General features: G+C 36.2%; 2 protein-coding genes across 3 annotated transcripts; one reads left to right on the top strand and one right to left on the bottom strand.

The window, feature by feature from the left end:
- Nucleotides 1-18,469: 18,469 nt before the first annotated feature.
- VAPA (VAMP associated protein A) lies at nt 18,470-55,761 on the top strand. 2 transcript variants are annotated; one of them, XM_070940634.1, is made up of 7 exons: nt 18,470-18,830; nt 42,898-43,050; nt 46,489-46,592; nt 47,315-47,395; nt 51,385-51,513; nt 54,389-54,565; nt 55,318-55,761. In XM_070940634.1, the coding sequence occupies exons 1-7, from the start codon at nt 18,755-18,757 to the stop codon at nt 55,471-55,473; spliced, it is 876 nt and encodes a 291-aa protein (XP_070796735.1). In that variant the 5' UTR covers nt 18,470-18,754; the 3' UTR covers nt 55,474-55,761. The 2 variants fall into 2 exon arrangements, with proteins under 2 accessions (XP_070796735.1, XP_070796736.1); XM_070940635.1 differs by lacking the exon at nt 51,385-51,513 and having other exon boundaries at nt 18,476-18,830.
- Nucleotides 55,762-64,065: 8,304 nt separating this feature from the next.
- Nucleotides 64,066-89,320, bottom strand: APCDD1 (APC down-regulated 1). Its single transcript, XM_070942377.1, has 5 exons — nt 89,040-89,320; nt 79,343-79,520; nt 77,523-78,054; nt 69,275-69,596; nt 64,066-64,895 (listed from the first exon to the last, which is right to left on the bottom strand). The coding sequence occupies exons 1-5, from the start codon at nt 89,095-89,097 to the stop codon at nt 64,444-64,446; spliced, it is 1,542 nt and encodes a 513-aa protein (XP_070798478.1). The 5' UTR covers nt 89,098-89,320; the 3' UTR covers nt 64,066-64,443.
- Nucleotides 89,321-144,179: the final 54,859 nt, after the last annotated feature.

Below are 144,179 nucleotides of genomic sequence, written 5' to 3' on the forward strand. Positions count from 1 at the left end.
TCATTGAAAGACCTCAGTACTGTCAGCCCTCCCAGATACACCAGATAAGAAACACTAGATGCCATGACTCAGTTTCCAGACTGAGAAACTTCATCAACATATCACCACACAATTTGGGGAGGACACCCTGAGGTTGGTGTGAGAGGAATCAGTACATTCCAGTGACTTGTTCAGACTGAGAAAGCTGCTTGGATGAGCAGCAAAACATCTCAAGCCAACAAGGAAATAAATCCAGTTGCCATGACTCAATTTCCAGATGACAAGATGAACTAATTCTACTTTATTGTAAGACTACAATAAGAAAATCTTGTAAGTCTAAAAGTACAGTAGTATATTGGTACTCATTATTAAATGGTTTGGAGAGGCATGACAAGTACTAAAAATGACGAGTGCCAAACAAACCACATGACTTACCATGCAACCATGTTTTGGCCAGGAAGGACTTCCTGTTTGTCCCTTTTCCTATGTCAGTGACCTTCCCAGTTTGGCTGACTTCCTGTCCGCTCTCCACAGCTACCCCCCCCCCTTTCACAATCGCAGTTCATCAAGTACCAGACAAAGAATGAATACTGGGACAACATTTTTTTGTCAGAATGTGTTGCATAGCAAATTTAATGAGTTTTGAAGCTGTTGAGCACCGAGGTATCATTGTACAAACTTCTCGCTACCATTGTTTATTCCTTGAGCCTTTAAAGCTGGGTTTTCCTAAGTTTCTTTGACTGTTAAGCACTGGGGGCTCCTGACTTTCTTGTTGGATTGTTTCCTAAATAGCATATCTTCCCCAAGATTATTACACATTCCATTACAGTACTGATATATTTTATTTCATGCTTCCTTTATTGTAAATTGCATATATGTTGAAGTTGCTACATGTGCAGTAAACTAATAAAGATTCCATCATAAAATTTATAATAGTAAAAAGTGACAAATATAGAATTTGGAAATTCTATAGGTGCATTTTTTCATGTTCTTAAACTTATGCAATGAAACACAATCTTGTCTATCTGTATGGTCTTTTAAGAGTCAATCCTGACTTGATAGTACATAATTAGTTCTGCATATGATACTGATCTACAGGGTAGAATCATAGAAGGAATATCAACTACTATTTAGTCTGACTACCTGCTTGAAGTAGCATATTTATATTTCTTGTTATTACAGAATTGCATGTTTAGATGTTATTTTGTAGAAGTTGTGAAGCCACAAAATATTTCTATGTAGAAATGAAAGGCGACACTAATTTTTTTACCATCTGCAGGATGCTCATGTTGAATCATAATTTTCAACATAAATGTTTCAGGGCGGCTACAGAAAAAAAGTCCTTGAAAACTCTTTTTGAACGAATAGAATAGATTTTCTGTGAAGAAGTTTAGATGCTCATTCTTCTATTATACAATACAGACCTTTAGCTAAACCTCTGTTCTTTTGACAGTGAAAACAGTCAAATTAGAATAACTGCGTAATATAGCTTAAAAGAAAGTTGTGATTATCTTTTTTTGACAATAAAATTTTCTGCCAAATTTTCTGCCAAAATTCATATCCAATTTTGCTAAGAAGATTGACATAAGAATAAATAGTATAATTTTTAGTGGAAGAGAATTAGAAAAAATAGTATATTAAATCATTTAGGGCTCATTCTTTGCAAAGTTTCAGCCAAATATTTACTTCTATACACAGTGCGGTGGCATATAAGAAAAGAAAATAAATATTTAAGAATCAAGTTCATACATAAAAGTTAAAATGGAAAGAAAACAAAGCTTAGTATCGATATTTTACAGTGACAACTTCAGAAGCAGTGCAATTCAATGAATAGATAAAAAAAATAAGGCAATATTACATCTATTTATGTAGTAGTATGCCCAATCAATGCCATGTGATATTTTCCGGAGTATATATTCATTCAATTGCAGAGCTTCTGAAATTGCCATTGTAAAATATTGATAGGAAGTTTTGTTTTCTTTCCATTTTAAATTTTATGTATGAAGTTGGCAGGTTATATTAATTTGATTTCTAGTTTCGTATTTAGTATTGTAGTTAAGGTGAAGCAAAACAAATCCTGCTATAAAAATAAATCCAAATCTTCTTAGTTGAGTGGGAAATGAACATTTTTCATATCCCTCTTAACTGGGAGAAAAATTCTCATCACAAAACAATCCTTACCTTCAGATTACACCTGGTTTTGCATAACATGGTAGGCCAAAATATGTTGTGGGAATGTGGTTTATTTATAATTGAAAATATGAACTAAGAAAATGGGTTAATTTAGCAAATTATGTTTCAGTGATCACGAGTGTTGTGTGAGCAAAGCACAATGCTATTGCTTAATGCATTGTAAACCGCCCTGAGTCTCCGGAGAAGGGCGGCATATAAATTAAATTTAAAAAAATAAAAAAATAAAGAGACATGGGGCCACAAACAAACATTTTTCTATCTACAATTTCTGAGGGCCACCCATTAGATTCAGAAGAAAATTCTTGAAAATGAACCCACTACACATACCAGAATTGGAATAATGTGTGTAGGGTAAATCCCTACTATTAGGGTCAATGCTTGGGATTGGCTTTATGGTGTTCCACTGAAACGTTTTCTGTAAAAGAATTCTCTAGAATCAATTCTTGCCTCCAAAACAATAATGAAGATAGAGAAAATAAGATCCTTATGTGTGTATCCTGTAACCTACCTCTTCAGATTCCAAAAGGGCTCATAAACGGTCTTTTTGGAGTGAGAAGAATTGGTAAAATGAAATAAAGTTGCACTTCCAGTAGGTTTGATTCCTACTTTTCCCATAAATAAAGTAGCATACCTGTGTGCTAGATGGTATAAAATGGTATGAAAATTTATCTTTCTAGAAATGGCAGAATTATGTTACTCAAGAAAGACAATTCAGTTATTTTTTCTGTTAAGTATTCAGAGATTATTTTTATTCATATTCAGGTCAACACTATTTAATTATAGTCTTTCATTATATAGTATAGCCAATTGTGGTAATGTTTCAGTGCACGGGGCACTTTGCTTCTTATGTAGCTATATACTCTATCCAGTACATATTTTTCTTTTAAAAAATCAGATTTGTTTAAACCTAAACAAATATAATGCATTGTACTCTTTGAATTGTTTATATCAAATGTTGAATGGGCTGGACCCATTAATGTATGGAATGTTATAATCTATTAATATTGTTTGCTCTATTAATATTGTTTGCTCCATATAATAATTGTACAATTGCCAACAAGATTTGAGCCTATAACAATGTTTTAATTTAACCTCTAGTAAACAATACTAATAAATGTTTGTAATTTCTGTGACATGGTCTTTCATAGATAACAAAAATTAAGTGTTAACTGAAGAACAGTTCTTGCAAGATTCTTCATGGATAACATAACCTATTCATTATAATATGTTAGACATCACTTGGATAATCTTAAAATAATTGAGATAACCGACTGTGAAGTCATTTTAGATGATCTCAAAAAAATCTGAAAATGTAGATAGGGTTCTAGGTGATATGGGCTCTGCTACCTATGGCTCAACTCATTCCTGCCTGGCTACTTAAAACATCTACAGAGGCAGGCATATATGGAAATGGAAAGTAATTAATATTCTTTATGAGAGAGGATTGTGCTGTCAGCTTTGAAATAATTTACCCCCTCCCCTAAGAGATCATCTCTAAATATGGCTGCATTAGACAACATTTTTTCAACTTTCCTTATTTTGGTGAAGATTCTGGAGAAGATAGTGAGATTTCAATTAGGAAGTCATAATGAAACAGATAACCTGGATCTCTTTCAATCAAACCCAAGCTTGGTTGTTTTGTTGAGACACAGTGATTTATTAAAAGAGGGTTCAGAACAAATAGAAACAAAAAGTTACAAATAAAGAGAAAGGGAAAACATAGATGCATGCATAGACTAAACAGATACCAGCAGGCTGAATGGCAATGCTATCACACAGTTTTTGCTCAAAACTTTGCAATGTTTCTAGAGGTATCAAATTGAGGTAATTGAAGCAAACTCATTTTCTGTCCTCAAATTCCTTGATAATTATCAACTTAGATACTGACTGTTAGCCTAACATTAATTCTCATTTCCATTACTTTTATTGGGTTTCTCCCCTACATTTATGGTGGATTATTATTGTTTTTTTTTTATTGAAAAAGTTTTAAAACAAACAAATTTTCCCCACAACCCCCCCAACCCCCCCTCCCCCTCCCCGACTTCCCAGAGCAGAACACAAGGTATTTCTATTAATCTTAACAATAATCTAAATTGCATAACCAATCATTAAACTAACACCCCTATAAGAAAATTTCTTAACCCCCCATATGTAAAATCCTATTTCTTAAACATAATACTTCTAATATCACTTATATAACGCTTATACAAATAAAAGAGATCATTCATAAGCTATTTGGTATTTTTTGGTCTGATACTTATTTTGTATATAATCAATCCATCTTCTCCAGTCCTGTATGTACCTTTCTTGTGTGTGATCCTTCAGATATGCTGAAATTTTAGCCATTTCAGCTAAATTAGTTACTTTCAATATCCAATCATCAATAGTAGGCAAAAAGTCCTTCTTCCAGTATTGTGCTACCAACAATCTTGCTGCTGTTATCAAGTTCAAAATCAATTTAGTCTCTGTAACTGTACAGTCCGTAGTTATACCCAGTAAAAACAACTGTGGAGTAAATTTCAGTCTCTTTTTAAGAATATTCTGCATCACCCACCAAATCTTTATCCAAAATGCTTTGATTTTTCTACAAGTCCACCATATATGATAATAAGTTGCATCATCACAGTCACATCTCCAACATTTAGCTTGCACATTAGGATACATACATGATAGTTTTTTAGGATCTAAATGCCATCTGTAAAACATTTTATAAAAGTTTTCTCTTAAATTCTGTGCCTGTGTAAATTTCACATTTCTAATCCAAATCTTTTCCCAAGTTTCCATCATTACTGGCTCTTGAAAATTTTGTGCCCATTTAATCATACAGTCTTTAACCAATTCCGTCTCAGAATCTATTTCCAATAAAGCATTATACAACCTTTTAATATGCATTTGTTTTTGATCTCTAATTTGTTTTACCAAGTTCTCCTCATTTTGCACAAAGCCAGTTTTTTTATCTTCCTTCCATCTAGCTTGAAGTTGACCATACTGAAACCATGTATAAATTATACCGTCTTCTCTCAGTGTATCTAAAGATTTCAAATACATTACCCCCCTTTCCATAATAAGAAGCTCTTTATAGGTAATCACCTCCTGTTTTTGTTCTATACTTATATTTTCTATTGCATGTCTAGGATTTGCCCATAAAGGTATCTTATAATTTAACTTATATTGATATTTTTTCCAACCCTTAACAAAGCATTTCTTAATATATGAACCTTGAATACTTTATCCACTTTTTTATCATATAACAAATAGGCATGCCATCCATATAACAAATCATAACCTTCTAAATTCAAAATTCTCCCCTCAGTTAAATTAAACCAATCACTGATTTGTGATAAAACCGCTGCTTCATAATATAATCTTAAATTAGGCATTTTAAGACCCCCTCTTTCACGTGTATCTTGTATAATTTTCATTTTTATTCTGGGTTTTTTCCCAGCCCAAATAAAAGTATTAACACCTTTCTGCCATTCTCTCAAATTTTCATCTTTCTTAAGCACAGGTATCATTTGGAACAGAAATAAAAATCTAGGTAAAACATTCATTTTAATTGCTGCAATTCTTCCCAATAAAGACAACTGTAATTTTTTCCAATTTTCCATATCCTTCTGTACCTTCTGCCAAAGTACCTCATAATTGTTTTTGTATAACTTTGTATTTGAAGCTGCTATGTATACCCCTAGATATTTAACCTTTTTAACTATTTCAAAATCTGTTAATCTTGCTAGTTTGTCTCTTTCAAGTATAGTCATATTTTTAACTATCATCTTTGTCTTATGTGAATTAACTTTAAATCCTGATACTTTCCCATATTGATCAATTATATCCAATATATATGGAGCCGACTCTATAGGTTGAGATAAAGTAATAACCAAGTCATCTGCAAAGGCTCTTAATCTATAATCTTGTTGTCTAATTACAATACCCTTCAATTTTTCTGAATCACGTATCTTATTCAATAATACCTCCAAAGTCAAAATAAATAATAGTGGGGACAGAGGACACCCCTGCCTTGTTCCTTTCTCAATTTTAAAAGCCTCTGTTAAACCTCCATTAACTATGATTTGTGCTGTTTGCTGCTGGTATATCGCTCTAATTGATTGTGTAAAATATTCCCCAAAGTGCATTTTCTCTATTATTTTGAACAAAAATTGCCAGTTCAGACGATCAAATGCCTTCTCTGCATCCAAAAATATAAACGCTGCAGGGACTTGATTATTTTTTTCCAGATATTCCAGTAAGTTTACAATTTGTCTAACATTATATCTCATTTGTCTCCCTTTTATAAACCCTGATTGATCATTGTGAATTATTTGTTGCATAACTGGCATTAATCTATTAGCTAATATTTTAGCAAAAATCTTATAATCAGTATTCAGCAGTGAAATTGGCCTGAAATTCTCCGGTTTAATGGAATTTTGGTCCTCCTTTGGAATTGATGAAACAAAGGCTGTTTTCCAGGAAGGTGGTACTCCTCCTCCTGCTTGTATTTTATTAAATAAAATTTTTAGTGGTTCTAACATTTCAGATTGTAAATGTTTATAGTAAACAGCTATTAGACCATCTGTTCCCGGAGCCTTACCTATTTTTAATTGATTAATTGCCCCAACAATTTCCTCAGAAGTTATTGGCTGATTCAATCTCTCTCTCTGTTCCAGCGTTAATTCAGGAATCTCCATCTTTAAATATCTATCAATATCAGCATCTTGAATTGCATCTTTAGCATATAATTTTGTATAAAACTCCAAAAAAGCCTTTTTTATTAAATTCTGTTGATAAATCTCTTTACCACTAAATTCTATCTTATCTATAAGATGTGATTTCTGTTTTTTCCTCAATGTGTAAGCCAACCATCTCCCAGGTTTATTAGCATTACAGAATGTATTATGTCTGGCATATTGTATGCTGGTTGCTACTTGCCCAGCCATTAACATATTAAATTGCTCTCTTAAAATGTTAATCATATCTTTTGCCTTTTTATCTCCCGGGTTAATTATAAGCAATTGTTCTTTCTTTTTAATTTCCTCCTCAATCTCTTTCCGTCTATTTTGTTGTTTTAATCTATATTTATTATTCAAAAAAATTAATGTTCCTCTCATATATGCCTTGCACGCGTCCCATACCATCTCCATCGAAGTTCCTTTATCCATATTATTAATAAAAAATTCTTTCATTTGTTTTTTAAGCTCACACAAATTCTCTTCATATCTAAATAAATTCTCATTTAACCTCCAAGACCTCCTTTCCCCTCTCTCCTGCTCTAGTTCCACCCAAACCGGGCTATGATCAGTTAAAGTTCTTGGACATATCTTCGTACTCTTCACCCTAGAAAAAAGATCATTTGTAGTTAATATAAAATCAATCCTAGAAAAAGATTGGTGCCTATCTGAAAAAAAAGTAAAATCACTCTCCAATACGTTCCTTTCTCTCCAAATATCTCTGAGCTCCATATCTTCCAAAATATCAAAAAAAGATTTAGGCAACTTGGCACGCATGGAGATCTTGGAAAGACTTTTTTTATCTTTCTGGGTATTTAATACCCCATTCCAATCACCCATTAAAAGTAAAGATCTATAGTCCCATTGTAATATTTTGGTATGTAAAAATTTGTAAAATTTATCTTGTTGTTGATTAGGTGCGTATACTCCAATTACAAGCAGCTTCCCACTCTGTGTTATTAATTCAATTGCAATATATCTGCCTTGAGTGTCAGCCTCAATTAAATTGGCCACTAAGCCTCTTTTAACATATATAACTAAGCCATTTTTCTTTTCTGGTGCCGATGCCACAAAATGTGTACCTAATTTCGAATTTATCAAATACTTTTGATCTGAAGATTTAATATGCGTTTCTTGCAAACAAATGACATCGTTCTGAAATTGCTTCAAGTAGTGAAATATTTTCTTTCTTTTTTGTGGAGAATTTAAACCGTTAACATTCCAGGATAAAAATTTATTTGCCATCTCTGGGCGTTCCAAGCTTTGAGAGCATCAGCTGAACCTCCTCCGCCATTTTGGACTTCGGCCTAGCTCCTCCCACTGCTTGTGTTTTTTGGGCTTGTTGAGTTGGATCTTGAGGCTGTTGTGCCAGATGTTGTTTGTAGGTAGCTCTTGTCAATCGTTGATCTTTTGGCAGCTGTATCATCGTTAATGACTCAAGGGTTGGTGGTGGACCCCCACTCAATAATGGATCTTCTTCCAGAATGGCTCCTCCAACTAGTGCTTGAGCATAAGTTTGTGGTTGCCCTCCATCTTTCTCTTGTTGAGTGATTTCCAATTGCTTTCTAGCACCCCCTGGTGAGGGTGGCCTTCCAGCCTTTAAAACATTGGCATAAAAATCTTTTGCCTTTCCAACTGTGTTTAAGCGATACCTTTGCCCAGCGCATGTCACTATTATCCCAAATGGGACATCCCATCTGTACTGGAGTTGTTGGTTTCTTAGTTCATTCACCAAAAAGCCAAACTGCTTTCTGTCTCTTAGCATTTTAGGAGGAAGCTCTTTCAGGACCACCAACTCTTGTCCCTCCACTTTAATCTTATTTCTGTAGGACGCTTGCAAAATGTCATTTCTAAGTCTCCTTGTTGTAAAATAAATCACCACATCTCTTGGTAGCTGCTTTTGTTTTGCCAGCCAGGAATTAACCCTGTAAATTTTGTCCATTTGAATTGCCACATCTTCTGGCTTCTGAGATCAGCTCTGCTAAAGCATTGGAGCAAACATCTTTTAAATTTTCACCACTCTTTTCTTTCAAACCTCTCAGCCTCAGGGCAAATTCCATTGATCTGTATTGTAACATGACCATCTCATCATCCACTTTCTCTGTCTGTATCATAACCTCTCCTAGTTTAGTTGCAATCTCCAAGTTGGCATCATCAATTTCCCGCACCCTCTCCTCAATCTTTAACATGTGAGTAGCCAATCCTGAAACTGCATAAACAATGTCATCCCTTATTTCATCATGTTTTTCCTCCACCACACTTGTAAGTTTCTTTAACTCCTCTGAAAATTCTTTCATCATTTCTGTCTGACTATTCAGGGCACCCATTATAAATTCTTTAAGGTCTTGTGACTGTGTATCAGCCGGAAGTTGTTGTTTTTGAGTCACTACAGGGGAACCTCCTCCCCCTTTAGAAGTTGGTGGCTTTAGTTGTTTAGCAGCCATTTTATTTTAAAAAAAGTTTTCCTTTCAAAGCCACAAAATCTTATAAACAGTCTCACAAAGTATATTGCAAAGTTTTTCCAAAATAAACAATCCTCTCTTCAAGCTATACTCAATCCCCAGCAGTTTTCTCTTCGGGCAGAGGGCTCTTAACAAGCAGTTTCCCTTTAACTTTCACTTTCCCTTCCGCCCATAACAAAGGCTTCCTCTCCAGCCTCCAGCTCAAGAGAGCTCCGTTTGCAACAATGTATTCACGGAGTTAAGTTCTGTTTCTCTTAAAAAGCTTGCATTCTTGCTTCCGCTCTGTCTGCCTTGTTAGAAATCATTAAAACTCACTGTTTGCCGGCAGAATTGGACGCAGACGTCTTGCTCTGAAAAACAGAGGCACCAGCGATCCGGAGCAATGGGAGGGGTGAACTGGGGAGCTCTCACCCTCCGAGTCCCTGGAATTAATCCAGTGACTTTCGGGGAGCTCTACCCACCCCCTCCGACTCTCCTCTCCTTCTTTGCCCGAAGGAGAGTTTTTTCAAACCGCCGGACAGCTGTTTAGCGCTGTCAGGGCGGTTTTTACAGATCGGGTGGCTGGCGGTCTATGGAGACCGTCCTCGTCGTCTGCGGAGCCACCGGAAGTGGGACTTTTCCCATAAATAAAGTAGCATACCTGTGTGCTAGATGGTATAAAATGGTATGAAAATTTATCTTTCTAGAAATGGCAGAATTATGTTACTCAAGCAAGACAATTCAGTTATTTTTTCTGTTAAGTATTCAGAGATTATTTTTATTCATATTCAGGTCAACACTATTTAATTATAGTCTTTCATTATATAGTATAGCCAATTGTGGTAATGTTTCAGTGCACGGGGCACTTTGCTTCTTATGTAGCTATATACTCTATCCAGTACATATTTTTCTTTTAAAAAATCAGATTTGTTTAAACCTAAACAAATATAATGCATTGTACTCTTTGAATTGTTTATATCAAATGTTGAATGGGCTGGACCCATTAATGTATGGAATGTTATAATCTATTAATATTGTTTGCTCTATTAATATTGTTTGCTCCATATAATAATTGTACAATTGCCAACAAGGTTTGAGCCTATAACAATGTTTTAATTTAACCTCTAGTAAACAATACTAATAAATGTTTGTAATTTCTGTGACATGGTCTTTCATAGATAACAAAAATTAAGTGTTAACTGAAGAACAGTTCTTGCAAGATTCTTCATGGATAACATAACCTATTCATTATAATATGTTAGACATCACTTGGATAATCTTAAAATAATTGAGATAACCGACTGTGAAGTCATTTTAGATGATCTCAAAAAAATCTGAAAATGTAGATAGGGTTCTAGGTGATATGGGCTCTGCTACCTATGGCTCAACTCATTCCTGCCTGGCTACTTAAAACATCTACAGAGGCAGGCATATATGGAAATGGAAAGTAATTAATATTCTTTATGAGAGAGGATTGTGCTGTCAGCTTTGAAATAATTTACCCCCTCCCCTAAGAGATCATCTCTAAATATGGCTGCATTAGACAACATTTTTTCAACTTTCCTTATTTTGGTGAAGATTCTGGAGAAGATAGTGAGATTTCAATTAGGAAGTCATAATGAAACAGATAACCTGGATCTCTTTCAATCAAACCCAAGCTTGGTTGTTATTATCAAATGTCATTGGTTACTCTCAGATTGATTATTTTTGTTAGGGTTGAATGATGCAGCCAGAGCAGGATATCCCTCTTAATCCTATTAGACATCTTTGATGCTATCAAGTGCAGAATCTTTGTAGACTGCCTGCAGAATTTGGGAGTGGGAGGCAGTGGGTTTTAGTAGTTCTCTCCTTACTCATACTCAGTCATGGAGAAGGAACAATTGAACCCATGATCGCACTAACGAGCATCACGGGACTTGGCCCTCTGCTCCATGGTATTTAATATCTGCATATTTCTATCCCAAACCAGGCCAGAGATGCCATGTAAATTTTGATCTGGAGTCTATTGGTCCTTGATAACACCAAAGAAGGTCAGATTGAATCCCAGCAAATTAAGCTGTTCTTTCTTTAAAAAGTAAGAAAGCTGTAATCTTGAACTAATCATTATTCTAGATAGGGGTAACACTTTCTCTGAAGGAGCTACTCCACAATTGGAGTACACCTTAACTGAGAGACTCTGACAATAGTGAGTCAAAACTTCAGAAAGATTATTATAATACACTCTTAAGTGGGATTTTCTTTGATGACAATACAGAAACAGCAGTTGGTACAAAATATGGTTGGACTGTTAGTGGGTAAGAGCCACTCCTGTAATTGTTTTGTAATGCCGCTATTGATTAACAATAAATTTTCAGCTGCAATCATTGGTGCTAGTTTTGCCCTATAAAATGATGGCTTGGTTCCAAGTATTTGAAGAACTATTTTCAAAATAATTCTGCTCTTTCCATGCACATTTCCAGAAGGGAATGCTTGGAATTCAGTTGAAGTAACATGGATAGTTGGGCCCAAACAGTCCTACCTTGTGATAGCATCAAAGTTGTGAAATACCTTGCCACTGAAAGTTTGCCTGATTTTCTATTGGTCTTTAATAGCACTGCCAAGACATTTCTACTCAAACAGGCATGGGGAAGTGATTTGGAATGATTGATCTGATTGGGGAATTCTTATTTCTTATAGTGTTAATTTTACAGTAAAATTGAGCCATATGTTTTTATTATTATACCCTTTGAAGGTTAATTTGGTTGTTTTACAATATTGATATTGTAATTTGCCAAGTTGTTGTATTAGCATAGTAGTGGTTTATTATGGGATTTCATAATTTTTAATTTAGTCAGAATCTAGGATCCTGGGCAGCATAGAACTGCATGTAATAATTTCCTGAAGACCATAAAAAGTGATCTCGAAGTTCATACTTCTACCATTTTGCCCAATACAGTAATAGATATGAAGTTGAATATAAAATCCTTATATGAGATTTGGAAGTGAGCTGGGTCAATGAAAGGCCTCATCCAGCATTCTTATTGCATTATTCCATACTGACCAGTTATGTCATGTGGCTACAGAAAGTCAATAAACAACATGTAATGGCACCTTCTGTCTGAAAGCTTCTATTTGGAGAAGAAAGTGGATGGAAGATGAGTCTTAAGGAGGTTCTCCACATCCTTCACACAAACAGCATCTAGCTGAAGAAATTGGCTCATGGATTTTATGGAGTTAACAGTATTTACCTCTGTAATAAAGGAAAAGGCTAATCTCATATAACCGATATAAATGACAATACTGTATAGACAAATTATATTTTTGTTTTGCTACAATATTGAAAAATGAAACAGCTAAAATGTCATACTAATGGTTAATGATAATATATTTTTCTTGAAAGGCCTGACTACTAAATGGAGCTGGAAGGGATCTTTGGGATCCCAACCTTCTGTTCACTGCAGAAATTGCAATGCATAATGCAGCTAAAGACTTTCTGCCAGATGATTACTCAATCTGCTGAAAGATCTCCAAGCAATTGAAGCCTTGATTTTACCTTATGTCAGTCAGCAGAATCATAGACCCAGGCATTGAAAGTCACTAAAGTAACAGGTGAATACCTCTCTTATGTTTGGGAACATATGAGTATTGCTTATTAAAAATTAGACAATTTAGTAACAGTGAAATAATTTATATTTGCCATATAAAATGGGGCAAAGAAATATCTTCAAAATAAATTGGAGCTTATTAGGACTTGTTAGGACTCGTGGCAACATATCTAGAAAAACCATTTTTGTGCTCATTCTATTCTGTAAAAGGCTTAAGAGGTTTCTGAAATAAATCCTCTTTTAAGTATTATACAGATCCACCAGTTCACTCAGACATTGTGTTTATGTAATTGTGGCAAAGCTTCAAGTATTGAGATAGATAGCTGTATTGGGGCCAAATAATCCTTGGCACAATGTTTCTTCTTATAATGCTTTGAACATACTGTACCACAGGGAGGACCTGGATGCTAAAAGCAGTGTTTCTGCCTTTCCAAATGCTGCTTATATTCTTAAAGGCTATTTAAGTAGGGTTAACAAGTAATAAAAAAAGAGTATAATTACTGAAAAAAGGAAGGACAGAAAAACACATGAACGTATGTAGAGTGTATCAGTTACAAGCTGCAATGTAGAAATTTCTCATTAGTATCACTGTTACAGTGGCCTATAAATAATTCAACAGAAGACTCAGCGATTCCAACTACAGCATAAAACTATACAAGCCAGATGAAAGGAAATAAATATTTCATAAATCGCTTCTGGTTTTTTTTTTTAATAACACTGGCAGGAAACTGAAAGGATTGTGTCAGAAAGACCAAAGTTTAAAATAAGGTAAATCTTGGGAGAAATACCTCAAACAGGAAAATATAATTTTGGAACAAAAATAAAAGAAAGGCAAAGAAGCTGTGAATCTGTTGCAAGAAGAAATGACCAGATTAATTACAGCCTGGGGTACTAAAAGAATAAGGATGATTATGAAACTGAAAGATTGTCAAGGTCTCAAAAAAATATATTGAAGGAATAGTGATTAACGCTATAGAAAAAAAGAAAGATTCAAAAGTTCTAGATAAATTTAAGGACTAGGCCAAAAATAACACAATGAGATTTAATAGGAAGAAATATGAAATCCGGCAAGCGGGGAGGGGAGAGGCAAATGTATAGAATAGAGGAAACCTGGCTTGGTAGTAATATGTGAAAAGATCTGATGGTTTCTGAATATTACAAGCTCAATGGGAGCCAAGTCTCATTCATCTGTTAAAAAAAGAAGTGTTATCACATATGCTCATAACTCCCATCTGCAGATAAACTGACCTTCAAACTTTTAACTAACATACCATTAAAAAATCACCACCCGTGAATAAGCTGACTCATACTTTTCATGATATTTTGGCTAAAGCCTCAAAGGTCCGTTTATGGATGATTTAAGTATATATGGGAAATACAATACTTTAAAAACATATTATTGTACAATATATGCTCGTGGATAAGCCTATCCACAGATAAGCCAAACCCAAGTTTCCATCCAAGTTTGGCTTATCTTGCCAAATTGAAGCTATATCCTTTTAACCTGCAGCTAGATATTTCCTGAAGGATTGGGGGGGGGGGGTAACCTGAACCTCTTACCTCTTCTCCCATCTAGTTCAGGATTACATAGACTCTTAACCAGGGCCAATTTTGAGAAAACACTGTATTTCCAAATCTTACGTCACTGCTGCTCCAGGTGCACAGTTCAGTTAGGTCCCACTTAGAATATTGTATCCAGTTCTGGCATTGCAGTCTGAAAAGGACAATAATAAAAAATGAGAGATACAAGAACAATGAAAATGGTGAGAGCACTGGAAATGAGTTTCTACTAGGCATGGTTAAAAGAATTTATATGCTTATCTGGCAAAGAGAGAAGTACAGGGGAAACATAATAGCATTCGTCAGGTATCTAAAGAATTGACATACAGAGGAAGGAATGGACAGATTTTTATTGCCTCAAAGATCAGAGCAGAACCAATGGGTTGAAATAACAAGGGAAGGAGATTCAGATTAGATATTAGCCAGAATTTCTAAAAGTTAAGACCTATAAAGCAATTGAATATATTGCCTCATGAATGGATGTTCCCCTTTACTGGAGGTCTTTGGAGGCTTGATAATCATCTGTGTAAAATGCTTTAGCAGTTCTTGCACTGAGCTGGAGCAGAGGACCTCTGAGGACACATCCAGCACTATGATTCTATGATATGTCACAGAGTTGCTTGCATGCAATTATACAATTTATTCATAGTAAGTTCAATATAGAATAAATAAAAGCTAATTAATTAAAAAAAAAGAATTGTATTTATTTGTTGGATTTTTCTATCCCAATTTTTTGGGATAGCATGTATAGTATTACTTCTTGAATGTAATCCTGAATAGATTTTTGAGTTCTTGGTTTTACGGAGAGAAAAATGAATTTAGATAATTGTCATTCACAACTCATCTTTCATACTGGATTTACTTAAATTATGATAAGAAATATGGTTATCGAACCTCCAAATATAAATTTTCCAAATAAAATAAATGATGCTAAAGCTCTTCTCTAAATCAAAATTCCTTATCTGTGCAAAAGTAGAGAGGAAATTATGTTTACATGCCACTCTGTGCTAAAATAATGTCTAGCTTACCCCAAATCATATTTCCTCCATGACTGAGGACTGTCCTTCCAAGAACTATAATTCAAAATGACAAGACTGTTTTTATGCTACATTCATTAATGCTTGATTACTCTGAGGGCAGAAGCAAATAAGGAACAGAGGAAGCATTTTCCACAATATATGTTGATTCATTCTGTATTATGTATTCACAAATAAATGTGTGAATAGTCTATGTGACTGCTTTCAGTGAAATCTAATTGAAGTTTTTTCTGAAGCCAAGATACCGTCAAATTTCTAACCAAGGAATACAAAAAACTTGGGATGTTCTTAGCTATATGTCTCAGGGGTGGGCTACTTACTTTTACTACCGGTTTGCAGCGGGGCTGTGTGTGCAGTTTGCTCACGCACTCTTCTGCGCAAGTGCAGAAGCGTTTGGATGACGTCAGGGTTGGTGGGCAGAGCCTCCCACCGGTTTTACTACCGGTTCTATAGAACCGGTGCGAACCAGGGGCAACCCACTACTGATATATCTATACATTCAGAAGAGAGTCCTCTACAAGATGACCTTATAGATGGGAAGCATTCATTTGACAGTACAGGTAGTCCTTGACTTACAAAGTTCAATTAGGAACCAAAGTTACAATGGCACTGAACACTGACTTATGACCATTTTTCATGTTTATGACTGTTGCAGCATCCCCACAATCATGTGATCAAAATTCAGATGCTTGGCAACTGATTCATATTTATGACTGTTGCTGTGACCCAAGGTCACATGATCACCTTTTGTGACCTCCTCACAAACAAGTCAATGGGGAAGTCAGATTCACTGACTTATCAACTGCCGTGATTCACTTAACAAATGTGGCAAGAAAGGTCGTAAAATGGGGCAAAACTCATTTAAATGTCTCACTTAATAATAGAAATTTGGGGCTCAGTTGTGGTCATAAGCTGAGAACTATATATTGCTTCTGAAATAAACATTGGATTAAACATGATTGAATGCAAGTCTAAAGACTACCTCAAACAATGCATGACTGTACATCTGGGATGACCCTTACGTTGAAAAGGATTCAAGAGACAGTTAGGTTAATAGATACTTGCAGCTTCATCAGTAACAAGATTTGTATCCTTGACAATTCACAGAAAATCCATTAGAAATTATGAAAGGCATTAATTTTCTTAGAGAAATCACTTTTAAATGAGACATAATTCCAGTGCTGAAAGCCTTTCTTTTCAGTAAATCTTGATAAGAAGATCCTGTGCAATTTGTGGCTGTGAAAAGGATTGCTTTTTGGTCTGAATCAATTGCCAAGAGCTGGACATTACTGTAAAGTACATTTATTAAAGAGTGTGCAATTCAGTTTGGTAATTTTGCAAACACTGGCTATTATTGGAATGAAAATGTCTGCTTGACATTAGACTGCACATGATTTGATAACATTTTGTAAAATATATTTGCCTTCCCAGGGGTCATTATTTTGGTTTGATGTTTAACTCATTTCCTATTCTTAATTCATACTTTGGAAAGAGTGATCTGCAGACAGTAAATTATTGGGTATCTTCAACTTCCTATCTGATCAATGTTAGGTCAGATCCTTTCGCAGCTTACATGTCAATTGTAAGCATCAATACACCTGTCCAGAGAAAAATGCCAGCACATGTCATGTTTTTTTTTAAATCGGCTGCTAAACTGAAAGGGTTCAATCTTTGGTGCTCAGTTATAGAGGCAGTACAGTATTTTACTATGCATTTCATTCTTCATTATAAACATTAGGCTCTTACTTTTGACAGTTGGAACCTTAATTTAACATTAAATTTCATTATCATCTCAGTGTGAACTACTTCCAAACAAATTTAAGCCATGATTGATCATAAGGTAAATATTACATGATATTCCTTTGGCCATTAAGCATCAATTTTGTTCAAAAATATGGCACAGCAGTAGTTTTAAAAAGCTGTCAGTCTAGGGAACACTGAAGTTAGAATATTGTTATGCTATAATTTAATTTGTTTACAATTGCCTTAATACCGCCTTGAGTCTTTGGAGAAAGGCAGCACACAAGTTGAACAAATAAATAAAATATGTAAAGCCAACCAATTCTGGTTTGTTTAATAAATTATAAGCAAACTGTGGCATAGCACACTTTGCACTTTGCAGATAAACGCACGTTGCACTGTATTCTGTTCTTTTAGCATGGGAAAATGCCTTTTTTAATTAAACTTAACAAAGTTTCCTCTGCATTATGTTAGTGTAGCATAAAGGGAGATTCGATGTTCGTTTCATTGAGAAGCTAATCACTAACGAGAGCCCTATCAGAAGTGCAAAATCTCAGGCTACCACTATTTCTGTGTGGTCGCTAGGAGTCGAAAACGACTCGATGGCACAATAAGCAGTACATATCTCTTTGGCGACACCTAAAGGTCATCTGGATTTGTGCAGCCCTAATTCAAGCCTTTCAGTCGTGACAAAGAACCGTCACTGAAGCAAACTAGCACTCCCTAAAGTCGAGAGGCAAGTTCTAAGGGCGCGCGACGTAACTCCTCTCTCCCATTTACTTCAAGACTACAATTCCCGGCATGCATCTGAACGAAATTCGGGTACGCGCTGTACGCGTGGAGTTTCAGCAATCAAGCCGCTTGCTTTCGGCGTCGTTGAAGCTAACGTCCTTGAGTCAGTTTTCTCCTTTCTGGTTAGCCGAGTCGTCAGGCGCTGCCCCCACTGCAGAGGAAACCCTCCCGACTGACTCTTTGCCTTTGGGCTTTACGTCCCCTCGCGCGTGACAATTCCCGGAGCGGCGGCGATCCCCGCCTAGCGAGCTGTCAACCAGCGAGAGCCGGGAGAGAGAGAGGAGAAGCGTGGGAAGGGGGAGCGCGCGGAGGCGGCGTTTGTCTTGGCTCGCGCCCGCGCGGTTCCCCGCACGGCTTGGCGCGCGGGTGCTCGAACTTCTCGGCCGCTGTCCTCGTGCCCGCGCCAGAGTTGGCGTTGATCGCAGTGCGCTCGGGGAGCCGGTGACTCAGTTGCTCCAGGGGCAGTGAAGGGAGGCGGGAGGACAGCATCGCAAAAGGCAGCGGCTGACCCCGCGCGCTTCTGCGTCCGCGTGCTTTGCGGGGCTACGAGGAGGGGGCGGCTGCGAGCCTTGCCGCCGCCGTCGCAAATCCTCCTCGGAAGGTTCCCCCTCCTCCTCCTCCTTCCCCAGCGGAACGTCCTCCCTCCCCCCCCTCGCCCGCCCGCCCTCTCCTTCCTCCTGGAGTCAGCGAACGTGTGAGCAGCGATGGCGGCCGCCGGAGTCCTGGCCAAGCACGAGCAGATCCTGGTGCTCGATCCTCCCACCGACCTAAAATTCAAAGGTACGGTAATAGAAAGGCCGGTGGACGAATGGAGAGCCGAGAACGAGAAGGCCGGGAAGGAAACCGTATGCCTTCTCTGCCGGTTCCTTCCCGCGCGCAAGAGCCTGAGGAAGGGGGAGAGATGAGTGGGGGTAGCCCGAAGAGGCCCGAGCTATTCCTTTGCCCACCGCCCCCCACCGCACACCCCCTTCTGAGGCCCGAGAAGGAGGTCGATTCGGGGGAATAGGACGAAGCGCCGCAGTCGCCATTTTGGTCTTCTCTTGTCTTTACGACACCCCCTCCCCGCCTCTCCCGCCCCAATTCCCGGTGGGTTTGCTGTAGTGAGCGGTAAAGGCGGCGGTTCGCTGGCTTTCCCTCCGAAGTCGCCTCTGGTTGCTGCTCCCCCCTCAGCGGCTGCTCGAGGTCCGCCAGTGGAAGGGGAGAGGCTCAAGAGCCCAACCGCTTTTGGCAGGAGCTGCCTTAAGATCTGGCAGGCGTCCCTTTCTTCTTTTTTCTTTTTTGCTGCACCGCAGCACCCTCCGTCCCTGAGCCCCGGGACGCTCGGCTGCCAGCGAACCACGGCGTCCCTCCTGCTATGAGGCGGGAATGGCCCCTGTCACAGGCATGACACCGAGTCTTCCCCGGTCGACTTTTCCCCGCCCTCCCCTGTTGCCTACGAGAGGCCCAAGTTGCAGAAAATGCCCTGCTTGTGGACTGTGGTGGTAGCTCTCCACGCGTCTTGTATTTTCAGAGCTTGTGGCAGCCGTCTGTTTTTTTGGTACCGGGGCTGGCCGAAGGGGGTTGCTGCCTTCCATTCAGTACACAGCATACAATATAGTACTGTATGTAGCGCATTACCGCGGCGGTTTGTCCGTGCGGGTATACGACCGTAAAAGAGTGGCGATACCTTGCACCAACACCCTTTGATGTGTCATGTATGTACTTAGTTCAGGGCGTTTTCCACTGCAACGCTTATGCTTTTTTGCATTTTGAACTTTATAAATTGCATTCGTGTTCTGATAGATGGCTCAATTAAAGGGAGTTCCAGCTGCAGTTCGATGAAACGGCGTGGAAGACTCCGGATAACTTTATAAGCCTTGGATGTCCCTTGTATGCTTAATACAGTAAATTCGGATGTGAAATCCTGTAGGACTGTTATATAATAGGTGATAAAAAATGTTACTTTCTGATTGGCTTCATTAGAAGAACAGTGATATTAAATTAAGAGCAAGGTAAAAGGTAACATAAACCAAGATTTATTTTTCTTCTGGTAGGATTGTATTTGTCATTACTTCCAGGTTTTATAGATCGTTTTAAAATTAGATAATTATGCTTTTTAACAGAATGAATTAGGTGTGGGAAATGGACTTGAATATATAATTCTTATAGCCCTTTTTGCATTAAATAATAATTCTATAAAAGCCTCCAGAGTAATTTAAAGAAAAAATTTAAATTCAAAAATTGAGTGGTTGGGGATCAGTCTTTTAAACTATGCAAACCCTGAACAGGAAAAGCATTCTGCTCAAAAGTGAATTGAATGTTGAGAAAGGATATGCAGGACAAGATAATAGTACATTAGTTTGCTGAATTATTACAGGATTTGCCTTTCAATTGTTTATAGTTTGGGGAAAATAATGTATTTTAAATGGATAGGACTTAAGAGAAAGTTCTGAAAGCTCTCATATGAAAATTTTACTCATGTGAAATTGGCATAGGATCAAATATATTTTTCCTATAAGGTTCATGGAGTTTATATTGTTATGAACATGAGCGAATATATTCATATTTTTGAACCATCATTTTATTAATATTTTTAGAGGAATCAGCATAATGCAAGATGGTCATTCTTGTTTCTGAATATAGCTCAAATGGTAGAACATACAAATGCTTTGAATATGTGTGGTTCATTCATTGACATTTTCAATGAAAGGAAATTGTAGTGGAATTGTTAAGAGGAATCTTTGTCTGTAGAAGTTTGGCAAGATAGATCATGAAGACATTTCAGTGTAGTGTCAAACATGCAATATCCTAGCTGGTTTTAGGCCAGCAAGATCTACCATAGATCAAGTGATAATCCTATAACACCTAATGGAGAAATGTAGCTTTGAATCTTTTGTTCAGCTTTTTTAGATGGAAGAAGAACCATCTAACAACATAGATAAATGACTGCTTCTCCTAATATATGAACTTTACAGCAATACCAACTCGAGGGTAAGATTTGGTTCCCAAGAGCAGCTAGCCAACTCAATTTCAACAGTACAAGGATGAAACTATATTGTTGTCCCATTATTTTGTAATTTACACAGCACCTCAATAATGGCAACTTTTACCCAGTAAAATTAGCGGATGGGCAGCCTTCATTTCTCCTGCATGATGACATGGTTATTCTGTCATTATCTGTGGTAGGGATGTAAAGAGTCCTTTGCTCAATGTTGTGAAAAAAGGAAAATTGATTTTTTAATAAAAGTCCTCAAAAGCATAGTTGGTATATCAATGACTAAACAAATCAAATGTTTTAACTACCGAGAAATTATCTTTCACTGGTTGGAATGCAAGGATTCACATTTGGCACACATATTGCAGGTTGTCTAGAGGAATATCACAGTGAATTGCCCTTTCATTTCTGCAAAGCTGGCCATTATATTCCAACTCCACTAAGACTTTTTGAGGCAAAAACAATGGTATAACTATTATTTGGGATTCCAGTGAGACCTTACACTAACTGCAGCCCAGAGGATACAGACCAAGTTCTTAAGATTAATCATGCAAGTCCCTAAATGTGTGTCCAACTCAGTTTTAAGACTAGAATGAAGAATAGGATAGAATTTGGATCATTATTTTTAAGTACAGACTAAAAGTACTCTTTAAGCCAATAGGCCTAACATCCCTCATTAACAAAGATCACTTCCAATCTATCTAAAAGCCTATGGCTTTTGTAATGAGCCAATACAAAAGATGGGCTATAACCAAGTAAAAAGATCACTGAAGGAGAGCTTTCTTGATGTAGGATAGTAATATGACATTAGTTTAGCACAAAGGGTACATAAGTTTTGGAAACACTTCTGCCACCAAACCAATTATTGTTAATCTCAATCAACAAACGTTGTAAAACATTTGCTCTGGCCAGATTCAATTACCTTCAGCAGTAATCGATGGTAAATATATTTCCACAAATATCTTTGCCCCGTAACTCCAATACCATAGATAATGTTTAGTATGATAGTAATACTTTCCCTTCTTTTCATCCTCCTTAATTCTTACAGTTTATTTTAACTGCCATGTTTAATGTATATTATATTTTTTATATTATATTTTTTATACATACCTACATACCTACATACATACATACATACATACATACATACATATGCATGCTTGTCAAAGACCTCAATAAAAGTTTTACCTATGTGTTATACACATATGTAGTAAGTTTCACTGAGCTCATGTTAAATACTTTGGAGAAAGCACATTGAATTCTGTGCCAAAGCAACATGTAAGCTTTGAGTGGCTCACAAAATATGTGAACATTAAAAAAATATAACTAAAAAACAGGTTAAAATTATAAAAAATTCAAGCAAACTATAATGATTTCTGACTTTCTTTGGTAGAGCTATGAATAAAAAAATAAACTTTTAGTATAAGTTTAGCATTTGTTTACATTATTTCTTTAATCCTGTGTAATTCTAATTGTCAAATTATTGAAATTCCCTTGTATATGTTTCACAATTTTTCCAGTGTTATATACCAGGAATACATCATTTTATAAAAATTCTCAAGATTATAATTTAATGTAAATTTAAACCCTTTCTTCCCCAATACTCTCCCATTGACCAACCTATATATTATATTTATTTTTGTCCATTTTATTATACAGTCTTTCACTTGTTTATCCTGTTTTAATTTTCAATAAAAGTGAATATATTTTATCAATAATACCATCATTTATATACAATTCAATATTAAAATCAGTCTTAGCATTTTCAAGTTCATTAGTCTTGTCAAGTTCCAATGGCATGTAAAGTCTTCCAACTCCAGGTTTTCATTTAAATACTCCTTGGGAAAAATGTAGCAGATCAGCGTTTAAGTGCAATTTCCCTTCTAATAAAAGCTTTTTAGGGTGACGGGAATTTTAGGAGACACTTATGATTTATGCCAATTCAAAATTTTCAGTAAAGTATGCCTAATAAAATGATTTAAAATTTTTACATTAACTTTAACTTTATCATATCCCAGTAGCTGTGCCAACAGGTCTTAAATCATGTTCTTCCAATTCCAATAGCTGCCTATTTTTTAAAGTCATCTACTCTTTTACCCATATTAAACACCAAGCTGCAAAATACAATTTCAAAATCTAGTCTTCTAACTCCTCTCTTTCTTTAGCATCCTCCAGCAGTTTGTATTTAATTCTCAGTTTCTTGCCTTGCCAAACAATTTTGGAAATATCTTTTTTCTGTTGTTTAAATGTTACATCAGTGGTACGTATAGGTATTGTCTGGAATAAAAATAACATTCTAGGTAAAACGTTCATCTTAATCACAGAAATTCTTCCCAACAATGACAGTTGCAATTTTTTCCATCTCAACTTATCTTTTTTAACTTCATTCCATATTTTAACATTATTTTGAAATAACATGCAATTCATATTTTTCTAGTCAAATATTTAACCTTGTTATAATTTTTAAAACCTGATTTTTTTCATCAGATTGTCTTGATCTTGTTTAGTCATATTTTTACCAATATCTTTTTTAAAAATTAATCTTAAAACCTGCTAGTGCACTAGAATCTTTCAATGTTTTAATCAAAAACTCAATCTCTTTCAGAGGGTTTTGTAAAATCAAAACCAAATTATCAGCAAAAGCTCTGAATTTAAACATCTTATTTTTAGGCCCATTATCTTCTCATGTTGTGTAATATTGCTGTTCAAAACTACAAGAACCAAAATAAACAACAAAGGGGATAGCAGACAACTTTATTTCATTCTGGATATCAAATGATTTAGTCAAATCACCATTAATTTAATTTAATCTATTTGTATCCTACCTTTATTATTTTTACAAATAACTCAAGATGGCAGACATATGCAACATACCTTCCTCCTCCTACTTTCCCTACAACAACCCTGTCAGGTGATTGTCTAAAACTTTCTCTGTTCTAAGAAAATTAATGCAGCTTGATTTCATTACATTGTTTGGCTATTCTTTCCAAGATTCTCCTTGTAGAATGGAAAATATTAAATAATACCAGTATTAAAAGTTTAAAAAACTTTTAAAAGTTTAAAGCGTTTAAAAAGATTTAATCCTGTTTTCATAATTTTGAAAACCAGTAGCAACACAATTATTAATGGGTTTGACATAATACAAGAATTTTAGATATTTCAAGTAAAGTTAATTACTAATTTTATGTTACATAAAGTAACTTTTTTTATTAAAGGGAATTGGTTGAAACACACATTCTGTATTACCTTTTTGTTTAATTAATCCATATAGGATATTCTTACAGATTATTAGTATATATGCTGGTTTATAACTACTAAATATTCATTGTTAGCTTGATGTTGAGATTTTCTGTGAACATTGAATACGTATTCAGGAGTATAGCTCACATTTGCTTGTCGTATTAATAATGAAATATATAACTGCAAATACAGTTGGTTACACAAGTGTAAAAAATATTTAACCACTAAAAATAGTGATATAAGAATAACTAGCATAGTTGGAGCCATGGGTAATGGAAAGATGTTGCTACCAATCCCCTTCTAGCACACCCAGGAACTGTCCATACCCTTATTAGATTTAGAGAGCTATGACTATGGTGTAGCTTTCACAGGAGCTACAAAAGTACCTCTCTTTTTCCATGGGGGTTTTCAGATTTATTTATTTTACAGCTCCCAGTATGCTTTTCCAAGAACGATATTATTGGTATACTTTCCTTTGCCAAAAAGTTAAGATTCGAGAGAACAAAAGTGAAATATTAAATTTAGTTGCTAAAATGCAAAAATTGCTTATTACATAGCAAATGTATGTCTATAAAATTTTAATTCGATTGGAAAATAGCTGTTAAGAATAAATAGACCCTAACCGCCCATTATAAATACTTGCTTCTGAATCTCTAATAATACAAAAGAAAATAGGTCTACATGTAATAGAAGAAGTAGGTTTAAAATATCAGTTATTAAAACATTTGGCAGTGCTGGTGGAGAAGTTAATTAAGTTATACCATACATAGCAGATTGATGTGTTGCGTCTTAAGGATTTCTGGTTATTCACAGTAACAAACTAGGAAAATATCCATAAAACAAAAACATAGAATCAGTAAAAATGTTTAGGACAATAACCTGCCCCAATGTTTTAACAGTTGTTATTAATCTGTGTTCTTCAAATTGCAAGCAATATACAATTCTACTCTTAAATGCCTTAGACTGAATGAATATAAGAATAGATCTAAGCAGTTACATAATAGTACAGTTACATTTGTGTGAGAGGTGGTTCTTATAGCCCAAGCAAATTAACTCAACTGCAAGACTGAGCACAATAATAATTATGATGCAACTTTTTATAGCATCACTTTCTAGTTCTAACAACTTTGAGGTTTGTGGCCAGATAACAGCAGCTTAATTGCCTTGTGAGGAGGTGAAAACATAATCAATCATTAGTCTTAGTATTTAAAAATATTAAAAATAAGGAAAACTAAAACATTTTTTAGCTTGGATACCTAAAATAAGGTGTTTAAAATGCTATGGGAAAGCAGACACAGATCCAAATATGAATCTGAGGCACAAAGAAGTTAAGATGGAGCAAATCATACTTTAGTTATAACAAATTTTCTCTAACCTGATTCTCCAGTTAGCTGGTCCTTACTCCCTCAGATTGCAACCTTCAACCAAAGTTTTAGAAGCACTTCTTTGTAGCTCCTGTTAACTCACCAGTTTTATGGGTCATGGTTCAACATTTTTTCTCTCTTCAATCCAGACACCCAACATTGCTGTTACCATGGTTTCCAAACAAATCATCCCTGGCTCCATAGAGTTTTTGCCTGTCCCTCCATAAGCAGGCCTTGTTCTCTTCTCCTTGAAGATATTCTTGATTCCAAGTCACACACTCATCTTTAATCACAGAGAAAGATTGTTAGCTCTCTCCTGGAAACTAGTCCAGGATGGTCATGTGACTATTTCCAATCTCATTGCTTAGGTTTCTATACACCCTTGCTTTTTTTCCTTCTTCTAGATTACTAGTGCAAGATTTTTATCCTGCATTATTAATATATAACTCAAAGCTGCAAACATACTTAATACTCATGCCTTCTATTTTCTCCACAACAACAACCCTGTGAGTTGGGTTGGAATGAGAGAACAAGACTGGCCCCAAGTCACCCAACTGACTTTCATGCCTGAAACAGGGCTAAAATTTATAGTCTTAACTACTACAGATAGTCTTCAATTTATTATCAGAATTGGGATTGGAATTTTGGTTGCTAAGCAATGCAATCATTAAGCGAATCATCACATGACCAGACATGATTTTATAACCATTTTTGCTGTGGTTAAGCAAATCTCTGTGATGCTTAAGCAAATCACATGGTTATTAAGCACATCTGGCTTTCCTTATTGACTTTACTTGTTGGAAGTTGGCTGGGAAGATTGCAAATTATGATTGTGTGACCACAAGACACTTCAACGATAATAAATGTTATCTGATTGCCAAATTGTGATCATGCCACCATGGAAGTGGTGCAACAGTCATAACAGAGAATGGATCGAGACACTTTTTTTCCAGCACCTTCGTAACTTCAAATCATCATTAAATAAGTGGTTCTAAATCAAAGACTACATACATACCAAATTGGCTCCATCAGATGTTCTCTTTCTGAAGATATAACGCTGATTGTTCTTTTCTCTACAGACAACAGTTTTTGTCGGCAATTTTGAAGAAAGGGGAACTTATTGAGCAAACCAGGGCAAGATTCTTCTTCTCTATCACCCTTGAGGTTTCAATTTTGTAGTCATTATGAGCTTTCCTGCCTCTCTGGGATTGAATATTGGTTATATAATTCAATGTACAGACTGAAGGAGTTTCCTATGGGGTTTGCCTGATCAACACAGTAGCATATATTTTAAATATTTTTAAATTTGGAAGCTAGAGCTGATGATCGTATTGATATAATGAGCACCTTTTATAATTTCCAGGTGGCAGTGCTTGAATGTGGAGTTGGCTGAAGCAAGCAATTTATGTTATGTATAACTTGGGAAGATGATATATTTTGAGATAATTTTATTTAATGTTTAAAAGCACATTAGAAATCTGAAAGCATAGTATGCTCTTAATTTGATGCATTTGATAGCATTAAAGATGGCTTTTGTGCTACTTACTAGTCCTGGTTAGCTCAGCGTAATATTTTCCACATTTTAATACTCACCACATTTTGTATAGCTTCTAACATAATAAATGCCCAAATAGTTGGTTGGATAGTGAACATGAATAAATGTTGTAGATTTTAAAACTAATCTAATTCATTCATTCATTAAATAACATTTTAAGTAGTTTTTAAAATCTTACAGGTAGTCCTCGATTTATGATTGCAATTGAGACAGGATTTCCCATTGTAAGTTGTTCTGGTTGTGTTGAGGCACCCACATGACTGGATCTGATTTTACAGTATTTTTTGTGGCAGTCATTAAGTGAATCACTATGGTCATTAAGTGAATGTCATGATCTTAAATTGGTACACTTATCATCTCATATCTCTGTAGTCTCCCCTTTCCTCATTATATTTGGTACTATGCACCCATTGAATATTGTTACCGTGTTTCCCCGAAAATAAGACCCTGTCTTACATTTTTTTGAACCCTGAAATAAGCACTTGGCCTTATTGCCATGCACTCAAAAGCCCAATTGGGCTTATTATCAGAGGATGTCTTATTTTGGGGAAAACAGAGTAGATTTATTATTTAAACAATGTGTATGGCCATCCAGTTCATAAAATGCAACTCTAGACAGCTAATTTACGATTAAAAACAAAACAAGGTATACCATAAATATAAAAGAACCACAGTAAAACAGTATAAAGCGCCAAACAAAAAAAATAAATCAAAATCTTGATTTAAGTTTCCTAATAGGCTTACCCTACATCCTAATCTAGTGCTTGGGAAAGCTTTGCTTTTAAAGTTTTATGGAAGACAGCAGAATCAAGGTTATCTGTATTGTGGCTGGTCTGCTATTCTAAAGGGCATGTGCCATGACAGAGAAGGCATGCTTATTGGGCTTTATTAGAAGTCATTGTTTCATGGAGGGGATCCAAAATTTGACTGTTCTATCTGACACTGTAGGAAAGCAGAAATATTTGAAGATAGATGGTTCTACAAATAAAGTAGTTCTGTGCTATGAAGGGCTTTATAGGTGATAACCAGTACCTTGAATTGCAGTAGAAATTACAACAAGCCAGTGCATCTCATGAAATAGTGATGTTAAATTGGCATAATGTGCTATACCCAGCCATGGTACATTCTGGACAACCGTAGTTTCCATATGATGTTCAAGGGATGTAGAGCATGTTGCAGTAGTCCGAGATATAATCAAGGCATAAATGTCTGTGAACTAGGCCTCCCAATCCAGGAATGGACACAATTGATATACAAGATGGAGTTAGGCAAAAGGATCTCTTGCTCCTGGCTGCTACCTGCTGCAAACAGGAATTGTGAGTCCAAGAGGAACCTGAAATTGTTATCAAGTTCTGTCTAGGGGAATGCTAGATCTAATGATGGAAAGTCTTCAAATTTGAGAGGGGTGGGGGGAAGGGATCATGTCACTAAAATCCACTGTCATTCCTTTTTTGTTGGGTTGAGCAGAACTTGTTCTTCCATATCCAGACACCGACAGCTTTCAGGCTCTGGAAAAGAACTTAATTTGATTGGGCAGGGATAAAGATATAACATTACATATTATTAGCATATTGATGATACTTAACCCTGCGCTAACAAATAGTCTTAGATGTTAAATAGGAGCAGAAAGAGAAAGTGGAACTCTGAGGAAATCTGTAAAGAAGGAATGCAGAGCTAAACTCCTGTTAACATCAATCTGAACCGCTCTGGAGGAGAAAGAACCATGTCATTGATGGTATCAAAAGTCACTGAGGGATGGATCAAGGTGGGCCAGATGAAAACTCCATTCCACTCCTACTATGGATCATCTATAGGTATGATCTGTGCTGTTTCAGTGCTACATCTGATCTGAAACTGAAAAGGATAAAATAATCCATAACCTGAAGGGTGGTCTGTAGCTACAAACTGATTACCTCCTCAACAGTCTTCCCTAAAAAGGAAGCCTAACCCTAATCCTAACCTTAAAAAGAGAATGTTGCAGGCAGGATGAAAATTGTCTAGGATTGTTGGATCCAAGGATGAAACTTGGAGAAGGGGGCAGACACCTGCCTCATTAAGAACTGGCAAGCTACTGCTTCCTTCAAGGATTAATTCACCACCACTGAATGCAAAAATATTTTGTCTCCCAGCAGACTTTTTAATCAGTAAGGAGGGACCTGGAACTGATTCATTAGCTGGCTGCACTTAGCAGCCCCAAGAATCGTGTCTTTCTCAGGGCTTATAGCCATGATGGTGAACACATGCCACAGATGGGACGCAGCGCCGTCTCTGTGGGCACATGAGCAATCGCCCCAGCTCAGCTCTGCCGCGCATGCATGCACACCTCCCATTGGCCAGCTGGTCTTTGGGTCTCTGGTGTGCATGCATGGGGCAGGGTGCACATGGGGGTCGCACATGCATGGTCATGTTGCATGTTGGCTGTCCGTGCATGCGTGGGGTGTATGCACATTGCATTTTGGGGGTTTGGGCGCATGCATACATGCGTGTGCTTTGGGCATGCGGTCTGGAAAAGGTTAGCCATCACTGGCTTATAGGCTCAAATTCTTTTCAAGTGTCTATATTTGACAAGGCTATGGTGAACTCCATGAGCTTGCACAGAATCCAACTCAGAGTAGATGGAAGCATATCCAATAATTACATGAAAACAGTCTTCACAGAGAGCCTGCAGCTCAGACCCATCCCAACCTAGGTGGGACTTGACCACTTTGAACAGTGTTGCCTCCCCCAGACATCCTGCCCTAGGGATACTTAGCTTGGATATATCCCATTGCTTGGACTCTCCAAGCAGTGCACAGAAGGTACATTGGACTTACCTGAACGTTCGTTCTATGTGTGCTGCAGGAGAGTCCAACCCCGCCCTGGTTCCATCAAGGTCCAGTGTCCAGGGGTGATTGTTTCTTCATACTGGCTACGTCATCTCTAGGTCCAAGTCTTCGTCGAAAAACTGAAGCTCAGCCAACAGGAAGAGGCATGGCCAAACAAATTCCAACTCAGTCTCTGGTCAATCAGACGAAGTTAACCCATTGCTTGGACTCTCCTGCAGCGCACATAGAACGAACATTCAGGTAAATCCCAATGTTCCACCTCAGATATGCAGATGATACCACTTTAATGGCAGAAAGCGAAGAAGAACTAAAGAGCCTCTTGGTGTGGATGAAAGAGGAGAGTGCGAAAGTTGGCTGGAAACTCAATATTAAGAAAACTAAGATCATGGCATCCGGCCCTCTAAATTCCTGACAAATAGATGGGGAAGAAATGGAGGTAGTGACAGATTTTATTTTCCTGGGCTCCAAGATCACTGCAGATGGAGACTGCAGCCAAGAAATTAAAAGACGCTTGCTCCTGGGGAGGAAACCTATGGCAAATCTAGACACCATACTAAAAAGCAGAGACATCACCCCAAAGTGTGTAGAGTCAAGGCTATAGTTTTCCCATTTGCAATGTATGGCTGTGAAAGTTGGACCATAAGGAAGGCTGAGTGCCAAAGAATTGAGGCTTTTGAACTATGGTGCTGGAGAAGACTCCTGAGAATCCCTTGGACACCAAGACGATCAAACCGGTCAGTCCTAGAGGAGATCAATCCTGACTGCTCTTTAAAAGGCTAGATCCTGAAGATGAAACTCAAATACTTTGGCCACCTAATGAGAAGGAAGGACTCATTGGAGAGGGCCTAATGCTGGGAAAGATTGAGGGCAAAGGAAGAAAGGGACGACAGAGAACGAGGTGGCTGGATGGAGTCACTGAAGCAGTAGACGTGAGTTTAAATGGACTCCAGAGATGGGAGAGGACAGGAAAGCCTGGAGGAACATTGTCCATGGGATCTCGATCAGTGGTGGGTTCCTCCCTGTTTGGCCCGGTTCTCCCGACCGGTAGCGGTGATGATATATCACTGAACCGGTTCTGCCCCCCCGCACCTCCTCCACCACTTCACATTATTCTTACCTTTTATTTGGCCCACCCCCAATCTATTGCTGCCTCCTGAGTCCTAGCTGATGGTTAGAGGGAAAAAAAACTGTTTAAACTCTTGCCACAGGGCTTCAAAGGCCGCCCTACAGCTGATAAGCGTTAAAAGAAAACAAATGAGTAGACCGGTGCCTGCAAAAAATAAATGGGTAGATTGGTACAGCTCTGCAAGCAGTTAAAAGCCTGGTAGACCAGTACCTCTGCTAAATCCTAAATAATTGTCACATGACCATCAAGCCACGCCCACAAAATAAGCCACGCCCACAGAACTGGTAGTAAAAAAATTTAGAACCCAACCCTGGTCTCGATGGGTCAGACACGACTTCGCAATTAACAACAACAACATCCTGTAGATTAAAAAATGAAAACACGGTGCATAAAGATCTATACTTTAAAAAGTTGGAGATAGAAATAAATGAAATTCTGAAATTACTAATACTGACCTTTTGTAGAAAGTAATTAATATTGTACACTTTCTTGCCTTGCTGAAGATAAGTAATAATTTACTGTCATAGTTGAGGCCACAGAAGATATTGTTGTATTTCTTAATGAATTTAGTTCTGAACTGAATTTGACTTTTAAATTGTTGTTCAATGCTTTATGTCTGCAGCAGAATAATCTGGAAAATTGAAACCTCTACAGTCATCCCCATAGGAATATATTTGCATCTCAAGATAACAGTTTATGTATCAGTCAAAAGGGGCAAAGGTATTCAGCCAGTATGCACCGGTTCCGATGAACCGGTAGGGGAAATTTGGCCTGGGTCGCCAAACCGTTAGCGACCTCTGGCTGGCCCCATTGCCCGCCCTGCCCAGTCACTCCTCACCTCTACTGTGTGGATCCTTGCTTGCGCACAGTCTCTGCTCTGCAGCTTGCTTGCCTGAAGTGCTGTGCCCCAACTGAGCAGCACTGATCTGCCTGCCAGGTAAGCTTGTGAGTCGCCGCCTAGCTAGCTGCTCCTGCCCACCGTCCCAGCCTGCCTCCCATACTCCCTTCCCCGTGGCCCGCGGCCCTGCCATGTTTCCCTGCCTCCCATGTGGCCTTCCCGGTGATCCCCGTGGCCAGGCTGCTTGCGAAAGCCTCCCCTACTCCCTACGAAGGCAGGCAAGCAGGCCTGGCCACGGAGACCGCCGGGAAGGCCTCATGGAAGGGAAGCAAGCATGTTGGGGCTGGGGGCCACAGGGAAGGGAGCTTGCAGCCTACTGCCTTCCCAGTGGCCCTGCCATGCTTTCCTGCCTTCCATGTGGCCTTCCCGGCAGTCCCCCATGCCTGCTTGCCTTCCGAGATGGGGCCACACATCCAGCCCATGATGGGAAGATGTGCCACTTCCGGTCCGGCCCACCAGTGGGTAGGTTGGCAGCCCTGGGGGAGAATCAGCAGCCGCTCGGGGGCTGAGAGGGGTGGCAGCGGCGCTGCTCCAGGAGGGCGGGTGGATGTCCAAGGGCTGCACATGTGGTGCACGTGTGCAACCCCGGGACATCCGCCTGCTTTCTTGGAGCGCCGCCGCCGCCCTGGAGCTCGCCTTTCTCCTGCCTGCTGCCGCCTTGGAGCTCACTTTTCCCCTTCCCACCGCCGCCGTGGAGCTCACCTTTCGCCCACTGCTGCCATGGCTGGAGCTCGCCATCAGTATCAGTAAGTTCTTGCTTTGCTCCCTGCCGGGGAAGGGCTCCGTCGGGGAGAGCTGTGTGTGTGCCCAGACCAGGCGCTTTCTTTCGGGCCGCCCGTCTCGCATGTCTCGGGTGGTTCTCACTGTCCTAGCTTGGGAAGGAGGAAGGGAAGGGAGAAAGAGGGAGAGAGAGAGACAAGGAAGGAAGGAAGGAAGGAAGGAAGGAAGGAAGGAAGGAAGGAAGGAAGGAAGGAAGGAAAGAAAGAAGGGGGGGAGAGAGAGAAAGAAGAGGAAGGAAGGACCATAAACCCTGGCACTAGACGTGGCATCAGAAGACACTTTGAAACAGCACAGCAATCTAGGCTGGAAGGGATCTTGGCGGCCATCTAGTCCAACCCCCTGCTCCAGCAGGAAACCTTTTTATTATTATTATTATTATTATTATTATTATTATTATTATTATTATTATTTATATATTTTTTATTACTTTAGCATTACAAACAACATATACAATATTTCACCCTGTGCTATACATAAGAAAGGAAGATTTGGTTCTTCGGATATATCCTCATGATCGCCAAAATCCACATTCTCGGGGTACAGGTACCGAAGCATTCAATTTTCCCAGCGCATAGTCCACAAATGGTTTCCAAATTTTCCAGAAAATATCTTCTTTATAGTCACCATTTCTAATTTTAATATCACATGTCATTTTATCATTTAAAGCTAATTTCCACATTTCACAATACCATTCTTCTATTCTAAAATTCACATCTAATTTCCAATATCTGGCTATTATAATTCTACCCATTATAATCATAATTCTAATCAATTCTCATATTTTGTTGGTTCTATTTCCTTAATTATCAACAGTAATATAGTTTCTGGTCTCAATATTATTGCTTTCCCCATCATTTCAAATATCATTTCCTCCAATTGTTGCCAAAAATTTTTAACTTTATCACATTTGTACCACATATGTTCATAAGTCCCTAATTCCATATCACATCTCCAACATTGTTTACTAATTTTATTATCCATTAATGACAATCTTAATGGAGTCAAATACCATTTCCAAACAACCTTATAATTATGCTCTTTAATCCTTACAGATAAAGTCTTCATAATTCTACTCTTCCAATTCACGTTCCAATCTAAATCTGATATTTTAATATTAAGTTCTTTTTCCCAATTCGTCTTCATCATCCTTTGTGGTTTTCCATCAAAATTTATAATCTTATATATCTTACTAACTAGTCCCTTTAGCCCAATTTCATCTTTCATAATTTGGAATACTAAATGTTCAAATTCAGTTTTACTTCTACTTATCGAACAATTGTCCCTTACCTTCTTAGTCCATTTTTCTATCTGTATTTTTTCAAACCAGCCTAAACCCAATTTTTCAATGATTTCTTTTTTCCTCCTTTCATTTTCTGAAGTTTTTAACCAATCTATTATAGTTTGTATATTTTCATCTTCCATTACCCTATCATGACTTATATTAGTTTTAATCGGCCAATTTTCAATTGTCTTCCCTAAGAAAATTATATCTGGAATTAAAATTTTAACAAATTTATTCCAAATTTTACTCAGTCCCTTTAACCAATAGCTATTAATTACACATTTTGATTTTGCTTTATCTAAAAACCATGTTGAGCCAAATCTCTTGATGTCTTTTAATTCTAAATCTCTCCAATGACTATCTTCACCTTTAAATATTTTTACCACAGTCCGAATAGCATAAGCCCAATAATAATTGAGTAGTTTGGGGATTCCTAATCCACCTTCCTTTTGATTTTGATACCACATTTTCTTCACTAATCTAGGTCTTTTCGCACCATTGCAAAATTTATCCAATTTCTTCTGATATCCTTCAATATCTTTCTCTGTCAAGTTTAACGGTAACATCTCAAATAAAAAATTGAACTTTGGCAACAACATCATCTTACACATTGCAATTCTACCAAACCAAGACAACTTTATCATTTTATATTTATCTATCTTTTTCAATTTCATTCATCACCACATCATAACCTTACATTGGATTATTTTGGTGCCTCTAACAGAGAGGAAAATTGCCAGAAAGGAGAAGGAGTTTAGTAGGACAAGGCTGCCATGCAGAGGAAGGCAGAGATAGTCCTTGACTTATGACCACAATTGAGCCCAAAATTTTGGTTGATAAGCAAGAGTGTTAAGTGTGTTTCACCACATTTTACTCAATCCATGACATCTCCTGGCTCTAACAGTCATGTGCAAGCTAGGGAACAACATCTGAAGGCGTGTGCAATATTCTAATGTACAGAAGTTATAGTTAAATGTGTGGCAGAAAGTGGACTCTGGGTGTTTTTCCAAATGCAGTAAGTGAGGTTGAATGTGTATAGTTTTAAAAGAGGTGTGTGTATGTGTGTGTATATATACACATACAGTATATATCAGTGATGGTTAACCTTTTTGCCGTCGTGTGCCAAAAGTGGGGGGAGTGCGGGTGGGTTGTGCATGTGTGTGCCCACACCCATAATTCAATGCCCTCCATGCCCCATCCCCCTGTGCATGTGGGGAGGGCAAAATGGCCTCCCCCACCCCTCCGGAAGCTGGAAATGGCCAGTTTCCCGACTTCAAGTGGGCCCGGAAGGCCCAAAAGTCATCTGGCATGCGTGCTGGAGCTGACCTAGGGCAATGCTCATGTGCCCACAGATATGGCTCTGCATGCCACAGGTTCGTCATCACAGGTACATATAGTAGATAATGTGTTGGCGAACCTTTTCGGCACCGAATGCCCAAACGGGAGAGCACATGTGCGTGTGCGGGAGTGCCAGAAACTGGAAGAGCAGCTCCCTGGCGTGCATGCATGCGCTGGGAAGCTTAAGCTTTCAGTTTCCAGCGTGCGCATGTGCGCCTGTCATCTGGTCTTCTGGTTTTTGGCATGCCTGCACACGTGAAAACCAGCTGGCCAGCGCACACATACCAGAAGCTCAGCATCCCAGGGTGCACATACATGCCTTGGAGCTGCTCTTCCGGTTTCCGGTGCTCCCGTGTGCGCAAAGACCTGCTGGCCAGAACCCGGAAGAACAATGGGCGACAGCTGGCATGCCTGGAGAGATGGGTCTGCGTGCCACTTTATTTTTATTTTATTTTTATTATTATTTTTTATATGCCGCCCTTCTCTGGAGACTCAGGGCGGCTTACAATGCGTTAAGCAATAGCCTTCATACTTTTGTATATTTTATACAAAGTCAGCTTATTGCCCCCACAAACCGGGTCCTCATTTTACCCACCTTAGAAAGGATGGAAGGCTGAGTCGACCTTGAGCCTGGTGAGAATTGAACTCGCAGTAATTGCAGGCAGCTGGATGTTAAATGCTGCCTTAGTAGGAGGCATTAGCCTCTTACGCCACTCAGGCTCCTAAGCACTTCTGGCACGCGTGCCATAGGTTTGCCATCATGGCTCTATACTATGTAATAAGTATGTATACATATGGCATATATACATAGGATTAAATAGTATATTTTAGCATTTCAGCCTCTTTCTTGTGCACCTGCAGTGAGTGTAAATAGGAGAAAAACAGTATATAAAGTATGAATAGCATGGTTTTTGGAGTTCTTTCTAGTCTTTTATTAGTAGCAGTGATAGGAGACATTTTACTTTTTGTGTGGAATGCATTGTGTGCGTTTATTTGCATGCATACACTTTCCTGGGATTAACAATGTGCATAAATTGTACTTGTGCACATTTCTATATATAATTGGAATGAGGACTGTCCTGTTGTTGGAATTTTTATGATGAATTCCTCTGCCTCATTTTCTCATTATTTATTCCTTCCTACTAGTCAGCATGCTAGCCATAAATCGTTCCCAACAAGAACCACTTATTTAGTGATTGTTAGGAGTTATGATAATGCTGAAAAAAGTGACTTATGACCAGTCCTCCCATTTACAACCATCACAGCCTCCCCATGGTTACATGATTGTGATTCAGGTGCTTGGCAACTGGTATGTATTTACGACAGTTGCAGCTTCTTCATGATTGCTATTTGTAATCTTCCCAGGGTGTTTCCAATAAGCAAAGTCAGTGGGGGAAGCGGGATTTGCTTAATAACCGTATCAAAAGAATGTTGTAAAGTCAGGCATGGTCATGTGGTGACTCACTTAATGATCTCATTGCTTAGTGACAGAAGTTCCAGTTCTAACTGGTCAGAACTTAAGGACTACCTGTATAGATGTTCTCTGTATACATGTGCACTAGAAAGCAGAAGGTGGACTATGAATGCTTCATTCAGTGTCAAGTGATCAGGAGGGAACAAGACTTAGAATGGGGCTGTCAGACACATTCCAAGTCACTATCTACCATAAGGATAAATTGGGAAATATATTTTCTGGATTTTCTTTGTAATTCTTACCTATTTGAAATCAAACTTTCATTTGTTGACTTCTGCCCTACCAAATGTGGTCCCATTGTGGTGGTTTTTTTTTTTTTTTTTTTTTTTTTTTTTTTTTTTTTGAGAATTATTCTGTTAAAGGACAGATGAACACAGTCTTGGGTTTTTATTCCTTTTCAACATTTTGCTGAGTTGTAAGAATAATACAAAAGAGAAATACTCAAAGATGTAAACTTTCATCTATGGGTATCAAACTCAATTACATCACGTGATGTATTGTGACATATCGCAGCGTTTTTTTGCCTTTGTGGAGCCGGAGTGGGTGTGGCCTGCATGTGACGAATCCGGCTCATGGGCCACCAGTTTGATAGGCCTGATCTAAGTGATCAGAAGAGAAGATTAATCCTGTCTTCTGGACATGTGTAACACGATTGAAAAAATCTGGAATTTTTGATTTAAATTCCTTCCTCAGTGTGTCTGAGTTGTGCATTTATATGACAAACTAATCACATTTATGAATATACTATATGATCCTTTTGGTAGGTCCTTTGGAAAAGTTTTGCTATCTTGAGGATATTTGTACTATGATAAGCATCGATATCTGTGAAATCTGTAAATTATACTGTGAAGTATTATTAACATTCAAAAATTCGATTATGTTTCATTCCCCTTAGGTCGTACCCAGTATTTGGAAACACTAGTATGCTCAGATTATTTTTGAATCTGAAATATATACATAGATATGGAAATCAAGATTTGAAGAAATTGAAAAGAAATTTGAATGTTTCATTTGAAAAAAACATTGAAAATATTTTAAAATTTATATAGAGGTATAATTTGAAGACAAATGTAATGTGTTTATTTATTTGTTAGATTTAGATCCTGTCTTTAAATTAGAAGTTCAAGGTGACATGAATAATGCTGCTTTCTCTCACTTTTTCTAATGTTAACAACCCTATAAGATAGTTTGAGTTGACAGTTATTTGAGGTCTCTGGTGTGACTCCTGATGTAAGTGAACATTCTTAAGCAATAAGTGTGTTGGGTGACTGCAGTCCAATCTTCTGTCCCTGGTGAAGTAAGTGATGCTGTGAATGTTCTTTTGTGGTGCTTGGAAGCAGTGAGGGCATGGATGGAGAACAGTAGACTTTAGCTGAATCCTTGTAAGACAGTGTGCTTTTGGTGGGCTGCTCTGGAACCAGGAGTTTATCATCTTTGGTCTTGAATGAAATTGTGCTACCCAGACAGAAAAGATGTGTAATCTAGGGGTCCTCCTGGACTCACTGCTCCTGCTCAAAGAGCAAGTGGCAACTATAGCTAAGAGGGCCTTTGCTCAATCATGCTGTGTGTCAGTTATGTCCTTTCAGATTGGTCAGTCATGCCCTGATCATCTCCCATTTGGACTATTGCAATGCATTCTACACAGGCTACCTTTGAAATATATCTGGAAGCTTCAGCACTAGCTGAATATGGCCATGTGAGCAATCTTGCATGCCCAAAGAAGGTGCATATAACACCTTTGCTGTGAAATCTGCTTTGGGAGTAAGTTAATTCAAGGTGTTGGTTATGACTATTAAAGCCCTACATGACATGGACCAGCTTACCTATAGAACCATCTTCATTACATTACATCAGCCGTTGCCCCAGCCCAGCTGCACCGTGCATGCATGTATGCCTCCCGCCGGCCAGCTGATCTTTGGGACTCTGCCGCGTGTGGGGTGGGGCACATGCGTGGGAGGGCAGGGCACACGTGCTGGGGTGCAGGAGACTTTCCAAGCCCAAAATGAGGCACGGGGGGGGGGGGGGGGGCTCATGCACGCTTTGGGTACTCAGCACCAAAAAGGTCACTGCCCTAGCCTGTTCTTTCAAGTCTCCCAATGGTGCACTTTTTGCCATCATAACTATCCACTTTGCTGCTGATTTTCCTTTTCCTTCCCCTCCCCTCCCTTCCCTCTTTCCTAGCATTAGAATCTTTTCAGACAGTTGGGTCTTTGCATAAGGTGTCAAAAGTGAGATATTCTCCATTGTGGGTGGAGACAGGAGACAGGAGACAGGCATGGGTTGTATTCGTCTGCATAGATTGAAGGACTGAGTCTGTCATAATTGTTAAATCCCGCTCTTATTGCTAGGAGCTTCCAGCTTTTGACTCAGTCCTTCAGACTGGACAGACGTGTGGGACTGTCTCTCTGGCTTCAATCACCTTTCTATTCGCCTTTCTTCTCACCTTTGGACTTTAGAAATTGGACTGTGTTTTGCCTCTTCAACTTGTGAGTGACAGGGTTGATTCCACCTTTTGTGGATTAAGTAAGATAATTTGAGTCTGTGCCTTGAGATGATTTGTGCCTTGAATAAGAACACTTGGTTAATTTGTTGATTGATCAATTAATATATTTTCTTGGCTATCCATTATATTCCCAGGAATTTTTGAAGTCTTTGTTAGTTCTTCTATCCTGATTCTTTAAAGTCCACCTTTTGCTTTCATTGTCACAGGGAATACCAGGGCTTCTATGATTCTGATTATTGTAGGTATAGACACATCACAGCATTTGAATATCTTTTCCAAGGCCTTGAGGGCTGTAATGTATTTCTTGACTGCTGTAGTCTAGTTCAGTGTTACGGTCCTGTGCATACAGTTTGGTTAGTGGTAAAAACAAAATTCAAGAGTTTGCATGCTGTGGTGTGTGTGTGTGTGTGTGTGTGTGTGTGTGTGTGTGTGTATGTATTGTCATTATTGTTATTGTTATTGTCATTGTCATGGTCCTTTAATCAATCTTGCCTCTTGGTGACTATATAGAAGTGGTTTTACCAGTACCGTCTCCCTAAGGCTGAGAGACCGTGATTGCTCTAATGTCCCCAAGCTGGCTTTCATGCCTAAAGGAGGACTAAAACTTGAGTTTCCCCAATTGCGATTATGTGATTGGGGGATGCTGTGATGGCTGTAACTATGAGGACCATAGGTTCCTCTCATTAGTTAGTTTAGTTAGTTAGTTTTAGTTTATGTGATTTGTATACCGCCCTACTCCCGAAGGACTCAGGGCAGTGAACAGCCAACAATAAAATACATAAATACACAAAATTTAAAAACCCGATAAAATCAAATTAAACTTTTTGGCCCAGACAAATTAAAATACCCCAATAATTTAAAAACAGATTAAAATTTACATATTTAAAAAGGGAAGAGATCAGGCCAAGCCCGCTTGATGGAATAAAAAGGTCTTCACAGCACGGCGGAAGGAGCGCAGATCCGGGATCCTCCGTATCTCCGGGGGGAGCTCATTCCAGATGGTAGGTGCCCCCACAGAGAAGGCTCTCCCCCTAGGGGCCGCCAGTCGACACTGTTTGGCTGACGGCACCCGGAGGAGTCCCTCTCTATGAGAGCGTACTGGCCGGTGGGAGGCTATTGGTGGTAGTAGGCGGTCCCGTAAATAACCAGGCCCTAAGCCATGGAGCGCTTTAAAGGTGGTAACCAAAACCTTGAAGCGCATCCGGAAGACCACCGGGAGCCAGTGCAGCTCGCGCAGGAGAGGTGTTACATGGGAGCGCCATGTCGCTCCCATTACCACCCGTGCGGCCGCACTCTGCGCCAGTTGGAGCCTCCGGGTGCTCCTCAAGGGGAGCCATAACTGCCATAATAGCATTTATTTATTTATTTATTTATTTATTGATTGATTGATTGATTGATTGATTGATTGATTGATTGATTGGTTCGATTTATATACCGCCCTTCTCCGGAGACTCAGGGTGGCTTACAATGCGTTAAGCAATAGCCTTCATACTTTTGTATATACCTGCTTAGTAGGGCTTTCGGGGCCCCCCCGCAGCGGTGTTCTTTTTTATACAAAGTCAGCTTATTGCCCCCACAATCTGGGTCCTCATTTTACCTATCTCAAAAGGATGGACGGCTGAGTCAACCTTGAGCCTGGTGAGATTTGAACTTGCAGTATGCAGGCAGCTGGTGCTACTTAACAGCACTTTAGTCTGCTGCGCCACCAAGGCTCGTTTTCCACCAAGGCTCGTTGATGACTTCCAAATGAGTGGACTTTAATCAAGGACTACCTATATTAAATATATTGATAGGTATTGTTGTCTAAGGAGATTCTTAGTCATTCAGGTCATGGTTTCCCAAAAGGTACTTTTTCAAGAAGGCAACTGACTTTCTTGTTTTTCTTTGACAATGTTTTGCTTCTTAGCCAACAAGCTTCTTCAACCCTAACTGGATGGGGAATGGAAGGATTTATAGTCCTTGCAGACAGGTGGGCATTTGCATTCTTTTAGAAAATCGTTGAGGCCACTTTGGAGGCTTATCTGTGTGTTCATGGTCAGCTGAGTAGTACAAATGGATGTGGAGCCTTCTTGGAACTGTTGACATTATTTTATTGTTGTTTTATTTTGGTTGTTTTCTAATCTGCTGGTCAGAGTTGCACTGTTTGACTTGGGTGGCCGTAATCACTCACAGAGGCAGTTCTTTTTCTAAAGAAAAATGTCTTAGCTCCTCTATGAGATCATTTGGAAAGATAACTTTCTAAAAGTTAAATTAGATGCCAAATTCTTTCCCCACTTTTGGATAATGATTCTTTTTCTATGAAAGATACATAGAAGATACATAGACTACAAGGGTTGAAAAACAGTGTAAAGTGTTTTGGGTGGCAGCGCCGGCAGGAACCGCTTGCGCCTGAAACGTGATGCTCTTTTTTTTTACCTCCGCACGCCCCGTTTTTGAAATTGGGGAGAAAAGTGTTTTCGGGTGACAGTGTAGGGTGTGTGTGGCAAGTGCTGTCACCCAAGAACACTTTCCTCCCCAATTTCAAAAATGGGGTGTGTGGAGGCAAAAAAATGAACATCACATTTTTGGGCAATTCCAGGTGGCGATCGCAGCAACAGTGTTTTCGGGTAGCAGCGCCTTGCCTTATGCCCCCTGTGCAGCGCCCTTTTCGCCAACCGAGTCCCGACCTCTGCGCTTCCCCAGGCCGCTTCCGGAATCAAACTCCAACCGAGGCACAAAAGTGCAGGGAAGCCCGGCACTGTGTTTAGAGATGTCAGTGTCCAGGAGGACTGAAGTGTTGCATCTCTATCAGGCCTTGCTGCGAGAAAGCCAGACTTTCAAGGCCTACGGCTATAGGTAGGTAGATGGAGGCGTCTCAAGAGTGGAGCCTTCGGTGCCAAGTCCCTCTTCTGCCCCCATGAAAATCATCCCCCACCCCACCCACTCCAGTTAAATGTGGGTAGAGTGATAGGATTTGTTTTAAACGGATAAAAAGATCTGTGCTACTCATTATCAAAATCCAAGTGGAAATGAGGATCCCTGCCACCTGGAACTGCGGGAAAATGCGAGGCGTGGAGGCCAACAACCTCCAAAGGGTGGGGACCAGTGGGTGGGCGGGGCTACATTCGGCGTATAAGATGCACCCAGATTTTCACCTTTTTTGGGGGGAAACGGTGTGTCTTATACTCCGAAAAATACGGTGCTAAAATTAGATGGTAAATGTAATAAGAAAATTTCTTCAAACATATAAAAAATTCTATTTGGGTGGGATTCTTGGTTCTTCAATAGAGTGATTGATACAATTTACATGAAACAACTGCTAAGAAAGAAGTTCTATTTTTGTGAACACAGAAGTGATAGCACAAGCACTGAAAAACGAATTGAAACACTTTTAAAAAGCATGCTAACTTGTCACATTCTACAGTCTTCTAAGAATAGTCTGTTGATTTTTTATTTTGTTAAATGTTTAAGAATTAATTCCCAAAAATAATCCTTGAAACTTTTTACAGGTCCTTTTACAGATGTAGTCACCACGAATCTTAAACTACGAAATCCATCAGAGAGAAAAATATGCTTTAAAGTAAAGACTACAGCACCTCGTCGATACTGTGTGCGGCCAAATAGTGGAATTATTGACCCAGGAACTTCAGTAACTGTATCTGGTAAAAATATTAAATACAATTTTATTCCTTTTGGGGGCTTTTTTTATTTATAGAAGGTATTGAATATTTAGGTAGTGCATAATAAAAAACTAATAAACAATATATTTATTATTTGAATCATTAAAAATATCAGATGAAACTAACCACATTATTATTTGTTGACATTTATACTACTTATACTCTGCCTAATAGTTTGATTAAGAAAATAATCTTGATTTTTTATTGGGAGGGATATTGGATATAGCGATCTTTTCTAGGTTTCTATGGACCAGTCGCACTAGCTTTTGCTCCAGAATAAATGTTAATTAGTAAGAGGGCACAAATACAAAAAAATTCAAGCCAGTTTATTTATTCACTTGTACCTTATCAAAGCTCTAAAAACACTAACTTAGTTTGATATAATGAATTCCAAATAGGAGCAGAGAAGGAAGTTTTAAAGAAAGATACAGATAACCACCTTATGCTTCCTCAATGAACCCATACACCCCCAGGCACCAATTAAGATTTTTTTGGGGGAAATAACATTTAATTCACCTTCAGGAAGAAGAAAACCTACTAGGATAATAATATCTATCTATCTCTATATATACATATTTACATGATATGAATTTCCCACCCCAAATAATCTATTGTGAATTGGAAGCACCATTTTAGATTCGCCAAGAAAAATAGAAGTCACTGGGTTGAGTGTTGAGAAGGACTGCTTGTCTGGCACATTTAACCTAAACAAATATCTCCATTTTCCTTCCCTTGATGCCTCTTTCCCCTTATCTATATCCAGTTTTTCTCCCACTTTTTGTTTCTCCTTTTTAGTGCAGTTGCCCCTTCCTCTCTTCTTCCTATCAGTTTTTTCCCTTTCCTCTGGAGAAAAAAACCAAATGAAAATCTGTACAGAGAAAACTTAGTTGTATGAGAGATAATAGTTGGTATAGGCAGATAGGGGTTAATTGATTTCATAAAAGAAGCATCTTACTTTACAGGCAATTATAGTTTTACAGGAATTAATAAATTTCTATAAAATAGTTATTAAATCAGTGTGTTTATGTGTGTGTATATGTGTGTGTGAGAGAAATTTGGAAGTCAATTTATCTACAGTGTTTGTGGCAAATATATATGCAGATGCACATATGCCTACTCATAAACAAGTTGTCATTTGCATACATTTATTTGGAATTAGAGTGTTCATGCTTTACTGTTGATGGTTGACCCTAAAAGGCGAAAGCTATCCACCAGTTTGAGCTGGAATTGGCAGCCTTTAGGATGACAAGAAGAAGAAGCTGTGCATTGCCAAAACCTGGGTCAGAATTTATAATTCCTTTATTTTATGTTCCTTTGGGGAGAGATCAGTTTAAATTAAGAATTGTCATCCTTTCAGGCAAATACATCATTATAACGTTGCTAGTGCTTTATCAACCTGTTCTCTACAGATCCACAAGGTGGTGCTACTAGCATTTTCTTAATCCTTGTTTTAGGAGAAAAATTATTCTGGATAGTGTACTGTGATTTCATGCTTTTCTACTATGGCTGCCTTAATATTTTAGTTGTTGTTAAAAATAGTTTTGCCTTTAGAGAATAATGAAGATATTTTATAATATAAACATTAGTTAATAAATATGTCACCTTTTGTTTTTGTAGTACATTACATGTTTCCTCCCATTGGCAATATTTTTTAGTTAAAAGATTTTTTTCAGTATTCTAATATAAATAATAAAAGAAAGCAAATATTAATTATATTTTGCTAAATTATGGCAGATGTCCTTGAACTCGTCATTGACATATCTTTGTCTATTCTTCTGAAATGTTTAAGGTAACTAGGTTAAAGTAAGCATGATAATTATGAGTAAATATACAAAGCAGTTTCCCCCTCTGCCCTATCTACCATTTTTGTAGCTACCAAAGACTTACAGGGAAAGTCTCTGTCAATCTGGTAAGGTCAGTTCTAGGTAGAGAAAATCTAACTCTATTAATCTCTACTTAGATAGGCAAAGTACATACAACTTAATCAAAATAAATATGTCATGTTCAATGTATTACAACTCTTCTATCAAAAGAGTAGTTGTAACAGGATAATGCTGTAGGTTCAAATGAATTTTGCTGACTGGTGCTGTCCCATATTTAACAGGAGGCTGGAGAGATGGAATTTTTTTTGTAGGTACATAAATGGCAAAATTGTATCTTCAGTATAGAGTGTCTGGGGAATGAATAAGGGAGTAATTGTCCTAGTGAAGGAACATACTGAGACTTATTCTTACAGTTTTGCATTTGTAGATTGTGGTGAGTGAGAAGGTATAAAATATTACCTGGATTGAGTTTTCAGTGATGTGGATGTGTTTGTTTTCTTGTTTTCTTGACTGTTCATGGTATTTCTCATGAGTAGACATTAAAACTTTAGCATTTAAACTAGTTTACTAGTCACTGGATTTTTTTTAGAAGAAAACACTAGCAATAGGTCATAAATGGCTAGTACCTTGGTAGGTGAATTCATCTAATAATTATATCATTATTATTATTATTATTTGCTTTGGAAGGCTCAATTGGTCCTTATTTAATTGTAAGATAAGAGTTGTAATGTGAATTGTTCAGATTTGGCTCAGTGTGATATATGAACTAATCTCAAGTAATAAACTTTGGTTTACAATATATACTTTCAGATAAGCCAAAATAAATACTTTGGATTGTTTTTTAATTGCTGTATGTGAATGTGTATGTGAACCAGGTGTAATACTTTCTGCAGGGCAAAATGTATCCTGTTTAGGCAAATGTTTATATGAGCTCTGTTTTTATCTGTTGAAGCTATCCAGCCTTTTGGGAGGAAGAGTATTTTGTTTTATCTTTACTTTGCTTTCCAATGGTTACTGAGAACAACAAGTGCACATTGTTGTATAAAGTAAATAAATTGGCTGAAAAGTAGTCTTCTCAGATTCTTCATAAAATGTGTACTAAAAAGCTCTATTCAGTGCAATATGTGTTGAGTTCTATTTATGTAATAAGATTCATTTCTCCATCATCTGTACTTACAAAATGACTAGTTCATTCTATCCTCAACAGAAATCCCCCACCAGCATTTTTGGACTCTTAATTTGAGAGCTACTGATCATCTTTAATGTACTTCAGAACATTGAATACAATGTATAACAAAAATTTCCTTATTTCTTAATGGAACTACAGTTTATTTGTCTTCTCTGAATTTATATTCATTTGAGACTAGAAATTATTAAATTAAAGATGACAAATATTTGAAATAATACTTTATTTTTCAAACTATAAAGTCTAGCTAATTACAAGAAAATAAGGATCAGCTGATACGTAATAAAAGAATTTGGTTATTGAAAAAACTTCAAAGTATACACTGTATTTTCTGAATTTAAAATAAAATTAAAAGTTCACAAGAAAAAGTTTGCAAACTTTTATATAATACAAACTTTGTCTATTATGCAGTTATGTTACAGCCTTTTGATTATGATCCAAATGAGAAGAGTAAACATAAGTTTATGGTACAGACGATCTTTGCCCCTACAAATATTACAGATATGGAAGCAGTGGTACGTAAATATCTACAATTTCAGTTTTTAAATAAAAGGACAGATATGAATTCCTTTTCAGGTTTTTTGAAATCAGCCCCCTTGGACTTCCTTTTGTTTCATATATCTCAAAGCTTTTCCAACTTCTCTGAATCTGTGTTGTAATCTACAATATTACAACTTTGCAGTCTTCCTCCTGCTGGGAATGTGCCTGTCAAATTTCTTTCCTAATAAAAGAATTCATAAGTATATATTGTCCATCATCTTAGAAATAACCTTGTGTGGGCAGTTAAAATTAAAATTATGTGGTAGCACATATAATCAAATATGTATTTCTGCACATGACACTTTTCCTCTTCTCAGCATAGCATGAATATAGACATCTTTATTGATTTTATTCAGTGTAGGTTCATTTTACATCTGAATTAGGGGATTGTTACATCTCTGACTAGATTTCAAACCATGGCTTCAGCAATAAGCTTACCAGTATTCTGGTATTTGTAGCTTTTTGGTTCAAATGTAAAAGGAAACTGACTATTCAAAACTACAAAAAATATTGATGCTTGATGAGGAATGATTTATATATCACAAGGATTAAGGTCTAGATTTCCTACTTAAAGACCAATTGCCTGCTAAGCCATGCTAGTTCTTGAAAATCAGTATGCAAAGAAGAGTTTATACATTATAAAAAATTATTTGACAACATCTAGTAACATAATTAATGTTTTTCATTGTTGTCATAGTGGAAGGATGCAAAATCTGAGGAATTAATGGACTCCAAATTGAGATGTGTATTTGAAATGCCTAATGAAAATGATAAGCTGGTAAGTAAAAGATATATTGAAAAGTTCATGTTCTGCCTAGATCTTTTGCATATTGTTAAATATAGAGATTATAATTAGTGCTTTAATAAAATCTCTAAAGCTTTCCAGTCTTTTTTCTAATGTAAAAATACCGTGCTTTTGTAAACTTTTAATCACACTACTTTTATGTTAACATATGTTGTAAATTTAGTCAAAGTAAAAATTGGTTTGGAATCAATAAAGCCATTTAGCCTGTGTAATAAGCGCAAGTTTATAATTTGTAAAAATGGGTACATCTCAAAAGAAAACAAGATACATGGATATGCAGAAGAAGAAATAAGAAATAACTACTGGAAGTGATAAAAGAAATTTGATCCTATTCAGTCTTCTTGAAAGAATGAAGGTTCTTGAGATTTACACCCAGAGTGGTGAAAGTCAGTTTGTGAATTATCAGCAATTCTGAACCACCTTTATAACTATCTATAATTCTGAACTATTGTATAGTGTGATCAGAGCTTCATCTAAGTCCTGTAATAGATAAAAAAGATTCTGCTGAAACTAATAACATCCAATGTTATATCCTGCTTATTAGCACGTCGATCTGGCATTCGGTGTATTTGATGGGGAAAGTACATGATGTCCTATTTCAATTGAGTAAATTAGGTCCGGGAGATAACAGTGAGATGTGACCCTCCCCTGTTTAAAAAAAGTATACATTGTGTTATTTGCCATACTGGTTATCTTCATAGCACAGGTTTATGGAAGTGAACTATGTATCCATCAAAAGAAAACTTGATTTCAGAAAAAGGATTTGCTGATACTCATGAGGCTGGAAAGGGTACAGAATCATTGTCAAAACTCCCATCACGTCACAGGCAGATAATTACATTTTATTGATTTTACTTTGATTTCTTGTAAGCTGCCCAGAGTTGGGTGGCATACAAGTTTAAACATTATTATTAGTATCCATAGTAGTAAGTATTAATAAAAAGGGGAGGGAAACTGTGTGGATGCTCCATCACTGGAGGTTTTCAAGAAGAGTTTGGAATTTGTACCATTTGTTCAGAATGGTATAGGGTATCCTGCTTGAGCAGGAGATTGGGCTAGAAAATGTCCGAAGTCCCTTCCAACCCTATTATTCTATGTTATAGCATACTACTACTTTACTACTACTACTAATGCTTGTTATTGTTAACAATTTTTGGAGTAGTACGATTATACTCAAGGTACTTGGGAACTGCATGCCACAGCAGTGGTCTCAGACTGTATACTTCTGTTTTAAAATATCCAGGAAATATTAGGCCATTTGTTTACCCTAAATGGAAGTTTACATTTTAAATTATTTTAACATTGTTTTATTAGTTTGTTCTATTTATAAGCAGTTCCTTTATTATTAAGCTTTATTCTATAAGGAAAGCCACAAAATAGGCATGCTTCTTAATATGGCATACTTGCGAGGCAGCCATCAGATTTTTGTCAAAATATTGCTTTATAGAAAGTGGGTGAGAAGACATAGTTAAGGAGATTTAAACTTGAAAAAAGGAGGAATTTCCTTATCTTGAAAAATATTAAACAGTAGAAGAGCCAGTTTCTTGGAGTGCTCTATCACTAGAGGTCTTCAAGCAAAGATTGGATGGCCATTGGTCTGAGAAGGTCTAGGATGATATAGATGAGGGATGGATTAGAACCTTTAACTGTTGGTTTAGTCATTCCTTTAAGCCTTGCAGTGAGAGATCTGAGTGCTGAGGGTATGTCTTACCTGCCATCTCAGGTTTTATCTTCATCAAGCTCTGTATACATAACTCCAGCCAACAAAAACTTTCTTCAGGAACCTGCAAATAATAGGCAGAAGATTGACATGGAACCAGGCAGTGAGGTCAATCACAAGATGGATCAAGTTTGTTGAGGGAGTTGAAAGCTTCAAGATTTTTCTACTTCTAAAGTGGTTCATTGCAGCTAGCTAAGAAAAATATCAAAAGAGGCTCGAAATCAAGGATGTTCAGTTCAGTCAAAGTGAAAACCAAGCTACATTATTAAGTTTATTTTCTATTGCATATCTTTATGTTCAGAATTTTCATCATTTATATTCCTGTGAAATTTGGACTGCTTCAAATTTCTAGGATTGAGATGCATAGGAAGGAGACAAAATGAAATACATCGCTTAGAAGAGGCAAAATTGATAATTAGGAATTAAGGTAGAACCAGTGGGGATCTTTTCTACAAGCCGTGTTCAGCAACTGGAATCAGCCCAAATGGTGTTGGACTAGTTGGGATGATATTTATCTGTTAAATAAACAGTGATAAGAACAAGGTTTCTACAAGTTCATACAACCCTCTTGCTTTCTTGTTTTCTGGTGAAATTAAACCCAGGACTCTTCAGATAAGGAGGAATTTCCTTATCTTAAAAAATATTAAACAGTAGAAAAGCCAGTCTCCTTGAGTGTTCCATCACTGGAGGTTTTCAAACAAAGATTGGATGGTCATTGGTATGGGAAGGTTAGGGCTGTGATGGCTAACCTTTTTGCCGTCACGTGCCAAAAGCAGGGGGAATGTGGGGGGGTCACACACACACGTGCCCACACTCATAATTCAATTCCTCCCTGTGTCCCGCCCCCCCTGCACATGCACGTGTGACACCCCCCCCTGCGCTCCCCCCACTTTTGGCACACGACAGCAAAAAGGTTACCAGTGGGCCTCCCCAGGCTTCAGAGGCTTTCTTGGAGCATGGGGAGGGCGAAAATGGCCTTTCCCACCCCTCTGGAGGCCGGAAACAGTCCATTTCCTGACTTCTGGTGGGCCCAAAAGGCCCGAAAACCAGCTGGCTGGCACACGCATGCATGCTGGAACTGAGCTAGGGCAACTCTTGTGTGCCCACAGATATGGCTCCGCGTGCCACCTGTGGCACCCGTGCCATAGGTTCGCCATCAGGGGTTTAGCGTGATATAGATAGAGGATAGATTAGAAGATCTTCCTTTACATTTAATTTAAGTTAACGAGCTCAAGAATATGTCACTATTTACTCAATAGTAAATAGAATATTACTAGAATATTTACTCAATTTACAAGTACAGGTAATCCTGAATTTATGACTGGCCTCTTTGCAATGGGTTCACTTTTTTTGGAAAAAACGGGACGAAAAAAGCCTCTAAAACAGTCTGAAATAAGCCTTGAAAATGGACTGAAAAAAGCCTCTAAAACGGGCCAGAAAAAGCCTCAAAAACTGGTTGAAAAAAGCCTGAAAATGGGCCTGAAAAAGGCCAACAAAAGGCCCGAAAACGGGACGTGCTGAGGCCAAAAAATGGCCGGCGGGTGGGCAGGGCTTCAGCAATATTCAGTCTATAAGACACACAGACATTTTCACCCCCTTTTGGGAGACAAAACACTGTGTCTTATAGTCAAAAAAATACTGTATTTATGAGTGTGCTGAATGTTCATTCAGTCTGGTAAATAACACATCTGACTATGTGAGGAAAAGCAGTTCAAGCAAAAAAGTCTTTTTTAAAATAAAAATCAGCCCAAATTAGGGTGCTTATGTTTATAATATTATAAATTAATTTTTCTGCAAGATCATTAGAGCTGCAAACAGCCAGAATGGAGTTTGCTATTTAAGTTTGTGGCAGTTTACTTTAAGTTATTTGTACATTTGGAAACAACTTTTTTTTGCTCCAAAATTATTTTATAAAATGACCTGGATTTAATTTCTACGTAGTTCTGTCTATAGTATATATTATGACTAAATCATATTATTTTTAGGGCTTAATTCTGCAAAAATGCAATTAGAGTTTTAGTTTTAGTCTATAAAACTCAAGTGTCTAAATACAACTTTTATTTTGTTTGTTCAATGCTTTATAAGCTACTGCTTAACTGCTTGTACATAACATTCATGTTTTTCTAAGTAGCAGAATGGGGTTCCAGACCCTAATCCTTTAGCCATTGGTTTAGTCATTCCTTTAAGCCTTGCAGTGAGAGATCTCCTGAGTGCTGAGGGTATGTCTTACCTGCCATCTCAGGTTTTATCTTCATCAAGATCTGTATACATAACTCCAGCCAACAGAAACTTTCTTCAGGAGCCTGCAAATAATAGACAGAAGATTGACATGATGGAACCAGGCAGTGAGGTCAATCACAAGATGGATCAGGTTTGTTGAGGGAGCTGAAAGCTTCAAGATTTTTCTAGTTCTAAAGTGGTTCATTGCAGCTAGCTAAGAAAAATATCAAAGGAGGCTCAAAGTTAAGGATGTTCAGTTCAGTCAAAGTGAAAATCAAGCTACATTATTAGGTTTATTTTCTATTGCATATCTTTATGTTCAGAATTTTCATCATTTATATTCCTGTGAAATTTGGACTGCTTCAAATTTCTAGGATTGAGATGCATAGGAAGGAGACAAAATGAAATACATCGCTTAGAAGAGGGAAAATTGATAATTAAGAATTAAGGTAGAGCCAGTGGGGAACTTTTCTACAAGCCGTCTTCAGCAACTGGAATCAACCCAAATGGTGTTGGATTAGTTGGGATGATATTTATCTGGTAAATAAACAGTGATAGGAACAAGGTTTCTACAAGTTCATACAACCCTTTTGCTCTCTTGTTTTCTGATGAAATTAAATAAACCCAGGACTCTTCAGTTAACAGTTTACTCAAAGTAGGAAGTAGTTCACAGTTGCTTTGGAGATGGCAGGATTTAAATTATCATGGTTTATTCCAAATCCATTAAATCAGAGGTTCCCTCTTAGTTCATGGTGCCCTTTATGTCTTGGTAATTTTTTCACTGTGCTCCTAGGCTAGCAGTTCGTGCAATGTCTGACAGATGTCAAGTATCACAGGCTTTTCTTCGGAAATTTTAAATACTTTGGAGTGACCCTATGCGTTCAGTGTGGCTCCCCATTTGGGAATTATGACATTAAGCATTATTTCTTTCTTGCTGAAACAGGAAGTTGTAGAAGTTGTAGTTAATAGAAGATTTTTCTATTTGTTCTGTCATTTAGCATGAAGGGGCAGAATATAACAAAAGATTATTAAGTAAGGTATAATCTTTTGAATGTTGGCTTGATTCATGTGCAAAACCAAGCTATGGCATGGTGTTAATGAGAACAGATACTTTTATTCATTTCTAAACTATGTATTTTACTAAGAATAGTTTTTGTGGATTTGCTGTTGTTACTTAAAAAAACAGGCATGTCAAGAACATTGAGTAAAGTAAAGGAAATTGCATGATGTGTGTGTGTGAGAGAGAGAAGGAGGGAGGGAGGGAGGGAGAGATGACCCAGGGCACAGCACAGAAATAACACAAACAGCTGGCAGTTCAAACTGTCCCTTTATTGCTCCAAATTTCCCCAAATGCTCCCATATTTCTTACAAGTCCCAGAGCAAAGTGATAACAAACCCCCACACAAACCTCAAGCAGCCTCTGGCTTCAATTAGTCGAGCTCAGTGCTGTATACACTGGGGCTGCACAGCAATAAATCCAGCAGGACCAATCAAGGAGTTCAGGAAGCAAAAGATCCAGGTAATTAGTTCAGAACACCAGAAAGAATGCAAGGACTCTTGGAAAGTTCAAATGTTGGCACTCAACACTTCTGGAACTCAATGTTTGTTCCTGACAAATGCCCCTCCTCACAGCATCTTCTTAAGTTTCATTCCCCATGTGTACCTTGTGGAGATGGACAGGGCATTCTTCTCCTGACTAGTCTGCTCAGTCTGTGCTGTTCACGCCTTCTGTCCACTTTCCAAGCTCTTGGATCAGGAGGGGATGGTTCTTGCTCCTCGCCTGTGTTCTGTCTCTCATGTTCATCCTGTCCCTGTTCCTCCCTGTCTACAAGATGTCCTAATCCTGAAAGGCCCTGGCCTTTCCCATTTTTTTCCGAAGACAACAAAGCCCTCCCCCCAATCTCTGTCTGCTCAGGTTCCAGCTCGTCTTCCCCCACAGATTCAGGCTCCAACGGGGGCATGACATATCATATATCACAAAGATGAAAAATTTAGAAAGCTTAATTTTGTGATCGGATTTTCTCCCCCTCACTGCAGTATCTCTGTGTCTGCTCATAAAGCTTAGGGACACAATAGTGGTGGAACACTGGGGAAAAGAAATAACTCCGTCCATGTTCTTTCAGTAGAAACTGGTAATTGCTGGCAGAAAAATGCAAACTTTGTTTATACTGCATCTACTGTGACAAAAATCTGCTTAAAATACTTTCTTGATTCGTGTTGCAGACTGGCCTCTTTTTTTTTTTTTTTAATTTGATTTATATGCCGCCCTTCTCCGGAGATTCAGGGCGGCTTACAATGCGTTAAGCAATAGCCTTCATACTTTTGTATATTTATACAAAGTCAGCTTATTGCCCCCACAAACTGGGTCCTCAATTTACCTACCTTAGAAAGGACAGAAGGCTGAGTCAACCTTGAGCCTGGTGAGATTCGAACTTACAGTAATTGCAGACAGCTGGTGTTAATCAAGGCTATCAGTCTGCTGAGCCACCAGGCCCTTTATTTATGTATATAGCACTTTTCCGTGTACATTTAAACCATGCCACTGATGCTTTGATTTAAATGATATGCAACTTATAAATATCCCTCTTCCATCTTTCTTTCCCAGTTTTCAAAGCTACATTTGTTCAAATATCAATGTTGGCTATGACTAGCTTTAAATTTTAATTGGTGGAAGTATAGTTAGAAAATAATAGAAAGAGTGTGGAAGCCTTGAAACATTCTCCTAATCTCTTCAGAAACTTTGTCTCAAATGAGAAGTTTCTATCTCTTATCTATTTTATCCTTGGGGATAAATGTATTAATTCTTTAGAGATTTATCTTGGAATGAAATGCAGGATGAATATATCATTCTATTGTGCCATCTTATTTTTATAAGTCACTTAAAAATACTTCTTTCGAAACAAAGTTCTGCTTCTCAAACCCCTTTCATATTTATATTCTTGGAAATTACCTGCATTTTAAAAAAGTAATAAATGACATTATCATTGAAATACTTATTTTGAATCTGTTTTTTTTAATATTTCCAGAATGAAATAGAAACAAGTAAATCTGCTCCAATACTGAATGCAACAAAGCAAGATGGTCTGGTGCCAAAATCACATAGTGTTTCGCTTAATGACACTGAAACAAGGAAGCTAGTGGAAGAATGCAAAAGACTTCAAGCAGATGTCGTGAAACTATCAGAGGAAAATAGACATCTGAGAGTAAGATACAAAATACATAATAATCTCATCAGTAAAATTGGATTTTACAGATTTGTTCATGAAATACAGTTTTAAAAATTGTTTACATCAAGCTGTATATAATAGTTTTTCTATGCTGGAAGGATAGAATACTAATCCAGTAAATAATTATGATAAGAATTTTAAGAATTAAGGCAGTTTTAAGAATTTGTTTTAAGAATTAAGGCAGTTAAATTTACTAAAATGATAAATTAATCACATACAGTACACCTTATATTTAAATATTTTAGGTTGTGCTTCCATTACTCAAGAAAAATAAAAATGTGTTTAAAATGTGCATCAGGTTGTTTTAGTAGTTTAGTAGTCTCTGACTTACAAGTGAATTTAGGCTTAAGTTTTTCTTCTTGAACTTTCTGTAAAGCTGGGATGGTGTTAAAAGCCTAGAAGTTCCTCTGGGCCACCATTTGTAATCCTAAAGCTGAAATAAGTAGTAATGTTTCCAGCAAATCAGTGTTCTCAATTATTTTAAATATTTAATCATACTATTATAGTAATCATATAGATCGGGAAATTTCTTAGTTCCTATTTTCTATTTAAGATTAATATTTTATGCCCCCTTTATGTTAAGTATCACTCTTTAAAGTCAGAATGCATGAATAAATAGTCTATGATAGCATTGAAATACTTCTGTGAAATGTGCCCTGGTTATATTTGAGCCTGATGTGGTCTCGTGATTTTTCCTCTGTTGATTAATTTCCTCCATGTATTTTCAGGATGAAGGCTTGAGGCTGAGAAAGGTGGCACACTCAGAGAAACCTGGACCGTCAGGCTTGGCCCTCCGAGATAATGTCTCCAACCCTCTTCCTTCACTCCTTGTTGTAATTGCAGCCATTTTCATTGGATTCTTTTTAGGGAAATTCATCTTGTAGAAAGGGAGAGAGAAGAGAGAGAGAAGCATGCAGAATGCTGCTTCCTTTTTTTTCTTGGCCAGAAAAAAAAAATTACCTACCACTTCATTGGTAGTATGGCCAAAGTGACCATTTTTGTGTACAGCATCATACAGGCTTTGCCTCTAATGATCTTGCACGGTTAGACAACACGATAAAAAGACAAACTGTTCGGCTGCTGGACAAAATTGTATATTAATTCATTAATAGCAGGTGTCAGTTGCACATTCAGTCCTTTATGAAAACTCATAAATAAAGAATTGTTCTTTCTTTTTGTGGTTTTAATAAGAGTTAAAATTGTTCAAAGTCTTGTAAATGTTATTTTAATAATCCTTTTCAAATTTTATCTGTTATTCTTGCCTCTTGGAAAGAATGATTATTAGAATGCTAATTCGCTTGTTCAGGAAAATGATGAGGCATTCTGTGGGGAAATGTTCCTCTTAGTGTATACATTTTTCCCTTCACCTTACTTTGCTGATATCATGGCAGAATTTCTTACCCTTGTGAGGTGGTTGTGGAAGAAAAAAATAATCATCCTGACAGCCCTATCCCATGGTATTTAACAAACAAAAAAATAAAACTGTTAACAGACTTTCTGATGGGTAGCTTGTTTCTGTGAATTGTTCTTTTAGAAAGATTTTACAACATATGCTATACACAGCCTGCTTCTTGTCACAGATTTATATTGTTCACTAGTTGTGGCTTAGACTGGTGCCAGTGAAGCTTCAGAAGAAATGTAGCAGTTTCCATATTGTGCAGCAACAGCTGTAAAATTACCTGGCTTTTTAGGAAAAGGTCAGAATTTGATTTGTTTTGGGACATGGGATACATACTTTAAATTTACTTTTTAAAACTAGTATTTTGGGTTTTTCAGATACTTCTGTTGTACCACTGATATTCTTTTAAATTTATGGAATCAATTGTATCTTGATTTTTCATCCAGACTTATTTAGGCCAAGTGTCCATAGAAGAACAATCCCTATATTGTTTCCAAATAACCCAAAGTTAATACTGATTGAGAAAACATTGATCATTTAGTGTTGTTTTAAGCCTTGTTCAGCAAATGTCTTGGCACAGCTGCCTGTTAGCTATGCATATCTTAATTCTATAAAATTCATTTTATTTGGTCTGAATATTTTTTCTGCACAATCTTTCGGTTTGTTTAATTTCTGGTATTCACTTCATTAAATAGATGATTTTGAAAGCACAATACAGCTATTCTACATAATCCATCATAGGCAAGTATTTGAAATTGATATTTTGGAAGGCTTATACTTATAAGCAGAATTTTGTATGTCCTTGGATATAATGAAACAGTGCTATGTAGATTTTACATAGCTGAGAACTGTTCTAGGAAAAATATAAATCTTCTTGGTTGCCTTTGATTTCTAATGCTTTTTTTAATGGAAGAGCTACTTATGTCATGTACCATCACAATTCGCTGTGATAAACTTTTATAACCATCTTGCAATTTACAAAGAAGATGATGAACAAACTACTTGTCTGATGTTTCACTTAAAAGCATGCAAATACAGTTACTCTTTGTGTTTTCTGGTATCTGCATTCTGACTTTGGTGACTTGAAGAAGCGTGCTCATATCTGGTTCTCACTTAATTGGTTCTAAAAGCAGTAGTATTGTTCATACTGTATTGTGTAACTGGTACATCAGGAGAAAGCATTTATTCCTTGAAGGAAGTTGATCACTGAAAGAGATTACAAGGAAGATTTATGTACAGACTATAACTTCTAGATATGTTTTGATAATTCTGTGAAAGAAGAAAGCTTCAAAGATATGTTCGCTATTCAACAAAAGCTACAACAGTTTGCACTGGCTAAATACTTTAGCATTTATTAGCCTGAACTTAGAATTTATTACAGATAGCCAGAACTGTGGCGAAACATAGTATGAGGAAGTACTCTAACCTTGGCAGATCTCTTGCCCAAAATAAAATAAAATAAAGACAACAATAACAAAAGCATTCCACAGCTTATACTATGATGATCATAAGTGTAGAATTAGGGTCCTAGCTGGGCCACTTAGCAGGGCAAGGCTTTCAAAGACAAATATTATGGAATGATTCAATAATTACTGTAAGTAAAGTGAGAAAATCCTGTTTGTGGATGCGCTTCTAGTTTTTAATAATCTTTTCATAACTGTATATAAAATGTAATGCTGAACTATTTCACTCTCAGGAGTGATTCTGGATGATACCAACTGTATTTAGTGAATTTATGTAATACGGATTAAATTGTTCCTGAAATGGTTAGAACTTTGCCTGTTTGCTTGTGTACACCAATGTGAGGAACATACTTGTTCCTGTTAGTAAGTGCTTCCATCAGAAAGTGCAGTGTGTTCACTGTAGTAGGTCTTATGTATAGTGAATTATTGGCTTCTGCAGCTTGCATGATGCAAGCTTTATATTTAAGGTTGGCAACTTTGCTTATGACAAGAAATTATAGCAGAAAGCAGAATTATTTAAAAGTCCTGAAATATTTTTTTTGTCTGCTTCTTGCAAAGTAAGAAAGAAGGTCTGCCTAAAATCTGTTTAATCGATTTCAAAGAAAATAATTATGCTTAAGTAACATTAAAATGAGTTTTCCAGTGAATTTCTCATTGCTAAAAGTCTTTTGTCCATTCAGGTAGTATTAAAGATATTGGGAAAATAACCCTACAAGTTATGAACTGAGTGAACATTGCAAAGGATTTATGGTACCCATTGGTTTTATAATACAAGATATTTCTGTTGTGTTGAATGCAAAGTTTATAAAATAAATTAAAACTTGGTATTCATAAAATGGGAAGCCGGCAACTTCATGCACACAAATTGTTTTGGATTATAATTCTTGAACATCTAAAAGACCTGTACTAAGACTGGGGATTATAAGAGAAACATAACACAGAATGCAGAAAATATGGAGATGCCCCATTTGTTCTTGGTAACGATAATAAAACTTTAACATAGCCTGTTATGCAATCATGTGTATAAAATAGGCCATTGGATTTGAATATTATCATATTCAGTAAATACTGGCTTGTTGGGATATGTTGAAATTTGTGCTCAGATAAGTAACTATATTTTGTGAATCAATGCAATTGCGTAAGAATAGGCATATTCTTATCTAACAGAAAAGACACATGGATAATTTGAGAGGCTGTTTGATTTTGTTCTTGACAGTCAGCAACTGTATTCTTTTATCTAATTTGTGAATTTATGAATTAAAGCAAACCTTTTCCCTGATGATTATCTAATACTATCTTATTACACATACTTTTCCTGTATTGTTCAGCCTAATACACTAGGTGACAATCTATATGCTCTTGTAATAAAGTAACAACATTTGTTAAACCCAAAGTTGTTGCTAACAGATTATTTTCTAGTAGCATGATCAGTTTTCAGGCAAGAAATTATTGGAATTGTAATCCTTTTCACTTGCCTCCATTTGCATCTTTCTCTCTAAAACATGCCAGCGCTAATCATGTGGTGATCATAGAATAATTTCAGACAGCCTATATATATAGCAAAAGCAAACTAATTCTTTCTAGGATTAATGATTCAACATACATGTAGAAGTATTTTGTATTAGAAAACTTTTGTTTTGGCATACAGTCTGATTCCAGAAAACTGAAGAAGCTAGACAACTATATTTTCACTACAGTACTTAAATTTAAGATCACATCATATTGAACATCTTGTTTGCTATGTTAATAATTTATGTGTGATATAATTTTGAGGTATCACATTTCATACATGCTCATTTAAATAAGCATTCAATGTAATACAAAAAATAAGTCATCCTGGATTTGATTAATCTAGCTGCTTAAACATAAAGTTTCTCTGAAAAGTTGAATATATTTTGTCATTTGTCTTACTCTGCACTTTTTCAGTTGTATGTAATATTGTGCCATTTCCCAAATGTCAGCATATAAACCTTGGTATTCACAGTGAAAATGTTCTGAGTTTGAGCTGCTGCCTTGATGCTCTTTGAGTGCTCTTTTTATGGTAGCTGTTTCCCTAAACTAGAAAGGATGCCTGGGGAAATATGTTTTTAGAGTATGGGCACCCCCATTTATCAGTCATTCTGAAAGTGGTTTACATGGAAGCTACCAAAGTAAAAATTATATAGGTAATATCGGAGATTATCTAAAATTACGTCTTTGTGAAGATTTCTGTTTTGCTTACTTCTCTATTATTGTGACTGAGCTTTGTTAAACATAATTAAACCTCTTGAGTTGATAAAATCTTAGTTTGCAGAATTATATTTATTCTGTTAGCTTGGGTTTGGGGCTTCTTGAATTAGAAGACACCTGTCTCAAGCTTGCCTTTATTCAGAAAAACTGTAAGTTTAAACATTCTTCAACTCAAAAGCAGAAATAGATCAAATGAGGATTATGGGATGACTATAAATGGATTGATGCATGTGGTTTAAGCTTTCAGTGCCGTTCTTATCTTTTTTGTGTTCTTAGTACTAATGAGACCTATAAATTATTGGGGAAAGAAACAAAACAAATTGTTTATTATAATGTACAGAATTGTACATTATATGTTCAACAACTTCAATTTTCGTAAATCTTTCCAAATCTTACATTGCCTTTCTCTAATTACAGAAAAAAATATTTTGTATGACAACTCTAGTTTTCCTGTTGCCATTTTCATTTTAACTGTTTTTAAAATCACCTTACAGAGATGTCTGCAGGAATGCAATCAAAGCTCTGCCCGTTTTTTATGTGTACCACATTAAAATAAACCAGTTGTGATGCATAAAACATGTACATTAGAAAAACCATGTCAGTCACACCATTGTAGCCACCATCATCCTGATTCTTGACCATAGCCTATGGACACCCGTGTCCTTTAAGTCAGAGTTGACCAACATTTTTTATACATACACCAAGGAGTTGCATGAACAGTATAGGCAAAATGGGTGTTTTAAGGACTGTCAGGCTTAGAATTTAATTCTAACAATTCCTATTTTCTGATGCCACTTAATTTGTGCACAATCTTTTTTAATGTAGCATCAGTCCTAAAATAAAAGTTTAGATGAATTGTATAATAAATTGAAGTTTGCTTTCAACATGCTTTTGAAAACCAATTGCCCAAACTAAATTTAGAAAAGAGCCTAGTTTTTTAAAATGGATTTATGTTGGCAATCTAGATGTTAGTGATAGTTTTATCTAATAGTTGGCTAGACCAGAGGATTTTTTCTCCATTTACATTTTATTACACATTTTCATTTATTTATTTCACACTTTATCACAGTGTTTGGCTGTCTGCCCCTGACTTGTAAGATTAATATAATAACTACTATGAAATTTATCCATCTTTTGGAGGCAAGATGATACCACTAGATGGCAATATCTTAATTCTTGTTAATCATTTTAATTCTTGTTGGAAGCACTGGAACATTTTTCTGTGTAGCTTTGATTTCTAGCACAGGCTTGTACTAATAGTTGTTTTACATAAATCATCTTGCTGTGTTCATTAAAAAAAATGCTTACGCCATATTCCTTTTTTTAATGCATTACAGAATAGCCAGTATGCACAGCAGTAGATTAATGAATATAAAATTTGGATTTACTTTGCAACTTTTTCAAAACATTCTGAGTTGGAAATATTAAATGGTAGGTAAAGATTTTATATATCCTCTCAGAATATAAGAGCAAAATGAAAATTTTGAACTTTAGCTGCAATGTCATGCCAAGTTATTTGTGAGCATGCCCTGCTATTTTAAAAGTAAAGATAATTGGATATAAATAATTTCAACTAAGTGAATAAGATAAAGCTAATTTCTACCAGAATTACTTTGTCAGGGGTGTCAAACTCGCGTCATCACAGCAGCATCACGTGATGTATCGGAACTTTTTTCCCCTTTCCTAAACCGGGCATGGGCCTGACCAGCATATGACCCATCTGGCCCGCAGGCCGGGAGTTTGACAGCCCTGCTTTATGTGCACCATTTTATCTATGTGAATTTGCTAATTCGTACTAGAATGTATTTAATGTTCACTATAGCATGTCACTTTTTTGTAAAACAGCAAAATGTTTCATCTTGCAATCTAACAGAACAATTTTCATAGGCTTGCACCCTTAAGAGTTTTTGTAACCATGGTTCCTCAGGGAATGTTGGGAGTTTCAATCTCAACACATTTGGATAGCAACAAATGAGAGACAGCTGTAGTTGACAAAAACATGCTCTACTTAGAAGAATTAGTTATTCTTCTAGTAATTAGTTTCATATATTCAGGGTATTAACATGTACTCAAGTTTCCCAAGCACTTTAAATTAGAAAATGAACAGGGATAAAATATTAGGAAAAAGTGTATCTTACAATTCCTTGGGCACATACGAAAATATAAAGCCAGTTTACAATCTAATCCCAAAAAGTGGAACCATGCTTGAATCCATGCAGTTGCAGCCTGCTGATTGTATAGTCCAACACACTCTTAAGTGCAGAGGATTACTGTATTGGTTTTAATACAGTAGGTGTAGTTTTGCACACATGTAAATCCATTTGCCTGTTAACATCATAAAATACAGCTGATTACATGCAGTTTTCATTATTTAAATGAATGCCTTTAATATAAATGAATTCTGTTCTTTTTGGAAATTAATATATGGCCGGTGTATCAATGGAATATTTCAAATGATACTAATTTGCTTTTAAGAATGTCTGTGATTTTCATACATCTTGTGAATGCTCATTTATGGGTTGTTTTTGTTTTTTGTTTCATTTTAATGAAAGCTTATAGATTCATGATCTGCCCATTCCCTTTGGTTTTAGTATATTTTGTTACTTTTCCATACAATTGGAAGGAGATTATTTAAACCAGCATTAGTGTAAATTTCAGTATATCAGGAAGAGATGAAAATTTCAGAACTCAGTCCCTTTATTAGCATTAAACAATAGAATGCATTATATACATTATTTTAACGCAAGATTCAGTTTAAAGATAGGATATCCTTATGATCTTCCCTATTAAATATAAAAGTGGAAGGATTTTGCCAATCAGCTCGGTATGTAAACTGAAATTTTGGAGAGGAAATTGTGTCAATAAACATGCACATATCCTCAAATAGTATGTGGGAAGTACATGGAAGTGAATACAGTAAAGAGTACTGACTGGAAGTTCAAGCATATTAAGTTGTCTATTTCTTATTGTTAAATTAAAAACTAAATTGCTACCGTATCAGTTTAAAAACTCAAAAATAATAGAGTTTAAATACAACTGTCATTGCAGAATTATACATTTGTCTTCCAAAGTTAAGTAGGTAGGTGATATCATTTTAAAATCATTTTTAGAAATGTTTGAGAAATAAAGATCATGATGTACTAATATACTTTTGATTTTCTGCATATATTGCTAACTGTAAAAATTCAAAAATATTAACAAAAAGCAATCTTAATAGACTTGCTATTGAGCTTTGACATAACACCAGGAAAAAAATAGGTAAGAATTTTCTTAATCTCATATTCAGATCTTTGCAATACTTTCAATAATACATTTTATTAAAAAGGGAATAAATTATAAACTACAATGTTAAACATGACATATTAAAAAGTTTAATTTCAAAGGATAAGCTTCACTTTAACTTTTTCTTGTATTTTTAATTCCAATTAGACTTCTAAAATTAAGGAAGTTACAAAATGGCTAAATCATAATCTATATACTACACTCTTTTTTATAAGATGTAAGAGAGCTATTTGTTATATTTTGTGATTATAATGGTGGTTCAGCTTATCCATATGCTCTGTTTCATTGCTATTTCTATGCACAGTGGTAGTTGGCATGCATACTAGAAGATGGCAACCTTATAGGCATTTGTGAGTGCATAAGTACACACAAATACACACCTGTAGAAAAAAAACGATCTGGAGAATACTGTGTTTTCTGGATTTGTCATATTTGATAAGGAGCTGTGAATCTAAAGAAAAAGAATGATGATACATATTTGTAGTGTATTATTTCCCATTACTAATAAAGATGGAGTTACTCTTCATCCAAAATGCCTCTACTTTTCTCAACCAACGTAAGTTTGCAATTTGACTTAAATTGCTTATAAATCTCTGTTCTTTAACAAATTGCTACATGTTCTTAGTTTTAAAAGTTTCCTTGTAAAGAATGACGTTAGGATTTAGCCCTGTTTTAATTAATTTCCCACTTTAATAAAATGAGATTCAAGGTACGTGCAATGAACATGACAACATTTCTTTCATGAAAATATATTTTAAAAATACTTTTGCTGTTAACAGAGAAGTCTTGTAATCTTTACTCCCCCATTTTACTTTACAATTTTAATTACAAGTTATTGGAAATCAGAAAAACATTAAATTATCATATATTGAGCAACAATATAAAACGTGTCATGTGTTATTCTGCATCATTGAATTTAATTTCACAAAATCTTTATACATTTTTAATTTTTGAAGATTTTATATTTATCCAGTTTTTTATTCTAAGCATTTAATATGTAAAATCTATAAAAGTATATTTAGATACATCCATGGTTTGATTTTTTTTGTATATACATATGTACACTAGCTTAAGAAAGTTGCAGTTTTCTAATATTGGCACTATAAAAGTATATCTGTTAATTAAATTCAGTGAAAAAATATTTAATTCAATGGACTGCAACAGCAAAGCTGATGGAAGAAAGGTTGCAGAATATGTTCTGGTTAGTTGTAACAGAGTTTTTAACATGAAATAAAGAAACTGCAGTCTTAAAGTGCAATTACTATTGTGCAGTCATGTCAAACCGTAGATCAGACTGGGTGAAGCTCAAAGAAATGAGTGCTGTTCATGATTCAAATACAGGAAAGCATGAGAAAATAATAAAAGTTCTTAGGCATTCAAGTGCATCAAGAAAATAATTATTCTTGTCTTAAAAATGCCCTTTGCCATTCTCATGAATCCCAATTCTTATATTGCCCTGATCTGAGAAATTTCAAAATGTTCTAGCTGAGAAGGTCCAAGTGAGGCACAGTATAAATAGCAACTATTGTGGCTAGCACAAATGCACAGGAATTGCTTGCTGATGCTCCATTATTATACCATCCTAGAATGTTTTCTTCTAATGTTCCTTCTATTCTTGGGGCTGCTGATGTACACTGGATTAAGGGCATTTGGTAAGAGGTTGCTCTTTTTTCTGGTTTGTCTGGGCTGGATCCATCACTAGGCCTCTGGCCGTTATACAGCAAGTATCTCCCCCTGGCATCCTGCTCCATTTTGAAGATCTCATATTCTGTGTGAGGCAGACGGATTCCCAAAGCAATACATCCATTTGTGTGAGTCACATCTTGCTGCACCCCAACTTGCCAGGATCCTTCTGCTCCACATTCATTTCCATTGAAAACATTCAGTAGAGAGGCTGTAGCTATATCCATTGGAGTAACTTTCATATGGTTCACTGCAAAGAGAAGAAATTGCTTATTATATTTTGAAGTATAGCAATTTATAGTCCAGTCATGAATTGATGCTATTTTGTGAACATGATCAAAATCCTTACATTTAAATTATAGTTTTCCTTTAAACTGTGCTTTTATACATTAAAATTGATGTAACTATAATAGGCCTAAAGTTAATTTGCTTCAAAGATATTCCAACACTTGCCGATCTGCTTCAGCATTGTATTTCCAATGGTATTCAAGATCCTTTCAAAAAGTCAACAACCATTCCACTTTTTATTTCCTTTTAAGCAACTGGTTTTTAGATACCACTTTTTAAACTTTGAGATTCCATTAGAATTCATGATTAACATATGTTAACAGATGTACCCTCTATCAATGTGGCTAATATTTAAAGGTGCCTGAATTACTGTCTACAACTTGTAGAAGCATTGGTATGCACTGAGTGAAAATATCTCAGATATCATAAAAGTAAAGTACACAGATATTCACCACTATTGCAAACACAGATTAACTATTAAAATTAAGCAGAGTATTTTGAATAATACATGGATACATGGATATTCTCAATATATGCTCGGTCTTTAGAAATAGCCTTAAAATAATGCTTTGAAGGGACCTAAAATGTCACCTCTTCATCTTTATGTCTGTACATTATTGTTTGTTTCTGCCTCTCTATTTCTTTATTGGGGTTGCTGTAATGAATGCAGAAGCTTGACTAAAAGGCACCCTGTTATTAAGCTGGTTATTAAGACCAGATGCCTGCAATTACTGCAGGTTCAAATCTTGCCAGGCTCAAGGTTGACTCAGCCTTCCATCCTTTCTAAGGTAGGTAAATTGAGGACCCAGTTGTGGGGGCAATAAGCTGACTTCATATAAATATACAAAAGGATGAAGGCTATTGCTTAGCGCATTGTAAGCTGCCCTGAGTCTCCGGAGAAGGGCGGCATATAAATCAAATTTAAAAAAAAAACAAAAAAACAAAACAAACAGCTGATCTGATTGATGGCAGTGCTTCCACAACTGGACAATTCCAACCAAGTAGAAAAGTGTATTATTGCCCTTCCCTGAATAACTGCTGAAAAACTGTGATGCAGTGGGGACAGAATACATTTCATGCAGCTAAAGATAGCATTCCTTTTAGCTCCATCTTTCTTATGTCCCTCAAAGTATTTTCACATTGTAGCTACTGAATGTATGCGTGAAATATATGCTGTGGAGAAAAATCTAAAAACACTCAAAAGAATTAGTTTCTGTTTGTGACAGTACTGGATTAGTACTCTAGTTTCTAAAATGCAAACAAGTGGCATAACTATGCAGTATTAATCATGACAAGCCACAGTTGTCTATTGATCTGTGACTAATAAATGATGTCCCTGGAACACAGTATAGTAATTTTGTTGTAGCTGTACTCTGCTGAATCCAGATGTTTCCAGAGGTCAACATCTTGCATCCAATATGTGGATATTGTGCAGCCAGAAAAGCAATGAGCTGGCAGTTTTGAATGGGTTTTGTTCCTCAAGTATTTCAACAATGCATTTTTTAGAATTTTAGCATGCACAGTGTTTACAAATACATAATTGTATTGCTTATTACTGCCAAGTTTTTGTGAATGTCGTCTCTGAGTAGATTGCACACCTGAAGTTTTCTTTTTATGTGGGTAGTTGCATTTGATTTAAATGGAGCGAGCTGAGTGATATATAGAAATAGATAATCTTTAGGAGAAATCGTTACAAGATAACATGGGGAAAATATCTCTTTTACAGGTCATCAGAATGGTATATAAAATCCACCTTTCCTTAAGGTCTCAGAGGAGAGAAACAGATGTTATATTATACTGTATATAGTCATCCATCTGCAAGGTCCTTGAGTTCAATTCCCAATAATTCCCAATAGAGGGCATGTCATCTAGCTACCCACATCTGACAATTCTAATAAGGATGAGACCAGTAAAATGCTGGTTCCTGGTGTTAATGTAACTCATCTTAAAGAGACCTTGGAGTGAAGCCACAAGCAATATTGCTCAAATTTCCTTATTAATTTTCTTTAACCTAGGTATAAATAATTTCCGGATATCTTACTCATGCGATTAAACACTGAAATTGCTAGAGCTGTTAGTTTTGGTTTGTTGCTTGGACTAGAGTAATGAAGTCTGAAGACTACAGGTAAAATTTATCATTTTGAAAAACAAAGGATTCATATCTTCTGTGTGAATCTCGTGGTTGTTTTGCTGAAAATTCTATTACACTTTTAATACACTATTGAAAATACTACTTGGGAGGAGAATGCAGGTTATTTCTTGGAAAATTAGATCAAGAACAAAGCCTTATGGCTTCTTTTATTAGGACAAAGTAGCACCAGGAAAAAAAGCTTTTATTTCAAAAATGAGATAAATGTAATTTACAGTTTGATTTTAACAGTTGTGCATATGAAACTCTTAGAAATGCAGAAATCCTATAATTTTATCTCACTTGCTGGCAAGAAGAGTAAGATAAATTTATTTTCCTATTACCTAAAAATATGTATGTAGACATTAATGTTTTCATATGGTGTAATTCTACTTTTTTCTAAAATTCAACACCTTTCACAATTAGACCGTAAAATGCATGTACTAAGTGTAGAATATATCTACTCATCAGTCACTATATTTACAATTCTTGACTTATTTTTGGATCAGTTAAGATTAAGTGATTTACTCATTCGTAAAACAACGTAAATGTTTCTAAATGCATTCAACAAACTACCACAGCTCAGGGTTTGCACATAACTATCCCATTAAAAAAAAAAAGAAAATGCTCCATTTGAAAAATCAATTTCTTGGTAGGAAAATTGAATATATTTTTTGTTGTTTTTTAATGTTCTTGGCCAGCCAAACTTATAAACTGGTATTTATGAAATATTGTGAAGAGAGAATGATGCAAAACTTCAACTGAATTTCTTTTTAAAATTGTAGCCAAATGGGAAGTAAGCAGCAGATAGAATGGCAGCCATTAATATATTATCCTCTTTTGAGTCTTCATCTAGCATAATTTCCTGAGGAACGATAATGTATAAAGACCAGTGTTGTGGAAAAATAAACTTGATTTATATGAGCCAAGTTATTTTGATTCTGAGAAGAACGACTAAATGCAATTTAAATGATTTTAGTTTTGTCTTCCAACTGAACTGAATAGTCTCCCTCAAAAGAATTCTCAAGCAGACAGACATTGGTTCTATTTCAATTCTGATGTCATCATCATATATAAAACTCAAAACCCCAGCAAAAAGTTCTTTGCAATTATCAATACAGATGTAATTTCATTTTAAAAGTTTACTTTTATGGTAATAATCTCAGTCAACCCTTGTAACCAGTTAACTGACCAATTTAGCCAGGGAGGCTATTCTATAAATAATTTGCAAAAGGTACATTTTAAATTTTGTCATGTCACCTGATTTTTATAAAAAAAAAGGCAAAGTAAAGGCTGTTAATCACCTCTGTAGACTTAGTGTTATAATGTGTTTGCCTGGCCCAAAGCCAACATCTCAATATAGATCAAAAGCCAATATGGTGGGAGAACACTTTTCATTCAAAGGGAAGAGGATTTTCAAGTGCATGCTTAAGCTTTTAGACAGCACCTATTGGAAATGCTTGAAGTCAATTTTGCCTTTCTCAGGACTGTGTGGCTGCCCTGCAAAATGACAGCACAATCCTAGGAAAGGATATGTGTGTGTTAAGGAGCTAACAGGCATTTACCTGCACACAGTCTGAAATCAAGGGGCTAAACTTTGCTCAACCAAACTAAGAGCTGTATTAAACTCTTACACTTACATCATGAAAGTTGCTTCCAAATTTCTCTATTATGCCAGCCTTCTCTAATTCAAATATATTGGGCTTACAGTTCTGCCTGAAAACTAGTGTATCTCAACCTCAGCGACTTTAGGATATTTTCCAGAATTCCCCAGCTAACAGAAAAACATAGTTCTAGCAGGTATAAACACAATAAAGCTAAAGGCAGGAGATTGGGAAAACGGCCTTAAACCAGTATTTTTCCTCCTTACCTAGAAGATATACATGCCCTTGCTATCTTTTCCCTTTAATAATATGCATATTTTAACTTTCCTTGATTAACTGCCTTTACTTGCATACTCTCCAAAACTTTAACTAAATTACAACAATACAAATGGGCAAACAGAAGCAGTGTAACTTCCTGATATTTTTTGACAGAAACCAAGAGAAAAACAAAAACCCACTAGTGCACTAAGTCCCTCATCAGGTTTAAAATCATTCCCCACAACCAAGAGGAGGAAACATGCCTCAAATTCCATCTCTTTCAGTAACTTTATTACATCACCATCTCACCCAGAATGAAAGAATATGAACCTGAAGAGACTAGAATCTTACCTTTAAAGACAAATTCTGTTCCTCCCATCACTTTGGTTGAATGTACACCCCTGCTGTAACGGCCTTTTGCATAAATAGTGAAGGTGGGATGCTTGCAGATTGGATCAGAATAATGATAGTAGTGACCTTCCCAGGTATTATTGTTGTCATGGAAAACGAAATGTCTAGTAAGAAAGAGCACTTCAGGACGTACTTCACAGCGCTGGCTCACCCATTCCCCATGTAATCCAATAGTCAAATCCGCCTTTGGAGGCAAAATTGGAGGATGGTGTTCATCTGATCGATAGATGATCCTACACGCTATACACGAATGGTCATGGTTCTGAAAGTTTTTAAAAAATTGCCATTTAAAAAAAAATGTATGAAATACAATTCATTTCATAATGCTCATAACCTTTACATATCATATGGCTCATATGTGCTTAATTGTGGCTAGAATCTAAAATGAGACAAAACTAGAGTTGCCTGTTTAAGAGATCACGGTGCTTGAAAACTTTCACACTGGAAATAAATCTTCAGACTTTTTGTTTTAAAAAAAGCCCTTTGAGCATTCACAAGCCTTAGTACGTTATGTTAATAATGGTGAAAATAAAAATTCTGATCTTTCTTACAACTCTATGCAAGAGATGTATTTTTTTTCCTTATGGTGGTTTATAGGAACAAAGTTAAGTCATCCTAATTCCTTGATAAATGTAAAATTGCATAGGATAGGTTAGGGAAATGATCCTTACCAAAACTATTTTTCCCCCTTGCCAAAATACTGTATCTCAATTCAAGAAAACTTTGTTTAAAGGACCACTAAATTCTCTCCCATTCCCATTACCTTTCTGTGCCTTTTCTAAATCAACCTTCAAGAAAACCAGACTAAGATAGATAACTTCAATGGAATTTTTAAAATGTAAATTAAAATGGTTGATTCGCTCATGGTTGTTAAAAATGCTATTCTGCAATTTCATTTCTTTTACTGAAATGTGAGAATAAAGGTCAAGAATCCATTCTCAAAAAAGAAAACAAAACGTATTTTAGGTAATAAAATTGATTTATGTGAAACCACTTAGATTCTGCATTTGAAAGTACTGTGTTATGTTAAAGATATGGAATCTGGAAATGCATGAGACAATCTGAAATTTATAAGCAAAATTATTAAGCAAAATTGATATTCTACAACAAAAATCAAAACTTTTAACTTGATTTATACTTTATATAGTTCTTAATTACAAATCATTAATCCTGCTTTATGCGTCTGCATTTTCCCATTTCAGAGACGCAGAATATTGCATTTTACATGTGGAACCATTTCAGGAGAATGATCTTCCTTTTTCTATACTTAATCATCCCCAAATGCAAAGTATTAGTTTCTTCTATTTAATATAGATTATAATATGAAATACTATGTTAAATCCCAAATCTTACTCAAAGCCACTTCTCCATAACATACATTCTTACCAGACTACTACTTTTCTTGTCCTTTTCTCTACATTCCAGAATGCTTCAATAAAAATGTCCAGATGCTCTGATACGTATCAGCTTTTATCCAATAACTTGTGTCAAGCTATGCCAGTTCCAGTTTGTTGATTAGGAACTGATTTGTATTTTGATTAAAAAGCTAAAGAGTTACAAACAGGCAACAGAACTAAGAGAATGGTTTTCATTTGAGCTGACTTTGATTTGCTTTAAAATAAGTACTTAGTTGTGAACCTTGAAGCTCATAAAATGTTCAGTTACAAATATTGAAGGAAAAAGACATGCCAAGTCAGAATTATTCTGTATTTTGTATTGTATAAATGATAGCTTTATGAGACATTTGGGAGTAGCCAATACTAGAATTATTTTTGGTGTAGATTCACTTAATTTTGAACAGGGTATTTTTAAAAAACATTATTTTAGATCCTCGGTATACTTTGATAATTTGAAATGCTAACATGCTATTAAAAACTATAGCATTGCATTAAACACAACTAATTTGTGGGATTAAAAATATACTGTCACCTGAAACAATATATTGCTGAATTGCTATATCTTGATCTATGCAGTTCAAACATCATTACAATAGTTTATCAGGAGATTTTCTTGTCCTTGTTTATTTATTTGCTTATTTGCCGATTTGTAATCACCTTATCCAGTGTAATCTCTTGTTTACCCAATCATTGCCTGAAAACAATAACACATCTTGAGTTCTATGGCAAATGGTCTATCTTATCCATTTAGTTATTTAATAGTAAACATAGTGCCTGGTATGTTTGTTAATACAAATCTCTTACCTAATGTAAAATAATAAATGTTTCAAATGAGAAAACAATTGAAAGGCAACATTTGACTTACTTCAATTGCTTTGTCCTGAACTGTTTATTTTGCTTCTCTCCCTCTCTAAAACACTATTCTAAGAGGTATCAAAATGTGCTGTTGAAATATTCTTGCTCGGCCCTTTAGGACTCAATTTGTGGACAGTATATCTTTAGGCCATAATGGACCTGGATGTTGAAAAAAAAGCTAAAGCTGAATTCAAATGAGGCAAGATCTACTATTGCTGATTCTACAAGCTGAATTTTTAAATTTGGAAGATGCCCTTGACCCTTTCCGATAAGAATCAAGTTCTCTGACTGGTGTTCCACCTAAATTTGACACTAACACTTACCTAAATAGCATTTTTTTGTCTTAACATGAGCTGATAAACCATAGCCAGTAACTTTAATATTGGATTACTGCAGTTTACTCATTTGAGTGTCCAGAAACTGCAATTGGTCCAGGAAATAGCAGTGCTATAAGTACTATATTAGTCCTGCAGTGAAGTAGCTGAACTGGTTACTAATTCCTTGTCCATCTCAAATTGCTGCGCAAACTGTGCAAAGACATACATGACAAAGACCTAAGTTACTTTCATAGAGTCCATCCTATACTTTAGGGCTCTTCTTTACAACACATTAATATGCTACCCTCCCATGCTTGAGACTGAATGTTGATATAAGTGCTGCTCCCACATCTTATTTTTATCAAGTCTCAGAAGCAGAGCCACTCAGGGTTGCTGACTTCATAAAGTGTATATTAGGACAGGTTTAGAATAATAACTGAATTCCCTGAAGTTCCTTCTCTTCCATTCTGTGTCACCTACCGATGAAAAAAACCAATGGCTCAATCCTAATTAAATGGCAGAAAGGAAGATGGTTGGGCTGCCAGTTTTATTATTCTATATTTAATATTTATTTATTTATGAATATCTTGGAATATCAATGTCCTGGAAGATATGGGAGATCAAGAGATTAATATATCTTTCAGTGGGAATACGTGTAGACCCTCAAACTTCGCTCTCCCATTTTCAAAAGAAAAACCTTTACGGTGGTCTGCTCAGTTTCCCATATTGATGAGTCACCAATATGGGAAACAGAACCAGAAAAGGTCAGGGACAACTCAAATAAATCTAAAGTATCTACAGTGAAACATTTGCCAATCCTGGAAAGAAACATCAGCATTGCCCAGGGAAAAGTCCCTTATTAACAAGGCTTTAACTAACGTTTACTAACCAATAGAAAATAATACAAAATGAATAATACAAACAGTTCATTTAAAGTAGCTCAGGACTGATGGATGCAGGAAGTTGTACATGCCTTGTTCAGACAGAGTGTGATGTTCACCTCTTTAAAAACAATGATCAAGTTGTTCCTGAAGAAACAAAACCTGGACCAAGTGGATGAAAACAGTTGCATAGTAGTGGTCAATACTACCTTGCTAAGCAAGGTGTTTGTGAGGGTGGTAACTGATCAGTTACAGATTCTCTTGGGTGAAAATGATTTTTAGATTCCTTTCAAACTGGTTTCAGCCTTAATTATCAAAAAGAAATAACTTTGGTCCCTGTGGAATGATCTGTGTCAGGAAAAAGACAGAGATAGCAATTCTGTTGGTTCTCCTCAACTTATCAACGTCCTGAAAATATTGAACATAGCCTCTTGCTGGCCAGACCGTCTGAATTGGAGGTGAAGGCCCTGTACCATGGTAGTTCAGATTCTATTTCAATGACAATTTTCAGAACAATGTGCCAAGGGATTACTGTTCTGCTTTTTGGCAATTTGGCAATGGAATCTCTCAATTTTAAAATCTTCTAAACTCTGTTATAAATAGGATTATATTTATGTTTTACAATTTAAAAACAGATCATCAAGCAAAATTTGTTAGGCAGATTCTCTACAACAGATTCTGTGCAGGGGGGAGTGTTTTTTTATTTTTTGTTTTGCTTTAGTTTTGCCAGAATTCTGTTAAAATTCTGGTGCAAAAAGTTGATTTTATGTCTCTCTTTTCCAATTCCAGAAGCAGCTAAAATTAGAAATTTTAAATATAGTCCAGCATTTAAATTGATTTTCATCAGTGTTGCTGTGGGTCATTAGAAAAATTATAATTCAAGGCAGAAGGATAATAATTATGCACATCATTTTATATTTAATGTAAGTCTTGTTTTATACTTACCTCATAAGTAATCAAAGTGCAATTGTTCACTTGGTAAATATTTCTGCAAAAGTTATTTTTATTTTTTTTTTACAAAAAGAGGTATGAGAAACTAGAATATGACACATTTCTATGAAAAAGTGTCACCTATGCTTTCAAAATAATTATCCCCAGGAAGAATTATATATATAAAAGTATATGTTCATAACTGTACTGTTGAGGTATAAAACAATCTGAAGGCAAATTTAATATTTTAAAAAGTAGGACATGGGAAAAGTAATATATGCTCTTTGCAGCCACATGAATTCTTTCTTCAAAATGCAATTATACTTCAAATAGAAGTTCTACTTTTGTTTAAGTCTTATCACAGCATTCCCAATTTTCCCATTAGCTACGCTGCAGAGCATTCTCGTAGTTAAATATCTGGAAGATGCTTTGTTGGGGAAAGCATAATAATCCCCCCTCCCCACACGCGTATTAACTTAATTGCACAGTCTGACCCAAAGACTTTAGAGTCATATCTGCACTTTTGCTTGAAATGGAACATTACATCGAAGGGTTCTGGATCTGAACCAGACAGCCAGTTCCTCTGTTCTCTTATTGCACATTCATGAAAATAAAACAATTTGTAACACTGCATACAATAAAATTGTATAGTCTAAAAAAATGCCATATGCTTCACTTAAATATGTACTGTTCAACTTTATTTCTACAAAACATTATGAAAATGTTTAAAGAATAAACTTGAAGTAATTCTAAAAGACTCTGCTGGAATTAACTGATGACAACTGTGATCTCAAATGTGGTTCCAATTGCTATGTACATTCCTTTGAGATGTCATCAGAAAAGATGTATAGCCCTACTGTGAAACTTTAACAATATAGTATGTTTTTGTGAATAAGATAGCTCATTGAGGTTTTCATTGCAGCTAAAATGTGTAAATATATATTAATTTCTACTGTTGTATAACTCTAAGATAAGAAAAAATATTACCAGGAAAGTTGTCATAATAATAATTATTAGACATAATTATAATAAGTATTAAAGAAGCTTGTGGTAACACCTTACTCAGAAGAAAAGTTAATCTTACATTGGTGTGTTCCATTGCATTGGCGTCACATGATATATCACCAAATTATTCCATAATGCAAAAGTAAATCTCTACACCAGTGTTTCCCAATGTTAGCATCTTTAATATATCTGGATTCAACTCCCAGAATTCCCCAACCAGCTGGGAAGTTCAGACATTTTAGCATTTCTAAAGTTGAGAAACACTACTCTATACAATCTTAATCTCATGACCAAGTACCATTCTCTGTATTCTTGTCAGCTGCTCCCAAGTTCCCTTCTCCCTCAAATAGGTATTAACACAGGCAACTGGGTGGGCTTCTTTACTCTAGCTGTAATATGGAAGTACATTTCTCCTGAATGGTGCTTCTGATCCTCCTGATCAATAAACCAAACTGCCAGTACGCTGGAATGATCCTCAGATTATTTTGAAGGACACATGTATCACCACTTGAGGAACTCTACTTTAAGCTCTTGTCCTTGCTGTTGACTGCTATCATTTTCTCCCCCCACTTCTGTTTTCTTAGACATTTTTTTTTCTTTCTTTCAGTAAAAGTCCCATTAGCATTAACCTTTTTGGGGCTGTAATGATAATCATACTCCATGCAAATATCAAAATCTATTGTGATATTGCACTCTAATGTGGTGGGCATTGTAATAATTGCAGTATTAACTGAGAGATAAAAAGGAAAAACTTGATAGCAAAGAGCAGCTTGTCAAATATGAACAGATTGCTGGAGAGAGAAAATGCTATTAAATATTTTCAGGAATTGCTTCCATTTATATTTTTATTCTCCTCGATCTTGGATGCTACATTTCAATCAAAACTTGTAAGGCAAAAATTTTATTCTTTGATTCATATGAGGATATGCTTATCCTGAATCTGTGTTATTCCATTCTGTTACAAACAGTTAATTTTCATTGCAATTTATGAAGTTCTAAATCAGAGGTGGGGAATTGGGAGAATTCTGGGAGTTGAAGTCCACAAGTCGTAAAAGGGCCATAGTTCCCCAACCTACTCCAAATGGATGCCATTTACCCCCAATGAAATCAGCAAGACCCAAAGATGTTTGAAGATTATATAAAGCAGAGGTGGGAACGATGGCCTCTTTATGACTTGTGGACTTCAACTCCCAGAATTCTTGAGTTGAAGTCCACAAGTCATAAAGGGGCCATCATTCCCCACGCCTGATATAAACGAATGCTGCCCATTGAGGAGGATTGCCCATTTTTTGCTGCTTTATAACACTAATTCATTTCAAAAGGAAGGCATTGGAGATTCCATTTAATAATTTCCATATTTTTTATAATTTTGACGGAAGAGATACTATCAGCTGTGCTGGGAGACTAATGTTTAATACATTTTAACAAACTGCTTCCCCCATTTTGCTTCTTCCTTTCGGGGGCAACAGGGAGGAGACATATAAGCTATTCTGAATATATTTTGGATAAAGAGCAAGGAGAAAATATTATAAAACAAATTAAGTGTATAAAGTATGTAAAAGGTGAAAAAAAGTTAGGCCTTGAAAAAATCTTATGAAATGCACTTTGAAATGGCAAATATTGAAAAGCAATGAACTACTATACATTATTTATTGGTTTTTTTCACAATCATTATGAAAATCTATAGATAACAAGTTTGCCATTACCTTATTCTACTTTTATCTTTCCTGTAGATATGAACTACTTCACTTTTAATAAAAAGAGGTAAGAGCCTTGGTGGCGCAGCAGACTAAAGCACTGTTAAGTAACACCAGCTGCCTGCAATTACTGCAAATTCAAATCTCACCAGGCTCAAGGTTGACTCAGCCTTCCATCCTTTTGAGATAGGTAAAATGAGGACCTGGTTTGTGGGGGCAGTAAACTGATTTTGTATAAAAAAGAACACCGCTGGGGGGGGGGGGGGCAAAAGCCCTACTAAGCAGGTATATACAAAAGTATGAAGGCTATTGCTTAACGCATTGTAAGCCGCCCTGAGTCTCCAGTAAAGGGCAGCATATAAATCGAACCAATAAATAAACAATAAATAAATAAAGTATAAAATTTGGAATTTCCTTTCAGTTGGGTAGCTGGGTAACTGGCCACACAGTATATTTTTCAGTTTTTCAGGAAATTTTGCAATGTATTCTCTTGCAACTATCAGACAGATTTTAAAGAGCAGAAACTTTTGAGAGTATGGATCAATGCTTCTTTGCCACCAAGGAAAACATTCTGCCAAGTAGCAATGTCTGCAGCAATGTCTGTTTGTCAAAAGGACAAAAGCAATATTGTTGCATTCTGTCAGCAAGCTCCGTCCCTTTTGTACATGTATGTTACACTGCATTAGATGCAGGGCCTATATCATGATACTGCTTTTATCATTTTGTACCTCACTACCTATTCCAGATGCCACTGCTGTAAATATATTGGAAAAAAAATGATACATTGCAACATTCTTTCCAATTAAAATATTAAGAACATGAAACAGATTTGATCCTACAAGTCTGCACCCAAGGTGCAAATTAAAAAGACATGAAAATGTGGCAACATGGGTGTTAAGCCAACAAAGAGAATATAGCAGTTTGATTGTCAGATAGGAAGATGTAACAGGATAATAATGTCTAGAAGGCATACCTGACAGACAAGCAACCTGATAAGGAAAACAGACAAAGCCTGCATGAGATCTGGACTCAAGCTTTGGGCCAAGTAATTTTGAAAACATACTTCATTTACATGTCTTGGAAATACAATTGAAATGTTGAAATACCTTGGCATTTTGGAGTGGAGGTTGATAACTGGATGGGCGATAATACATCCTTTGAGCAGGGTCTGTGTGGATGTCTCCAAGAAACAGTTCTTCTACTAAGTGATCTAAATTATGATGAAGGTATTGTTTCTCTACTCGAATCAGTTGAAGTTCATGCATAGCAAAATTCAGTGCCTTTGTGCACTCATAGCCATTCTCTTCTCTCCATAAATCATAGCTCACATTCTGCTCCCAAGGTTTATCTCCTGCTACAAATCCAGGACATGTACGATTCACCAACTGATATAGTTTATCGGCTTCTGCCTCATTGTGGCAGATGATCTGAATGTTATGCAATTGATAATCTGCTTCGGTCCCTCCTCGGATAATCCAGGATGCTTGACGAAGGCGGACTTTACCACGGATAACCAAGGTATAGATTGGGGTTGTACACCGATTGCTTCCATAGTAAAACTGATAAGCTTTAAATGTATTGTTATGGTAGAATCTGTAGGATCTTGTGATGAACTCTGGGCCTGCTCTAACTTCACAACTATAGTCAAATGGAAAAAAAACCTTTGTTAAGGTATGAAATTATAAAACTTAGTTATTGTCAAAACAGGTTCTGGAGTTAATACATCTCTAAGTAACAACCTATTCACAGTATTTATAATAATGATAATTGGAATACTTGAGCTTTAATGCTTCTATATATAACAATATTTGCTTTGGTTTCTTAACAGAACACTTCAGGTAAGAGCCTTTTATTTCTCTTCCAACTTCTTGTACTACACCTTGTTTTCCTATTTTACTTATTGTTTTTTCTCCCTCTTTATTATATATTAAGAATTCATTGTATGCTGTATAGAGATAGTTTAATGCAATTTCTGTAAAGATGCTTCATCCACATTCCTATAAAAAGACTGAACCCATCCACCAAATTTTAGATCGGTAGCATAAATGTATTCTAGATTAATAATGTAACATATGCTACACTAATATACTAAACAAATACCTGTATCAAATGGTTGTATACAGATTATAAATGCAAAAGATGATGTATAAAATGAACCAATTTGCCTATTTGCCAATTATAAATAAGAATTTGCCTAAGAAATGAGCTTCTATATATTCCACCAGGACTTTTTAGTAACTTGAATGAAGACTGGTATTTATCAAAATAATCATCCCATTAACTTTAACTGTGGCTTTTGCCTGAATAAGGACTGCTGGATTAGACTTGAAGGAACTGTATGCCTGGAGAATACTCCTAAGAACATAATTTAGAGTATACTGTAAAAGAAGACTATAAAATAAATCTTATTCTACAAAAATATCTATAATGTCAATTAAACATTTACACATGCTTGGGTTGTCAACTATAACTCTGTAATTTCAATTTATAAATGAATTTATACAAATTCAGAAGATAAAACATGAAGTCATGAATTTATTCAGAAGATCTTATAATATTTAAGTCCCAACACAAGAACAGCATATGTACAATTTTCTGCTATGCTGCAGTTTCCAAGTAGAAAATATTTGAAATGGCTTAAACACAGATTGTGGTCACAAAATTCTGCAGACAATCACAACAACCACATGTTACAATAAGAACTGACTTTAATATTTATGGAGAGAGAGAGAGGGAGGCAGGAAAGAGTTGGGAGAGAGGGAGTGGGGAGAGAGAGGGAGGGGGAGAGAGAAAGAGAGCATGCACTACTATCATTAAGGGGAAGAAAATAATTAACGTATCCAAATCCTTTAACTGATTGCAAATGAAAAGTATTTTAGGCTGTAGTGTTTTCCAATATGATCATTTTGTTTGCCTATAAACTTACCCAGTTGAGACCCAATGTCCCTCAATCATGGGTGGCATCTGTACAGTAATCCGAGCTCCATTGTGAAGATGTTTCAGCATGTGATGACACTGTGATTCCTTGAAAGTTCGCCACACGTTCTTTTCTAATGTTTGAGGATGAGTCCTGCTGTCATGAAATGCAGAACCTTCTCCCAGCCCTGGATAATCAAAGATGAACTATAAGTATTCTGGTGAATGTAGATTAATAAAAATAAATAAATAAATATATAAAAAATAAATTTCCGTTATTGGCAATGCGAGATAGTTTGACATGTGAATGCAGGGCTCTAGAAACTGACCATCTGCTTGACATGGAGATTATGATGAATGCAAATTTTGGAAGACTGTAGAGATATTATGAAAAGTTTACTGACTGATGGATTCTAATACTTGGATCCAAAATATACTGAATTATATGCATGCTATCACTACTTTGGAAAAAAAACTTTATGCAATGCTCAGCTTCCAAATTTATCAACTTGGAGTTGCCAAAATCAGCTGAAGCCTATTCTAAAAATTCCCTTTTGTCAGTAAATGAGTATAAGTGACATATATGATTTTATGTGTGCCAATATGGATACCTGTCAGCAGCTATCATTCCCCCTTCCCCTGCAAAAATCAGGGCTGGGATGAAAGGAGTTAATATTGACTAAATTAATGGTTATTAAATCAAATTAATTGCCAGTAAAATAAATGACACTTTTAACAAAAGTACTGAAAGCTTACCAGTATATTTCAACTATTCTTTCTCATGCAGAAATCGATATTATACATATTACACACACGTGTGCATGCACACACACGCACATGCACGTACACATGTCCTCCTCCTTGAAAGAAACAGCAAAAAAGAAAAAAGAAAAAAGAAATGGGGATAGGAAAAAGAAGGAAGAGAAACGGGAGGAAAGAAAAGAGACACCTGTTTGCCCATTTTAAAAAGGGTTAAATTTCATAGTCAAACAGCCCTTCCAAGCTATAACTAATCTTCAAAGGCATCAGGAGCATCTGCTGAGCCTTTTGCACTTCATAGTAATTCCTTTATTTTCAACACCCTCTTCTATTCTCATTCTACAGAATTGTTCTTTTAAACAATCAAGTTGTGTTTAATTGCAGATCCCAATTTCTTTCTTTGTATACATTTAAATTTCTTGTTTATGCTAGAACGTATTTAGAAAATAGCTTTTATATATATTTGGACAAGTTATAGCAGGATTAGTTTACTTTCTAGGTAGCACTGATCCGCTAATCACTGTAAAGGGAAAACCAAGTCTTTATTATATACTTACAATATCTCTATTATATACTTTATATACAGTATACAATATCCCATGAAAACACTTCATCCTGTAATATATTGTAAAAAATATAAATGCCTTTAAAGTTGAGATATAGAACTGCCATTTAATGTTTTTTCTATTTCATTTCTAAAATTCTGAAACTGAGGGAAATCTGAATTGATACAATTATACAAAAATTATATGATGTATTAATACCCAATATATGTATAGATCTCAAGTTTATACTCATTGTGTTTATAAATTTTATGCAAGGAACATCTGATTAACTATGTATAAAAAGTTACTGTGCAATCATTAGCAAATATTTTCACGAAGAGAAATTAAGACTTGGCCTATTTGATTCCATGGTTCAATAGGTTTAGCACATGAGAGCACTGAGAGCCAGTTGGTCTAATATTTAATGCACCAGGCCAGAAAACAGGAGACTGTCAGTTCTAGTCTACCTTATGCCTGAGAGCCAGCTAGATGACATTGGACCAGTCACTTTCTCTCAGCCCCACCTACCTCGCAGGACTGTTGTAAGAAAAACAGGAAGAGGAAGTAGTATTATATATGTTCACCACCTTGAATTATTTATAAAATTAATAAAGATAGTATATAAATGAATAAGGAAAACATGTAACCTGTGAATAGTCACCCTGTTATTAGAGTATTGATATAAAGTTTTACATTCTGCAACATGTTTTTTGGAGCAGAAACTTGTCAGAAGTTTTACAAAGTTCTGAGTTACATGCAATGGAGCTTTTCTTTTCCCTGCATCCCAAATCATTGCTGAAAGGACTTGTCATCCTTTAGGATATTTGTTGCTATATTTTCAGGGGTGTCAAACTGGTGGCCCGCAGGCCGGATGTGTCTTGTCCAGGCCATACCCAGCCAGCTCCAAAGGGAAAAAACATTGTGATACGTCAAGTGACGGCAAAGTAACGTGGCAAGTTTGACACCCATGCTATATTGCATTTGCTCATAATTTTTGGTCAGCCAAGATAGAGGTAGAACATCTATCACTGCCCTCTCTCATCTGTCAGACCTTCAAAAAAGCCAGCCGGAGTAAGTAAGTAAATAAGTAAGTACCGTGTTTCTCTGAAAATAAGACCCTGTCTTATATTTTTTTGAACCCTGAAATAAGCGCTTGGCCTTATTGCCATGCACTCAAAAGCCTGATTGGGCTTATTATCAGGGGATGTCTTATTTTGGGGGAAACAGGGTAAGTAAGTTAAGTAAGTAAGTAAGTAAGTAAGTAAGTAAGTAAGTAAGTAAGTAAGTAAGTAAAAATAAGTGTCATTAATCATGGTATCCTTCTGGATCAGCATAGGATATTAGAATTAGGAGTGGGGGCGAATGGTGTTACAGTAGTTTTCCTCCTCCCTGTGGGCTAATTCCAATCATATTGGTAGGAAGACAGGTCTAGTTTTAGGCCTTTGCTTCGTGAGGTTCCTTAGAGCTCATCTCCCCACTTTTATTTCACATTTACATGAAGCTTCTAGATGAGATGCGTCTTTGGTAAGGGATTAAGTAACATCAATATGCTGATGATGCTCAGTTGCACATCTTTATCCCTGGCCAACCAAGTGATTCCACCTAGATTCTTTGCCAGTGTTGAAGGCTATGAGGGTCTGGAGGAAGAATAGGCTTCAAAACCAAATGGCTGTGGGTTTCAGGGCTCCCCAGAGCTGAGGACTTTCATCATTAGTTCTGGATAGGGTAGTGCTTCCCTAAACAGAATTGGTACACATTTGGGATCTTCTTGGACTCATAGCTCCTATCCAATAGTGGTTGCTATGCTATGCATTAATTGCACCAGCTTCTGGATTGGGAAGCCCTGTTCATGAGCCCTTAAACTTGATCACTTCCCGTTTGGACTACTACAATGCAAACTACACATTAAGTATCCTTGAAGACCACCTGGAAGAGACAACTGGTCCAGAATGAAGCAGTGTGGTTAGTTTGAGGGGCTCTTCTTTGAGGCATTGGAGTAGGATGTTAGACAAGCCTGTTGTGTAAGAGTTAAGAGTAGTTGCAGTTAAGGATAGGTGTCTTTTTAAAATTCATTTTGTTGCCTTTTGTTTATGTGTTTTTCTGCTGATGCTAGCTGTTGAAAGTCACAATTGTGAGTTGGACGGCCATACAAACTGATTAGTAAATTATTAATAACATAGTAACTTTTCCTACTTAATCCAGAAAGATGGGAGATTGCACAATGTTGGAACAAATGTTTTCCATTTGGAGCTAGTTATTGAAAGTTGCATGGAGTTCTAATGACAGTAACTTATTATAGCCAAGTTATTATAGGATAATCAGATGCTCTTCTGAAATTCTGTACCTATTTTCCCTCTGTGGGTCAATAGATATTTCAGTATACATCCCTTCAAAACATGTATCTTTTTCAAGGACTTAATATAAAATGGAACTGCAAGATACCAGAGAATGGCTAATACATTATTTTTTGCTGAGCAATGGCCATATTCTTATGTTTTCTTGCTTATGTTTAAATCTGTGATTGTGATGCAAACTTACTAAAGGAAAAAAGTTTATAAAGGGGGAGGAGCTAAAACTCAGTGATAGACTACATGATCTGTATGTAAAAGGTCTTAAATTTAACAACTAGTAAGATTATAAAAATATCTGGCCTGAAAATATCTGGGCTGTGGTAAGTCAGCAAAGCAAAGATAGTACCAATGATGATAGACACATTGGGTACAATCCCAAAATAACTGGAGTACCACTATCGGGTACTGACAAAATCATCATCAGTCAACTGCAAAAGGCAGCTTTGCTTGGAACAGCTTTAACTATAACACCATCAAATAACATCTGCCTATCCCAGGTCCTTGGGAAGGACTTGATGGGTGGATAAAATGCCAAATCCTGTCTAAACAGCTGGCTGACGGTGTGACCAACCATAATAAGCAGCTAAGCGAACACAGAATGAACAGAATGCAACAGTTTACTGTATCCCATGAAAGTCTGTAGCAGAGTTTGTTAGGTAATTCAGTATTTAATAATTTAGAAAGAATCTTCCAAAGTTTAAATAATGTAAATGAAAATTCTTTATTTAAGAAAAAAAGATGGGGATGAGACCCTGCTTGATGAAATGATTAAAGTAATGAGCTAGAAAATAGGAGACTGTGCATTCTAGTGCTGCTTCGGGCATGAAGCTAGCTGAGTGACTTTGGGCCAGTCATTCTCTCTCAGACCTAGTAACAAGGCAATGACGAATCACTTCTGAAAAACCTTGCTAAGGAAACTGCACATGTAGTTAAAGGAGTCAATTACAATAGGTACCATATACTGTATGTATTTGCCATACATTCTGGTATTTCATGTTAACTAGCTGGAAACTCAGTATAACAGTGATAGTTATTTTGAGAAAGCAAAATTACATTTAATGTACAGTATAAATATTAATTATTTTGGAAAGCTATCCTAGTGTATTGTAAAATAAATTAACCCCATTGTTCTGAATTCATTTTACCGCTCGTTTTAATCAGAATTTCAGTAACAGAAAAATGTCACATGATTCAAATCTTCTTTAACATTAAACAAGTAATAAATATAGGATTTTAAAGGTCATTTCTAAGTTACTGAGATAGGATGCTCTCTTTCTCCTTTTTTCTCCTTCCCTCTATACAGTGAATTTTCTCATTTTATGTTTTACTCCATTACATAATGTCAGTAGATAAGGAAATTACCGGTAATTCAATTTTTAAATATATAGCAGTTTTTGTATATTTGATATAAAATATATAATAAATTATAAATTGCCACATGTAATCCCGCTTGGTTACTAGATGTAATCTAGTATCTTGAAAGATTTTTTTCAGTTTTATCTTGTGTAATCAGTCATTAATGATGTCAATTTTAATAATTGACCTGAAGGAATAATTTAGCTTGAATTTGCCATAGAAAAAGCAAAATCCAGAGATTGGGATGTAATATTACTATTATGCAGCTCCGACAGATATAATCTTCCAGACAAGATTTTCAAGTTTTGACCAGTGGTGGAATTGGAAAAGATTCAGAGAGTATGAGTCATAGAAATAATAGACAAAGACTCTCCATGTTTAGAACAAAAATCAAAGACATCAGAAGTCCATTTAGATTATCTCTGCCATCTGCTTCCAACAATGGTCTGCCAGATGCTTATAGGAAACCCACAAACAAGACACGGGGAGGCAATGTGTGTTTGCATGCAAGAAACAGAAGTTCAGATATGTACTATTTCTGAATATGCAACTCCTGCATGATTATCAGCGTTAATAGTCTGACAAATCTATTCTCCAATTAATTCAACAAATCTATCACATCTTAAGGCAGCAAAAATTGTTAAATTAATTATATGTAATATTTCTGTCCTCTATCCTAAATTAATTAACTGGGTAATCCTAAATTTATATCCCACCTAACCAGTAGTGGTTTTCACTTACCTCCGCTACTGGTTCAGGATTGTGAGTGCGCGCAGCACTTCTGCGCATGCACAGAACCTTCTGCACATGCACAGAGCGTCCGTGATGATGTTCAGGCGAGTGGGTGGAGCCTCCTGCCGCCCTATCTATCTATCTATCTATCTATCTATTTATCTATCTATTATAATATATATATAACTTACAACCATTCATTTAGCAACTGCTTGAAGTTACAATGGAACTGAAAAAAGTGATTTACAACTGGTACTCACACAATGATCACATGATCAAAATCCTGGTACTTATCAACCAACATGTTTTTTATGACAGTCCCAGAGTCGTGTAATCACCATTTGTGACTTTCATAGCCAATTTCTGACAAGCAAAGTCAATGGGGAAGGCTGGATTTGCTTAACAACCATGTGATGTGATTCAATTAACAACTGCAGTGGGTTATTTATGATGGCAAAAAAGGTCATAAAATCAGGTGTGACTCACTTAACAACAGCCTTGCTTAGCAATGAAATTCTGATCCCAATTGTAGTCTCAAGTCAAGGACTACAGTTGCTGAGACAGTAAATTATAAATGTAATGACAGAATATATATAAGCATTAAAATATTCTTTTATTTCTCCCAAGGTGGACCCCAGGCCCTTTGATACTGTTTGGTGTATCATACAAAACACACACACACGCGCGCCCACACACACAGATTGAAAATGAGTGATTTAAGGGATATTAGTTCCGGGGGGGGGGGGGAGGGGAATCTTAAATCTTTAATGACAATAATAAAAGATTTAAGATACATACCAGAAACTGATAAGATTCTTCAGTTAGCTGTATTATATAAAAAATAAAGGTGGCAGTTGCCTTACTTTATAGATTCCTTTAGTCATAAACAAATGTCACCATTATGAATGTTACATAAATTTAGCAACAAAAAAAATCACCCACACACAAGAGGCCAGCATTGCCCATCCAATTGTCTGTCCTTACTTCAATGCAAAAGGGTTATGATTTTCTATTACGTTCTTCACTTCTATGCTTACTGTATATACAACTGATTCTTTCTCCTCCCTCTTTTTTCTTTTCTCATGTTCCCAATTTGATAGTACTCTGAGGGAGGGACAAGCAAAACTCCCCATTTCAAATTCTCTTGGCAGAGGCTGTTTTGATCTGACTACTGGCCCTGATTTGTTTCACATTTCAGCCAAAGTTTAAAACAGCTTGGTAATTCTAAGCAGATGAACCTATGAGTCTAACCCTATAATTATACCTTCTCTCCTTACTTAGCCTCTAACTTCAAACCTTCCATTCTAACTTCTAGACTCCCAGACCAAAAAATTTTAAAGTACACCTTGGCGTCCATGCATGTCTGTTTCAACCATATATATTTATGTAGTCTGTATATGTTGTGCTGAGTTATTGGAGGAGAATAAGTACTTTTTTTTAAAAGCAGTTCTTTTATCTATAAAAACAAGTTACCTAGAAGGTACAGATTATTTTAATCAGGATGGAGTGGCATTTCTGCATTTGAGAGTGCCCAAACAGATGGGATGGTAACATCTATGTGTTGAAAACACCTGTATAAAATCCACATCTAGGTTCAAATGCTGATTTTAAACTAATTTCTATTAATTTAACAGATACTGGACAGCTATGCAGATACTCATTCATCCAATAAATGAACATCTCTATCAAATAACATGTAGGGTAAAGTGGAAAACATAATGTTATTGGATTAGAATTCCAATCATTCATTTATCCTAGTTGGGAACCAGATCTCATAAGTGGAGAACCCAGAGGTTCCTCAGCTATAACTTAAAATAAAATATTACAAACTTTTATGGACATTCTAAATTGGAAATTGCCAAAGCTAGAATTTTATGAAAGAACAAGCCTTGCTGCAGAATATTAGCATTGTTCTTAACAATTTTTTAAATCTATAGTTGTTTTTAATAGGCTTCTATATAAACATAAGCTCTTATACAAATTTAAAAGTCCTCTTGTTGATTAATAACTAAAGAATAAGAAGGGGGATGAAAAGAGTAAATCCCCTTTGGATGTATTGTGATCTGGAACAAGTAAATGGGGTTTTTGCACAGTTGAATTTTCCCTTATATTCCTCTCACTGATTCAAACTCCCTGAAATTTGCTTTAATGCAAAAGGGGAGCAACAGAAAACATATATATATATATTTGTGGGCAGATATTGGTCTGGTAATAGATGAAGAAAACAAGATACAATCAGGCTGCAGATGTAATCAAATGATTCAGAATGGAGAAATACAATTAAGATACAATACAAACAAATACAACAAAGGGCTCCTGAATATTGAAGGCACTCTCCTCATATTGAAAACATAGATAATCAAATCACAAACAGAATATTAAATGTGAAAATCATATGTCAAATAATAATGCAGTAATATAATGCATAATGAAGACAGAAAATCCCAATTATATGTAGACTATGATGACATATGAAGCAGCTATGATTATTGGAAGACATTGGGATTGTATCGGGAATACGAATACCACATTTTGCAGCAACAGTAAAAAAAAACTTTTAAAAAGACTGAAAATAAGATAGGTGTATCATAACACTATTACAGACATGTAACGGTATTACATCATCTACAATTTTAATTAGAGTTTTAGATATCCCATCTCAAAAATGACATTAAAACAATGGAAAAGGTGCAAAAATGGTGCAGTTATTATCTTCCACTTGAGAAAAGACTAAAATAATGAACTTTACAGTCTAGAAAAGAAGAAACTGGAGAGGATCATGACAGAGGTACATTACATCACTAATAGTGTGGAATAACACTGCAATACACATTAATGAACATTAAAGTCAGGGCAGGCCAAGAAATGTATTTTCTTACATAGCATGTAATGTAGCTTCTAGAATCCATTACTACAGTATGAGGTTATATCTCTGTTTTAAGATGAATTTAAAAGATTTGGCAATGACTAAAAACCGTATGTTTAAAAACAGTGTTCAGTACTCTTGGATACCAATTTTAGGATCAAACTACAAAAGACCACTATGGGTCTAATTACTCGTTTGTGGAGTGCTGAGCTAGGCATTGCTGGGAACAGAATGTAAATTCTACAAACGCTTGGGGTGACCCTGTTGTTACTTTTATGTACATAACTTTTACACAACCCCCCCCCCCCCAATTAGAACACATCTTGGCATTTCATCATTAAATGAAAAAGAACTGTGACTGCAATATACAATCATTTTATTATTGAACAATGCATCTGAAGCAAACACTGGTTTGGGTCAATGGCCTAAGACTCTTTTTTCTAGGTCTTCTTGGATGTAGAAGTCAACTTGGCCTCTCTATTAAGCCCATGGTGATATTAAGGTAGGCATTTAAGAAAATAAAAGTGGGAAGCTCTTTTATGAAACTTCTAACAGGCAAAAATGGGACTATATTAATTTCTCTCTACCTAAATACTGTGTTAGATCTTTCAGGATCTTATATATCAAATATGCAACTGTTAAAAACAGACTTTATAATGAATGCATCTATACAGCAATTCCTGCTTTTGGAGCTGACATTTTTAAGAAAAAAAAATCAGCCTCACAAATGTTGCATATTTAAATTGTTCACCAATGTACCTCTTTCAGTTTTCCAGGAAAATAAGAGACTTGGCTGTCATGAGAATACCTCCAATAAATACTAGACTCATGTCTCTAACCATCTGTACAGCAAAAAGAAAACATTTAAAATATCATTTCCCACTACAACACAAAAGGCTTGAAATGACGTTAAAGGGAAAAATTATTGTTATCCATAAGAACAGTGTTAGCAAATACCAAGGAGCTTGAAGTTAAGGCAAGACGTAGCTTTTCTAGCCTTACCCGAAGTCTGGCTAGAAAATGCAAGAATTACTCTTGTTACAGGAATAATATAAAGATGATTACAGATGCATTACTGTTTCTTTCTGGAGTACTCACCATGCAAGAGCAGGACTAGGAACAGGTACCCAACCAAGATGCAGCAGGGATAGGACATTTCCAGCTTTTCAATAGCTTCTCTATTCCGGACTTCTTCTTTTTTGCGCCCTTAAAAAAAAATCTCTTTTTTTTTTTTTTGCTTTAATAATCCCTTTCTTCCGCACCGCTGAAGTTCTTCCAAATCCCGCAAGTCCTCTCACGCACACGAAGCTCGAATACACGCGCTAGTAATAATAATCATAAAAAAAAAAAAGACGAAACCCAGCGCAAGAGCGAGCGAAGGTTCTGAGCTGGAGGATGAAGTCCAGATCCGCGCAACCCACCTGACGGGATCCAACCTACCCCAAACCCTCGCACCTTCCCCTCCCAACTCGGGGCGAACCCCAAATGCAAAAAGCAGCGCGAGGCTCCAGCGTCTTCAGGCAGCTGCCGCCCTGGGCTTCAGTCCTCCAGCTATCCCACCCACCGCCGGCCAAAACTTTTCAACGGAAGGCGGTCCGCCTCGTGCCGGCCGAGGCGAGGGGCTTCGGGCGCGCGCTCAGCTCCCAAGGCTTTCCCGGTCTTTGGCCTTCCGAAGCCGCTGCCTGCTCAGAGCAAGCCTCGGGCGCCGACCGCTGTCTTTTTTTCCCCTCCGCGTCTCCTCCTGCGGCTTTTTCTGAAGCACGGCGGCGGCGGCGGTGGCACCAACAACTACTCCCCTTCATATTTCCCTTCCCAGCCGCAACCCCAGGAGGGAGGGGTCTGAGGTGGCCCGGGGCGGGGCCGGGCGGGGCGAACTGCTTGCCGCCTGAAACCGGACACCCTTGACTTGAAAGGAGACTACAAAGAGCGGAGAGGCTTCGAAGGGAGGATCCGGCAGTTCCTGCCCAGGCTGCGTTGCCGCTTCAGCCCTCCTTTGATCGTGGATACCAAACAAGTCGGGGCCTAACAGCGGATGACGTTAGAGCCAGAATTTGAAAAGGAGGGGTCTCCCCCGCCCCGCCCCCCCTTTGGCTGCAAAAGAACGACAGCGGGCAGATGTGGTATCTTTAAGCTAATAGATTTTATTATATAATACTCCTGAGAAAAAGACGGCCCTCTGTCTTGCTTCATGCACACCTATTGAGAACAAAACTAAACCGCTGTTTCTGTTCGGGAAACTCCAGATCTTCTCTTGTCCTCGCTGCCCTGGGAGTTGTGTCACGTGTAGAGAAGATAGAAAAGTGTGCAAGCAGCGGTGGGCTCCATTGTTCCCTAATTTGGGCACTATGTCTGCTGGGGCATGGACCTACCGAGTTTCTGGCCAACGAAGCAATCTTCCATCATCCCAGCCTCTGACTGAGAAGGAATGAAAGCAATTTTTTTGTCTAGTTTGAGGCAGAGGTGAATGAACAGTCTTAGATGGTTGTGTAGCCCAGTCTTGTCCTGGAGTGCCAGATTTTCGTTGTTGAATAAACACTTATTTGCACAATGCTGAGAATTGGTTATGTTGGGGTAGAAATCTAATAAATACATAATTTTTAAGGAGATTCCCTAAGTCCTTCTTTGTTATAGTGGGAAAACCCACATTTTGTCCCAAGATTATAGATGAAGGCTATTTGGAGTTGAGCTTTATTCTTGGTGAATTCATACCCATCTCCATATGGTTTTCTTGGTGAAAGTACAACAATGATTTGCTACTGACATCTTCTGAACTATTGTTTCAACTTCAGTCCATCAGATATTAACCAGTTCCAAACTTCCTTAGCAGTTCAAAACAAACCAAGCTCCACTAAATGTTGTCATCCAGATCACAGGTCACCAACCTTTCGGACTTCAGGACCACTAAATTCATAATTTTAAATCCCGTGGACCACTAATGTGAATTTTTTTAAAAGATAAATAGTATTTAATGCAATATAAAAATGCAAATAATTTTTCTGCAGACCACCAAAATTTTCTCGTGGACCACTAGTGGTCCACGGACCACCAGTTGGTGACCGCTGATCTAGATAATGGATTGTAGTACAATGCAACATGGCAGATAATTAAAGATAAATATCTTCCCACTATGTTTATCTACAGATAGGTCACATTAATTGGATGCCCTGTATTTTTTAGTTGTATATTGTTCGTTCATTCATTCATTCATTCATTCATTCATTCATTCATCAAATTTATATAGTTGCCCATGTCACAAGAGACAATTCTAGGCAGCGCCCAACATTATTTTAGTATAATAGGTTAATCCAAAATATACTATTTCTCAAACTGTTATTGAATCCTTATTGCCCCAAATGGGTTTTAAAGGAAATATTCCATGTTATGCCATAAAGCTAATACAAAAAAAGCTAAAACACACAAACTTTTCGGAAGCATCTTCCCAATTTTATCACTTATTATTAAGGACACAACCACATGGACTAGCAACACTTTACAGAAAGAAACCTTAAGGCTTAAACATTTAAACATTTTAAAAATATTACAATTTTGTAATCCAAGTAATTCCATTAAAATAATTTCATGAAATATGTGGTCTGGTATCTTATCCCATATAAATGTTGGATTAGGAGGAGGGAAAGCCAATTTCTAGTTTCTCATTGAATTTGGTACTCAATGCATTTTGATGTGGAAATGTTGTCCCATTATTCATTGTTTGTTTGGTATTTGACATGCTGCAAAAGGAAGTGGGGCACAGCGACAGAGGGAAGATACGAAGTCGGCCATGCTTGGAGAGTTGCTGACATAGGAAAAGAGACAGGCAGGAAGACCTTCCAGCTGAAACAGAGGGTCATGTGGTCTGTCACATGGTTTGTTTTTAGTACTTGTTGCGCCTCATGGAACCAAGGACAAGTGCCCAGGTACCACTGTATTATATATAATAATAGTCCATTTTATATTCTCACCCAATATATTTTGACCCAAAACAGTCATGATTCTATCCCATTGTTTCAACCTCATGTATAGTACATTTAGCATATTAATCTTTATCAATACAAATGTACAAAAATGAGATGGCACACATTTTATTTGTATATAAAATTTATTTATCAAATTGTTTAAAATTGCCCATCATTTTCACAGAACGATTTTGGGCAACATACAATACTATTAAAAACATAAAAACCGGGGTGAAATCCAGCAGGTTCTGACAGGTTCTGGAGAACTGGTAGCGGAAATTTTGAGCAGTTCGGAGAACCAGTAGCAGAAATTTTGAGTAGTTTGGAGAACCGGCAAATACCACCTCTGGCTGGTGGGATGGGAATGGAGATTTTGCAATATCCTTCCCCCAGGAATGGGGAGGGAATGGAGATTTTGCAGTACCCTTCCCCTGGAGTAGGGTGGGAATGGAGATTTTGTAGTATCCTTCCCCTGCCACGCCCACCAAGCCATGCTCACGAAGCCACACCATGCCACGCCATGCCCACAGAACTGGTAGTAAAAACATTTGGATTTCACCACTGATAAAAACCATATATAAAATTTAAAATGTTATTACTATTTGTTTATCTATCTTCCATATCACAATTTCAGATAATATTTGCTACAAGGCAATCAGGGCAGTTTTAACCTTTCATTAATATATTCAAAGATGCAAAGTGTTTCTGATTCATATTTCTCTGTCTTCTATACAAAGACTTAGAAATCTATGGTCTAGAGGGCAAAAGATGAGAAGGAAAAACAGGAAGCACCTGTACACTCTCATGGACTGGTACATAAAAGACAAGATTCTATGCCACAGCAAATAAGAACTGTCCTTTAAAAGTCTTTCCAATGTTCATTATTATTGTGCCTCTTTATTTTCAGAAACAGGAGAAAAGTCTGCCTTTCATCCTAGCAGAGTGGATTTGGATGCCTGATAATATTTTAACTGCCCTATTTTAGTTGGATATAAGTTCTCTATCAATTTTCCAATATATTGTCTTTTGTTCAGTTTGTCATAAGTGGATTCTCTGGTGATGGCAATTTAATGCATTCTAGCTAAACTGATTCCTGCTTTTAGCTTCAGATGGTATGGCTACCTAATAAATTATAATAATTTGTAATATGTAATAATATAATAAATGAGTTGTCTGTTTTTCTACTTTTGCAAAATGTCAAGGTGTTAAGTCTGTTAATAGAAATGGAAACACTGATCTTCCCTTGCATGCTAATGTGACTTCCTCGATTTCTCTACCATAAATGTAAAGTTTTAAAACACAAATGGGCAATATGGTTCCCCAAGGTGATTTAGACATAGCTCCCACAGTTATTTGCTACTAACTGTGCTGCTGGAATAAATTAAAAAAAATATTATTCTTAGCTTTAAAACAGAGAGTGATTTCACTGAGCATATAGTGCTCACATCTGAGTTAACATATAGATGATCTAGCTATAATGCTGCAAGTCTCTTATTTAGCCTATGGCCAATTTAAATAACAGTTTCATTGTGCAAGAATAGAGAACATCCTGAAATGTATTAAATGCTGCCACTTTTAAACGGTTTTTTTTTACATTGTAATAATTTTAATTAATTTTAATTGGATTTTAATTTATATTTAATTCATATTGTTGAATTTTTATCTTGTAAGCCGCCCTGAGTCCTTCGGGAGAAGGCGGCATATAAATTGCAATAAAATAAAATAAAATAAAATAAAATAATAAAATAAAATAAAATAAAATAAAATAAAATAAAATAAAATAAAATAAAATAATAAAATAATAAAATAAAATAAAATAAATAAAATAAAATAAAATAAAATAAAATAAAATAAAATATAAAATAAAATAAAATAAAATAAAATAAATAAAATAAAATAATAAAATAAAATAAAATAAAATAAAATAAAATAAAATAATAAAATAATAAAATAAAATAAATAAAATAATAATAAAATAAAATAAAATAAAATAAAATATAAAATAAAATAAAATAAAATAAAATAAAATAAATAAAATAAAATAATAAAATAAAATAAAATAAAATAAAATAAAATAAAATAATAAAATAATAAAATAAAATAAATAAAATAATAATAAAATAAAATAAAATAAAATAAAATAAAAAGAAAGTGGTATTGAGAACACAGTTTGCCTTATTGCAATTGCTGCTTTCACTTTTCATTTGAAAAAATAGTATTTAATATTTATTTACAAAAACCCATACAAAAAGTACAACTTAAGCGAAAAGCAGCAAGAAGATAACGCACATTAAATAATTGTCAAATTACATAGCAATATATAATCAGAGTTAAAATTTAGCTTCCAGATTGACAGTTCTAAATTTAAATCCATATTCCCCTTGAGGCAATTGCCATTGAAAAAATGAACAATCTTTCTCATATTTCTTTGGAATATTTAAAACAATAATCAAAATAAGCTTTTTCAAAATATCTAAAGAAGGGAGAAGCTAAGTTTTAATATACTATATTTATCCAAAAGGAGTATCTGCAATACTGTTTTATCTGAAGAGACAATTGGATGGTTCCCATCACAAAGGTAGATATGAGAATATATGCACACACACACAAATCTTGTTCAGTGTCCAACCTTACCATTTGTTAATTTAGGATTGCCAATTCCAGTTGAACCCAATAATGAGATTCCTCTCTGCCATAAATGTATACAAGTGATACAGTTTTTGTTTATATTATTTTTATATATAAGCATAACAATAGACTATTGTGGTCAGTATAATTAATTTTTTAATCTATTCATCAATGTATGAATGTATTACATACTTTCCAGAGACAACATTGCAAAAAGGTAGAATCATAGCAAAAAATGCAAATAGTAATTAAATGTATGATCATTGATTAAAATTAACATTATCAAACAAAACAATCAGTTATAAAATTAATTGACCCATGGTAATTATATAATCTATTTTCTCTCTCAGAAACTTTTATGTAGTGAAATATGAAAGCACACCTGTGCATTCCTTTCCCTTTCAGGATAAAGTGGTGACAAACTGTAGTAGGAATGGAGAAAAATGAAAAACAGGGAACAAAACTGAACAAAGATTAGGAAGAAGAAACTCAACAGGAATAAAACTTGTAGAATTTTTAAAAAAACCTCTGCAAATATCCCATGCTAAACAATGATTAATCTTGAAAAGCCGCAGTCAAACTTTTCAGCAATGATGTCTGTAGCCGTTTAAATCTTCACTTTATTCCCTTATTTTCAACAATGCCTTCTATTTTTTTCAGCAAATGTAAGATGACATCTTTCTCCAACTCAAAGAAAAAAATATTTTGGGGAAAGAAATCTTCTCTTCTTATCAAGTAAACTGAGGTTTCAAGCTGAGGGGCAAGAGTTACACTAATATCAAAGATATGGTGGAATAGAATCATTAAAGAAAAGGTGCAAAAGAAAAATAAAATGTGAATGGCAAAAATTAAAATAATTTTTATTTATTTTAAATAATTAAATAGAACTGTTAAATTGCCCCGCCATGAGCTGTCTTGGCTGTGGTGAGTTGGCTGTGGTGAGTTGGCCACAGTGAGTTTGCTGCAGCAAGTTTGCTGTGGCAAGTTGACCCATTCCCAACTGAGACAGTGAGTTTGCAACTGTGTAGTTGCACTGAGAAACTAAAAAAACCTCAGGATTTACACTATGACCACATTTATTATATGATAATATTGCATCCAAAACATACAGAAAAGAATTAAAATTGTTGTTGAGAAGCACTTGCATCAACATGTTAAGAGAATGTGGGCAGTGGTGGGAAAATATGATCACCCTGAGGTATCATAAAACCAACACTGTCTGCTTGCATATGTCGCACATATTGTATGGTTGGAACACAATATACTCAAAAGTGTTAAATTCCTTAGCTAATGGGACATAAGTGGGATTTTTTTTGGGCTAGCAGCATTATTATCTATATGCTAGAAGCATTGAAACTACAGTAAAATACCTATCCAAGGTTTTTTTCTGCCTTGCCTGCAACTTTAAGCTACTTAACACCTGTATACAAACCAGGTGGAAATGGACCCAGCTTGAGAAATCTCCACTTCTCAACCCCTTCTTGGCTTTGGCCAAAATGGTGGCATTGGATTCTGAATGGACATACTACTTATCACATTTGTTTGGTGGATTTCCCTTCTACATTCCTATCTGATAAGACTTTTTTTTTTTAAGAGTTTTAAGGCTCTTTCTACTATGTGGAGTAGAAAGAAGGGAAAACTGGCAGAAATCTTGCCAATTTCATCTGGTTGAAAAACAGAGTATGGAAAATCTTTTTACACATTAAAAATGCTCCATGGCTAAAACAAATAAAAAAAGCTTAGGCAGCCTACCATTTGAGAACAAAATGGAGGGCAGCAAGTATTGGGGGAGAAAGTGTTCCTGCCACAATGCCCAGAAACCAGATAGAGTAAAGGTGTTGCCTATAATAAAATGAAATGCAAAAGGTGAACCAGACAGTGTCATCTTTGCTGGTACAAGTTGAAAGATACAATTTCTGATGTATAATAGGAAATTCTGAGTGGAGGTTGTCTTCTCAGTAAGCTGGACAGTAAGGAGAGATACTGTGCTTTCTTACCTTCCAAGAATTGGTTAATGGCCCATACTGACTGATGGTGGGGCAATCTCTGCAGATATTCATCATGATTTTGAATTTCTACACCATGTTCTTGACTCACTTAAAATATAATTGGATTAAAGCAATTAAAGAACACTTTTGGTTTGGGAATTAATGAAGGATAGACCTGGGAACAGTTAACCTATTTAATAAAAGTCTCACCGAGAAATTTCTAAATCAAACTAGATGACACATAATTTTGCAGAACAAGGCTAAGCAGATAAACCCATAGCTTAACGCTATTTTATTTCACAAATATATTATTAACTTGGTCCACAAATAAATTAAATACTTAAGCTGATTTGGTAAGATTGAGATTGAGCATTTAATTGAGTTTAATTAAAGTTCAAATGTTGGGTTTTATTGGTAGGATTTAGGTGGAACTATTTTGGATTAAATCTGACTAGTTCATATGAACTGTTTCATGGGTTTTAGAATAATGTGAAGGAGAAAATTGGAATGAACATAAGCTTGTTGAATTGTCATAAACAGTCATTGCTTAAAGGCTATTACATTTAGCTACTATTTGGAGTTACAATGGCACTGAAAGAGTGACTTTATGGCCAGCCATGCTTGCAATCCCTTGCTCCCTTTCACACACACCAGCAGCCATTTATTTGCCTGCTGCAAAGGGAAGGAAGGAAGGAAGATTTATTTAATGGGGAAGCCGGTATTAAATGTTGCTCCTGTTCCCATTGCTTTTTTGCCCACCAGTAGTCATTCTGTTTGTCTCTTTAAGTAGAGGAAATATCTAGAGGAAATGATGACTCAACAGGGCATGGGTTGTCTCATTTAAAATAAGAGCATTAAAATATAAACTTGCCTTTCCTTTTAAAATCTTCCATTTTTTCTTTTACTTCTTTTAAGATATTCAAATATGCAGATATTCCGTGGATTTGAAATGTTCACACTGGATATGCAGAGCTCTACCAAATATTCTTTACCAGATGGTAAGTTGCTTCATTTTAAATAAATGACTTCAAATTCAGCCCAACTAAACAAAAGCATCTGCTGAGAATAAATTCTACATTTTAAATACTTTAATGTTTGTATTTCTATTCTCTTTTGAATAAAGGAGGTGGGGTTAAAATTGATTTCATTAATACATTATTTCTCTCTTCTAATTGAGGATGTCAGACACTACTCAACCTCAACCTCTACATTAGCCAGATAACGTATTAATAAACCATCTGCCATAAGTATCATCAGTGCTACTAAAAGTCTGTAGATTGTCATGATTGTCCCAAAGACGCTTTTTCAGGAGGCAACTGGACTTCCTTGTTTTTTCTTCGAAGAAAAAACATATTTTCTTTGAAGACATTTCACTTGTCATCCAAGAAACTTCTTCAGCTCTGAAGATGGATGAAAGACGTTTCTCATTCTCTTGGATGAGAAACGAGATGTCTTCAAAGAAAAAACAAGAATGTCCAATTGCCTCCTGAAAAAGCACCTGTGGGACATCAGTGCTACTACAAATTATCAGACCAGTTGAAGCAGTACCTCATCAGGTTTATTGGCAGGAAAAATGATGTGCTAGAGCTGGAACGCCTGAAGCAGCTGTTGCAAATATTTTGACCATTCAAACACGAATCATACAGTTCCATTGCACTCAACAATGCTCAATTTTGCCAAAAGCCAGCAATTTGATGTAATATGACTTTCAGTTTTCTAATGACAGGAGAATTCTATGAAAGTTTTAAATGAAGTAAGACCCAGAGCATTATAGCTATTCATAGATTTTAGGATAGAAATTGAAATAATGATTCTTTTATCATGAAGTTGCATCCTTCCTGCATGAAAATAATTAAAAACCAAAACAAATAGCTGAAAATAAAAATTAGGTAGATTTGCAGGCTGAAGCTTGCTTAACATGCTTGCCTCCAGTTGTTTTTTAAAACATGAATGTATACTTCATCTTCCTGAAGATGAAAGGTAATAGTGCATTAAAATTTATTTCTCTGAAGGCATAGTACCCAATTCATCTTTGGCTGTATTTCAGTACTTTGAGTTTATATATTAATTATTGCTAGAGGTGATCATTTAAAAAAATACATTTTTCAAGCTGTCTCTGTTGTTTTTTATATCTTGCCCTTCATACAAATATGAATAAAGGGAACAGATTCCTGAGTTAGCTAATAAACCTGATCTATGATAGATTTAGATAGTCAAAAGTCAGGGCATTTTTAATTTCTCAAAAATCCATAATAAAGGCTAGTACTTTCATAAACCCTTTAATGACATTGTAGTCTTCATCAAAAGCAGAAGAATGGAAGGCATAAATATAGACAGTGTTAAATGGATATCACTATATAGAGAGGAATGGCGAGATAATATTGATAGTTATTAGAACCATTAAGGAATAATAAACAAGTAAAAGACAGCTCAATCCTTGAAAAGAAGGAAGCATGGGAAAGAACATAAAATAACCACATCTGATTCTGTACACTATAAGAAGGGAAAAGGGAAACTCTGCCAAGTTTTCCAGGTTCTGTTATTATACCTTTTGACAGTGCCATAGAGATCCAGTAATTTTTGTGCTGTCTATTTTCTAACTTGATGTAACTTGAAAGACATGATTACAGTGTTAAATAAAATGAAGGAGTAATTTGCAAAGATACAGATTACCTCCAGTCATGTGCAAGGAGTCATTAGCTGAATTAAGTTACTCCTAGAACTTCGAGATTAAAGAAACAAACCATAGCTGTTGTTCTTCATATTTGGAAATACAAATTACCATTGTTAAACTACATCTATTTCTATCTGAGTTAGATATTCATATCCCTCAGGAAAACAATGAATAACAAGTTAGTTATTATATTAACAAAGTAGGACACATATTTATTAGTTTATTTAGTCATGTCAGAAGCATCACAATTAAAATAAGGCATATTATATGACATAAAATTTAAAATATAAGATTAAAATACGTACAAATTAAACAGATCTTGCCCAGAAACTAGCAATTTAAATTGCATTCTGTCGCACTGTCATGAGGTCCTCAAGTGTATAATGATCAGTACACAAAGGGCAGGTATACATATGTGTTATTGTCTGCAGGTCACCACAATTGCAAAGGACAAAGCCACCAGGTAGCCCCATTTGTTTAGAGTGTTATTGGATCTTGTTGTACCCATACACAACCTATTCAATGATTTTCATACTTCCAAGCTTTCGCCAGACTGAGGAACCAGCTCCTCTGTTGACTCCATCCAGTGTTGATTCTTTGTAGCTTTCCATAGGTCCACTCTGCTTTCAAATTCTTCGAAGTCTTCCATCACCTAAGGAAGCTTTTCCTGGATTTTAATCTCTGATGAAAATCTCTGTGGTTGTAGGCCACAGAGATTTATTAGTGAAAGCTATGAATTAATAAAAGCTAAACCAGATAACATAACATTTCCTGGCTGTAGAAGGGCAGATAGTTTCAGCCTAAAGGATATCCATATCTTTCACCTTGTATAATTTTTCACTATTGATTAAATTAGATTATCTGGTTATGCAAAAAAACCAGAGAAAGTGGATTAATAATGACAACAAAAGTTCCAAAGCTATATTTACTAAGCTATCAATTTTCAAAAAAGGTACAAATGTTCAGTATTCATAAAATCCAAAATGGCTGGGAGGAACACACCCAAAATTGGTTAGTGAATATTCCTTAAATCCTCAAAGGAACATAGGTAATTACTGGTCGATAATGCTGCTATTTGTTATAGACTAATAGTTGGGATATGTGATAGATGTTAAATTGTTTTAGCTGCAAAAAAACTTCCCAGTAATAATAAGGATAAGAAACAAATAAATACTATTTTTCTGTTCCTTTATCTAGTTTGCTTCATATATCTAAGAGCTGAAGCTTTTCATGCATAAACTATAGGTTTTCGCAAGATTAAGCAGCAGGACTTTTATGCACCTAAAAAAAAGTTAGATATTTTGCATCTATGACAAACTATGGTCTCTTTCAATCAGAAATTCACTTACTATTAATTTAAAATATTATGAATTTATTATGGCACATGGAAGAAGCAAATGTTGAACTTTGAAGAAACGGTAGTAAAAGTATTAACACTTTCGAACTTTATATTGGAGAAGTCTGTTGAAAATATCTTGGATAGCAAAAACACAAAGAAATGAATCATATCGCAAATCAATCTAGAATTTTCATTTGAGACACACATGACCAGACTCAAATGTTCACGTTTTTGACATATTATGCAAAGGCCTAGCTCTCTTATAGAGTCTAATGTTGGGCAAGGTAGAAGAAAAGAGAAAAAGAGGACATAAGTACAGTACAAAGTGAATAGTTTCAATTACACTGGCAATGGGTGTACTGTTGGAATACCAGAAGAATCAGATTGGGGACAGTCGTTTTAGGGAAAATCTACATGTGTGGTTGCCAAGAGTCAACATTAATTTAGTGGCATATAATTATTATCTTATATGGACATCAGTTCACTTCCACAGTTTATACCTTTATACCTGCTTTAGAGATTCAGAGCCGGCAACTGACTGCATAGAATATGTGCTCACACGCAAGCAAATACACAAATCTTTCTATGTCCAAAGATAATTTGGTTTTAACATCTTATTCAATTAGATCTAGATAAAGTGGGTCAAGCTTTAATTCCACTGAAATCAATTTCCATTTATTTCAAAAAGTAAAATGTATGATTGACTTACATTGTATTACGTTGATTGACTTACAGACCTGTTTGTCTCCTTCACTTATACCAGCGTCTGCTTTTAATCCTCAAATATCTCTTCATAAAACCTGTCCCCACCTACAATTCTTTGAAAGAAAAGAATGAAGACAGCTTTCCAGATGTTACATTTAACCGGGGGCTTGAGGCATTATCTGGTTATTAGAGATAACAGGTTTTTACTTCCACCCAAAAGTATTGTTCAGGCATATGTACATTGGACATTATTTTTAGATAGATAAGCTGTAATAATTTTACATACTTCTTTATAAAACTAATCTCAACATTCAGAAGAAATGTGTAGTTTTAATGCTGGGACTATACCATTTTATATGATTGTATGCTGCCAAAGAGAACAAAAAATTACATATTTGATTCACACAAAACATTTCTAACCTTTCTTAGCTTCTACTTTCCATACTAATTTTATACAATCTGGGAAAAGTTTGTTTTAAAATGTTTATTATTTAAAATGAAATAGTAAGGTTGCAATCTTTTGCATTCTTACTTAAGAATGTGTGCGATTGATTTCAACATAATTGGAGAAAACAAGAATAGGCTAAATATTATAAAAGTAGATTTTAAAATATAAAACTAATAAGAATGCATTTTGAAAGAATACACTTCTAAATAGTAAGAATAGTAAGAACAATGAAAAAATCTGTTCTAGCTCAACTCGAATAGCTGTTGTATATTAACTTTACAATTGACAGCCTATAATTGGTTTAAATACTATTTTATATATGATGAAATTGAGAAATTTGATTTATGCCATTCATTGGCTTATACTTATAAACCAATGAGCTGGCAGATATTGATATAATTGAAAGTCATGTGTCAAGGGATTCTAACCAAAATTATATAAAAGAGCAACCACACTATTTTCCATTGGAAAGAATGTGGTCTGGTGGTCAGTTTTTAAAAAACGGAAGAGAAAACCTAGTAAGAAGCAGAATATGAATCGAGACAAGTACTGTAAATGAAGGCAAAAGCTGTGAAAGATTGAAGATATCAGAAGAGATTTTTTGGACAATATTTTTCAGTTTGTGTGCCACTGGTGGCATGCAGATGGACAATCAGCTCCTTAAATTGGTGCACAAGAAAGAGAGAGGAGAGCCGAGAAGGGTAGAACTATGTCCAACAGAGGTATGTTGAGCATGCTGAGGTAGATTATTATGGAGGCACTGCAGAAGAAAGGAGATATAAAGACGATGCTATTACTGTTGAAACACCTGGCTTTTGCTGCCTCGTCTTAGCATGTGCTAGAGAGAGGGGCAAGTATTGTATTAGAGAAAGAGGGTTGGGCTTGAAAATGCATTGTGAAATATATGGAAAACTACTGTTAACCTTCAAGTGCAGTTGAGGATATGAGTAGTTGTTAGAGTTATATACTTTCTTATGACTGAGACACACATAGACTTCATTGTATTTTATACCAGTACAGGGAAATAGTTATTTCTTTATCCGACCGAGACACTCACTCACTCTCTTCACTGATATACTTTTCTTTTGACATCGGAATATAATCACTTAATTATGGCTCCTATATGTTGGCTGCAAAACTCCAGTTGACAACTAGACCACAGTAAAGAGATAGAGGAAACTAACTCTGTTGCCATTTATAGATTGTCTGGGTTTCTAATATTCATGTTTGGTAGCCCTGCTAAATTACAGATAAAATCTCCTCACTAATAACTTAATTTTACTTTTTCTGGTGATGAAATAATTCGTTAATGTTATGTATAGACACATACATACTTACATGCATACCAGTGGTGGGTTCCTCCCGGTTCGGTCCGGTTCGGCCGAGCCGGTAGCGGTGACGATATGACATCACCGAACCGGTTCTTCCCCCCGCCCTCCCCACCCACTCACCCACGTTATTCTTACCTTTTATTTGGTTCCACCCCCAATCTATTGCTGCCTCCTGAGTCCCAGCTAATGACTAGAGGGAAAAAAACTGTTTAAACTCTTGCCGCGGGGCTTCAAAGGGCCATCCTACAGCTGATCAGTGTTAAAAGCAAACAAATGAGTCGGGTCGTAAGTGCGAGGACTGGTCGTAAGTGTGAGGACCTTCCAGAAATGACTCTGACTAGCTAGCCATGTCCACCTAGTCACATGACCTCCAAGCCATACCCACAAAATAAGCCACACCCACAGAACCGGTAGTAAAAAAAATTAGAACCCACCCCTGATGCATACATGCACACAGGGACGCATACAGAAGGTTATACATCTTTTTGAAAGAAAAGGGGGAGTTGTTTCTATTTTCTTAGAACCCACTTTGTTAATAAAGTGATTGGTGTTACATATGAAACAAAAAGCTGGTTTAAGAAAGCTTTTTGGTGGAGTGGTAATAGATATAGTTTACTTTTTAAAATATAAAGGCTTTAGAAAGATGTGATATGCTGAGTCTTAGTTTTCAATTTATTGGCAAGCCTGTTAAAGAAACACATTACTGTAATCTTTAGAACCTGGAAGTTCATTGTGTGGTCCAAGAATCTATATTCTATCCAATAGATATTCTTGATCAATGAAAGTCAATATACTACAGTGGTTAAGGTGTAGGATAGAACCCTGAGAGATCCAGTTCTCCCCTAATTATACAATTCTTTGGGCTACTTTGGACCTGCAACATTTAGCAACCTGAGCTAAAATAAGGGGAAATCCCTCTCTGAATCATGTAGGCTGTCTTGGAAATTCCAGAGGAAAAACTGTTTATCAAAATATTTTACTTGTTTGTTTGATAAAATATATTTGTGGCACAGCTGTATTTATCAAAATGTACTTTTTAAAATCTTAATGTTATTTACATTAATATACCAAATACACCAATAAATGGCAGGGAGTACATAAAAGAGACTACTCACACAGTCAACTTAATATTCATACATTTCTTGAGCTATTGTCAAATGGAAAGGGGCAGCAAATTAAAAGGCATGCTCTGATGATCCCTTGTAATGACAATCCCTTATGTGTGGGACTTGAAAGTGTCTTCTCAACTAGTTCATACTGAATGGTAGAAACTCCTTGGCAAAGATGCATCTAAGTCCTAAGTCATGGGTTCTAAAGATGAAAACCAGCACCTTGAATTGCACTCAGAAGCCAACTAGCAACCAGTGCTACTCTCACATAAATGGTGTTATGGGGGGACTTCCGGTTTGGGGTCACGGCGAGACAGTCGGGGAAATAGGCTGTGATGCGCGCCGAATCGTCGCCGATGGGTCTTCGGACCAGAACTGTCCTGCAGGGACAGGGAAAAAGGAGGGACACCTCAGAAGACCAAGAGGAACAGGCAAGTTCCTTGGAGGTCAAAGGGAATCCTCTATGAGTCGGCAGCAGGGACAACTGGGCTAAGAGATGTGTTGGAAGAAAGTGGATTGAAACGGAGCTCTTTGAAGCCGGGTGAGTGACAACCAACCCAGGCTTGTAACAATGCCTAGAGCAATATTATTATCTATAAGATCCCTAGCCATAAAACAGCGGCTGAATAACAAAAGGGCTATGGAAAGTTTAAAATGCAACTTTAAAGAGACAAAGACCCGATGAACAACTAACTCTTGAAAAGAACTAATGGATTAAATATCGAGATATGGTGAAGAGATTGGATATCTTAAAATTTGAATTGGATTTTTTTAAAAAGAAGACTTGATATCTTTAAAACAAAAGAAAAGAAGAGTAAACAAACTGGACTGTTACATAATTGCAAGAAAATGGATACTCGCATGACTAATGGAAAATATGGATTGTAGAGGGACATCTTCTGGTTTAAAAAGGAACATTGTAACTCGTCTTTGTTATGGAAAATTTTGAACTTTACAGATAACCAGTCATGGGATTTGTGGAGCTTGACTTTGACTTTGGTGAAAAGAAAAGGAAATTATAGTGGAACTCCTATATTTGAAACAACAATAATTTAAAAAAAAAAACTGATGCAGGAATAAAAGAAAGGATTTAGCGCAGGATCAAGAGAAGGGAACTTGATGCATTTTATCTGGAATAAAAATAAGAAAAAGATTTAATATGTCATATGAAGGACAAATTTGAAGACTTTGAAAATGGAAGGAAATATATGTTAGCAGGCGAAGAAAGGAAGAAATAAGGTATATACGACTGGAAAAAGAAAAAAGAAGACTAAAACAATGTGATCAAAAATAAAATAATGAATAGGTGGATAGTAATAATAAAAAGGAGATTTTTATAGAAATACAAGAGAAACTAAGCAAGTTAAAAGAGATTTATAAATATATTCAAAGATACGTTTTAAGTAAGAACCATGTCTCAATGTTAAAGTGTTTTGAAAAAGGATAAGGGTAAATATGATTAACTGGAAATAAGCAATGTATAGATGGAGGAAACAACAAAGAAGGGATTATGTAGGGATTAATAGTTAAATTAACTATGATTATGCTGTGTTTAACAGCCCAAAAACAAAAATGGATATGCTGTGTAACAGCCAAAAAACAAAAATGGCTATGCTGTGTTTAACAGCCAAAAATAAAAATGGCTATGCTGTGTTTAACAGCCAAGAAATAAAAATGATTGGTTTAACAACAAAGAAAAATGATGTAGGATAGCCAAAAAAAGGAGGAGTATGTTAAGATTAACAGTAAAAATGAAATGAACAAGCTGGGTTTAACAATAGAAACAAAGATGATAAGGTTGAGTTCAATAGTAAAAAGAAAATGTACATTGTTGGAATTAAATATTTTTTGAATGCTTATAACAATATAATGTAACAATGTAATGATTTATATTTTGAAAATGTATCCATCTAAGCAAAAGAAAGAGAAAAATTGAATGATATTTGGTTAGGATTTAAGATTTAAGTAACAGGTTTTTGGGGAAAATGGCATAGTTAAATAGATAGAATTGAGGGAAATAACTGAGTAAAATATTAAGTTGTGTTAATTGAAAATTAAGATTTGTTAGTGATTTGTATTAATTTGTGACTGGATCAATGCTTCGTTTTGGAAAAGATATGTTTTATGTTTATATTTTAAAAAATAATAAAAAACTTTTTAAAAAAAGAAATGGTGTTATGGACAGATAGAGAGATACCTTTTATTACTTGTCTGATAGTTGTCAGGGTCCCAATTCCAAATTCTGATTCTCTAATCCAGTGAATTCATATGATTATTGAAAAGCATGGGAAATCCCATGGATCATTTTTGATCCCATAGCACAATTGCCATGGTATTAAACATAAATTCCCCAGTGCCACTTTCTGAAACCTACCAATATTTACTATGTCTCTTACACCCGATCTGCATAGCCATTCTAGCAAGATACCATAATACGTTCTATCAAAAGCTGTTGAGAGGTCAAAAGAAGTCATTTTTGCATTTCTCAGTGTAAGAGGTCACCAATAAGGTTGATGATGATGAAGGATGTGTCAGTGCCTAACCCAGTCCTGAAGCTTGAATTAAATTAAATCTAGACAATCTGCTTCAGGCAAAACTACCTGAAGCTAATTTGCCATTTTCTCATCTAAGACTTTGCCTCAAAATGGAATATTAACAACTGAATGTTAGTTAATAATATCATCTGGTTGAAAGAGGCTTTTAATAGAAGTAATCAGTAAACTGTTTCTGCCTCATAAAGAAGCACTGTAATATCTTAGATCCAGTTAGTCAATCTCGTTTCCCTTTGTCTAATTATTAATAGCCAGGATGAACAGGTTCAATGATAGAGGTGCTTTGCTGTACAATGTATCTCCAAAGCACTTCTAATATTTCTTTAGACTATCTCCTTTGCTATTGAGCCAGTTCCTTCACAGTTTAAAAAGATTTGGTGAAATATTGGGAAGCAGCACAAACATGTTTTTTTTCATTAAAAAATTTCATAACATTCCATGGAGCTTTATATTAATTTGAGATTGTTGAGTGGGATTCATCAAGTTAGTATTAACACAGGGTTATGCATATATACTCAAAATATGCACATAACTGAGTTGCATTAATGCCTATTTAAATAATGGGTTTAGATTTCTATATACCAGTGTTGGCAAATGGGAGCATGTGCGTGCGCACACCCCTGCAAGCTGGGAACCAGAAGAGCAGCCGCCCAGCGCGTATGTGCGTGCCAGGAAGAGATCTTCCGGTTTCTGGCACGCATGCTACCTGGTCTTCCGGTTTCTGGTGCACATGCATGTGCAAAGACCAGCTGGCTGGTGTGCATGCATACGCCAGAAACTGGAAAAGTGTCAATGAAGCACCTCCTCAGCCCGCCACCAAGAATAAGCCAGCTCAGCCCTCTTACCCTGGTGCTGGACAGATGTTCCTCCCGCACAGACTCAGCTCCTCCGCAGCCCTACTGCCCCAGAAGAGTGGCAGCCACAGGGCAAGGGGCAGAAGCGATTGGCCGGCCCCTGCAGCCGCTCACCTGCCAGAGAGCCAGGCCCTCGGCGGCGTCTCCATGCGTGAGCAGCTGCACTCTCCTCTGGCCCTCCTGGGGCAGCTCACCTCCCAGATGGCGGCTCCTCCTCCCTGACCGGCCACCCTGCCTGCAGCTCCTGCTGCAGCCGGGGGCAAGGGGGTGGGGTGGTTCTCGCGCTGCCACTTCTGGCCCAGATGCTGGAGGAGGAGGAGCTGCCATCGGGGAGACGAGCTGCCCAATGAGGGCCAGAGGACAGTGCAGCTTCTCACACATGGAGGTGCCACCGAGAGCTAGGCTTGCTGGCAGGGGAGCAGCTGCGGGGGCCGGCCAATCACTCCTGCCCTTCGTCCTGCAGCTGCCTCTGCTGCTCTTCTGGGGTGCCCGAGTTAGCTAAGTGCTCCGGACCATGGATGCCTGTCGGTGCTGCGGGCTGGAGGGCTGGGGCCACACAAAAAGCCCAATTGGGAGAGAGGGAAGCCCCGCCCTGCCCAACCTGGCTGATAGCTCTGCTTCCCTAGGAAGCGACTTCTGGGATCTCCTTTCCGCGTCTTGGGCACGCGAGCTGTTGCCCGTTGTTCTTCCGGGTTCCAGCGAGCTGGCCAGCTGGTATTCACACACGCATGCATGCCAGAAACCAGAAGACCAGGTGTCCTGCATGCATGTGTGCACCAGAAACTAGAAAATCGTCTTCCTGGTATGCGCATGTGCACGGAACGGCTGCTCTTCCGGTTTCCAGCATTCCCGCCTGCAGGAAGACCAGCTGTCTGGCGCGCCAGAACATGGAAAAGCAATGGCTCGCATGCCCAGAGAGATGGCTTTGCGTGCCACTTCAGGCACCCATGCCATAGGTTCACCATCACGGTTATATACTATTTCATTTAAGTATTGAATTATTGCAGGGCCCTCTGAGTTGTCACTGCAGGTCAGCAATTTTATTTTTTCGAAAGTTAGTCCTATGATTTTGAGGCAATGTGACAGTTATTTTGAGTAAGGCATAAAAATACAAAGCTACACATACTATGCCTTGTTTGACATCTTATTCATAGGTTTAGTTTGCTACAAGTCATAAATCATTTAAATGGGAAAAATTTGGAATGAAATACAGATACAAATATATATGAAACTTTCTACTGTAAAAACCCTTCTTTAAAATTAAAAACTTAGTTGCTAAAAGTTCTTGCCAGGATCATTCCCACTTAAATGCATTAGACTTGTTCAGGCAGAGGTGGTTAAGGACTAAAGGCAGCATCAAAGTGAATGAATACTAGCCTTAATTTTCATATGTTTTTTATTGTGGTCAAACAACTGCTTAAGTCTTTAGAAACAGCTAGTTACAGTCCATATGGATATAATTTAACTGTCTTTTTTTCTCACTCATATTTGCATTTTGACATTTTAAAAGACAGTGGTAAAGTATGAAAATAAACAAAAGAGAAGAATGAGGCTATAGAACAAAACAAAATTGTTTTTAGAAAAGCCAGATGTTATGTTACAGACTGCAGAGTGTTATTAGACTTTTAAAGCATAGACTGGAAAAAGAATTGAATTTGGGTGATTATTAAAAGCGATTAATATCTGTAAATTGAAACCATTAAAATCCTACTAGTTAGCACATACTGTACGTCAACAGAAAATATCTAAATAGCAATCATGAGGTTCTTTATTGTGAAAAGTAATTAAAAATCATAGGAATAAATGGAATAATAAATAAATAACACTTTTAGATTATTTTTGCTTTTAAGATTTGTTTGTGGCTAAGATCATCTTATAATAAATTTATTATTATAAAATATTTATGAGAGCTGGTCTAATGGTTAGGGCACCAGGCTAGAAATCAGGAGACTGTGAGTTCTAATCTCACTTTAGGCATGAAAATCGGCTGGGTGACTTTGGGCCAGTCGCTTTCACTCAGCCCACAATGTCAGGCTTGGGCAACAAGATAGCCTGTCAATTCTTGTCACAACCAATAGATCAACATTTGGTTGATCTGAAAAAAAGCAGACTTTGCACTTGCAATAAAAACATTATGAAGAAAAAATAACAAATATATCCCTTTGTTAATTATTTTATTATTAAGAACCAGGAATTGTAACAAGCAACAGGTGAGTACTATAACTCTCTGCAAGTTCTGAGTAAAACCTAATTCATTGAGATGCAAAGTCTTGACAATGAAAATAACAGTGATAGTTTTTGCTGGGAAATACAACAGTGATTGTAGTTCCCTCCCCCGTAGGGATTTTTTAAAAATTATTATTTATTTTATTGAACTGATATAAGAGAAGTGTCAGGTGCTATAATAGGATGTTGGAAATAGATAACATGACAGTGTCAAAATATAATTTAAAGTAACCTAAAAGGGACACCATGTATTCTGTTGCATTGATATCTATGAATGGGAATGAAATTATGTGGTTTTTTTATCTGATCCTATGTAAAGTCCTTATTAGCATCATCTCTTAATCTTGCCCCATGTAGTTTGTTAGCTAACTCTATTTCTATTTCTAGAACATTAGTGCTATTTCTCAAAGGTTCATTATTGTTGAAGAGAACATTTAATAGTTACTTTACATGTAGTTGATTATTTTTAAATAAAAGAATCATAACTTATTGCTGCTCCTAAATCAGCTAAACCTTATAAAATTGTATGAAATGCCATTTCCAGTTGTACATAGATATGTGTCTCATCAATTTAGAGGTAGGCAAATGCCCATACTGCAAATGATGTTCAGGTGTTGCCATGGTTGTATAGAATTTTTCTCCCAGTTTATTGTTCAGCTGACAGTTTTTGACATATGACTCAGGAGCAGAATATAATCCAAGGTCTGACTCTTGACCTGCCCATCCAGCTAACTCAGGAATTTGTGTTTCTCTCAGTTTTAAAAACAAATTTCTAATGTTATTATAATTCAGTGGATAGAAAACTCATTTCAGTGGTTCAAGAAAAGATCCCCCACCCACCCAAATAGTGTAATTACCTCCTTTATTAGATATTGAATTGAACTGGCACATTTTCCCCCAGGGCTGTACCAAATTGTTCCTGGCTTTGTGATACATATTACACAATTGTTTAAAGAGTGAATTTTGAACAACCTCATAGCTGAATTTTGCTTAGTGTTTACTTTAGTTGGTTGTAGAATTATTCTAATAATTCCCATATTTTGAGTGGGTGATTTCATGTTGGATATACTTTTATACGGGTTTTATTTAGTTTGCTTAAATATTTCCTTTCCCACTCCCGCCCTCTCTCCCCATTTTCTCTGTACTTGCAGTTTTCTTTTCATTATAAATTAGGAAGGTAACTAAGCATTGTTAGGATTCCACCCACCACTATTTCAGTAATTGACCTACAATCAGGGAAGGCCTGCCTATGGGATATGTACGATTCAGTTAATACTTGTATAGGCAAGTTGCCAAGCTGTTAATGAAGCAGATTCTTATTTACAGACTTCATTAGAAACCATTTTATACTTTATTGCAGATCACAGATTTTAAAAAAACCAACATCAAAAGCTTTTAGCTCTCGCTTTGAACTGCATCTTGCCTTTGTATTTTGGAAGGCTATGTGGGTGTGTGAGTGTGTTTGTGTGTCTTTCGTTTGCAACTGCTCAGTTTCTTACTGGGTCGATGTAACTTGTGGCAGATGTAGATTCTAGCCGGCATGCTTGCAAAGTGAATCAGTGGCAACATCTGTTTCCCCAGAGGCATGGGTGCATCGTTTTTACGCCACCCACATAGTTTCTCCTACCTATGAGCATTGGTATTTCTTGATCAGTGCATGTTCATTAAGAGGTGAGGACAAAAAGTTGCTGACTTTCAGAATATTGTTTTGTTCTCAAAGAATTAATTAAAAAAATACTAGACATCTTTCAAATGAACTTTATTCTTAAATGTAGTTTATCATGATGTTGGTATGTTTATGTGGAACATTAAAACATTGGTTTTAATGTTCTTGACAGAGGAAGAGAAGGAGTGGTTGGGTTGGTTTGATTTTGCTTATGGAAAACCATCATCCTAATAAGTAGAGACAACTTAGTATTTTAATGATAATTGTTGAATGGTTCGTGGATGATGAGAACATGACAAGAGGAGTAAATATATACACAGGCAACATATGTATAGGTAAAACGTCTATAGGGTATGGCAGTGGCCCCATAACTGGCTGTCCAATTCAGCCATTCAGGCGATTGCTTTTGGCATTGCTTCATGCAGATCTTCTAGGGCAGCGGTTCTCAACCTGGGGGTCGCGACCCCTTTGGGGGTCGAACGGCCATTTCACAGGGGTCGCCAAAGCCCTCTCTCGCCCCCCCCCACGCCTTCACTCACCCTCACCCTCTGCCTCTGCTGGATCGCCTGGTAGCCGTTCGCTTACCCCGCCCACTCCCAATCTATTGCTGCCTCCGGAGTTCCAGCTGGTGGCTAGAGGGAAAAAAAACTTTAAATTCTTGCCGCGGGGCTTCAAAGAGCTAGCTGCAAAGAGGTAAATTCCTCTTTGCAGATTTTTTTCCCTCTAGCTATGCTGAAAAAGGGAAATTGAAAGTAAGCAGGCTGCAACGTGACAAAATGAGGCAGAGAGATTTCTTTTTCCTCACCAAAAAAGGTAGGTGCAAACATGGGAAATTTAGGGCAAAAGAGGAGAGTTCAAGATTTTAAAACACAAAAGAAAAAAAGCTCTATTTTACTAGGGAATTGCAATAATTGAGATACTATTAATTGGTTAAGTTGTGGTTTGGAGGAATATATGGGGGAAATTATTTGGTTTATTATTATTGGTAAATATAATTAACTGATTTGTAAGAAATTGGATTGCATGGAAATAATTGGAATATTCATGTTCATATTGATTAATATACAAAAAAGGTAGTTATATAACTAATTGATTTATATTAAAATGTTGAATTTATATTAAACAACTGTAATATTACATAATTAACCAATGTGAGGATGGATATAAAAATTGATGACAATGGGAAGGGGTATAATATAGAATAGAAGGGAAAAATTGAATTTGATTAAGATTAGAGATGAGGATGAAGGGTGATATTGGTTTTTTACAAAAATAGATGAGGAATAAATATGGTAAAAAGGAAATATAGAAATTGTAAATTTAATTGAAATGACTAAATACTGTGTTGGAAGAAATATCCTTCTGGGTTCTGCTCCAAGTGGGGAAAAAGACACTGGAAACATGGAGACTGCTTGGAAAGATGGTTTAATGGTGGACAGGATCACATGGCTTGATGGGGCCCATTGTGTTAGTTTCTGTTGCTATTGTGTTGCAAATGTCCTTTGACAAAGGATTGACTTTCTGCCTCTGGCCCATTAACAAAGGGTGGGGGGCAGGAAGGTGGGAGCTGCTTTGTCTGTAAAATATGCTTCTCCATTTCTCATCCAGGTAGGGAAATATAATATTCTGCCTTTTTAATATTTCCCAAAATATTTCATTCTTCTAGGAAAGGGGTGGGTGCTAACCTCCTACAACTGTTTAAATTTGTGAACCGGCCAAATACTCTGTTCAAAGAAAATATGTTGTATGTTTGTATGTGTGTTTCTAATTATTGCTATTTATTGCTATTTGTTCTCTTTTATTCTTTAAAGTTTAACAATTCATTCTTTATCTTAATATCTTAATATTTGTTTGGGGTTGGCTTTCTTCCCTTTCATCTTTTTTATTGTACAGCAATCTTTCTCCTCAAACCTACCACCTCTCTCTTTTCTTTCCTTCTTACTTTCTCTTCCTCCCCCTCTTCTTCTTCTCCCTACTTCCTTTCTCTTTCTCCTCCTCTCTTCCTCCCTCTCTTACCTTCACTCCTACTCTAATTTCCCTTCCCTTCCTTCATCCCTCTCTATTGCTGTATCCTTTTATGCATATGGACTACTCAGAGGGCTGAAAAAGTTATTTTTGACTGGTCCTTGCACTTTTGACCAGTCCTCGAACTTATGACTGTCCTCACAATTTACGTTTTTGCGCTAACTTGTCACCATGGTGAAGAGAAGCAGTTGTGAAATGAGTGACACGGTTGTTAAGAATGGTACAATGGGCATAAATGATGACCAGTCATAACTGCGAAGACCGGTCAAAAGTGCGAGGACCTGTCAGAAATCACATTTTTCAGCCCTCTGGGTAGTCCTTTTGTGCACAGGGACTACTCAGAGGGCTGAAAAAATTATTTTGACTGGTCCTCGCACTTTTGACCAGTCCTCGAACTTATGACTGTCCTCACATTTTACGTTTTTGCGCTAACTTGTCACCATGGTGAAGAGAAGCAGTTGTGAAATGAGTGACATGGTTGTTAAGAATGCTGCACAGGCATAAATGTGAGGATGGTCATAAGTGTGAGGACCAGTCAAAAGTGCAAGGACCTGTCAGAAATGACTTTTTTCAGCCCTCTGAGTAGTCCCTATACATATAGCCACGCCCACCCGGTCACATGACCTCCAAGCCACACCCACAAAATAAGCCACGCCCACAGAACCGGTAGTAAAAAAATTTAGAACCCACCCTTGGTTGGGGGTCACCACAACATGAGGAACTGTATTAAAGGGTCACGGCATTAGGAAGGTTGAGAACCACTGTTCTAGGGAATCACAGAACATACATTGTGGGTATTTTTACACAATATGCTTAATAGTTTGCACAGCAGTACAATCGCAGCAAGGGAGATTTTTCCATTCCCACTGGTACAGGGCAGAGGCACCTAATTCTGTTCAATTTTGACCAGACAAAGCAAAGCAGGTCAAAACCAGGTAATTGGGTAAAGGGATCACTAATGGCCAGACTACAATAAGGTACCTTGGACCATACCTCTCTCCAGGCGTTCTCAGGAATAAACTGGGTAGATGATAAGTGAATAGCTGTTTTCCAAGCCAGCCTACAGGATGGGCTGTGCATTGTCCTGGTAAATAGGGAAGGTCTTGTTGTTCAGCATCCTTGACCATAGCTGAATGAGAGCTTGTTGTCTTCTAATGTGAGATGGTATGATATTGCTCACTACAGCTAATCAGTGCACAGAAGTGGGGTGCTGTTGTGGCCCGCCAGCAGCCTGCGGAGCTGGCAGTGGAGTCAGACAGTGAGGAGGCTGGAGAGGACAATGGGTCAGTCCTGGAGTTAAGGGAAGGCCCGGACGAGGGCTCTGTGTTGGAGGGAGAGATGGGGCCAGGGCCATCTGGGAGCAATGCGTGGACTCAGGAGCCTCCAGAGGCGGATAGCAGAGAGGCAGAGGAACAGGAGGATCCTATAGCTATAGGTAGGAAGACGGGGTCGTCTCGAGAGTGGAGCCTTTGGTGCCAAGTCCCTCTTCTGCTCCCATGAAAATCATCACCCACCCCACCCACTCCAGTTAAATGCACATAGAGTGATAGGGTTTGTTTTAAACGGATAAAAAGATCTGTGCTGCTTGTTATCAAAATCCGAGTGGAACTGAGGATCCCCGCCGCCTGGAACCGCCGGAAAATGTGACACATGGAGGCTGACAACCTCCGAAGGGTGGGGGCCGGCAGTTGGGCAGGGCTACATTCGGTGTATAAGACCCACCCAGATTTTCACCCTCTTTTTGGGGGGGAAAGGTGCATTTTATACTCCGAAAAATACAGTAATCAGCTAGATTTCCTAGCACAAGAGGAAATTATTGATATTTCTCTGTCATCCCCTTTAACAGGGACATCAGACATAGTTTGGCCAACCTCTGTAGTAAACATTGTCCTGTTTGCTACAGAGGTTGGTCAAACCGATCCAATCTTGGCTGATTTCAGACATAGTCTAAACAAGGTTTGATTTGCTTACTATGTGTATGAAATAAATGTGAGGCTGTAGATTAGACTGGAAAGCCAAAAAATATCTTGAAAAAAGACAGTGGCAAACCACTTCCATCTTACTACTAGAAAAACTACCTAATATATCCATGGAGTCACCATGAGTGGAACTTGACTTGAGAGATTTTTCTAAGTGTAGTACATTAGAAAGAAAAGTATATTTGACATCTTAATATAAAAATACAGTAAATTAAATAACTTTACAGACACTACAATCTTTTTATTAAACCATCCAGTATGTAACCCCAATTGCCTTTTGAATTAAATAAATTTCATACAGTAACAATATTGGAAATTGATTTTGGTAAAGGTATCTGCCATGTTAATCAATACTGATAAACATTTACAGAGATGGTGTAGAGACTACTCAACTTCATATTATTCCAGATAGATTTGGATATTTAGCAATAATTGTTACAAAGAATTGGCACAAACTGAAAATTAATTTGGAAGAGAAGGAGTGTGCCTCTAACAGCCATAGTGGCCAACAGGAGTTGGATGGCTCTTAAGCTCTGACCGCATGATTATCCATAACATAAGAAATACCTTCGGATGTCTTGATTAATTGTATCAGCAGAAGAGTGAAAACACCACTTCAGAACTAAGCAGATTAAGTTGCTTCAAATGATGTTTCCGTGTGGATATTCCTTCCTACAATTAATTGGGAAATTTATGTTTTTCTGAATCCTGACTCCCAAGGAAAACCCCCCAGGAAAATGGGAAAAAGTATTGTAGTTGTCCTGTAAAAATTAAAATGAATGGTTCTCATATAGACATTACTGGTTTGCAGGATTCTGTTGACGTCAAGAGCAGGAAACACTGATTGCAGAATGAAAAGTTAAGGTTGACATTTCTAAGAACTGGAACAGGAGCACAGAGAAGAGAAGTAGTCACAATCATCAGTCTTGCATGTCATAGCTATTACCATTTATAACAGCGGTTCTCAACCTGGGGGTCGCGACCCCTTTGGGGGTCGAACGGCCATTTCACAGGGGTCACCAAAGCCCTCTCTCACCCCCCCATGCCTTCACTCACCCTCACTCTCTGCTCTATTGGATCGCCGGCCGTTCGCTTACCCCACCCACTCCCAATCTATTGCTGCTTCCTGAGTCCCAGCTGATGGCTAGAGGAAAAAAAACTGTTTAAATTCTTGCCGCGGGGCTTCTAAGCCTGCCCCTTGTCCCGCCCCTCCGCACCACTAGTTATTGCCAATAAATAGTAGTGGGCGAAGTGTGGGCGAGCCAGCAATTTAACAAACAGTTCGGTGTTTTTTTGTAATTTTATTGGCCCGCGGAGCTTCAGCATAGGCTAATTAGCCCTTGATTAGATCGGCTCCCAACTCTCAGCTGATTTGCTCTCAACTGTTTTGCTCAGGGCTCTTCTGCTTGCTGGAGCAGATTTTTTTCCCCCTAGGTATGCTGAAAAACGAAACTGAAAGTAAAGCAGTCTGTTGGCTTTGCTGTTGCTGCAACGTTGGAAAATTAGGCAGGCAGATTTCTTTTCTTTTTCCTCACCAAAAAAGGTAGGTGCAAACAATGGGAAATTTAGGGAAAAAGAGGAGAGTTCAAGATTTTAAAACACAAAAGAAAAAAAGCTCTATTTAATTAGAGAATTGTAATAATTGAGATACTATTAATTGTATATTGTGTTGAAAGCAGAAATGGTTAAGTTGTGGTTTGGAGGAATATATGGGGGAAATTATTTGGTTTATTATTATTGGTAAATATAATTAATTGATTTGTAAGAAATTGGATTGCATGGAAATAATTGGAATATTCATGTTCATATTGATTAATATACAAAAAAGGTAATTATATAACTAATTGATTTATATTAAAATGTTGAATTTATATTAATCAACTGTAATATTACATAATTAACCAATGTGAGGATGGATATAAAAATAGATGACAATGGGAAGGGGTATAATATAGAATAGAAGGGAAAAATTGAATTTGATTAAGATTAGAAATGAGGATGACAAAAATAGATGAGGAATAAATACGGCAAAAAGGAAATATAGAAATTGTAAATTTAATTGAAATGACTAAACACTGTTTAAATTTGTGAACAGGCCAAATACTCTGTTCAAAGAAAATACATTGTATGTTTGTATGTGTGTTTCTAATTATTGTTATTTATTCATATTTGTTCTCTTTTATTCTTTAAAGTTTAACAATTCATTCTTTATCTTAATATCTATATATTTGTTTGGGGTTGGCTTTCTTCCCTTTCATCTTTTTTATTGTACAGTAATCTTTCTCCTCAAACCTACCACCTCTCTCTTTTCTTTCCTTCTTACTTTCTCTTCCTCCCCCTCTTCTTCTCCTCCCTACTTCCTCTTCCTTTCTCCTTCTCCTCCTCTCTTCCTCCCTCTCTTACCCTCACTCCTACTCTAATTTCCCTTCCCTTCCTTTATCCCTCTCTCTTGCTGTATCCTTTTATGCATATGGACTACTCAGAGGGCTGAAAAAGTTATTTCTGACTGGCCCTCGCACTTTTGACCAGTCCTCACATTTTACGTTTTAGTCCTATCTTGTCACCATGGTGAAAAGAAGCAGTTGTGAAATGAGTGACATGGTTGTTAAGAATGCTGCACGGGCATAAATGTGAGGATGGTCATAAGTGTGAGGACCAGTCAAAAGTGCGAGGACCTGTCAGAAATGACTTTTTTCAGCCCTCTGAGTAGTCCCTATACACATAGCCATGGCCACCCGGTCACATGACCAGCTAGCCACGCCCACCCAGTCACATGACCTCCAAGCCATGCCCACAAAATAAGCCACGCCCACAGAACTGGTAGTAAAAAAATTTAGAACCCACTCCTGGTTGGGGGTCACCACAACATGAGGAACTGTATTAAAGGGTTGTGGCATTAGGAAGGTTGAGAACCACTGATTTATAAGTATGTGTTCACTGCCCATATCCTACCAATAATGAGTCAATCTTGCAAATAAATATTTTGTCATGGGATTCTATGTAGTGCCATTAACCTAGCTAGGATTCCCTAATGCTACACTATTTGATTATTACCCAATAATGTTTGCTGGTGGTTTTCAGTATTTGAATATTTGCTACAGTTACAGTTCTTTATAATTCTACTAAATAATATTTATTATTATGTTTAAGATATCTGTAATAATAGATATAAAGAATGTTGGGAGTAGTTTAAGAAAGATAAAGAAAAACAGCTCATTGCCAGAAATGTTTTAAAGTTGCAATGTAAAGCTTCATCAAGTAGTTGATTTCATAGACATCTTGAGCATATTCATGGCATGAAAAGGGGAAAAAACTGATAATAATTGATGAGCCCGTGCTTACAACTTCTAAGGAACTATTTTACAGAACAACACAGAACAAGTTTTAGAAAAAATGGTAAGGAGATGGGGCAATACTGTACATCTTTGAATTAAAACTTGAAACATATGTGGTTGCAAAAATAAGTGGTAGTGCAGAATTATAGAAAAATTCAGAAAGTTATCACCAAGATCCAGCAGTTAGATAAAATAGTGAACTTCAGCTTGCTGAACAAAAGAATTTTACATCAAATGTAGAAAGATGAAAAGTAAAAAACAAACAACCGCAGAAGAGAATACAATCAGATTCTGAATATGGAAAGATTTAAAGTAACAAGTCTAATTCAACTAATGTAACTGGAGCTGGTCAGTATGATATGCAAGATGATATCTCTTCAGCAATTTTTAATGTAAGAAAAATTGTAAAACTGCTTAAATATTGTCATTTTGGTTACAATATGTATATAGAATAATGGGTCGAATTTGTGATAGAAAAGATTAAAATTTAAACTATGTTATTATCTTAAAGTGAATTTTTATGAAATGATATACTGTTGGTATATGTCACCTGAGAAATTGTCTAGAATTTATCATGTTAGAAGTGTGAACAAGAAGAAGGGACATTTTATCAAGTTTGATAGACATGTAAAAAAGCTAGAAAATTTTGGATTTCAATACACACACTGATTCAGAAGATTTTAAAGATTAATATATAACTGACATCAGAGGTTTTCTTTTGAGATTGATGACGAACAGTTGGAAAAATGTCATGGAACTTTGTTTTTGTACATGGTAACTGCAGCAAGATTATTGTATGCACAAAGTTGGAAAGTTCTGGCACCACCCACAATGAAGGAATGATTGGTAAAGATGATGGAACTCATTGAGATGACTAAATTGACTTCTTTGATCAGAAAAAAAAGACAATATATATGTTTTTTGCTGACTGGAGACCCCTTATCAACTTTTTGCATAAAGCAGAAAAAATGAATTTATAGTTTATGGTTTTGATGATTAGACAAGCTAGATTATAGAAAGAAGGGAGTTATGTTGTAACCACAGAGTAAGAAATAAATTTATAATTGTACTTATAACTTGCTTTAAGGAAGATTAGAAGCAACTTCTTTGTATCTTTCTTTTTTATCTTTCTACTTTTTTGCCCTTTCTTGCACTTTTAACTTTTTCCTTGATTTCTTTCTTTTTCTTTTCTTTTTCTTACTTTGTATTAGTTTGCCTTTCTTTGTAAAAATCCTTAATAAAATTATATGTACTCTTTTGCAGCAATAACTAATCAAGAGTGAAAAATGAATTACAAGTCATTTGGTACTGTGAAATACACTGGAACAAATTACCAGTAGAAGGAATGATTGGAAGATTTTTAAAGATCTTAAATCTGATATAAATATTTTATGACACTGAAGCTCATTCACTGTTGGAAAGAGGATTATTATGAAATTGTGAGAGATCCGTTAAATTTTTGAAAAACTGTTCAATTAGCAGTCGAACCATTAAGTAAGCATCAAACAAATGTTCTAACAAATGTTTAAGTTTCTTTTCAGAGATTTGAAAAAATAAAATTCAGTTTGAGCAATATGCTTCCAAAATCAGAAATGAATTGCTTAAATACAGAGATTAATATCTAGTTGCTTAAATATTTAAGCAACATTAGGATATGAGGTGGAAAAGGACAAACTTAGCCTTGGCAAGCAGGAATGAAAAAGAATGATTAGCAAAATCAATAACGGAAATACTTTTTAAAAGAAAATGTGCTATAACAGAAGAAAAGCAAAGAGAAGATGTGAATGTTGGGCAATAATGCAAAACGAAATCAGAACCTGATTTAAAATCTGAAATAGCAAAAGAAATGTAGACATCAACTTGCAAAACCAAAATCAGAGAAAGCAGACAAAACATTTTTATCATTAAAAAAGGAAATGAGTTTAAATGAAGCAACATGTCTCTTAATATCCAACTTCAAGATACTTTTGGATACTCTTTAAGAATGAACCAACAGAAAGTGAAAGGAGGATTTCTACATCTGGAATATTTGTCACAAAACAAAAATCAAGACTGCTGAACAGAGCAATTAATGTTTTATGTATTTTAAAATTTCATTTTAAGAATGATAACTTTTCAGTTGTAAATATTTGTATTATTCTTTTTGAATTTTTAAAATGATTTTATTGGGTATTTATTTTATGTTAATGTTCCCTTCTTTTAATGTTTCTACCTTGTCACGCCACAATACATTAGTTCATAATAATCAAAAGCCAGACATTTCTCTGTCTAAGCCCCCTCACAATGTTGTTTCTGTGGGGAAAATAGGAGATGGAAACATTAGGTCTTGAATTAAAAATAAATAAAAGCAGGATATATCAAATTAATAAATCTTGGGAGTTAAACCTTAGTATAATTCTTATGTCAGAAAAATATTTCTGTATTTATTATTATTGTCACTATTATTTAAAAGCACATAAAATGTTATGAAAAATAAAGGATTCTGCAACTTATGATTTCAGGAATTCCTGAGATTTCTGATTTCTTATTCCCAAATACTAAAGATTAACATCTGTCAAGAATTTGGAAACACTACTCTTAATTGTGATTAAGATTGTGTATGGATTAAACCAAGGCAATGTATTAGGTAAAGGGCAGCAGATGTAGGATTCTGCCATATTGAGGAGAAATAAACTGAGTCCGTGCTATCTTATGTGTGATCAATGCCAAGAGAAAACAGTATCCAAAACCCCGCAAAATGCATGGTCTTTACTAACAATAAAAATCCTTCACATACTACAATCACTCTTAGAGTGAAAAAATAAACTGATTGTAATTTGGTGAGACTTAGAGATCTGAACATGACTTCTCATTTCTTTGCAGCAGGCCTATGTCTATTTCAGCATTGGGAGTTCCTGGGGATTGTAAAGCAGTGAAAGAGGCAATTCTCCAGTGCTTTGAGATAACCCTTCTGGCCTCAAGAAGGTAAAAATATTCCGTGTCAATTTACTAAGCAAAAAGAAGAGAAGGGAAGGTACAGATGCTTGTTACTCTTTCAGCAGATGACTTAGAGACGCTACTCCTATTGGTTAGATACATCTAAGAAAGATCCTCATTTTGAGGCCCTGCAGACCAACCCAAAGTTTAAAAAATAATTAATTAATAATCTGATGCATGGAAATAAATCACCAGGCATTTACACCATAGGATAAATAAGAGGAATGCAAAATTGTAAGGTAGAGCCCTACATAATCCCTCAAAAGACTAAGGGATTAAGTGAGAATTTCAAAAAATGCTGAAAATACACATAATTGGGCCTTCCCACAATGATTGCCCTGCTACCAATGGGGAAGTCCATTTCTGAGTGGATCTAAAGTTGTTCAATGACTTTGTTCAAGTCATTGGTACAGCTACCCTACCTCATGCCTAGATAATCATCTGAATTACTACCGTAGGATTCACCCAGTTCCTTTTGAATTTGGACCTCAGCAAAGGCAGATTTGGCAGATTTGTTAGATTTGTTTGGAAAAAAGCATCAGAGGAAAAACAAACCAGCCTTTGCTATGACCAGAGATACCGCATGCAACATTTCACCTTCCATCAGCCCCAGGGGCATAGCCATTATTCCAGCAAAGCCACTTACTTTAGGACTTTGGAAATCAGTTTGGAATAAAATACTTAAAATAAGAGTCTACCCACCGTGCTGCTACCGTTTGCAGCAAAGGTAAAAAGAGTAACCTTTCCAATGCCATGTAGAAAAGCTGGACTCTATTTTATACAGCTAATGAGCCAATGTTTTCTATTTTTTTAACCATATTTAGAGTAGCAGACTAATTTAGAGGCTTGAAAGCAGATTAAATAACATATCCATTTCTGTCTTGGTTGCTGCTTTCCCACAGCATCTATTATAGCACATTATTTTGCCTTCAAAATATAAGTTTCTTAAACAGAAGGTCTGCAAGAATACATAAAACTTTTTGGGAGCAAGATCCATTCAGCAAGATCATGAAGAATAGATCTTTTCTCCATGATACCAGAGATAATTGCCTGACATATACTGCAGATAGGCACAGCAATAATCTGCAGGGATTCAGTTTGTGGGACAGATTCCTCCCACTATTACATTGGTGCCTTCCAGATATAATAGTGCAAGAGTTCTCAGCCACCTTCTGTGAAATTGTCATTAATTTATTTCAGCATTCCTTTAAAATAGATTTAATGATAAACCTTTGGAGGGGTATGCAGTATTTAATCGGTAAATATATGTCTGCCATGCTAGATAAAAATTCTTTTAAAATTCTTTCCAGAACTTGAGGAAAGGCAAGTGCAAAGCAGGATATCCTTAGCACAACACTTGTTCTAACGGATATGGAAAGAGTCTTTGTTTATGATGGCCTAATACACTGTTTTTATTTTAGCTGGAGAAGCAAAAGTCATCACAGAAAGTTACTGTTTAGTAAGTTCTGTGCTCTTCATTGTAGCCTCCTTGACAAGGAAACCAAATGGTTTTACAGATGTTGTTTTATCCATGATATTGCCTCAATTCAGGTGTTAGAGGGAACTGGAGTTTCTTGATACATGGAAGAAACATAGTAAACCTTGGGCTGTGTGTACTCTTTTTTCCTCCTCTTTCTCAACTAGGATTAGAACAGAAAGTTGTGCTTCTAACTATAAATCAATCATGGTTTTCCATATTGATCTCAGAATTGGACAGTAGAGTATGAAGGTTGTAAGACAGCAGAAATACTTCCAGTTGTAAGGAATAGTAATAGTAACAGAGTTGGAAGGGATCTTGGAGGTCATCTAGTCCAACCCCCTACTCACGCAGGAGAGCTATACTAGGGATTCGAACCACCAAACTGCCGACCTTTCTGATCGACAAGCTCAGTGTCTGAGCCACCTCCCATTCTCCCATCATTCAGTCAGAACTGAAGAAGCTTCTTGGATGAGAAGCAAAACAAGAAAGTTCAGTTGCCTTTTGAAAGAAAACACCTTTGGGAATTGCTGAGCTCATTGCTGAGAAATAAAACAGGGAAATTGGGGGATTATGGAGGGAAAGGCAGATGCATCATTTCCAAATTTCCTTTCACCCAAACAGGAACCCATCATAGAAGGAGGTGGAAGACATCGAGATTGTACCATGCTTGCCATACTAATCAAGCATAGAGTAATCGTCTTGGAAGTAGGAAAACTGCACTTTCAGATTGTAATATAATAGTTTTGCAGTTTTCAGTTTTGCCATTTTTTGAGATGGACAACACAGAAAAGTTTCCTTAATTAATCTCCAGGCTCAGTATATTCATAGTTCCAAAAAGATGTCAAAATCCAAAGTTTTAGCATATACTGTAGTTCAGCATCATATTTGCCTCTTTAACAACAAGGTTGTGATAAGATCAAAAAGATAGTACAAGAAGGTCTATGTATCAAAGAACGTTAGATAATTCATTTGTAAATCATATGGGATAATTTGCATGCTTGTTTAACACATAAAAACAAAGATAATTGATTTTAACTAGACATACATAGATTTGAAAAGGGGAGCCTGTTTTCCCAAATCTCATTATTTTTTCAGTTTGGAACACTTGTAAAATAATCTGTTAGTGAATTATTTTTTAAAGATGACTTTGCTCTAGATTTTCAATTTTGAATTTCAATTGCTTCTATGTTGTAGAAATATAATATGGATTTATTTACTTCCTCATTTGAATTTTTGGAGGCAGATGAAAAAACAATATTTAGGAAAGGAGAATTGTTGTTGGAGAGACTGCATTTACTTGTAGTTGTGTTTTCCTTGGCTGTGCAATGACAGGGAGAATCAGTGAATATTATTTTGAACTATTTTAAACCCATTTGAGAAGAGGGGATTTCAGAACCCCTGTCTTTTCAGCCACTACATTGCACAGCGGCTCCTTGAGCAAGTACATATTGTTTCCAAATCTGGAGATTTTAGTTTTGCTGTTGCTCATGCCATCTTAACTTAGTCTGTTTTTCAGACTCTTTGATCCAGTAGTGCTTGAAAAGCAGGAGTTAATCTTCAGTCAGTCAATATGCAGGAAACCTGTACAAACTGGGTTGAATGCCACTGTAACTAAGTGAAATCCAATGTTATGTGAATAAATGTCTGTTTACATTGCAAATCCTTCACCATGGAAGTTTTGCTTTTCGGTTGTTGCAATTGGGGTTGTTTATTTTTATTCCACATTATTTTTTATGAAAACATCTACCATAATACTCCATCCTCCTCCTATTTTCCCCTCAACAATTACCCTGGACTGGGCTGAGAGAGAGTGACTGGCTCAAAGTCACCCAGTTAGTTTTCATGTGCCTAAGGCAGGACTAGAACTCACAGTCCACTGGTTTCTAGCCTGGTACCGTAACCATTAAACCAGACTGGCTTTCTTATGAGCTATAAGAGAATTTGACTTAACACTATGTTCCTTTGATAGAAAACATAATTAGAAACTATATGGTAAGCCACTATATCTCTGGCAGCATGCAAATCCAATAAATAAATGGACACATTAATAAATGCATATGGTTCTTCCCCTCAAAGATTCTGCTTTGTTTTGATATTTGCATTTCTTTACTGGATGCCATGAAATGAATTTAAACAGTACAACACCTGTTTTTAAATAGACGTGGACTGAAGATATACTTCAGTAATGTTTATTTTTTTTCTTTTTAACTTTTCTCTTTGTCATAGGCATCTCAATTATCATTATATTTATTGCAGCGTCATACTAAGACCTGCTGACTTGCAAGATGGGATCAAATTTATTTCTCTCTTCTCTGAGGTGTTCTCTTAATTAGGCAACAACAACCATTCATAATTGTGTATGGAGATTCTCAGTCGTCCAAGTCATGGTTGTCCCAAAGGACTTTCTTGTTTTGTTTTTTCCCTTTGGAAGTATTTCACTTCTCATCCAAGATGCTTCTTCAGTTCTAACTGAACAGTTGGAACTGAAGAAGTTTCTTGGATGAGAAGCAAAACATTTTCAAAAGAAAAACCAAACCAAACCAAGAAAGTCCAGCTGTCTTTTGTAAAAAGCACCTTTAGGATCATCACTTCAGAAAGGCGTTTGTGAACATGGCCTTTGTTTTACACACAATATGGACTAATAGTAGTATATGTTGCTTTACTTCAGTACTACCTTTGTACACATACATACAAATAGACAATATAGGTACCTCAAGAACAACTATCCAAATAATTAGTAATAAAAACCTAAAGCTTAAGATAATCTTCTCAGATTACCATCTGATACAATAGCACACACTGAAGCAATATTTGGCAGCTGTTAAAAATATGTATGTTGAATTTAAGTTTGCCAACAACAATGAAGTATAAAAATTGTCTAATATATCTGGGGAATATGCTAGTATCAGGGCAATCATATCCAATAGAGCACTGGATGTGTTTCGGCCTCAGATGATCATTTGTTCCTCAAATTCCCCTCACTACTCCCTATTTTATACTAACCCATAATTTGCCTTACAAACCACAATTGGCTGAGATCACAAGATTTTCTTTGCAATCAGTCATGATGTATGAACATTAATAGTCAATTTAATACAATATGCTAAAAGAAAAAGAACTCTACCTTCTTCTGAATAAAAGAGCAAATCTGTAATAAGAGAAGTCCTGCCATAAGCATGATAAACCATCTGTGTGACTTTGGGCCAGTTCCGCTCTTTCAGCCAAACTCACTTTGCAGAGTTGTTGTTGTGGGAAAAATGGGAGGAGAAACAACATCAACACACACAAAAGAGCAGCCATCAGACCTTTCCTCATAGCACCAAAGAACAGAGTGAAATAACTCAAATATCTTGAGAAGTATAAATATAACCAAGTAACATTGGAAGAACTGAACAAGAGCTATGCTTTTCTCTATTAGGGCTGTGCAAACACTTGATAGAAGTACTGTGGAACAGACCGGAACAGGATGAATAGCCTGGTTGCTCATCTCATGCTATCCTTACTAGACACTGCCTTTCCTCAGTCCAAGTAGACCACTCTATAACCTTTTCCTTGGATGTGCAAATCCAGGTAAGTCCTACCCAGCCATCTTTCTGCTGCATAGTTAACAAGTTTGTACATTGTAATTTGGAATTAGGAATTAGGCTGAGATCATAGGAAAAAAGGGATCTGAGCAAAAATTAAGAGAAAGAGAAGAATGAACTTGCAACTTGTGTGAATTGGACTCACTTGACAAGATAATATTCTGGAATCTTTCCTAACTTGGCCAAAGGCAGAATGGTGGGAATTCTAAAAATACTATTTCATCCCTTATATGTTCCAAAATTTCCAGTTGGAGAATATTTGGGTGGAAAAGACTTGCATGATTAATTCCACCTGTATGTGAGTATAAACTGAGAATAGCATCCCATGAAAGCAGCTCATGTGTCTATACATCCATGCTTAACATGAACACTATCCTTTTAACATTTGTTTTTTGGTAAAAACATCCAGGGATAGGACCAATGCTGTATTGTCATGTTGTGCTTGGATTATCAATGTAATCTCATTGTACCCTTCTCCATGCATTTTCCTTGTATATAAAGAGGATATCTTGAGCAATGCTCAAGTTTGTGCCAATTGGGGCAACGAAGAGGTAGGAAGTAACAGTGTTTTCTTTAAAGGAAAAATGGGGGTGGGCGCAGAGCAAACAAAAAGTAACAAACTTTCTGTGTTGGTTTTCAAATATTCAGTTCCTTACCTCCAACTATTCAAATAGGGTTACACTTGGAGAAAAATAACCATATAGTGACAGCTTCTTTTATGTTACTTTAGAAACAATAAACTTCAATAACTATATTCTGTTAGCTGGACAGACTGATTTTTTTCAAAGGATTGTTTAAAAGACACTTTTCACTAAAGAAAGAGATTAAGAAAAATATGCGAGCTGCTCTTGAAATATCTACAACAACATCTTATCGTGGTATGAAAGCCCCCTTGTTCCTTCACTCCATTCCTCCCTGACTTCAAACAATTCTATAATCCCTGTGACCTCCAAAGGTCAATGACACATAAAAGTATCTTTCTTTTAGTGTAGGATCATATTCATCATTCTTCCATATGCACCTTTTAAAATCTACAATAAAATATAAAGATTAATATTCTTTCCTAGAATGATCTTTTAGTGCAATACACTTTGCAAGAGCAAATTTGGGATATTTTCATATGCTTAACTCATTGACATTTCTTGGGTTAGGAGTGCATAAATCATAAAAGTATACAAATTGTGTGTTTTAAGTGTAAAAAAACATTTCTGTAAACGACCTCTGCTTTTTTGTGAAATTCTGCATCTCTATGAAATTCTGCCTTTCAATAATGGTCTTAGCAATATAGATTGATTTTTTTTCAAGAGAACAAGGTGGCATAACACATATCTAATTAACTGTGAAAGAAGGAAGTCAGCATATTTATTTATTCAGGGTGAAGCAGGATTTTTGGCAGGTGCAGCTTGTCTTATAGCTGAGAAAAACACCACAACCTAAATGTACTTTCTTACATAATATCAAAGCACAAGTTGTGCTTTATCTTTGCATCAAGATGCCATAGATACCCACCTCTTTTCGGCATAGTTGTTTCTAACAAAACAAGAGTTCTGGAGCAGCCATATGAAGAAACAGATGTATGGAAACACTACAGAAAGTCCACAACATTTTTGTGCTTGAAATAGAAGGGACAAATAAACCCTTAGTATTAAAAATAAAAGCTTCCTTTCACAGACTTCAGAGGGTTTATTCTTAATATAAGAAAGAAATGACAGTAGGTTCATTGCACAGGCAATACTAATTGATTGCATTATCTATTTTTACTTTCAATATTGAAATTCTTGTTTTTTTAAATATATGTTGATGGCATGCATATGTGTGGTCTTAATACAAGAATTATAGGATTGTGTTTTTAAAAAGAAGTATTGCAGGGGCCAGATTTGGTTTTGGTTCTATCTACTACTTGAGTAAGTTTGGCGTACCACTGATATGTGGTATATCTTCTGACATGTTTCATCTTAAGAAATGCAGGAAGATAGTTGCTTATCTTGATGCAGAATTATTTCCGGTCCAAACAAAAGCCCTCCACTTTAGTTAGAAAAGATGGTTATCTCAAACATGGAATTAATTAAGAATGAAATCCACCATCACTGACAGAGCAACATTTACTTCTGAGTTGTCCCAAAGGTGCTTTTTTTCAAGAGGCAACTGGACTTTCTTCACCAGAAAATCCAGTTGCCTCTTGAAAAAAGCACCTTTGGGACATCCGTGACCTGGATGACTGAGAATCTTCCTTTACTTTTGACTTGTACTATAATGTTGTACAGTTTATAATCATAAGATTGTGCTAAAATAATGTGTTTTTTAAAAAATATTATCAAACTATTAGACTCGAAGATGTGGATAATATATGTAGAACATATTACAGTAATTTTAGAGAAATTTCTGATTTATCTGGAGAACTATTTACAATTATATTACTTGATTAAATTAAACACTGTATTCATTATTATTTTTCTTCTGTTCAGTTGTGTCTGATTTTTGGAGACTGCCTGAACAAGTCCCTGTAGATTTCATGTTTGCAAGGTTGTTCAGTAGTGATTTGTCATTGCCTCTTTCCTAGTTCTGAAAAAAGTGACTAGCTCAAGATCACTCAGGTGGGTTCATGCCCATGGTGGGATCAGAACAGAGGTGGGTTTCAGCAGGTTCTGACCAGTTCTGGAGAACCGGTAGCAGAAATTTTGAGTAGTTCAGAGAACCGGTCGTAAAAATTCTGACTGGCCCCACCCCATCTATTCTCCTGCCTCCCAAGTCCCAGCTGATTGGGAGGAAATGGGGATTTTGCAGTATCCTTTCCCTGGAGTGGGGTGGGAATGGAATTTTTACAGTATCCTTCTCCTGTCACGCCCACCAAGCCACGCCCACCAAGCCATGCCATGCCCACCAAGCCACACCCACAGAACCAGTAGTAAAAAAATTTGAAATCACCTCTGGATTAGAACTCACACTTTTCTGGTTTCTAGCCTGATTTCTTAATCTCCACACCAAACTCACTTTCATTCAATAATTATTTAACTATATTTAATCATATTGTTAATGAAACCATGGAAATATTAAATACAACATTTTTAAAAAGGCAGAGAAGGGAAAAGAAAACTACAACTGAAATAACATGCGATTTTAGAATATAGGAATAAATGAATAAAAATACTTATACATTTTTAGAAATTTTGAAAAGTCTCAGTAGGTTGTTTTAAACAGAAATCAGAAATAAAGAAGAGTAGCAGTTGTAAAATAAGTCTATTTCAGAAAGATAATTTTTGGTTTTCAAAAATCAACAAATCTATAAAGATTGTAATGGCAAGTCTCTAAGGCTAGACTGTACCATTTTCTTTTCCAGCAGGCAAAATTTGAGCAGGTAGATCAAAGCACAGCTGTATGGAAAATAAGAACTCATTTGGAAGAAATTTTCTTAAATTATAAATGAGAAAAAACATACAAACAGGAATTCTTCATAAAAATGTGAAAAGGGAATACCATTGACATTTGCAGTTTATAGCCTCCTATTTATTTATTTTTTCAACTTTTTTAAAAAATATATTTATATTTCGCTCATGAGCTTGCAAACCTAGTTGTGATTATCTGGAAAAATGTCAAATAGTTTGTCTCCTAAATTTAGATCAGCCCTTTCTTAAACCTCCAGTATCTTCATGATATCTTTTTTCCCCCAAGAACAGTAACATTAAATATTTTTCACTGTTATAAAACTGAAAAATATGAAATTATTACATTCCAAGCTGTTTTCTAGGTGGAAATTAGAAACACATAGGAAGCATGATGAAGACATGATGACCATATGTCACATTTTAATTTTGTGCTCCTGATTTTTGATAACAATTCCCAGATCTTGCTTTGAATGAGTTTATTCCAGAGAAGGTCGTTGAGGGCAGCGATTTCTAGGCTCCACATTGTAGTTTGCATATTATTCTTGCAGCAGCAACGCACAGTGTGGTGGTTAATGCATTTTGTTGAAAGCTATTCTAAAATTTCACTAATAGGATTTGCACATTGTATCTGACTTTGGAGAAAATGAAGCTCAAAAGGATACTGGAAGAAGCTTAAAATGAAAACAAGAAGTTCAGCCTGAATGTGATCTTTTTATTTCTTTTTTTTTTTTTTCCCTGAAAAGGAAAACTCATTCTTAGTGTCTTGCAGCAGTGGTATATAATGGAATCAGCAGAGGTATAGTTTTAATTTTCAGATTAAAAGGATACAATGCTAGCGCAACAGGCCCACCCTGTTTTTCTTAATCTGTTGCCACACAGATCCATTGTCCTACTTGAACTCAGTACAAATAAAGAATAAGACTTTTTCTCTCCTCTTGATCTACTTAATTTAAACAGGCTGAGGTTGCTATGGGGGGGGGGGAACCATAGCAACCTCACAATGCTTTTTTACTTAACCAGGATTTATAGTATTTATGAAGGTCTATATACTTCAAAGGCCTCAATGGATATGAAAAAAAGAGCAACTGGATTATTTTCTAGAAATTAATTCAGTTAAATAGAACTTAATTTATGAACTTCATGCTTATCCTATGATTCTACAAGTTGATTTATATACTGCTTGATAACTATTAATGGTGTTTCTCAGTTGATCCAGAAACAAAGCTGATGTATACTATAATTAGATAACTGTAATTCACCAAATACATAATGTACTTAATTGTTACGTCTTCTAATTATTCAATTTACTATGTGACTCATAAAGCATTTATGTAAAAAAAAGCAAATCAAGGAAATATTAAATGGTAGCACTTTCTAATTATTTATTTATTTTTACTCATTGTGAGCTTCTGTAATATATGACAGCATAGTAGTGACCGAATGGCACAACCTAATGTACAAGGAACCAGTGAGAAAGAGCTGAAAACCAGTCATCAAACAAATAATTACTGGGCCTTAGGGTAAACTGTTTTATTATTAGCTTCTGATTTCCTTCTGGGCAATATAGCGATATTACTTTACTCACTTTCAAAGTTGCCAAATGTGACAAATTCTGAACCTTATAATCTTTTACCAAAGATAAATACCAGCAAAATATTGTAATGTATATTTGACATATTTATTCTAATCAGTGATGAATTTATTATAAAGTAGGGTACATATGCAGGGTTTTTTCATCCTCAAATGGAATGAGATCAATGGTCGCATTCATGTGTGATGTCATTTTCATTTTCATGTGTGTTTGGTTGAATGTATGAAATGCAGCTATAGGAATTTAGCATCCTCCATAAATTATGATTCACAAACCTTAGAAAGCATAATAAGAGTTTCTGAAATGGTATAGAGGGCACCACATTATTTACCAGTCATACTAATAAGAATGTTGGATCCAGTTATCCTTATTCTTGGAGTAAATAGATCTAGCTCAGTGATGGCGAACCTTTTCAGTACCAAGTGTCGAAAAGGTTGCGTGGAAACATTGTGCGTGCACACACATGCCATCGGGGCTGCACTCCGGAAAAGCTGAACTTTCAGGTTCTAGCACGCATGCGTGCCAGATGTTCAGCTGGCCGGCATGCATGTGCCAGCCGGTTTCTGGCACTGCTGCACATGTGAATGGATTGCGCTCTGGAAAAGCCAAACTTTTGGGTTCTGACGCGCATGCGCACCTGACAATCAGCTGGCGTGCATGAGCACATTGGTTTTCGACACTGCTGCGTGCATGAAGGACAGCTGACCGTCGCACACACAGGTGTGCCAGAAACCTGGAAGACAAACAGGAAAGGCTGCATGTGCTGAGCAACATGGCTTCGTGTGCCACTTTGGGCACGTGTGCCATAGGTTCGCCATCACGGATCTAGCTAGTTCTGATTAACTTACAGCTCACTGATTGCAATAACTGCTTACTAAGTTTGGAGATCTTTAAAGAGGAAGTGCTGAGTACACATAACAAATGTTTAGATAATAATATATTTGAAATGACTAGATGCCAATTATGAATGTATAATGAGAAAGGACATGTTGTATCAATAAATAGTCTAAATGTTTGTGCAAATGTTTTATTTATGATTAAAAAACAATTTCAAAAGAGCTGCCAGATCCAAATCTGTTGTTTGGAGAGGAGGAAATGTGAATGCTAGAATTGAAATATGAATTCAATAATATTTTGGTCTGTATTATATTCAGGCATGTGAATTCTGAAAAACTCATGGTATTTACCATTATATGAATGTTTTCATATGTGTCTACTATTTGGGATATATTTTTACGATTCATATTATGTTCTAATAAAATTACTGGTTATTGGTTTTACATATTTTCCTCTCTTTGGTTTAATTTTCCATTTTAAGAACTAATGGGTTTCTTTTTTTCCATGAGAGATGTTCGAGGTAGGCATTAATAACCTTGTGGCAGTTAGCAGTTCTGCTCTGGAACAGCCCTCCGCTTATTGTTTTCTAAGAGAAACGCAGGATCAAAAGTTTAAATGATTTATTTATTTGCTTGTTTGTTTGCTTATTGTCCAAGAGCAAGTCACAGAATTTAAAAATGCAGTACGCCATTCATACATGCATAAGTAATATAGCATAAAGATTATGTTATCTAAGATTTTGCTTGTGCAACAAATAATTTTGGGAGTTTGATTGGTACCTCTAATTCTCTATGATATACATCAGTGTTTTTCAAACTTAGAACTTTATGATGTGTGGACTTCAGCTCCCACAATTCCCAATCAATCTAATTTGGAAAAAAGCCTAGAAACATTCAGTTAACAGACATATGATTGAATTTTCCTGCAGACTTCAGCTTTCATGTTACATTTGAATCCTGATACTTTTTTGAATAGGGGTCCTACCCCCCCTCTTCCTGTTTCCACTATTTTCAGCAAATCTATTTCAAGTTTTAATATTGTGAAGTAGTAACACTTTGTCTCATTCCAAACTGCATGCAAGCGACTTCTCACATGTATATTTGTCTTCTTATATATTTTTCAAAGTTTGTATTTTCAAAAGCTTTGAGTACAAATTACTAGATTTTCCCATGCTTGTATTAATCAGTCCATGTTATTTCCTCATTTAAATTTAGACTGATAAAAATATATGTCTATTTGAATCCATGTTTACTGTTGTTGGGTGAGAATGTCTGTCTATAAACTATACTAAAAATATTTAAGCTTTTTGGGTTAAACAGCAGGTAATCCTTTAAGCAAATAAATGGTAAGCTATATAATTTTTAAAGAAAACAAAGGTACCTTGATAATGAGAAAAGTGATAAATAAAAATAGGAGACAAAAAAGAATTTAAAAACTTGGGAGCATTGATTCATAGATGCACATGGAGCATAAATGTTAAAGAGAAATAAAAAGAATTTAAACATTCGTATTTTGTAGTTCTATCCAATGACAAATAAAGTATAAATAGGCATTAAATTAAGAAATACTTTGTATTAGCTAAAAATAGCTAAAATTGATATCAAATTTGAATTAAAAATACTTATTTGAAATATCGATCCCAGCCAATGTAATTTCCTATACTGTTAATACATGATCCAGAGAGAAATGTACTTTAATTCTCAATATTTAAATTAGTCAACTAACACAACACCCACCCACCCCCATTCATGTGTTGTTATCTTGTATGTCTCAGGAAATATGGAAGATTACCCTGTGGTAGAATAATTAACAATTATTATTGAGTATTTTTTCCATTTTCCCCAAAACAAAATGAATAACTAATGACACCAAATTAATATCAACATGAATGACTAAATAGGCATTCTTATCAGACATGACAATAATTGATAGTTTGATTCTATTCTTCCAAAAACAATCCAGAAAGATTTCTGTGGATATAATTTAGTACAGGGGAGTGTACGTTCAATAATTATTCTTATGATAAATTCTAAATAAAAAAGGCTCAAAAGGAATTTTAGGCTGATTGATCAAGTTCAGTTCCAAATTCTTTACCCAAGGAAATTCAATAATTGTCATTCATTAAAAGAAAATTAATGTGCATAATTAGTGAGATCTGGTCAACTTATAAATTAATTAATTTTTCCTGTGTAATTTGAAATGTAGCTATAAACATATTGTTTTTTTAAAAAAACTTCAGTATGGTATTAATAGTATGGTGAAATCTTTTCCAATTTAATTTCCAATTTAATTTCCAATACATTTCCAATTCAAATGTACTGGGATTACAATTCCCTTAATTTTGAAAGGGGTAATTTTTTAAAAACAAACAAACTGTAGGTGACAACATTAATATGTCTCGCTTTCACCTTTCACACAAAATGAATTAAATGGAATCCATAAACAGAATGGATTGATGGAAATCTTTATGATACTCTGTTTCAACTATTTGAGACAATGCAAGGAATCCTGAGATCTTCCAAATCTTCATATTAGTTGGGGCATTTGGAAACTGAAGTTCACTATCATCTGGTGGACTGCAATTCCCCCCCCCTCTTATTTAGGTATAGATAGAGAAAACAGGAAGGAGGAGCATGCATGAACGAATGAGTAAGTATTAATATGTACAAGTGTAAAGGTGTGTCTGTAATAAACTGAGAGAAAATAATTTTAGTGGTGAAAGTGCTGGATTAGGAGCAGGGAGATTCAGGTTCTATACCTCTGTCAGGCAAGAAAGATAGCTGGGTTAACCTGGACCAGTGACTCCCTCTTAGCTCTAATTAATGTCAGGATTTGTGGTAAACTAGGTAATAAACAAACCTTCTAGTTACATCATGTATTAATAAGCTTTGCTGTAAGAACTAGACAAGTACAGTAAAAAAGTAGGTAGATCCTGCAACACACAGTATATGAACAATGGCAATACAGGTAGTCCTTGCTTAACCACAGTAATTTGGACTGGAATTTCCATCCTTAAGTAATGCTGCTTGGTGATCAAAGTTAGCAGTCCCCAGTTACCATTGTTAAGCAAATCACTCTGGATCATTAAGCGAGGATCTCTTGTGATTGCAACTTCTGACTACCTACCAGTTACCCCATCAAACTTGCTTGTGGGAAGCTAACAGGGAAGGTTGCAAATTATGATCATGTGACCGAGGGATGCTGTGGTGATCAGAAATCTGGACTAGTTGATGAGTGCCTGGATTATGGTCATGTGACTGCGAGGGCACTTTAGTGGCTGGAACTTTGAGGACCAGTCATAAATATCACTTGTTCAGCACTGTTGTAAGTCTGAACAGTTGCTGAATGAGTAGTTGTTAATCAAGAACTTTCTGTAGTGTTCTGTCTTCCAGTATTAACATTGCTCCACAGAGAAAAGAGAAGGTATAAATTTCTAGTCCCTCCTTTGTATTTGTACATGCTGTGTACATTTTGCAACATCCCCTCCCCAAAATTCTTGGTAATAGGGAAAACTTTCCAGCTGTAAAGAAGTCACTCTCCATGCAAAAAGAAATACCATTTGCAAACTGTGATCATGGCATAAATCTGCAGTTTTTCAGCCACTTTCTTCAACAACTGCAACCATGGTTGTAGGCTGTAATGTAGAACCTCTGCATTTCTCTCCCTCTCCCTCTCCCTCCCTCCCTCCCTCTCTCTCTCGCTCCCCTCCCCCCCTCTCCCCCCCTCTCCAAATGTTAAGAAACAGGGTGAGGCAAGAGTTTTGTGCAAGCTGTTTATATAAACCAGAAAGAACAAGCTTGGGAATTGGGAAACTGTCTAGAAAAATTAAGACCAGGTTCCCTTCTACAATTGCCTATTAACACTACCAGAGAGTTCCAAGTTCAATTTGTGGATATTAACATGAGGCAAGAGTTCCCAAGAATGGAAAAATTGGTAGCCCCTCCCTCCAAAGCATGAAGCTTGAGCATCACAAATCACAAGATTGATGTCCAAGGGAGATGACACTGTGGGAAAATAGTGATGCAATGCTGATGCCAGATCAGTTGCCACGTATGGATTTTCTTTGAAAATGCTTCGTTCTTTTTACTCAATAGTTCTCTGTGTTGTGATGCTTAAAGGGATTAAATAAAAGTTAGCAATATGCCCCAGGAAAAATCAAAGCATCCCTGTTGAAAGGGAAATCTGCAGGTTGCTCCACTTTCATTTGTTGGCTATGTGGATTATAGAGAAACCTTCAAGTTATTTGCGTGAGCCCAAGAAGTTCACCTTTCCTTAACAGGATTTGATTTGGAAAAGTGATGAAAGAAGTTTATGGTTTTCTACAGAACTCCCATCTTGATATTACTGAAATTTATGTTTAGTGATGAATGGCAATAAAGTATTTTGGATTTATGCCTAACTACTCTGTTCCTCTTTATATTTACTGCTAGATCAGACTCATCAGTCATAATTCTAAATAAGTACATCCGTCTGATGACTAAAACATACAATAAAGGGACATTTCAAGGGTGTGGGGAGGTTTCACCTGTATGAACAAACACCTGCAGTTTCTAAATGTGAGCACTGAACAAATCCACTTTGTTATTAACAACTCCCTAACTCATTTGTTTTATTTGCATTTTTTATAATAATACTTTATGATTTATGCTCTGTGAAAGATTAACCCTACGTTCCCAGCACAGCATATTTTTAATGACTATGACTACAGTCTTAGGCATGTGCTACTTCTGTTTTGTTTTTCAATTATGTATTAGCTTGGGTGAAGCATTTGGCTTTTTATGGAACTCTGCTTCAATGCTCAGTTTTCCAGCAATGTTGACTGAGGCCCCAAAACATTAGCTAAATGATCCGAAGTCATACAGTATATGCAGAGTTTAGCTTGGAATTAAAATCCTGCCTTCTTGGCTCTGAATAGTTTGTTTGCTTAAACTAAAATATATGAATTCTATTTGGAATTATAGGTTTATGTTTTATTTGCATAATGGTTTGTAGCTGATGAATATTCTAACTTGACTGGTTTCTTATGTTTTAGGCTTCATTCGGACTTATATTCTACTTCAAAATCTTATAGTTTTCTATGAACATAATGAGTTCGTGAGATTCTCCACAAAAGGTTGTCTTCTCTGATCTTGTTTTATTTTCTGTAATCACTTGCTTTCAAACTTTACTGAAGAGGTCTGAGAACTGAGAGGAAATGGAAACTTCTCAGCAGCAGGAATGTGAATAATTGAAACAACTTTAGTCCTATCCTAAACTTATTTTGCTGCAACAAAACTTATGAGGATTAAATGTGCCAACAGTTCCAAGTCACTGAGTGATGAGCATTCACATATGGATTTTCTTGAAGTGTCAGCATTCATATGATTATTATCCTGATGAGAAGCTGCTGACAAACAGGTTTCTCATGGTAATTAATCTATATATTAGGTTAGTTTTAGAAGAGCTAACTCATCATCCCACTATTCCAACCTTATGCTGCCAAATTACCAGATATGTTTATGGTGGTATCACCGAGTGATATCTGTTTTAGGGTTTGGGATGGCATGGTTATTATATTGTCTCTGGAAAAAAAATGTAACAAGTAACAATAATTAGAAAAAGTATAAATTGAATTATAATGTAGCTTGAAATTCAGTACAATTCAAGTAGAAGAAGCAGCATTTAAACCCTCCTTCAAAAAGTCAGCTCCTAAAAGTGTCCACTAGAAAAACATTCCTTTGGTGTTTGTGTAAATTGGTTGTGGACTTTCTCTCTGGCATGCTAAGTACATTCAGGCCCACTTATCATAAAAAGGTGCCATGTAAGTTTTTGCCTTGTAAGGGGTTCTTGAAAATAAGTTGTATCCACAGGTTAATATGCACCTGGTCGCCATATAGAGTGGCTTTCATTTGCTTTCATCTGACCCTAAAAGAAACACACTTCTTTGCTCTTAATATTTTATTAGTTTTTCAAAGTATAAAATACTGAAGTACCAAGAAAAATGAAAATTAGGGGAAAATTAGGGAGGAAAGGGGGAAGAGAGAAAAGTGTAGGGTTAAGGAGGAAAGAAAAAGAAAAGCATTGACTTCCGACTCCTTTTGCTGCAGTAGAATAATGTAGTAACATAAAACCTCAACTTTTTACTTTTATATGGTAATATATACTAGCTATTTCTATAACAACAAACCTATCTAATCAACAAAACCCAAAATCAAAGTTTCATTTTTTCCATCTCAAACACAACGTTCAAAAACAGTTTACAAGTAGAAACAAAATTAATTGTGTTCTATTCTTTAATCAAAGCAGTCAATTTAGCCATCTCTGCTAATTCCATCAACTTTTTCACCCATTCATCCATTGTGGGGATCAGAGTATCCTTCCATTTTTGGGCATAAAGTATTCTTGTTACATTAGCATATATAACATCAAAGTTCCATTTTTTTTCAAGGTCTTTATTCACTAAGCCTAAAAGAAAAGTCTCTGGTTTTATCTTCATATTTATTTTGAGAATCTTCTGTATGAAGGTGTGAATCCTGCTCTAATGTCCCAAAAGTGCCTTTTCAGGAAGCAACTGGACTTCCTTGTTTTTTCTTTTGAAGACGTTTCACTTCTCATCCAAGAAGCTTCTTCTTTTTTGAATAGAATAGAATTCTTTATTGGCCAAGTGTGATTGGACACACAAGGAATTTGTCTTCTAGAGATAGAAATAGAGATTCTCAGTCATCAGGTCATGGTTGTCCCAAAGGTGCTTTTTCAGGAGGCAACTGGACTTTCTTGTTTTTTCTTTGAAGATGTTTTGCTTCTCATCCAAGAAGCTTCTTCAGCTCTGACAGGATAGTGGGGAATGGAAGGATTTATATTCCTTACAGACAGCTGGACATTTTCATCCTTTTAGAGGGTTAAAGCACTTGGAGGTTTATCTGTGTCCTCAGGGTCACCTCAGTAGTACTCCTGGTTCCTGTGGTCTGCCTTTCCCCCCCTCCGGAAATCCATTCCTACTCCCACACCATTCAAAGGGTGTTCATCCCAAATTGTATAGCTAAAAGTCTGTAGAGATTCTCAGTCATCCAGGTCATGGTTGTCCCAAAGGTGCTTTTTCAGGAGGCTTTCTTGTTTTTTCTTTGAAGACATTTCACTTCTCATCCAAGAAGCTTCTTCAGCTCTGACAGGATAATGGAGAATGGAAGGATTTACATTTACATTTACAGATAAACCTCCAAGTGCTTCAATTACCCTTAAAAGGATGCAAATGACCAGCTGTCTGCAAGGAGTATAAATTCTTCCATTTTCCACTATCCTGTCAGAGCTGAAGAAGCTTCTTGGATGAGAAGCAAAACATCTTCAAAGAAAAAACAAGAAAGTCCAGTTGCCTTCTGAAAAAGCACTTTTGGGACAACCATGACCTGGATGACTAAAAATCTCTACAGAATCCTGCTCTAATATTTCTTTGCTTTGTCACATTTCCAATATAAACAATAAAAAGTTCCTTCTTTGCATTTACATTTCCAACATTTATTTGAGGTGCCTTTATGCATTCTTGACAATTTGTCCGCTGTTAGATACCAATGGTACATCATCTTATGAAAGTTTTCCTTTAAATTATAATTTAATGTGAATTTTAGACCTTTCGTCCACACATTCTCCCATTGTTCAAACATTATATTATATCCAAAGTTCTTTGCCCACTAAATCATACATTCTTTACACTCATTCTTCAAATTAAATTTCAATAACAATTTATAAATCTTAGCAATAGTATATTCATCACTACCACACAATAGGATTTCAAATTAATTTTTTCACAAAATCAAATCCATAGCTCTTTTTGAGTAGTTTGAAAGAAAAACACTTCTATTGCTATAACTATTCTTACAAATTGGCATGCTAAATATTTTACAGTGGCTGGAGAAAAAAGTCACAAGATTAAGGCCAATCTGTCTGAGGAATTGCTCCAGAGATATTTCTATGGATACGTCATTCATGAACATTCAGCACATTTCAGATAGTTGTTCTTTTGCAGAAATTATAAACGGGAATTCCTTGCTGCTGTTAAGAGAGTTGGAAGTCATGTCCAGTTGACTCACTCTTATTCTTGCAATGTTAGGATGCCGATAGGATTAAAGATCTAGGAGGCTTGTATTACACCCTCTTATGAGAAGAGAAAACACAGCTAGGAGGAGTCTAATCCAGTAATCTGCAGATACATGTGTTTTGGGAGCCGAGAATAGCTTTATTAGATGTAAGAACTTTTTCAAGAATATGCTAAATAATGTGTTCTTATTTTACTCCTTGCACCATTCTATTCCATTTAACATGGAGAGTCAGGATGACAGATTAAGTAACGACTAGGCACAAGCAAACTCTGATTGCCATTGATCCTACAAGAGTGGCATCCTCCTCCTATTCCAGAAGTGGCTTTCTCTTCCCTTCTTCTTCCTCTTGAGGGTTTTATGGCAAGACAATTGCATTATAGATTCCACTGTTATCCAACAAAGGTCTGGACCCAAAAGAAAAGTTTAAATAGGTTGCAGATGTCAATGGTTGCAACACATGTAGCCTCTTGCAACACAACATTTGGCAATCTATATTGGTTTAAGTTAGTAATATGAAAAAGTTAGCCTTCACAATGAAACAGTGCAATTTTGCTTCCATTTTCATTCAAAACAGACAGGTAAATGGACTCTTAATATTACTCTAAATAAGGTTGAGTACAATAATTAGGATCTGGGTATCTTCAGCACAGAAAGAGAGAAAACTTGAGGATATGGAAACAATTAGAAATCTAAGTTCAGAAGCAAAAAAGGTCAAAACCTAATTAGGCCTAGAAGTGGTATTGAGATTTAATGGGAAAATAAACATACAGTACTAAGTAGTACTGATCTTTCAAAGTCATAATTAATTTCTCAAACCCTTTAACAATTTTAGATATGTAAAATCATGAGTTTGAGATTCAAAAAAGACTTTGTGAGAAATTGAGTTGTGGTCAAAGAAGATTGAAGATTGCTTGGAAGTACTATAACAGTGTTGCAGAGGATGGCATGACTTATATTTTAGAAGGAGTATGAAATTTTTCTGTCTCCCTATGTATCTCTACTGCTGGACAAATCCACAAAGCAAATGTGCCTATACAAATGGCTATGCACATAGCCTGCATTCTTTATAGGTTATTGCATTAGCCTATCACTAATGATGTTTTATAATGGGAAATTTCTTTCCACAGCTGTTGTGAGTGCCCTTCACCATGGCAACTAATCATAAGCTTCTGACCAACAAGAGATTACCTAAATGTCTTGGACATTCATGAGATATTGCCTTATTTTTTTCCTGTGCGTACTTTCCTGCTATGCAAAATCAGGTATAAAACTATGAGCTATACATTTTCGTTTTCGCCCTTTTTTCTTTTGCTGCCTCTTTCTTGCTGTCATTTAGTGTATCTGAATGTATTGGGGGATAGGAGTTTTTGATCTTTTAAAAGCCTGGCTGAAGTCTGTTTAAGGGTGTTCAAATATAGATTCGTATGTCTTTCAAAATGTTTGGCAAGTTATGTAAACTTAAAAAGAAGGGAAAAGTTAAAGTTAAATTGGGATTGCAGGGTATCCATTCTTGAGTTCATACATGAAATATTTGAAGATTTTAAATTGATGCATTGGATGAAAGAGAAAATATTGGGGCTTACTATGCTTTTGCTATTGTACAGAGTCATCAGAATTTACCATACACATAAGGCATGACTGGCCTGGCTAACTTGACATGGTTAAAATGACTAGCGGGCAGCAGAAATCCAGCATTTCAAGTATGAGATTTACTGGCCCTGTCTGGAGAGGCCAGGATTTGAACATGAAATGATCTTCCTACAAAAGCATGTCATCTACCCTTAAGCCATTTCTATCCTATTTACTGAGCTAGGGCTTTTTGTTTCTTGAAAAGCTGCCTGTGGAAAATTTATACAGCCTAATAATCTTTTGGTTCCATTTAATTATAAACACAATGTAACTTGCACTGGAAAATACTATGTAAGATAAAGGAAGTTAAATCCTTTTGAAGAAAGTTTAAAGAAATACGGTTTTTTTAAAAAAATTGGTAGGGGGACGCAAATACATTAGTTCTGTTGAATTTAAAGTATGTACATGTTTGAAGAAATAAGAACACACTCAGTCAAAATCTCTGGATTTTAGGACATATGTATCTACTTAAAGCAAGATGACATGCTGCATTGTTTCAGGATGAGAAGAATTAAAAAGGCATTCTTAGATCTTTTGTCCTTTTCTGAGACTTCCTCTCATAGCAGCCATCAAAGACCAATGTGCTGTTAAAATAGGGTTTATCAAACAGAACTATTTTAAAACACTCAACTTCAAAAAAATGGTCATTTGTGTGATGGACTCTCCCGCCTCTCCAAGTAATTACAAATGGGTGACAGTAATTGTTGTACCACACAGGAAGAGATGAGTGAGAATTTGTGTCAGTCATTGTGGGAAGCTAACATTTATCCTTCAGATAGCGTGAGAGCCAATTTGTTTACTACAGAGGACATTGGAAATAAACAGAACAAATCAGGACCATAAAAAGAAGAAGTTCATATTTCTTCATGAAAAAGAAGATATTTATAAATTATCTTTATAATACCCCCCCTCCCCCCAAAGCCTGAATGAATAGCTACAGTACTGTACTATCTGGCAAACCTATTGTTTGCATCACATTAACAGAGTTCACAAGACCCAGCTGAAGAATACAATCTGTTCATATGTCTTTTTCTAAACCCCATAAACACTTTTGAGAATTTTTAGTCTACCATCTTTGGAAGGGGAAGCATCTAATTGAACATTTTTGCTCTTAAAAAGCAAATCAAGACAAATTAGTACTTATTATTATTATTAGTATTATTTAGTACTTGGATGGAGGCCAGCAGGAAATTCTAGGTTTGGCTGAACTGACATGAAGAAAAAGCTCAGAAGTAAGCATTGCAAATCACTTTGGAATTGCTGTGACGGAGCTGTTGGATGTTTCTATGTAGTCATCAGAAGTCAACGACTTTTCTACATGCAGAGGCAGTTACCCAGGGAGAACTAAAGTTCTCAGTCAATGGATGAGATGGTGATATCAGGCAGAGAAGTTTAGGTTTGTTACACAAGCGGGGATATTTTGGGACATGCTGAACCTGTACAAGAATGGCAGGCTCCATTTGAACTAAAACCTTGATCTCTCCATGAAGAGCACTCACATTTGATATAGCATTTATTGAAATTATTTTGAAAAAGCTGGACAGAACCTGAATGAGCACTAGAGGGGAGAAAAGAGATAGTGTGCACTTTATGTCTTTGCTGCCATCTATTGGGCTTCTGGGTATCTGCAGTCCAGATATGAACAAATTAATTTCTTTAGACTGAATTTCATGCATTCAGTTGTTAAACACAGAGATGATTACAGCTACAGTTCAGATAGTCTTTGAAATATGAATGTTTCTGGAATTGCGCCATGTGGTCCTGGGACAAATCTCTCTGCTTTGCTGCCTTAATGCAGTTTGCACAATGCTGTGGAAACTTTGCAGCTTTGTCCAGCTTTTTGATATGGTGTGTGCATTTGTGCAACCTCA

Source organism: Pituophis catenifer, unplaced genomic scaffold (assembly GCF_029215685.1).
Source record: "Pituophis catenifer annectens isolate HBS135680 unplaced genomic scaffold, rPitCat1.0.hap2 SCAF_3, whole genome shotgun sequence".
Classification (NCBI taxonomy): Eukaryota; Metazoa; Chordata; class Lepidosauria; order Squamata; family Colubridae; genus Pituophis; species Pituophis catenifer.

What these genes read in the sequence shown, in the direction of transcription:
- VAPA (XM_070940634.1), top strand. Translation starts at nt 18,755, where the DNA reads ATGGCGGCCGCCGGAGTCCTGGCCAAGCACGAGCAGATCCTGGTGCTC. An exon ending in AACTTCAGTAACTGTATCTG is followed by an intron (nt 43,051 to 46,488) that starts GTAAAAATATTA and finishes TCTATTATGCAG; the next exon opens with TTATGTTACAGCCTTTTGAT. An exon ending in TTACAGATATGGAAGCAGTG is followed by an intron (nt 46,593 to 47,314) that starts GTACGTAAATAT and finishes TTGTTGTCATAG; the next exon opens with TGGAAGGATGCAAAATCTGA.
- APCDD1 (XM_070942377.1), bottom strand. Translation starts at nt 89,097, where the DNA reads ATGTCCTATCCCTGCTGCATCTTGGTTGGGTACCTGTTCCTAGTCCTG. An exon ending in GGACATTGGGTCTCAACTGG is followed by an intron (nt 78,055 to 79,342) that starts GTAAGTTTATAG and finishes ATTTGACTATAG; the next exon opens with TTGTGAAGTTAGAGCAGGCC. An exon ending in CTCCACTCCAAAATGCCAAG is followed by an intron (nt 69,597 to 77,522) that starts GTATTTCAACAT and finishes AAAAACTTTCAG; the next exon opens with AACCATGACCATTCGTGTAT.